This window comes from Thalassophryne amazonica, chromosome 11 (genome assembly GCF_902500255.1).
Source record: "Thalassophryne amazonica chromosome 11, fThaAma1.1, whole genome shotgun sequence".
Lineage (NCBI taxonomy): Eukaryota > Metazoa > Chordata > Actinopteri > Batrachoidiformes > Batrachoididae > Thalassophryne > Thalassophryne amazonica.
The window spans coordinates 76,548,575-76,670,470 of record NC_047113.1 but is presented as its reverse complement, the minus strand read 5'-3'; the positions used below and the strand labels follow the sequence as shown (position 1 = coordinate 76,670,470).

The following is a 121,896-nucleotide window of genomic DNA, read 5'->3' as shown; positions in this document are numbered from 1 at the left end:
AGTGCCTGGAATGAAAAAACAATGAACATACAATATATATTAAGTAAATGCATAGCACAGCCTACATTAACTAGGTTATTCATAGATAAATACTTATTTGGCCCTTTTTATGCTGAGTACTTTTCCTATAATATATAGGCCTACAACATTATTACATTAAGTTGCCTGTACAAATAAGCCACCCCAATTTATGAGGAGGTAAGTTTTATTTGAATTGTATTAAGTGTATTTACACCTATAGTGAGTACATTTTCTGTATTTTTTTTCATTAGGAGCATTATGTGTATATTTAACCAGTACAAATAAGATACTCACGTTATATTTCTGTATTTATTTATTTTTTCCGACTTAAGGAGCCTTCATTTATTAAATAATTTTCATGTATCCCATCACAATGAGTTCTACTGCACTTTAACGACTCACATGTCGAGTTTAGCAACAAAATATATTTATTGTTTTAACAAAAGGCAGTTTTGATAAGTGTTACACTGTAATTTAACAATCTGTATAGTAGGCATGGGAGGATTTTTTTGTTTTGTTTTGTTTTGTTTTTTTGTCTGTCAAGATTATCTTGGCCATCGTAACTGAGATTAATGATAATATCAAAATAAACACTAGTTTAAAAAGGCTTTAAAATGCTGGAATCACAACAGTACATTTTATTGGAGGCTAAAACTAATATTTTTATTGTGCAGTTTTTCACATTAACGATAATATCACAGTGATTAATAAAGACTACAAGTTTAAAAGGGCTTTAAAATGCTGGATTCACAACAGTACATTTTATTGGAAGCTAAAACTAATATTTTTATTGTACAGTTTTTCACTAACGATAATATCACAATAATTAATAAACACTGTACAAGTTTAAAATGGCTTTAAAATGCTGGATTCACAACAGTACATTTTATTGGAGGCTAAAACTAATGTTTTGTGCAGTTTTTCACATTAACAATAATATCACAATAATTAATAAACACTACAAATTTAAAAGGGCTTTAAAATGGTGGAATCACAAAAGTACATTTTATTGGAGGCTAAAACTAATATTTTTGTTGTACAGTTTTTCACTAACAATAATATCACAATAATAAACACTGTACAAGTTTAAAATGGCTTTAAAATGCTGGATTCACAACAGTACGTTTTATTGGAGGCTAAAACTAATGTTTTGTGCAGTTTTTCACATTAACAATAATATCACAATAATTAATAAACACTACAAATTTAAAAGGGCTTTAAAATGCTGGAATCACAAAAGTACATTTTATTGGAGGCTAAAACTAATATTTTTATTGTACAGTTTTTCACATTAATGATAATATCACAATAATTAATAAACACTGTACAAGTTTAAAATGGCTTTAAAATGCTGGATTCACAACAGTACGTTTTATTGGAGGCTAAAACTAATGTTTTGTGCAGTTTTTCACATTAACAATAATATCACAATAATTAATAAACACTACAAATTTAAAAGGGCTTTAAAATGCTGGAATCACAAAAGTACATTTTATTGGAGGCTAAAACTAATATTTTTATTGTACAGTTTTTCACTAACGATAATATTACAATAATTAATAAACACTGTACAAGTTTAAAATGGCTTTAAAATGCTGGATTCACAACAGTACATTTTATTGGAGGCTAAAACTGTTTTGTGCAGTTTTTCACATTAACAATAATATCACAATAATTAATAAACACTACAAATTTAAAAGGGCTTTAAAATGGTGGAATCACAAAAGTACATTTTATTGGAGGCTAAAACTAATATTTTTATTGTACAGTTTTTCACTAACAATAATATCACAATAATAAACACTGTACAAGTTTAAAATGGCTTTAAATGCTGGATTCACAACAGTACGTTTTATTGGAGGCTAAAACTAATGTTTTGTGCAGTTTTTCACATTAACAATAATATCACAATAATTAATAAACACTACAAATTTAAAAGGGCTTTAAAATGCTGGAATCACAAAAGTACATTTTATTGGAGGCTAAAACTAATATTTTTATTGTACAGTTTTTCACATTAATGATAATATCACAATAATTAATAAACACTGTACAAGTTTAAAATGGCTTTAAAATGCTGGATTCACAACAGTACATTTTATTGGAGGGTAAAACTAATATTTTTATTGTACAATATGGGCCAGTATCAACTGAACTTTAATTATAATTTCTTTGTCCAGTAAAGTCCAAAAGACACTGAGGCACAAATAAGTGAGGATGATGAACAATTATCATAATAATAATAATTAGTAATAATAGTCTCCAGGTTAAGAATACTTATCTTTTACTAGCGAGTACATTTTACACATTACTGTGTTCGGATGAACAATTTATACATTTATTTGCCCGTCAAAAACTAACTTGGTCAAGAATCATTCAGTGAATAAGTGAAAGTGAAGCGCGACTGGGCGCACAACTCGACGGGGTTATAGGTCATCCGGACCCACGGAACTGTCGATTTATGTGTGGGGATGCATAAATCAACAAACCCACACAGCTCGACACAATACCTGAAACAGACCGACATATGTAACTTCTGAGCATACATGTTAGTGGAGCAGATAACTGTAACAATTGTTCATTTCTGGAAAGAAGCACCAAAGTTGGCACAAATACTCCTTAGACATTACTCTTTTGAAAAAACTGAGTAGCCACTTGAATTTTCAGTAGGCGGCCAGGTAGGGGTCAATTGAAGAATTACACAGGGGTCAAAATTTAAAAATGCTCCAATCATATTGAAATCTATACCACATTATTTGTCTGATCACAACGATACCAAAAAGGTATAGTTTGGACTATCTATGACTGAATGTTATGGAGTTATGGGGTAAAAACAACAAGAATGGTGACAAAGGTCAATTTCAGTTTGTACAGGGGTTAGAAGTTAAAGTTGCTCGAATTTTGGTAAAAAGTGGTACAAATTATTGGTTGAACTAATAGGATTAATAAATGAAATAGTTCTGACTGTGTTGAATGCTTGGTCTGCAAGGTAAAGGTAGAACAATGTCGACGTCCATTGGATTCTATGACATGTGACATATGTTACCCTGTAACATGATAACTAAGCATGCCACATAGTGCAAACTATTCTTTTTAAAAACCCTATTAACCAATAATTTGCATCACATTTTACAATATTTAGAGCAACTTTAACATCTGACCCCTGTACAAACTAATGCTGAGCTTTGTTACCATTCTTGCTGTTTTTACCCCATAACTCCATAACATTCAGTCATAGATAGTCCAAACTATACATTTTTGGTATTGTTGTGATCAGACAAATAATGTGGTATAGCTTTCAATATGATTGAAACATTTTTAAATTTTGACCCCTGTGTAATTCTTCAATTGACCCCTACCTGGCCGCCTACTGAAAATTCAAGTGGCTAACTCAGTTTTTTCAAAAGAGTAATGTCTAAGGAGTATTTGTGCCAACTTTGGTGCTTCTTTCCAGATTTGAAGGATTGACCAGTAGAATTTTGTTTTACCTACACAATATCTACATAAAGATTCTGACATCTGGAAGCATTTAGATATGTCTGTCTCTCTCTCTCTCTCTCTCTCTCTCTCTCTCTCTCTCTCTCTCTCTCTCTCTCTCTCTCTCTCTCTCTCTCTTATTTATTTATTTATTTATTTATTTATATTTTTATTTATTCCAAGGCTTTGACAAAAGCCCAAACATGTATGCTGTAAAATCCAGTGAGTGAATAAGTAGATAAATGAGTCCATCCCTTCCCATTTGTCAACAAGATATCTCAAAAACAGTAAACACTGTCATCTTGTAAGTGTCTAAATTAAAAGGGCACATAACAAGGAAAAACTGATTTAAATTTACTGAAATTTTATTGCATCATATATCACAAAAAAATTGCTTTGTTTTGCCTGTGCCCCTTACACCTGTCTGCCCCCTGCTGGGTGGTTAGTGAACTCTGGATGGATGATAAGAGCAGGTGTGGTTTGTTTATTCTATGTAACTGCCAGCTGCTTGGGAAACAGAAATAACTATGAATGAAATTAACTTGATAGTGCATGCATTAAACTTTGAAATATTGTAGATCAATATTATTCATTAATTAAAAAATTTTTTTACAGATCCTGTGACGTCACTTTTCATTTTTCATGTATTGCATATTGATTTATTGAGCTAAATTAAATATATTTTTAAATTACCCAATATTCACAATATTGAAGTTCTCCCATAGTGTTATTATTAAACAAATGTCCAGACTGTTAGTTAACTTCAGCTACAATGAGACTATTATTGTGTTTATTGAAATATTTGTTGATTTACATAAGACATCTCTGTTGCAGAGATGTTCCATCAGATCGTTGATGCAACTCCTCGGCACCAGGGGGCGACAACGCAGGAACAGGCTAGAACTGAGTTGAAAGGTCAAAGTTTAACTCCTGACAGCGGTTACATGTGTTGTTATCTGGATCTTTAAATAAAGCGTCACTGTCATAAAGCCGTTTCGTCTTGGTGAGTTTTTTTTTATTTTTATTATTATTATTTTGGTTTTTTTGGGTTTTTTTTTTTTTTTTTTTTTTAAATATGTGTACGAGAGTCCCTTCGTGTTTTAGTTAACAGGATGCTCATTGCTGCTGTTTTAAAAGCAAGCTAACGCGTGTTCCATTTTCGGACGCGCGTTGTGTCACTTTGACAAATAAAACTGTTAAAACAATTATTTCAAAATTCAGGCTGCTTTTTCAGCGAAGAGTATTGTCGTTGAAATGGTAGAAAGTAGGTTCGGTTGTATAACATTTAGGAGGCAAGTGCAACTTTAAAAATATATATAAAGAACATTTAAATGCTTATAAATAAACCGCAGGGCATAAATCAGGTTTTACACACACACACACACACACACACACACACATATATATATATATATATATATATATATTGTATTGGGTATTTGGATGTTATCTAGCTGAAGAAGTCAGGATGGGGTAGCCCTTCTGTTTAAAGTGTGAAGCCACATTATGTGTGGTGCAAATATTTGCTGGAAATGGATCACTTTGTCCAGTTCTGGATCACAATACTCTGTCACTTTGGGGGCATTCCTGGCATCTGGCTGGAGCCCTTCTAATGCAGAATGATACACACTGTGCCCGAGAATGTGTTTTGAACAGAAAATGATATAAATTATACATATTAAATGACAATTTACTTAATTTCGAAAGGCACTGTTATACGTTTTTACGAGCAAAAAATGAAGTGTTTATTATTTACTTTATTGGGTGGCATTCCTTAATAAATAAAGATAAATAGATAATAATAAAAGATAATAGATAAGATAAAATCTGTGGTAATAAACATTCTTGGCTAAGTGGGTCAGGATAGCACAAGATACCCCAACTTGCTGTCATTTCACACCTTATATTGTTAGAGATGGAAAGCAAAGGAGGGTTTTAAAAGTGTGGAGGTGAGATTTCTCCCGAAATAAAAAGTAAAAGCCCCCACATTTATGCCCATTTGTGATGTTGAGATGAGCCCCAAAGTCCACATGCCTCACAAGTACTGACACGAGGCTGCTGCTTCAGTGATCCACAACTGGCAAATTTTTGCGTCAGAGATAAATGCATGCAGCAGTTAAACAGCAAGACATAACACACTGACATTTTCTACCCAAGTAAGTATTTTCTCACTCTAGAACCAATGACACTGAATGGCTAACCTTTGCTACTTCTTAGAGATCGTCACTTTCACACTTGCAGGAATGAGTGAGTCAGGAAACATGCGCACATCACCGAGACTGGATGTTTTGATTCCTCTGCTGATCACAAGGATGGCTGGATCCGGTCGAGCTTGTGGTCGTTTGTAGACAGTCTTTTCATTGGTACCAAGTATTAACTTATTCACACTGATTACTAAAAACGGCAGTGCAAATACTACAGCAGTGATCCGGAACTGGGCAAGTGACTGTACCGATTCCTGAGGCATGCCACTTGTTATTGGATAGTTTAGAGAAGCTAAATTAGAATATGAAAATATTGTTGGTAGTTTATATGATAATCTCTCACTCAATTATGTATACAACTTCTTATTTATTTATTTATTTATTTATTTGTTTGTCTATTTATTTTCTGGTGATTTCTTTCTTGACCACTACTCTAACAAATCAGGCTGTTTAATTACCAATATGTGTGTCACGTGAATATTTTGTGATTCTGAGCTGCTGGTCATACAAAATAACATACTTTACTTTGTCTTATGAGCATTTTTCACCATTTTCTGCCATAATTGAATACTCACAGAAATGATCAACAGGTTAATTGATTATGGTTGAATCACATAAATTCACAGCCCTCAATTACTAAACCTGAATCAGTACACAATTTGAGCTTCTTCACAGTAACATTTGAGTCATTCCAGATCGTATTTGCTGTTTCTGTGGAATAGTGATGAGGTACTGATGTTTCTCTCTGCTCTGTCAATAGTTTAATGGTTTCAGCACTAAACATGTTGAGCGTTTGCCCTTACAGCTCTATTGGATGCACATTCAGGCTTGGTGCCTTGTTCGTCTGCGCTGATGTGAAATGAGGAATCTCAACTTGCTAAAGAGTTTGCGGAACTCGGAGCTGCAGGGTCCCGGCTCGGTGCAGTGTGTCTGTGTGCGGGCCGACGCCGGCACACTCCTGCTCGCTTCTCAGTGTTCCATCATGGAGTTTAACCCTCAAACTGGCCAGGTGAGTTTACAGATTATTTTTATTTTTCTAAGATGTCATCAACAGGTAACGCAGTGAGCACTATGACACTGACACTTTGGTGGCTGGCTGCATGAGTTTCATGTGCTCATTGTTCAAATACATCATCTGGACAAATTGGTCTTGAATGCTGAAAAATCCAAAATAATGTTTTTTCAAAGTCACCCGTTTCCTTGGAGAATATACCATTTGTTAAAACTGCTCGAGGTAAAACTCTCAACCAAGTCAGCAGTTTCAAGTATTATTAAAGGTGAAGCTAGGCTTGTTTTATAGAAATAAGGCATGTTTTTCCCCTAGGAGCTCGGATGCTCCTGATAACTGTTACTTTCTTGCCTGTACTGGACTACAGCGATGTCGTATATACAGTGAGGAAAATAAGTATTTGAACACCCTGCGGTTTTGCAAGTTCTCCCACTTAGAAATCATGGAGGGGTCTGAAATTTTCATCTTAGATGCATATCCGCTGTGAGAAACATAATCTAAAAAAAAATCTGGAAATCATAATGTATGATTTTTTTAAATAATTTATTTGTATGTTACTGCTGCAAATAAGTATTTGAACACCTGTCAATCAGCAAGAATTCTGGCTCACACAGACCTGTTATTTTTTCTTTAAGAAGCCCTCTTATTCTGCACTCTTTACCTGTATTAATTGCACCTGTTTGATCTTGTTACCTGTAAAAAATACACCTGTTCGCACACTCAATCAATCACACTACAACCTGTCCACCATAGCCAAGACCAAAGAGCTGTCTAAGGACACCAGGGACAAAACTGTAGACCTGCACAAGGCTGGGATGGACTACAGGACAACAGGCAAGCAGCTTGGTAGAAGACAACAACTGTTATGATTATTTATTAGAAAGTGGAAGAAACATAAGATGACTGTCAATCTCCCTCGGTCTGGAATTCCATGCAAGATCTCACTTTGTGGGGTAAGGATGATTCTGAGAAACCTCAGAACTACACAGGAGGACCTGGTCAATGACCTGAAGAGAGCTGGGACCACAGTCACAAAGATTACATTAGTAACACATGATGCTGTCATGGTTTAAAATCCTGCAGAGCAGCAAGGTCCCCCTGCTCAAGCCAGCACATGTCCAGGCCCGTTTGAAGTTCACCAGTGACCATCTGGATGAGCCAGAGGAGGCATGGGAGAAGGTCATGTGGTCAGATGAGACCAGAATAGAGCTTTTTGGAATCAACTTCACTTACCATGTTTATAGGATGAGAACAACCCCAAGAAAACCACCCCAACCGTGAAGCATGAGGGTGGAAACATCATACTCTGGGGTGCTCTTCAGCACAGGATGACTGCACCGTATTGAAGGGAGGATGGATGGGGTCATGTATTGCGAGATTTTGGCAAACAACCTCCATCCCTCAGTGAGAGCATTGAAGATGGGTCATGGCTGGGTCTTCCAGCATGACAATGACCCCAAAATGTTAGTCAGAGGTTAAACACTACAGTGGGACGGGAAAAATGCAGCCAGCAAACTGTTATATAACCTTTATTTAACCAGAAAGAAAGCCCATTGAGATTGAAACCTCTTTTACAAGGGTGACATGAACGGCCAAGAAAGGTAGAAACACCTGTCATAATAAATGAGTAAACAACATGAAGAGAATGTTAAAAACAAACAAAACACAACCAATATACAAATAAAACAATCACCTGTCATAATAAATGAGTAAACAACATGAAGAGAATGTTAAAAACAAACAAAACACAACCAATATACAAATAAAACAATCAGTTTGGTCATTATAATAATACAGAAGTTAGAACAGTTCAAAATTTAGAAAGACGGGCACTGTGCAAAAGATTTCCATTCTCAGTTTCATAAAACAGAGCGGAAACCGTTCAAAGAAATCAATCAAGACAGTTTCAATTTGGATTGGAGGACATTCCAATCAGAGGGAGCAGAGAAACTAAAAGCTTTCTTTCCTGTTTCAGTGCGAACACGACGTACACGAAAACACAACATGTCATTCGAGTGCAAAGCATAACGACTTTCACACAGCCAGTTCAACTAAGGAGGGGGTCCATAAGAAGCATTTCAAGGTCCTGGAGTGGCCTGGCCAGTCTCCAGACCTGAATGCAATAGAAAATCTTTGGAGGGAGCTGAAACTCCAAACCTGAAAGATTTGGAGAAGATATGTATGGAGGAGTGGACAAAATCCCTGCTACAGTGTGTGAAAACTTGGTCAAGAACTACAGGAAACATTTGACCTCTGTAATTTCAAACCAAGGCTACTGTACCAAATATTAACATTGATTTTTACAGGTGTTCAAATACTTATTTGCAGCAGTAGCATACAAACAAAATTATTAAAAAAAAATCATACATTGTGATTTCCGGATTTTTTTTTTTTTTTTTTTTTTTTTTTTTTTTTTTTTTTTTAACATTATGTCTTTCACAGTGGACATGCACCTAAGTTGAAAATTTCAGACCCCTCCATGATTTATAAGTGGGGGAACTTGCAAAACCGCAGGGTGTTCAAATACTTATTTTCCTTACTGTATGTGTGTTTCAACCAGTTGTCTGCAGTCCCTGACCCCACTGTATCATTGTGCTCTGACATTCATCACTGGTTGTTGCCGCCTTACCCACCACTGAGTTGTATGCTAAAGCTGGCACGCCCTCTTTGAATGTAAGGTGAGATTCCCTTTTTGGATGACTCTGGTTTACAAGACTCTTATTGGGTTGGTGCCGAAAGATTTATCTAGTTTGCTTCTGAGATCTGAAAGTCGTTATGCTTTGCACTCGAATGACATGTTGTGTTTTCGTGTACGTCGTGTTCGCACTGAAACAGGAAAGAAAGCTTTTAGTTTCTCTGCTCCCTCTGATTGGAATGTCCTCCAATCCAAATTGAAACTGTCTTGATTGATTTCTTTGAACGGTTTCCGCTCTGTTTTATGAAATTGAGAATGGAAATCTTTTGCACAGTGCCCGTCTTTCTAAATTTTGAACTGTTCTAACTTCTGTATTATTATAATGACCAAACTGATTGTTTTATTTGTATATTGGTTGTGTTTTGTTTGTTTTTAACATTCTCTTCATGTTGTTTACTCATTTATTATGACAGGTGTTTCTACCTTTCTTGGCCGTTCATGTCACCCTTGTAAAAGAGGTTTCGATCTCAATGGGCTTTCTTTCTGGTTAAATAAAGGTTATATAACAGTTTGCTGGCTGCATTTTTCCCGTCCCACTGTAGTGTTTAACCTCTGACTAACATTTTGTCCACTAATAGAAGAGTTACAGAATGGCAATGATGACTGCAAAATCTGAACATATTTTTACTTGCCGTTAAAAATTTGCTTTGACCGTAATTCTGTTACCACAGAATTACCCAGAGATTTGAGCAAAACAATAAATGAATCACATCAATGAAGAATACATCCCGAACTGGTCCACCAGTTCCTGAGGAGGTCTTCCCCGCTGGTGTGACAGACTGACTCACTGCGGAATGGCGGTAGCATCATTACTGTCCTCCTTTTTGTCCGTTAGGTTGTGAACGAGGCCTTGTTGACTGCGGATGGTTTCCTTTCGGAGGACGGCAGTGGCTTGGTGGTTGGTTTACAGGAGCTGACTGAGCTTGAGTCGGCGTGTTTGGCCACAGCAGGTGGTAACGTCCTGCTTTACAATCTGAATACTTATCAGGTTAGCAACACAGGATTTGTGCTTTAACAGCCGTAATGTGTTTCTCTCTGGTTAAGCAGGATTGGACAAGATGTTAGAAACTGAAAACAAATATTTTTGTCTCTCTTAGGAAAAACTGTCACTTTCTTTGTCATAAATCATTTCATGTGATACAAAATTTAATCGCACTGAAACTAATAATCCTGTGTGTGTAGTTGGAGTGTGTTGGCAGCGTGGACAGCGGTTTGACCTCAATGAGCTGGAGTCCTGATGAGGAACTCGTCGTTCTTACGACTGGTCAGTATGTTTTGTCCTTCACAGGTTTGATTCCAGTTGAATCTGAAGCAGCCTTTTTAAATTCCTGAAGCAGTACAGTGTGATGAAGCTGCCCGTCTTCGTTTGGTCTTCCACTTTGATATTTTATTACGCCAAAATATCCGGCAGATCTTCTGGAAAGCTTATCTTTTTCATGTTTTCTTTTACATGTCCAGAATCTGGGCCATAAAGTAAGATTGACATGATCTTGATGTTGTAGTGTCTTATGTTTGTTTTCAGGCTGCACTGCTTTGACGTTCACAGGGTTTTGAGTTGAGCAGCTGGCTTTCCTTAATCTTGCTTTCTTGTCCTTCTGGGTCTTCGTTGTCCTTGCTAATGAGGCTGCCAAGGTTGTTGAAATCCTCTGCAGATTCAAGTTCCTCACAGTCAAAAGTAATTGGCCCTGTAGGTGTGGTGTTGATGCACATCATGTTTGTCTTCATAGCATTGGATGTGTCTTAGTGTAGGGGTGTGGTTTGTGACCTGGAGTATTGCAATCCTGGTAGGGTCCACCTGGTACAACCCCTGGCAAAAATTATGGAATCACCGGCTTCAGAGGATGTTCATTCAGTTGTTTAATTTTGTAGAAAAAAAGCAGATCACAGACATGACACAAAACTAAAGTAATTTCAAATGGCAACTTTCTGGCTTTAAGAAACACTATAAGAAATCAAGAAAAAAAGATTGTGGCAGTCAGTAAGAGTTACTTTTTTAGACCAAGCAGAGGAAAAAAATATGGAATCACTCAATTCTGAGGAAAAAATTATGGAATCACCCTGTAAATTTTCATCCCCCAAATTAACACCTGCATCAAATCAGATCTGCTCATTGACATTGACCCTATGTGTCTTTTTGCAAGGAATGTTTTTGCAGTTTTTGCTCTATGGCAAGATGCATTATCATCTTGAAAAATGATTTCATCATCCCCAAACATCCTTTCAATTGTCCAAAATATCAACATAAACTTGTGCATTTATTGATGATGTAATGACAGCCATCTCCCCAGTGCCTTTACCTGACATGCAGCCCCATATCATCAATGACTGTGGAAATTTACATGTTCTCTTCAGGCAGTCATCTTTATAAATCTCATTGGAAAGGCACCAAACAAAAGCTCCAGCATCATCACCTTGCCCAATGCAGATTCGAGATTCATCACTGAATATGACTTTCATCCAGTCATCCACAGTCCACAATTGCTTTTCCTTAGCCCATTGTAACCTTGTTTTTTCTGTTTAGGTGTTAATGATGCCTTTTGTTTAGCTTTTCTGTATGTAAATCCCATTTCCTTTAGGCGGTTTCTTACAGTTTGGTCACAGACATTGACTCCAGTTTCCTCCCATTCGTTCCTCATTTGTTTTGTTGTACATTTTTCGATTTTTGAGACATATTGCTTTAAGTTTTCTGTCTTGACGCTTTGATGTCTTCCTTGGTCTACCAGTATGTTTGCCTTTAACAACCTTCCCATGTTGTTTGTATTTGGTCCAGAGTTTAGACACAGCTGACTGTGAACAACCAACATCTTTTGCAACATTGCGTGATGATTTACTCTCTTTTAAGAGTTTGATAATCCTCTCCTTTGTTTCAATTGACATCTCTCGTGTTGGAGCCATGATTCATGTCAGTCCACTTGGTGCAACAGCTCTCCAAGGTGTGTTCAATTCTTTTTAGATGCAGACTAACGAGCAGATCTGATATGATGCAGGTGTTAGTTTTGGGAATGAAAATTTTCAGGGTGATTCCATAATTTTTTCCTCAGAATTGAGTGATTCCATATTTTTTCCCTCTGCTTGGTCTAAAAAAGTAACCGTTACTGACTGCTACAATCTTTTTTTCTTGATTTCTTATAGTGTTTCTTAAAGCCAGAAAGTTGCCATTTGAAATGACTTTAGTTTTGTGTCATGTCTGTTATCTGCTTTTTTTCTACAAAATTAAACAACTGAATGAACATCCTCCGAGGCCGGTGATTCCATAATTTTTGCCAGGGGTTGTAGAATTCAGACAGGCAGTCCCCTGATAGTCCAGATTGGGAGTTGGGTTTTCAGCAAAGAGCCCCACCCTAGTATACACCTTCCATTAGGGAACCGTTGGCCAATAAGATTTCAACAAGAATGTCTCAGGTAGGGTTCGTCGACCACATGACAACGTGATCACCTCTGAGGAAACTGGCCTGGAGAGTACACCTACAAAAACCCACAGTGTCATTTTATTTATTGATTTGTTTTACATTTTTATAATCACATAAACCATAAATGAATGGGGTTATAAGTGATCATCATCTTGTTCAATCATTACTTTTTGTGCAGGTGAGGAAACAATCATCATGATGACCAAAGACTTTGAGCCAATCAGCGAGGTCAGAATCCAGCAGGATGATTTCGGTGAAGGTGCATCCTCTCCAGATGTTGATGTTATATTTGTATAATAGTTAACTCTATTCATGTTTCTAATATGATTGATCAACACTGAGAATAATAGCTTTGTGATATTTTTTTTAATGAGAAACTTAGAAATATATTTCAATTCTCAAATTTAAACCAATCACTCCAGCAGATGATATTGTGTATGAGAAATGAAGAGAGGTGATTCTGCTCCTGTGGGTTATTTGCTTCGTGTTTTTCATATGTTCTGGGTGTATGTTGCAGGAAGGTTCATCACAGTGGGGTGGGGGAAGAAGGAGACTCAGTTCCACGGCTCAGAGGGGAAACAGGCAGCGCAGAGGAAGATCCTGGTTGGTATTTTATCTGTGTAGACTAATTTACAACCCCAAATCAGAGAAAGGTGGGAAGGTATGGGAATGGGCGGGGATAAAACCACAGGGATTCTTACATTTACTTTGTCTTCTGACATTTTGTGTTTTTTGTGGTCAACTTCATTTCATTTGACAATATACCAGCACATCCATTTCAGAGTTGGAGCCTTGCAACACATTCCAAAAACATTTAGAACTGGAGCATTTAATTCAGTGCTGTTTGAGGGATTTCCAGTAAGACAGTTCAGATACACATTCTACACAGATTACAGAGGTGTGGCTACAGAAGAACAGGATGTGGTACTGGATTGACCTGCCTGCAGTACTCACCTGAACCCAATGAAGAATCTGTGGAGAATTTTGAAATGAAAAATGCAACGACTGCCCCCGTGCTATTGCACATTTTAAGACATGTTTGCAAGAAGAATGGGACAAAATATCGCCTGAAAGACTTCATCACTTGGTATCCTCATCATCCAAAGCATGTGTTAAGTGTTGTGAGAAGGAATGGCAACATCACAAAGTGGTAAATGTTGTAAGGACCCAACATATGGGTTGCAGTCCTGAAGTGCAGGAATGGATGTATATTGCCCAATGAAATGAGGTTGACCAGAAAAAATATAAAATATCTTGAGTTAAAACTGTCTGCAATGAAATAGAACTCAACATTAATCTAAGATCAGTGTCTGCGTTTTTAGTTTTCCTCTCCCATTTTCCATATCTGATTTTTGGGTTGTAAAAATAACATGTTTTTAAATGTGACAGATATTTGAAGGGTTCAGATGTGAAACCCAGTATCTCTAAAATTACTTATTTTTTTAGGTTATTATGCACTTTCCTGTTTAGTTAACTATCAGTGTGCAAAATACTAAAACATTTGATCAAACGTTTCCATTTTATCTGTGGAAATCTGTGCATTTTTCATGCCTTTTCCTTTTAGTCTTCATTTTAATCTACAGTTTTGTCCATTTAAAAAAAGGAGAAAAGGGGGGGAAAAAAAGAGTTCCTGGGATTTGCATCTTGAACCCTTCATTTGATGTTTTACAGGTACATGAGCGATTACAACAAATGTACCATAATGACAGAGTAGGTGGTGCTGTAAAGCATGTCTCAGCTGTATTAAGAGTATGATGGTTGAATGTTATACAAATAATGAAAGTTTGAGTTCAGTGGTACGAATATTTCATGAGGTGAAAGCTGGAACATACCATTCAATGAGGTGCCGGGTTGAATGATATGTTCCAGCTTTCACCTCATGAAATATTCGTTCCATTGAAAGAATGTAAAAACATTCATTATTTGTTTTATATAACGGCTAAAATAGATCCTTGGCATTTGATATTTTATTAATTTATAAACAACAGCAAAGGGACTTACATTTTGGCGTGCCACTGTAATGTGTAGTCGGCTGATGCTGTGCACTGACTTCGGACTTCCATTAAAAAAAAAAGACTTTGTGTAGTTCCTCAGTCCAGCCAAAAATCACATCAGCGTTTCATGAGAACAGTTCTTCATGCATCCAGACGGCTTACAGCAGAGTGGATTTTGTGTGTGTGCGCAACGTCAGTTAGCTCAATCAAATCATCGTCCCGTTGCCCCCCGTGCGCACACACACTCAACCGGCTCGGTCGACTGTGTATGTCCTTAGTGCAGCGAAAAAAAAAAACACGTCAGAAATGAGTCCAGCTTGCCTTTCTTTCTTCCTGCTAACAGTCTCCAGACAGCACAGTGGATTTGTTTCGTGTGTGTGTATCTTACAAGAATTACCAGTGTCAGTTAGCTCAATCAAATTATGTCTCGGGAGAGTTGTTGTTCCCTGCATGCGTGCACCCACGCAACCTGGTCGGCGCTTGTGCATGCGTGTACTACCAAAAAAAGACTGTATGTCCTCGGTGCAGCGAAAAAAAAAAAATCACGCCAGAAATGAGTCCAGCTTTTCTTTCTTTCTTCCTGCTAACAGCATCCAGACAGCACAGTGGATTTGTTTTGTGTGTGCAGGCATGCGCACATGCACAAGGACATGCGCGTGTGTGTGCAGAGGGCAATGATACCAAACGTATGGAACCAAAATTAGCACTCAAAATGGAGCCAAGCAGCACTCTAAATGCAATGCAACACAAATGGGATGAATTAATCCATGTCATGTGACATACAAAGCGCGAATCAGATGACAAGGATCCACTCAGCCGTTATATAAAACTGTTTATTAGCTGAACTTGAATGGAGCTGTTATTAGCTGAACTTTCTGTGACTTGTTCCTACTTTTTGTGGCTGCAATTTATTTCCACTGCCAAGCTGCTTTTTAAAATTAAATTAGTAGTTTCTGACTGGGGTGGACAACATTTTGCCCCAAAGTTTGCACAACAGAGAGGTTTTAATTGCATTTACAGGGTTCTAGCTAGCGCAAACTTGCGTTACGACCCGTTACCCTATAATTTTGGACCGTTACGCTTATTTTCAATACAGCATCTGTAATCAACTGTTTCTGCAGCGCGACTCTAGTTTGAAGCATGAATCGAAGCAATGCTTTGATTCAGTGGCTCGTGGCTCTTTGATTCGCTGCTCTTCAGAAACGGCAAGTCTGCTTCTTAACCCCTCTGAAAACCATTAAAATATCATGAGTCACTTTTGTGTGGATTAAAGTCACTAAATGGGACTCCTGTCTTGTTGCAGTCAACAAACGAGAATCGTCCTCCGTTCTGTTGTCACAGCTCTAAACGCTGTGCGGCTCTCTGCTGAGACAGTCCGCTCGGAATTAATAACTTCAAAATGAATTGTCGCTTTAAATAAAATGACGCCTCTTACAAACGTTGCAATACAGACAATAAACTACAATCGACTAAAATGTTTTAGTCGATTGCAGTAGAGCTGCAAGAGCTCAGCTCATAGGTATGTAAAGACATTCATGCCAATAATAATGTCTGAAAGGAAATGCTTTTGACAAAAACTAACAGATTTTATTTCTGCTTATGTCCAGAGAGCAAGGATCCACCATGTAGAGTTTATGTCCAGAGTTTAAGGATCCAATAATCAATTTCATATTTATTTACTTTAAGACTCAATAAAATGTTGTTCAGTTTCAATTTAATCAGCTTATAAAGCGCCAAATTACAACAAAAGCCGTATCAAGGTGCCTCACACAGAACAGTTCAACATTAAAAAAAAAAAAAATTAAATACCTAATTAAAAACAGAAGTAAAAGAATAAAACATAAAATAAAAACTACTCATAACAAAGAGAATAAAAATAGGTTTTAAGTCTTGACTTAAAAATGTCCACGGACTCCGACTGCCTCACTGAGGGCCATGTACTGGCTAACCCAGAATGAGATTGCCCACTCAGCAAACTTCCCCAGCCTTCTGGACATGATGAAGGGACTGTTGTACCTGGCTTTTCCCCTTTGGGTACCCCTAGAATGGCCAATTTTTAGCTTGAATTTTCAAAAGCTTCCCCCCTTCTGCACCATCCGCCCCCTCGGTCGCTTTGCTCCCTCGACATTACCACTACGCTAAAATTTTATCCTAGCTAGAATGCTGATTTAATCATTTCTGTTCAAAGTAGTTCTTACTTATTACTACTTTCTGAAGTGCTAAAAGTTTTAACAGTTTTGTCCACTTGGCTTTTCCTTGGTGGTGTAAAAGACCAAAATGAAAATGTATTTATTGTCATCTTGCGTTAAGTATTTCTACAGCTTCATTGCTTTCTGTTGAAAACAAGAGTGATGCCAGAAATCTTGGAAACGTTCATTTTATTTATTTCGCACATTAAAGATAAAGAGCGTAAACACGGACAACTAAATGTGAGTCATTAAAAATGTTGGTTAATATCGGACATTTGGGGTTAGATTATATAATGGGGTTACAACACAGTATGTTGGTAACTTTAAGAAAAAAATTGTGTGTGTGTGTGTGTGTGCATTCATGTTCCTCCACAGGAGGTGCAGCCGGCTGCATCCTGGGATGACTGTCGGCCGCGAGTGACCTGGCGAGGTGATGGCCAACTGTTTGCCGTGAGCGCCATCTGTCCTCAGAGTGGAGCCAGGAAGGTGCGTGTCTGGAACAGAGAGGCTGTCCTGCAGTCCACCAGTGAGCCAGTCAACGGGCTGGAACAGGTGCTGTGCTGGAAGTAAGAGCACTGTCAGCGATGGAAACACTGGCGGTCACAAGGAAGAATCGAATTCAGCACTTATCTGGAGTTGAATATTAACTTGCTAAAGAGAGTATTTTCTGATCACTTTGGTCAGTACTTCAAAACAGCACATATCTTGACTTAAAAATTAGATTTAGTTTACAGTGGCTTGCAAAAGTATTCTGCCCCTTGGCATTTCACTCATTTTATTTTGTTCATGCAATTTCAGTGACTTGGAAATGTTCATGTATCCATCCTGTGACTTGTCTGAAGAAAAATGGCAGTAATACTGATTATTTAACCTCTCTTATAGCAAAGGGACCCATTACTTATGCAACCCATCATCTTGGCTTTTATATTGTTTATTAATTTATATCAAGTTGTAGAGATTTGTTTTCAGTTTAAGGAACATAATTTTCCAAATTTTTATATTGAGAAACCTGATTTACTTTTCGTATTTGAAATGGCATAAACAAATTAAAATGCATGAAATACCAAGGGGCCAAATAGTTTTGCAAACCACTGTATATACCGAGTTCTTCCACAGTTAATGTGATGACCTGAACTTGATTAAAAGCGTGCTGGTTGTCTCTGCTGCAAAAGTACATTTGTGCGCAGTGCGTCTTGGTGTTTTAGACTTTAATTCTTGCACTACCCTCGTCTCCCGGTGTGCAGACCCTCGGGCAGCCTGATCGCAAGTACGCAGCGTCACCTTAACAAGCACAGCGTGGTGTTCATGGAGAAGAATGGACTGCTGCATGGAGATTTCACCCTGCCCTTCAGCAGAGACCAGATCAAGGTACCTCCTCCGGCTCACACTGAGTGATGCTGAAACAGTCATCAGTGAAGTGATAATGCTCGCCGTCACAGTCACGTCACGTGCACATTGTTGGCGTTACCACATGACTACACTGATGTCTGTTGCAGGTGAGAGAGTTGCTGTGGAGCAGTGACTCTGCTGTTTTGGCGGTTTGGTTGGAGGACTTGACAGAAGGAGAGGACAGACAAGTTAACTCTTACAGTAAGGCTGGTGATTTAGCTCCCTCCTCAGGCCAAGGTGTTGTAATGTCTGGCATAGCAGGACCCTGACATCGGCATATGTGTGTGCGCACGAATGGGTGAATGTGAGGCATCGCTGTAAAGTAACTTGATGAAAATAGCCCTATAGAAATGCAGTCCATTTATATTAAACATCTCAGACCACAACAGTGACGTGAAGAATTCCCTAACTTTTCTTTGAAATCATTGAAACAATGGAGTGGTTTTATTTGCAGACCTCTCTCTGGGTGAATGCGATAACTTGAGAAACATTGAAACTTTCAGAATTCAACTGCACAGTTATGCACCATGACACAAGATCAGAAACCAGACAGCAAATGGAAACTGTAGGTCAAGAAAGATTAAAATCATGAGTTATATTTATGGTTTAATTATTGATGAATTGCTGCAGTGGAGGGGCAGCACAGTGACTTAGTGGTTAGCACTGTTGCCTCACAGCAAGAAGGTCGTGGGTTCAATTCCCGTGGCCTTTCTGTGTGGAGTTTGCATGTTCTCCCCGTGTTTGCGTGGGTTTCCTCCGGATGCTCCGGTTTCTTCCCACATCCAAAGATATGCGGGTTAGGTGGATTGGAATCTTTAAAAAATTCAATCAATCAATCAATCAATTTTTTTATATAGCGCCAAATCACAACAAACAGTTGCCCCAAGGCGCTTTATATTGTAAGGCAAGGCCATACAATAATTATGTAAAACCCCAACGGTCAAAACGACCCCCTGTGAGCAAGCACTTGGCTACAGTGGGAAGGAAACACTCCCTTTTAACAGGAAGAAACCTCCAGCAGAACCAGGCTCAGGGAGGGGCAGTCTTCTGCTGGGACTGGTTGGGGCTGAGGGAGAGAACCAGGAAAAAGACATGCTGTGGAGGGGAGCAGAGATCGATCACTAATGATTAAATGCAGAGTGGTGCATACAGAGCAAAAAGAGAAAGAAACAGTGCATCATGGGAACCCCCCAGCAGTCTACGTCTATAGCAGCATAACTAAGGGATGGTTCAGGGTCACCTGATCCAGTCCTAACTATAAGCTTTAGCAAAAAGGAAAGTTTTAAGCCTAATCTTAAAAGTAGAGAGGGTGTCTGTCTCCCTGATCTGAATTGGGAGCTGGTTCCACAGGAGAGGAGCCTGAAAGCTGAAGGCTCTGCCTCCCATTCTACTCTTACAAACCCTAGGAACTACAAGTAAGCCTGCAGTCTGAGAGCGAAGCGCTCTATTGGGGTGATATGGTACTACGAGGTCCCTAAGATAAGATGGGACCTGATTATTCAAAACCTTATAAGTAAGAAGAAGAATTTTAAATTCTATTCTAGAATTAACAGGAAGCCAATGAAGAGAGGCCAATATGGGTGAGATATGCTCTCTCCTTCTAGTCCCCGTCAGTACTCTAGCTGCAACATTTTGAATTAACTGAAGGCTTTTTAGGGAACTTTTAGGACAACCTGATAATAATGAATTACAATAGTCCAGCCTAGAGGAAATAAATGCATGAATTAGTTTTTCAGCATCACTCTGAGACAAGACCTTTCTGATTTTAGAGATATTGCGTAAATGCAAAAAAGCAGTCCTACATATTTGTTTAATATGTGCTTTGAATGACATATCCTGATCAAAAATGACTCCCAAGATTTCTCACAGTATTACTAGAGGTCAGGGTAATGCCATCCAGAGTAAGGATCTGGTTAGACACCATGTTTCTATGATTTGTGGGGCCAAGTACAATAACTTCAGTTTTATCTGAGTTTAAAAGCAGGAAATTAGAGGTCATCCATGTCTTTATGTCTGTAAGACAATCCTGCAGTTTAGCTAATTGGTGTGTGTCCTCTGGCTTCATGGATAGATAAAGCTGGGTATCATCTGCGTAACAATGAAAATTTAAGCAATACCGTCTAATAATACTGCCTAAGGGAAGCATGTATAAAGTGAATAAAATTGGTCCTAGCACAGAACCTTGTGGAACTCCATAATTAACTTTAGTCTGTGAAGAAGATTCCCCATTTACATGAACAAATTGTAATCTATTAGACAAATATGATTCAAACCACTGCAGCGCAGTGCCTTTAATACCTATGGCATGCTCTAATCTCTGTAATAAAATTTTATGGTCAACAGTATCAAAAGCAGCACTGAGGTCTAACAGAACAAGCACAGAGATGAGTCCACTGTCCGAGGCCATAAGAAGATCATTTGTAACCTTCACTAATGCTGTTTCTGTACTATGATGAATTCTAAAACCTGACTGAAACTCTTCAAATAGACCATTCCTCTGCAGATGATCAGTTAGCTGTTATACAACTACCCTTTCAAGATTTTTTGAGAGAAAAGGAAGGTTGGAGATTGGCCTATAATTAGCTAAGATAGCTGGGTCAAGTGATGGCTTTTTAAGTAATGGTTTAATTACTGCCACCTTAAAAGCCTGTGGTACATAGCCAACTAACAAAGATAGATTGATCATATTTAAGATCGAAGCATTAAATAATGGTAGGGCTTCCTTGAGCAGCCTGGTAGGAATGGGGTCTAATAAACATGTTGATGGTTTGGATGAAGTAACTAATGAAAATAACTCAGACAGAACAATCGGGGAGAGAGAGTCTAACCAAATACCGGCATCACTGAAAGCAGCCAAAGATAACGATACGTCTTTGGGATGGTTATGAGTAATTTTTTCTCTAATAGTTAAAATTTTGTTAGCAAAGAAAGTCATGAAGTCATTACTAGTTAAAGTTAATGGAATACTCAGCTCAATAGAGCTCTGACTCTTTGTCAGCCTGGCTACAGTGCTGAAAAGAAACCTGGGGTTGTTCTTATTTTCTTCAATTAGTGATGAGTAGAAAGATGTCCTAGCTTTACGGAGGGCTTTTTTTTATAGAGCAACAGACTCTTTTTCCAGGCTAAGTGAAGATCTTCTAAATTAGTGAGATGCCATTTCCTCTCCAACTTACGGGTTATCTGCTTTAAGCTACGAGTTTGTGAGTTATACCACGGAGTCAGGCACTTCTGATTTAAAGCTCTCTTTTTTAGAGTAGCTACAGCATCCAAAGTTGTCTTCAATGAGGATGTAAAACTATTGACGAGATACTCTATCTCACTTACAGAGTTTAGGTAGCTACTCTGCACTGTGTTGGTATATGGCATTAGAGAACATAAAGAAGGAATCATATCCTTAAACCTAGTTACAGCGCTTTCTGAAAGACTTCTAGTGTAATGAAACTTATTCCCCACTGCTGGGTAGTCCACCAGAGTAAATGTAAATGTTATTAAGAAATGATCAGACAGAAGGGAGTTTTCAGGGAATACTGTGAAGTCTTCTATTTCCATACCATAAGTCAGAACAAGATCTAAGATATGATTAAAGTGGTGGGTGGACTCATTTACTTTTTGAGCAGTGTTAAGGCTGTCATTCTCAGCATCTGTGTGGATGTTAAAATCGCCCACTATAATTATCTTATCTGAGCTAAGCACTAAGTCAGACAAAAGGTCTGAAAATTCACAGAGAAACTCACAGTAACGACCAGGTGGACGATAGATAATAACAAATAAAACTGTTTTTTGGGACTTCCAATTTGGATGGACAAGACTAAGAGTCAAGCTTTCAAATGAATTAAAGCTCTGTCTGGGTTTTTGATTAATTAATAAGCTGGAATGGAAGATTGCTGCTAATCCTCCGCCCCGGCCCGTGCTACGAGCATTCTGACAGCTAGTGTGACTCGGGGGTGTTGACTCATTTAAACTAACATATTCATCCTGCTGTAACCAGGTTTCTGTAAGGCAGAATAAATCAATATGTTGATCAATTATTATATCATTTACCAACAGGGACTTAGAAGAGAGAGACCTAATGTTTAATAGACCACATTTAACTGTTTTAGTCTGTGGTGCAGTTGAAGGTGCTATATTATTTTTTCTTTTTGAATTTTTATGCTTAAATAGATTTTTGCTGGTTATTGGTAGTCTGGGAGCAGGCACCGTCTCTACGGGGATGGGGTAATGAGGGGATGGCAGGGGGAGAGAAGCTGCAGAGAGGTGTGTAAGACTACAACTCTGCTTCCTGGTCCCAACCCTGGATAGTCACGGTTTGGAGGATTTAAGAAAATTGGCCAGATTTCTAGAAATGAGAGCTGCTCCATCCAAAGTGGGATGGATGCCGTCTCTCCTAACAAGACCAGGTTTTCCCCAGAAGCTTTGCCAATTATCTATGAAGCCCACCTCACTTTTTGGACACCACTCAGACAGCCAGCAATTCAAGGAGAACATGCGGCTAAACATGTCACTCCCGGTCTGATTGGGGAGGGGCCCAGAGAAAACTACAGAGTCCGACATTGTTTTTGCAAAGTTACACACCGATTTAATGTTAATTTTAGTGACCTCCGATTGGCGTAACCGGGTGTCATTACTGCCGACGTGAATTACAATCTTACCAAATTTACGCTTAGCCTTAGTCAGCAGTTTCAAATTTCCTTCAATGTCGCCTGCTCTGGCCCCCGGAAGACAATTGACTATGGTTGCTGGTGTCGCTAACTTCACATTTCGCAAAACAGAGTCGCCAATAACCAGAGTTTGATCCTCGGCGGGTGTGTCGCCGAGTGGGGAAAAACGGTTAGAGATGTGAATGGGTTGGCGGTGTACACGGGGCTTCTGTTTAGGGCTACGCTTCCTCCTCACAGTCACCCAGTCAGCCTGCTTTCCCGGCTGCTCGGGATCTGCCAGGGGGTAACTAACGGCGGCTAAGCTACCTTGGTCCGCACCGACTACAGGGGCCTGGCTAGCTGTAGAATTTTCCACGGTACGGAGCCGAGTCTCCAATTCGCCCAGCCTGGCCTCCAAAGCTACGAATAAGCTACACTTATTACAAGTACCGTTACTGCTAAAGGAGGCCGAGGAATAACTAAACATTTCACACCCAGAGCAGAAAAGTGCGGGAGAGACAGGAGAAGCCACCATGCTAAATCGGCTAAGAGCTAGTAGCTACGCTAAGCTAGCGGATTGCTAAAAACATGCAAAGTGAATAATGTGTAAATAATTTAGAGGTGATTCAGCAGAAGGAGTGCTTTAGTTAAGGCACGTAAAGATTACACTGGGAAACAAATCGTAATCTAGATAACTAGATCAATCTAACTGCGCAGATTAAACAGCTAACAGATACAGAAAAACACCGCTGTGCTCCGGAACAGGAAGTGATACAATACCGCAGTGAGAGCCAACCACCAGTAGAGGCAAGCAAATTGTCCTTAGGTGTGTGTGTGGGTGTGTCTATGTTTGTTTGTCTGTTTGTGGCCCTGCGACAGACTGGCGTCCTGTCCTGGGTGTACCCCGCCTCGCGCCCTATGACTGCTGTTATAGGCTCCAGCCCCCCGCGACCCTTAATTGGACTAAGTGGTAGAAGATGAATGAATGCTGCAGTGGACGTCATCACCAATTGCACCGGAGTATAAGTCACAGTTTTTTTTTTTTTCTCTGTATGTGGAATTCACTTTTTAACACAGCGTTTCCGTTCGTGCAAGTTAAACAAGGGACAGGAAGTCTGTAGCACATGCACACCACAGCCTGTGCAGTTGCTGAACATAAGAAATTTTAAATCCTGAAAATAAGATTTAGGAGATATAGCGACCAGTATGGCCCTTGTCTGTCCGCTTTCCCTTGTTGACGCAGTATCTCAAGAACCAGTTGACCAGCATCATCCATATTTAGCATAAGGGCGTACTTGGGTGATCGCCTGACACCAGTCGATTATGGTGACCTTGGGGTCAATTTCAAGGTTACAGTAAGATATTCAAGATAATGTCATTGCCAACCTTGTTAGCGCAATATCTCAAGAACCCATTGACCAATTTCATTCATATTTAGCATAAGCATGTGCTTAGGTGATCCCCGACAGTTTGTATTTGTGGGGACTGGTGGGATATGTCAGCTTGTGGTGTGTACTAAAAGGACTTTTAAATTCCATAAATAATGGCCAACATAGTGGATGTTGTTTGTGGATTTGAGAGTAATCCAGATGGTCATCTTCCTGCAGTGACATTCTTTGAGTCCTATTTATTTATTCAGGAATTACATTTTTTTAATGAATAAAATTTAGCCATTAATCCAGTTTCACTTTTTCTACAGTCCAGCTATGGACGATGGGGAACTACCACTGGTACCTGAAGCAACATCTGGACTTTGGCAGATGCCCACTGAAGGCTCCAGTTTGTGTTTGCTGGGACCCTGAGCACTCTCTGCGGCTCCACGTGGTAACGTGCAGTTGGACCACCATCACCTATGAGTGGGGTTGGACAACGGCACGGAGCCACGGGCTGGACACCACTGACAATGCCAGCGTGGCTGTGATTGACGGAGGTGAGAGGAAACAAGACCAGAGTACATGAAGCCTGAGTGGAATTCCAGTGTGACTGGATTTATCCATCGTTGTCTGAATTTCCTCAGATAAAATACTGGTGACAGCGTTCCGGCAGTGTGTGGTTCCTCCACCCATGTGTTCATTTGAGCTCCAGCTGACCTCGCCAGTCAACCTAGTGACCTTCCTCTGTCAGCCTCAGAAAACAAATCAACTGGCAGCTTTCACTGCAGACGGACAGATCTCCATTTACAGCCAAGGTGGGTTTTCAGCAAAGAAGCCACTCACAAAGGTAAAGTAAAAAAATCTCTGATACATTATCATTAGACGTCTTCTTCTGAACAGGAACCTGACCGGTTTGGGTGTTAAAAAAATTGAACCCTGTCAAGTTATATATTTCATACAAGTAGCAACTTGAAGACAGATGATTTCTGTGCTGCTCAGTCTTCTTCTGTCAGCTGATTGTTGTGACCCACATTTGTGTTGACAGAAGGAGAGAGACACCCAAATCAGGGTTAGTAAGCCATTCCTTATAGAAAGAGATCCAACGTGCTGGTGTCCATGACCTGACCCAGCACTCGATTCATGTAAGCAGTAAGGAGAGTAGGAGCCAGAAGACTGGAAGGATGTTAGAAACTCTGCTCCTGTTCTGCGTATAACTTGACTCTGCTCTTCAGAAACCTAGAGAGAATCCTGCAAGGTTATATCTGAAACATTTTATTAAAAACTAGAGGTCTTGGTGAAATTTTATTATACTTTCATTGATGGTAAATGTCCACCAGGTGGAGATATTGCTGTATTTGAAGAACCTTGAGTACAGCCTGCTCTGGGACATGACGACGACCAACTCATTCATATTAGTCAATGTGATTCTAATATTCTCTTTTCTTTATTCCACATGGTGTCCAGATCCAGGAAAACAGACTGTTAAAACAGCAGATGGGTTCAGGACAGTGTCACATTCCTTGGTACTCCAAAAAACATTCAGGTAACGACAACCCGCAGTGCTACACATTATCCTTTGCTAAGAATCTGATTTGTTTTACCCAACACCTGTTATAGCAGCTAACTCTCTGAGAATTGGAGGCTGACTTTATTTCTGTGTTGCTGCACAGATGCATGGTTTTTGGTCAAAACTGACAATAATATTCAATCAATCAATTTTTTTTTTATATAGCGCCAAATCACAACAAACAGTTGCCCCAAGGCGCTTTATATTGTAAGGCAAGGCCATACAATAATTATGTAAAGCTACCTAAAGCTAAGCTACCTTGGTCCGCACCGACTACAGGGGCCTGGCTAGCTGTAGAATTTTCCACGGTGCGGAGCCGAGTCTCCAATTCGCCCAGCCTGGCCTCCAAAGCTACGAATAAGCTACACTTATTACAAGTACCGTTACTGCTAAAGGAGGCCGAGGAATAACTAAACATTTCACACCCAGAGCAGAAAAGTGCAGGAGAGACAGGAGAAGCCGCCATGCTAAATCGGCTAAGAGCTAGTAGCTACGCTAAGCTAGCGGATTCCTAAAAACACGCAAAGTGAATAATGTGTAAATAATTTAGAGGTGATTCAGCAGAGGGAGTGCTTTAGTTAAGGCACGTAAAGATTACACTGTGAAACAAATCGTAATCTAGATAACTAGATCAATCTAACTGCGCAGATTAAACAGCTAACAGATACAGAAAAACACCGCTGTGCTCCGGAACAGGAAGTGATACAATACCGCAGTGAGAGCCAACCACCAGTAGAGGTTTACTTTAATTGATGCCGTGCAGATGCACCGTGACTCTCCCAAACCTCGGTAGTGCTGCATCTCTGCTGCACCACAATAGAAGCTGATTTGTTGACTTAACAGCTTCCTGTTGGGCAGAGGGTTGGAAATGGAAAAGTCTCAAACAATACAATGAAGAAAACTGTTTAACAATAGCTCCTTGCTGAGAGATAATGGCAACCTTCAGCAATATAGATGTAAAAATCAGCCTTGAGCTTTGTCCAGGTGCATGCTGCCCCACTGTAACAGTATTTACAAGAACTATGACATTAGTAGCATTAATAGTTGCTGCTGTTGTTCCTGCAGAGTTGCAGCTCCCCAGGAGGAACCTCTGGCTGTGCGGCAGCTACTTTGGCTGGACGACGAGCTGTTTGTGGGTCTAAGCGCTGGTCTCCTGCCAACTTCATCCACCCTACTGATACTACGCCCTCTTCAGGATGTCAGCGACACACTTGCTGTCAGGTCTGCAGCTGTGTGCAAAAGCCACAGACGGGCAGTAACAATTTCCCACTGCGTTGTATGGTGTACGGTTTAGCACTGAAGTCATGTAAAGCAGAAGCTCTCAACTCGGCAGACGTCCCTCCTTTTCAAAAACTGTTGGTAACTGATCCGGATTAGCTAATTAACTCACTCGATGCCATTGACTCTAAAACACGTCTTTTCCGATAGTAACGCCCCGCGCCAAAGACGCTTCATCGAGCCAATTTCTTTTCTTCTCTTTTCTTTTCTTGTGGTATGTTTGTTGTTGACATGGACATAGAACTCAGTTTTCTATGGGTCTTGAAAAAACACTCAAATGCTGAAGAAATCCTGGCACTGGGATGTTCTGAACGTTGAAAATGGCTGGCAGTCAATGAGTTAACTGAGAGCTGAGAGCATTAAGGGTCACTAGGAACCGGCTTGGGGAAGCGCTGCTCATCATCAGATTCCATGATGTTGAGTGGTTCCTTGGCTCTGTTGAACATATAGCTTTGTGTTGTTACACTGCAGGTTTCGGGTGGAAGTGGTCGGTGTTGTGGTCAGTATGGTTCACTGCTCCCAGACCAGCACTGTGGCGCTACAGCTGGAGGACGGACAGATCAGGAAACTCCTCTGGGGTCAGTCAGTCACACTGTTACTTTTTTGCTGAAAGTCTGTTGTTAATTTTGGAAATATCTTTAATTGTTTTTAATATTTTGTGGCTATTTTTACTATTGTGCATCATGTGTTTGCCTAAATTGAGAATGATTATCAGTGTTATGTTTATGAGAAATGCTTGGTGAAAAGCATCCATCCATCTGTTTTCTGTGCCTGCGTACTCCAATTAAAGGTGGCCGGGGGGGTCTGCTGGAGCCTCTCCCAGCAGTCATAGGGCATAAGGCGGGGTACACCCTGGACAGAACACCAGTCTGTCGCAGGGCCACATATAGACATATGGTCAATTTTTATCTGAACTTCAAAATATGACCATCGGGTATTGCAAAGACTTTGCATCTGTCCATCTGTCCGTTTGTTTGTGTTCAGCGTAACTCTGGGAGTAACAGGACCAGTCCTGTTACTCCCAGAGTCTTCAAATTCACAGGGAACACTCTTGGGATGCAGACCTTTGACACGTTCAAAGATGGCTAACCTTGACCTATTTTAAGTGGTCAAAAGAATTTTAAAGTTTCTAGTTCATCTAACCTGCATGTCTTTGGACGTGGAAGGGAGCCCACTTAAACACGGGGGGTCATGCAAACTCCACACACAGTGGCCCCAGGTGGCAAGCGATCCCATGACCTCACTGTGAGGAAACCGTGCTAACCACAAAACCACCGTGCTGCCCTTGGAAAAGCATTAATGTCACAAATGTAGCTTTACAATGCATCAAACTCACTATAATTCGATTAATGTAACTTTGTCCACATTTGAAACATGACAATTTGCAGTACGTCTAATTTGCTTCCTGGCTCTTCCTAAAAATTTCCAGTTATTTTTGAATATTGACATGGAACATGGAGAGCTTTTTATCTTAATTATTACGTACATGAAAAACATAAACTCAATCCAGATCCGGTAAAAATGATCCTTTTTGGATTTTGAGTACGACTGACAACTCTTCTATTATATGTTTCGCTCCTGCAATTGAATTTTTCTAAACATGCATTGATGGTTGTTTTTCTATCTGAGTCCGATGCAGTAGAAGGCTCTGATTTTATTTATTTATTGTGCATGTAGATTGCACAGAGCCATCAGTGGTGGATTGGCTGGACTCAAGTGGCTGCATTGTTAATTTCCCAGTTCCCTGCATTCAGACGGCGCTCTGCGGCATCAGTGGACAGGTAGAAACTTACTGATGCATTCATCTGATATGTCTGTGTATTTCCGCCTATGACTGGCCTTTTGCTTAGCAATGGTAATCCCCCCTCCCCCACGAAACACACGTACACACACGGGGGAGGGGGTGCAGCCCTTATTGTGTGCAATAATGAGAAGAAGACACTTTTCTTTTAGTTGAAGTTGTCTGAACAATGGATTCCTGACTTGCGTTCCTCCGTAGGGTAAATAAAATGTAGACCAGTTGTTGTTTTGTCTTTACGGGAGTCATGATAATCACCAACAGTCTAAATTTTCCATAAGATTTTCCTCATTGTGTGCAGGAGTATCTGCTTGGTCTGACAGACAGGTCGCACCTGTACGCCGGAGACACTGAGGTACTCGGACAGCATCAAGTTGATTTTGAAACAACACAAACTATATAAGGAAAACCAGAATAGTTAATATATTAAATGTATTTTGTGTGATATTGTCAGTTTTGATCTTACAGAAAGTGTGATGTCATATTGGTACGGTGAACGCTGTCTTTTGAAGAGGGGAAATTGCATTTTGTTTTTCTGTTTATTTCCTCAGCTCGCCTCCAACATTTCATCCTTCGCTGTTTGCAACAACTTCCTTATCACCACAACACACTCCCACACCTGCCGCTGCCTCCACCTGAGCACTCTCAGTGTCAAAGGTCAGATGGCAGCACACATGCAGCGATTATCTGTTTGCGCACTACTCGTACGTATGATTACAGGGTGTTACCTTAGAGTAACCTTTGTTAGCTTCTAGAGAACGTGCATGTGATCCGCTGCACCTTTAGCCTGCATGTCAACATCTGACTTGTGGCTTCTGTTGTCTGATCATCTCGTCTGGTTTTCCACTGCTACTCATGAACTTTGACCCCCATCAGGGCTGCAGGCGGCCTTGGCTTCAGAGGGCGGTCAGAATGATGAGACGCTGCGGCGAGTTGAAAGAGGATCCAGAATCATCACTGTGGTGCCTCAGGACACCCGAGTTATTCTACAGGTCAATTTAATAAAATTTCACAAATGAGAAAAAAATGGTTCTGTTGTTCTTTTTTAAATAGAAAAAATGTAGAGGATTGTGCAACCACAGTAATTGTTTTACAGTTATATTTTTGTGTGTGTGTGTAGATGCCTCGTGGGAATCTGGAGACGGTGCATCACCGAGCGCTGGTGTTGGCTCAGCTCAGGACGTGGTTGGACGGGTGCTTTATCTGCTTCTTTTACACTGAAGGATGGAACACGTAGTTTATAATTTTTAAAATTTATTTTCATATTTTTGTCAGACATGGAAAGAAAAATATTTATTGCTGTATCTATTGTTTAGTCATTTGTCACCATTAGTTGGCACCAAGACTTATACTGGTGCCAACCAGTATAAGTCACCAAGACTGGCACCAAGACTGGCAGCGTCTCAAGCCAGTAGGAGACGCTGCTGTTAATTCAGAAGCATTAAAACAGTGTTAAGGTGTAAGATATGTGTTTGCTCTGTTTTTCAGTTTGAAGTTCAGAGAATCCTTTGAGTGTATGAGGAAGCTGAGGATCAACCTGAACCTCATTTATGACCACAACCCAAAGGTACGTGCAGGGGTTTTCTTGGGGGTTTGTAGATGTTTAACAGTTTTCTCCACTGCAGCCAAGATGAGGAAGAGATGCTGTGTGTCAGTTTCCTCCCTCTTACTGTTCGGCGTTGGAGAAGCCTGCATGCTAACCCTGTAAAATACAGTGAATGAATAGTTGAGTTGGAATGATATGCTAGCAGCGTTATAACATACATTAGATTAGATAGAACTTTAATGATACCTTTGGAAGACTCCCTCAGGGAAATTGAGGTTCCAGCAGCATTATATAGCAGCACACCGGTTAAGAAGCACACAGACTATCAAAACTAAAAATAATAAACAATTGACAAAAATACAAATGTAAATACCAGAAATACTGTCTTACTGGCTACTACTGTTCCTCTCCGTCCCGTCTTCTGTCTTCCTGTTATGCCTCCTCATACACAATTACATCACTGTTCACACTAATTACATTAATCTACAGGTTTTTAGAAGTTGTTTGCTTCAGAAATAAATAATATAATAAATAAAATTTATAATGAATTTTGGCATACTGAATTCAAATATGACAATAAAAATGGGTGATTGGCTGCTGTTTCCAAGATATGTAAGCTTTTACATTTTGTTTCCTTTTCGTATATTTTATAAATGATATGTGGTTCTTCTGCAAGGGATCATTATTTCTTCCATGCAGTAGTTGACTTTTTATGGTATCATGAGGCTTAATTAAAAAAAAAAAAAAATTTTGATACAGGCCCCACGATACGATTATCACGACATGGGATATACTGTATCGTTCCACCCTTATTGATGATGAGTCCATCCTCTTCAATTAAACAGCCCATCACACCAGCTGCTGACATTGTTCCTCTTTCCATCTCCTTCTGCAGGTGTTCTTGGACAACATTGAAGTCTTCATCACACAACTCGACTCCATCAACGACCTCAACCTCTTCCTCACTGAGCTCCGGTAAAGCTGCTGTCTTACTCCATCTGATGGACTTATCAGATCGTTGAATCAAGAGTTTTATTTTATTTGACAAAAATAAAGAGATATGCACCCCACAAACCGCAGAACTTTCTGACATGGTCTCCTTAGTACTTCCACATTCCTTCCTATGTGGACATGTTTGTGTGAGAAATCCTATGTATGTTTCCTTATTCCAAGAAACATAGTATCTGGACACATTCCAAACAGGCGGTCAGAACATATTGTGTTCTTTCTTTCTGAACTCAGGGAGGAGGACACGACCCGTAGCATGTACCCCCGCCCTGAAGGCAGCCCGATCCAGCCCCATCCTGCCCCGCTGCAGAAGAAGGTGGACATAGTTTGTGATGCGTTACGAAGTGCCATGGAGTCATTGAATCCAAACAAGTCAGTTTTATTGTCATTGTCCTGCAAAATCCTTTTTTTTTTCTCATTTAGTTACATACAGTCTTTGTATTGTTGGTTTAGAGAATTAAGATTTGAAGGAAAATAATTAAATATTCTAATATAGTGACAGAACCACAAAGTACAGCTATGAGTGTGCTGTGGCCAGATCCTGTAAACTGAATAAATAAATCCCTAAAAATATTGAATTCTTCATCGCAGTTTCGAAGCCTTGTATAATTTGGTCACATGACAAAAATTCTAATTTTTTGATTGACTTGCAGGCAGAGAGGAGCATAAAAATACTTAAGTTATGTTGAGACAGTGAGATCAGAAAAAGAAACATAAAAATAATGTCCGTATCTGTAATGTCTGGAGTCCTCCCGTAGTAATACTTGTGGGTACTTGGGGAAAATTTTGTGAATATTTAGATTTGTTGTTGTTGTTGTTCTTATATTCTTGTTGTATTTTTTTCTTCAATTTTTAGGAAATAAATTACCAGGCAATTTCAACTTACGTTTTTCACTTATAGTTTGAAGAAAAGTTGTCATGCTGCTCAAAATACATTTTTGAGTTCTATCAACTTCCAGGCATGATTGTGCTATTGTGCTAATTCCACAGAGGTGCAGGACTTGCAGGTGTCATGAAAAATTAGCCCACAGTGAATTAAGAGTTGTGACGGTTTCAGTTGTCCAAAAAATGTGATCAGGACATCTTTCGAATGAAAACAACTGTGTAACAGAGTCGTACTGGCGATAACTACAAGGACACACCATGATTAAGTTGCAAATTTTTTTTGTCAGTTCAGGGTTCTCAGCAGGATTTTTTTTTCTCAGCATAATGGGATGGAAAAATCACCTTAAGAAGCCAGGGGTTTGGGGACTGTTTAGGGTTTGACCCCGCTGAAGATTTTGCATTATGGTCTTATAAAGGGCCTTCATTGGTGTTTTTAAACTTCAAAATGTAGAGTAATCAGAAATTAATCTTGAAGTTAAAAAAATCATTTGTAAGGATTTTCTATAGTAAACGGCTGTGTATAAATTGCAAATTCCTGTGCAGTGAAACACATTTCTGCACGCTTCCATATTTTGGTCTGATGCCTCGTTTCTTTTGGTTTTAAAGTAAGACTGTAACAAAGATTGAAAAACAAAACTATGGCTTTACATAACAAAATTTGGCCCTCAAAATGCAAGGAACAGTGTTTGAGAGGGATATAAATGTAAAATGTTACTTTGGCCCCGGTCTCCCCTACAATACTTGCGCCTGGAGTGTTGCTGTGGTCAGCCTGGAGGGCTGAGACTGACACTGGGATAAGTTCTCCCCAACGGAACGGAGGACATCTCATTTTGGGAAAAACAGTTTTGGTCGGTTGTAGTTTGTTTTACAACGTTTGGAAAGAGGTGTCATTTGATTTTAAAATGCTTTGAAGTTATTGAATGAGGAATGATCTGTCTTTCCACCAGAGAGCTGCAGCAAATCCCACAACACACACAGATACGCAGCGGAGAATATTATCATTATTATTTTCATGAGGGACACTAACTTTAGTTTAGGAACCAGAGAAGTGGGAGATATTAAGGTTCCCGTCCACAGCAGAGATCCGCGTCTGCCCCACAAAAAAGGCACGTTAATGATGAACGAATAAAAACTGTCCGTGTGAAGCGGTGGACAATTCTCGCAGAAAAGGAGTCCCGTTTAGAGGCTTTAATCAGCAGAAAAGGTGAGTCACGACTGACATCTTTAAATGGCTTTGATACGGGTTAATGAATAAATTGTGGACGTGCTGCTTCTACATCAGAACCAGCGGCTCTACAATCAGCATAGAGAAATTATTTACCCATTACACGCCCTCAAAAACAACGTAATGGCCCAACTGCAGTGTAATTTTTTATTATAACAGCATAACAGACCGTTATGCTGTTATAATGCTGGTGAGAACCTTGCATTTCAACAGCAGATATAACACTCAACTAGGGTTGAGTCGGATACTTGTTTCAGACAAGTATCTGGTACAGATAAAGCATTTTTGACAAGTACGAGCATGATCTGAATAAAATTCAATATCTGTGCTTGTGCTGAAGGAAAATTCTCATTGGCTAACCGACTGTCTTCACGCTCTGTGATTGGCCAGTCACACACAGCGCTCGCCTCTCCCTACACAGACACGTCTGTCTGCAGCTTCTCTCTCACACACACACAGGATCTCTCTCTCTCTGTGCTTGGTTTGATTCTACATAAGTTTTCTTCAGCTTGCCTCTTTTTCGATTTGTATGATATTTAAAGTTACTTGGTGAATTTGTTTCATATCATACGCGGTGCATTTGACAAGACAGAGCTGAAAACGGTTCATGTCGCGTCAGTCACTGCCTCCACTCTGGTCAGGTTATTTATTTATTTTTTAACCGTTTGTTTGCTCTTCGTTTTGTTGGTGATATAAAGTCAGTTGGAAAACTGCTCCTACTGAATGTGGTGCTTTTGAGAAGAATACAGTAAACAAGGCTGACACATTATTTCCCTGTTTGCATAAATCAGAGTTCACACAGATCATTAAAAAATAAAGTCTTACAGCCCACTTACACACATACATATAGCTGAACACACAAAGTAACCTATATTATATTTTTATTAAATATGGCTGCATGCAGTATCTGACACTTTCTCAATGCAATTCATAAAAATATTGGTCAGTCGAACAACCTCTCTCTCCCTCCCTCTCACACAGTCACTCAGTCACACACTTGCACACACAGACTCCTTAATCAGTATTGTTTAACTTTGTGTGGAAAAAAAATGCCAAGAACGTTAGGTAGTAAAAAGAAATAAATAATTGGAAAAAAAAATCAGTTTGATCATAAAATTAAAAAAAGGACGTTGTGTTGAGTATGACAACTCTTGTTCATGCATACTTAGTAGTTCATAATTTCCTACTACATTGAATCTCAATTCTGAGGCTGTTCTGTAAATATTCATTCATAGACTTGAGAATATTCATGTTCTGAGTTCACAAAAACTTGTTCTGTAAATAGTTCATTTACTATTGTGATCAAAAACATATTCATCTTCTGAGTTTATAAACAAAAACTTGTTCTATAAATAGTTCCTTTACTTTAGTGATCAAAAAACATTGACTCTCAATTCTGAGGCTGTTCTGTAAATATTCATTCATACACTTAAGAATATTCATGTTCTGAGTTCATAAAAAAACTTGTTCTTCAAATACATTTTTTTAAGGTGCCTTGTTTTTATCTGCTCAGGTTCTGTTTGTCCATTCTAACGGCTCATGTGAAGAAGACTGTACCGGAGCTTGAGATTGCTCTTCAGAAAGTCCACGAGCTTCGAGGTGAAATACTTAAAATACAGGAAAACATCAGATGTTACTGAGCTTCACAGAACAGGACCAGATGTTTGTCCCTTCTGCTTTAACAATCATTATGTTGTCGTGTACTTTCACAGCAAATCCTCCTAAGTCTCCTGACGCTGTGAGCGCAGAGGAGGCGTTGAAGTATTTGCTCTTCCTTGTCAACATCAACGACCTCTACGAGCACTCGCTGGGAACGTACGACTTCGACCTCGTGCTCATGGTGGCTGAGAAGTCTCAAAAGGTATGAGACAGTGCAAGGTTGAGCTTGTGCTTCTAGACTCAGTGGACAATGTTCTTACAACATGGGTCATGTCGAGTTTAAAGGTCAAGGCCAACTCAGCATCTGATTTGACCTTGTCTATTTTCTGCAGAGATATTGTCAAAATGCAAAGAACAATTTCAGTTCAGACTTGAATAAACTCAGTTCAAACTCCATTCATTCATCCATAAAGTCAATGTATTATCTCGGGACACACTTCATATCAAGGTCAAAGAGTAAGGTCACAGACAGCATTGTCTGCTAGCTGTGGTGATGCAAAGGACGATTTCAGCCACACTTTGTGGTTAAGGCCAGTGGAATGTTATCTCCGTAGCACAGGTTGCTTCAGGTCATAGGTCTAAGGCCAAATGGTCAAATCAGGGCATTGTCTCAATACATTGACTATATTGCAGGAGCTATATGAGATGATGAAATAGGGCTTCGTGCTCTCCACGTGCTATGACATGAACCAGAATTATGACATTAATGACATCAACCAAAGTTACAAAATTTTTGTTGGTGGCAGATTACTGTAGTTGTTCTGATATCGTTTTATCTTTGTCTTGAAGTAGATTTTTATTTTCCATAGTGGTGCACCAATTTTGTTTAACTGAGCTGTGGTTGGTGGATGAAATAAACATCTGTTTTGTTTTCCTTTCAGGACCCTAAAGAGTACCTTCCTTTCTTAAACATGCTGAAGAACCTGGAGCCGAACTACCAACGTTACACCATCGACAAACACCTGAAACGCTACAGAAAAGCCCTGACTCACATCAACAAGTGCGGTTAGTCCAAAACATTACTGAGGCCTTTTCATCTCTACAACTGTCTAAATTAACTTGGATTTTTAAAAAAAATCTTTAGTCATCAAAAAGACCAGATTTTAAAATATAACACCAAAGAAACCAATGAAAAGTGGTTTGGCAGAGTTGATATGGACATCAAAGATGGACACACCGTCCATTACAGTAACAACACAAACTACAGCTAATGATTTTAATGATTTCGGAAGTACAGTTTGTCTGCCCTTTGTTTTGTGTTCAGGAGAAGAACATTTTCCTGAAGCCCTGCAGCTGGTCAAAGAGCAGAGACTTTACAGTGAAGCTCTCCGACTCTATGCAGCAAACAGCGCTCAGTACAAGGTACGCGCCAGATGTGAACGCCCACCTGGGTAGTTATTGTAAACATATCAGGAGATGCTTTGGACCTTTTGGACTCATTGAAATTAGTGTTCTTAATAATACAAATGTATTACTGACAGTGAAATATGGTTCCACGATTGAACAGATTATAATAGCTATTCCAAAGATTTATAGTTCAAAGATCACATTTATCTGTGTCCAAATTTTTCCAGTAAATCGATCGAGAAGCATTTTCATACATCATTATGACATTTTTACTTAAGATTCATATCCTGATAGGCAAAAACTGATTCAATTTTTCAAGATCAAAGGGCAAAGTCAGGAAAAATCTTGGATATTTGGAAAAATCCCTATCATTTAACATTGAATGAATTTTCAGAAATTCACAACTGTCAAAAAAGAGCAATTTTCTTTCATATTTGTTAGCATTATGTAGGATGGTATCCTTTATCAACTGACAAAGTTTGATCCGGATCTGATCCAGATTACAGATTTTGTGGCCATTTAAATTTAACATTGAAAACTCCATTTAATGTAGATTTTACATTATATCTCAATCAAATGTGTCCCAATCACTCTTCACTCTCATATTTGAAAGTGAGATGCAGACTGACACTCACTATCACCTGACAAAGTTTGAACAAGATCTGATCCGGATTGTGGATTTTGTGGCCATTTAAATTTAATATTGAAAAGCCCATTTGATGTACATTTGTCATTATATCTCAATCACTGTCATTTGTGACATTGAGGTGCAAACTGTCACGTTCAATGAATAGTTTGATCTGCTTCTGATCCGGATTGTGTATTTAACAGATATTTGATTTTAACATTGAATAGCCCTTTTGATCTATATTTTGTATTATATTTTAGCTTATGAAAAGATACTTCTAACAGGACTTTTACTTTGAAAATTTTTTCCACGGTAAAAATTTGTGGAATTGAAAACTAGTGTTGGCGGAGGTTTGCGTTCTTTGAGCACAGTGCTCTAATTTTAATGAATATAGTTGTTAGGAAGCTAATAAAAACAGCAAACATTTGCAGGCTACAGCATCACAAACATAAACTGCTTTTCTATCTCCTACATGAGTCACTGTCAGCTTTTTTCCCTGTTATTCTATTGCACGTTATTTGTTAATTAGTCTTAAAGAAAATGATGCTGTGATGAATAATGGCAAATGAAAATTTTGCTTCATTTGAACATCTCTTAGAAATGAAAAGAACATGAATTCAGTTTTCACAGTTAGTCTGGACAGTAAACATTAGTCCGGACAGTAAACATTTAAGCTAAATTATATCTCCTGATAACAAATCAATAAGATGTATAACATGTACTTTTGTACAAAAACACGACAAACACGAATCATGCAGTTAAACCTCATAACAGACATCGTTACATCATCCTGCCGTCACGCTACCTTCACTTGGTTTGGCAGTCGCAATGTCATATCACTCAGCATTTGCATAAAATAGACTTCTCATTTATTGTGGACCATACCTAGCTTGTGGCATAGCGACCAGTTGTTTCTTGTAGCTGATTTCTTGCAGCTAATTTGACCAAGGGGAGATGGCTTCCCAGCCATGATTGACAGCATTATAAATGCCATCAAAATACCCTCTGGAGAAACCACGTAAATACATCATTTCCAACAGCCAAAGTATTTTTCTGCATCGTTTATTCTCCAAACTTTTGTTTGCATATCGACAGAATTAATGCAGATACCAACGTGTTTATAAAATTTTCATATTGGCCAATATTATCGGCCAACTGATATGTCGGCCGGCTCTATTATTTTCATAACGAAACAATACATTGAATAGGGGTGGTGGCCATGTGGTTAATGCACTTGGTTTCAGTGCGGAAGGTTCCCGGTTCGAATCCCACCCCTACCACATTTCTCCATGTAATGTGGAGTTGCGTCAGGAAGGGCATCCGGCATAAAACTTGTGCCAATTTAACATGCAGATCCACCATGGATTAGCTGTGGCGACCCCGAGTACAAAACAAGAGAGCAGCCGAAGGGACTTAATTACTATCAATACATTTAATAGTTGTTAGGTCCATAAAATGTCAAAAAAAGGTTAAAAAAATGATGGTCAGCATTAGTCAGAGCCCAGAAATGTTCGGTTTACTGCATGTGAGGAGTAAAGCAGCTTGTAAAGTACTCCAGAAAATATTCAGTTAAGAAGCTGAAGTCAAAGACTCAAAATGATTAATCAATGATCAAAATAGTTGTCTGTTAATATTGTAGTCAATTAATAATTCATTAATTGTTGCATCTCTGCTTTCGATACCACAGTCCTGTGATGTTCTGATTTTCTCTTAAAATAATGCACAATCCGTCTTTATTTCACACACTGGAGGTTTGCATTTACCCTTTGACCTCTAGGCTCTGAGCTGTGCCTATGCTGAGCATCTGGTGGAGCAGCAACAGGTGGAGCAGGCTGGCCTGTTGCTATGGCGATGCGGAGAACTGGCTAGCGCTCTGCAAGCGTTCACCAGCAGCTCCAGTTGGAGAAATGCCATCTGTGTGGGGCAGCAAATCCCGCTACCTCCTGACCAGCTGGCACTGCTAGCCAGAGACCTGGCAGGTAACCATGACAACAGGTAGTCAGACAGGCGGTCAGTTGACTTATGGGTAGGTTTTGTAGTGTAAGTTTTAAACTGTAAGTTTTAATTAGAACAATATCTGTGCTTATTTAGTCCAATTATGGTTCTCTTGAATTGTGACCTATGAACGGAGGTTTTCAGGTGTGGGTTTTGGCAAGTTGGTAGTGTTAATAAGCCCCGCTTACTTTTCTGTTTGTTTGTTCATTTGTAATGTTCACCATTTAAAAAAAAAAACAACAAAAAAAAAACTGCTGTGTCATAGCGATGGTCATGTGATGCTTCATGAAGCATTTGTTGTTTGTTCTGAACCCACTAGATGGCAGTGTCTATAAAAAAGATTTCAAAGTATACTGCAATTTTGGTTCCTTGTAACTCATTTTTGAATAGATGCTGCCATCTTGTGGGCTCAGAATTGCACAAAATGAGGCCTTGTTTAGCCATCACTACAGTGTCACATGTTTTATGCTTGAACATTTTTAAAGAGCTATTTGTTGAAATTCTAAAATTTTGTTCCATCATAGAGAAGCTGAATGAGCAGCGACGGTATTCAGAAGCTGCTCTGCTGTTGGACCAGTATGCCAAAGTAAGATATTAACGCTTTGACAAAAGAACAAAAAAAAAAAAAATGAAAAGCATGAAACCAGACATTCCCATCAACTAAATGTTAACTGATTGTCAGGTTTGCGACCGAGCTAGCGAACATACAGTATCTCTAAGAAGGATGTCCAGACATGGTCTTAAAGTACTGATGTAACCTTGAGGTTCGAACCGCAGCTGCACTTCAGACCTGGTTGAATCTGACCCCATATTCACCCATAAGGTGATGTTTAATTTTGCAGCTACGCTGTGTAAATTTGTCTGGTGATTAGCATCATGCTGACGACTTTGGCACAAGACTGCCAAAGGTTTATCCTTGATGGCCATTAAACGTCAGGCATGACTCTCTTTTTACATCACTTGCTATGAAGCCCCTTTCACTGGTTACAGTGCAGGACCTGGACTGCAAAAAATGCAGATGAGTGAGTGAATGAGTGAGCTAGCTTGTGCCGACAATAACTCAAAAACAGTAGATGCAATCATCTATTAACTCACCAAGTTAAAAGAACTGTTTTATCGTGTGAACTTTGATCCACCACATCAAGGGAAGGAGCAGCTTTGTTTTGCCTATGTAATATTCCATTGACTTGACTGCCCTCTGCTGGATGGTTAGTGGATTCTAGATAAATTATAGAAAATTCCGAATACCTATGTATAAACTCACGTGCAGTTTGTCGGAACATGTCATGTGCTAGTTGTTGCACTCCGCCCAGCTAATAAGATAGCAGCCAGCCTGAACCATGTGCACTATGTGCAGAAAATACAGGGCGAAATTGGGAAATTGCAACAGGAATAGCAAAAGTAGATGGGATGTTTGGGTAGGAAAAGCACAAAAAAAACCTTTCATCAGTACTGCAACTTAGTGATGGCTAGCTAAAAATGCCGCTTCAAAGCATTTTTGGGGCACCCCGTGTTTCGATCATTGTTCTGGAGTTGCACTACACAAAACAAATGTTACCAAACGTTCCATTGAAACATGTTTAAACACAAGTAAGTGAATGTAAATGCATTGTTTTTGAATTTCATATTTGACGCTCAGTCCAGGTTGTTTCTTGTTGTAAGAGACCTGAGAAAGTAAAATTACAAATTTCACAAGGGGAAGGAAATTAGACACAGGAAAGAAAATTATTTCACATATTTTCTCTCTCTTGTTTGTGATCTCTGTGATTCATCTTTTGTCTTTATTAAACTGGAGCGTTGGTGAATCCAAACCAGTTTTCTGGATCTGTTATCAGCCGTTTACACACACACACACACAAAAAACCTAAACTTCAAGTTGAGATTGAAGCTCTGTTTGTGTTTGGTTTTGACAGGACTGTGAGGAAGCCATCTTGGCTCTGATCACAGGTGCGCTCTGGGAAGAAGCACTCCGATTGGTAAGCAACATTAACGCCTTTAATTCTCGTTGTTTGGGAAACATAAAAATAAATAAATTTGAATATTGTGAAAATGAAATAAAGCTCAGCGAATAACTCTGCATGTTCTTTATGTGACTGTTTATTCTGCTTTTTTATATGCTTCAGATTTACGTGCACAGCAGACACGACATCACTGAAACGAACCTGAAGCCTGCTCTGTTGGAAGGTGAGGATCCACCACGTGCACGTGTTTGGTGATCTGCAGCTTTTCCAAATTAAGAATACGTGATTTGTTTTTGCAGCCTGCAAATGTTTAGCTCTGCAAAAGAAAAGCTTTCTAATGCTTTAAAAAAAAGTTAATTCATGCAATAACAGCTGAAATACCAACATTCATGTTGCAATTGAATCTCCTTTTTCTATTTTTTCAATGGAGATCTAAATTTAAAAAGAAACAAACTCATAACCAGGGATGGTATAATGCAGTTTGTAACCAGCAAAAACAAGAAAATAGATTTTTTTTTAATCTTGCGGACCACTTAACTCCCCAAATATCCAAAAACAATAGTTCTACTTACCATTCCAAAAGTATATTACAACAGTGTTTTACTATTTGTTAGACTTTTGAGTCTGGCATGAAAGCTGACGCCACGTAATCCATGAGGCTGTAATTCAATTCTACCGTAGGAGGAGGGATGCCCTGTAAGAAAAACGCCAGAGGAGAGAAACTCAGGCTGCTACGGCCCCTTCTAACCTAAATACCATCCAGACCTTTGACTGCTGCTACTGTTGCAGAACCTGCCTCTCGCTTGTAGTCGTCGTGTGTGTCCTTCCTAAATCTTTGTCCATGAAGTCAAGTCAGAGAGAGAGCGAGACTTGTAAGTTTTTTTTTTTTTTTTTTTTTTTTTTTAGTTTGAGAAACTCTTTGAAGTTAGAATGTGACATCATTTTACAATGTGATGTTTTACCCATATACTCATGGACCACTAGGGGATGGTCATGGACCATCAGTGGTCTGCAGACTGTTTGAGAATGGCTGCTCTAAATCCTACACAGATTATCTTAAAGAAGATTTTTCCAAAAGGCGGCTAACAAAGAACCTTTTGTCTGACTATGTTAACTCTGTGTCTTGTTTCAGCCGTCAACACTCAGTCGTGCTTCCTGGAGTCTCAGATGGCAGCATTCACGCGGCACCGGATCCGGCTGGCTGTGGTCCGAGAGCAGAAAGAGAAGGCTAGACTGGACGTGCTGGGTCAGATTAAGAACCACTGTACACACACACACACACACACACACACACACACACACACACACACACGTTACCATCCAACAGATTTTACATCATAGTGATATTTCACTCAGAATTTGATCTTATTCAGCCGCTGTTGTTGCAGTTCTACTTTTTGACTTGTTCACTGTGGGAAATATTTAAATGTTTGCTGAAACACCTTGAAGCATTTCACCATCATGACGTTGTTAGTGTATCATATTTTCTTTAAAATATACGTCAATATGCTGCTTCTATCTGTAATCCACCTTTCATCTCAAATCACTGAATATATATATTAATAATAATATATATATATATAATATAATATATATTATATTATAATATAATAATAATATATTATTATTTAATAGTGGCATATTTTAAACCTTATATTGTCTAAAAGTTAAACAGGTGAAGGAATTGATAAACATGGTATTATTCATTAGAGAGATCTGTGTTTATGTCCTCAAATTAAAGTTTACCATATTTTCCAGATTAAAAGTCACACCTGTCCAAAAAAATGCCTCTTGCAGATGAAGAAAACCCATAGTCTTTTTTTTTAAATATATACTTAGAAATCACTTTTTAAAATAGTTTCCCTGGGGGTGAGTTTAACAATGGACAGAAATCTTGTAGCACATGTGCACACCGCAGACTGTGCTGTTACTTATCATAAGTACTGATAAATTATAAAATTAAGCAAGATGGACAACATATCAGATGTTATTTTGTACTATGTATATGTTGTGGACATGACGAGCGAAGCTCTTCGGCATCTCACCATGTCATTTAAGTCCTTCAGACTTTTTTTTTTAGTAAATGCTTTGGTGGGGCATGAGCTTGGCTAAAACCTTTCAGCTTCTGGGGGAGCTCCCCCAGATCCCCCGCCTTTATATATATATATATATATATATATATATATATATATATAATAAATTTTTTTGCCTTACAGCTTCTTGGGGGGGAGCTCCTCTCCCCCACCTTTTTAAGCATTTTTCTTTTTTGCCTACAATATGGCCAAATTATCTCAATATTGTCATATCAATATGATATACAATATGACTATAGTTTCACACAAAGTGCAGCAACAGTGACATTTACACATTCTTAAACAAAACAGTAATAATACTACACTCATTTTGCACTCATCATAAGCTTAGGATACAGTGCCCTCCAAAAGTATTGGAACCCATGGTATTTCACACATATGTTAGAAAGATTAAAAAAGAAAATAAGATTATAAAATCAAACCTTCACTGTGCCTTGTGAGCAGCCACTCTGCTCTGTGTCAGCCTGATCCCGTCAGATCTCAGAAGCTTAAGCAGAGCAGGGTCTGGTTAGTACTTGGATGGGAGACCTCTTTGGAACACCAGCGGCTGTGTGTGTTTCTCCAGGCAAAACTGGAGTTGCGTCAGGGAGGGCATCCGGCGCAAAACTTCTGTCAATTACCAATACGGATCTGTTTGTATCCACTGTGGCGACCCCGAACGAAACCGGGAGCAGCCACATGAACAACTGTGCCTTGTGAAAGAATCACTACAATGACCGATCCAAGATGGCGGCCGCATTTCTTGCGGCACAGCAACCAGTGCGGTGCCTACTCTTCTTTATAATGTCTGTTTGTCTACCTTCAGTTTGTGGCTTTTTCCCCACTGCGGAGATTTTTTTGTGCCATCTCTGGTTTGTGCCTTTGTCCACCATAGAGCAAGCCTCGTGCCGCTGCGTGGTGCTCTGCTCATATCCTTGCACTTTATTCTTTTATTATTGGAATTGAGTTTTGTTTGTGATTTGATCCATGTGAAAGACTGATAACCGGGACTTATTCTCTGGAAAACACAGTACTCTTCAGTTTCTGGTAACTTTCTGTGTCCTCTCTGCAGGTGATGATGGTCCAGACTGTCCCGATGCTGAACTTTATTCTGAAGCCAGCAGCTTGATATCCGGCACCAAATACTCTCAGAGCAACTCCAGAATCTCCTCGTAAGACACACACACTTGTCCTAGTCTGCGCTCAGCAGCCACTTCATTAGGTGCATCTGGATTAGAGTAATGAGTTGAGCCTCGTTTTGAAGGGTTCGGAACCACCGTTATTCTTCCTTGGGATGGATGGAACAAGGTGCTGGAAACTCTCCTCTGACATTTTTGGGGAATTATTGACATAATAGCAAGTGTATTTCAGTATGACAGATAGAAAATGTGACACTTGATGAGTCTGGGACAAAGGAAAATTGTGCCATCTGTGGCTGTGAGAGCAGCAGTCTCACACTGTGATGTTTTTCCTGATAGACAAACAGGATGTTGTTTCCCCTTTAACGGTGGGAAATGTCAGAAACCTTGAGATAAACTATTTTAATGCAGAAATACTCTGTTATATCAAACAAGTAAACAAATTTTTTCCTGTACATTTTTATTCTAAAAGGTTTATTTCTCTTTATTATTGCAGGAGGTCATCAAAGAACCGGAGGAAGGCTGAGCGTAAGAAGCTCAGCCTGAAGGAGGGCAGCCCCATGGAAGACAGAGCACTGATGTATGCGATGAGTGACATCATCACCACAGTGGACAAGATGCGAGGTACAGTGTTAGCATTAGCTGACACAAACAGCTCATCAGGAGAACTGGCTTTGCCCTGGGGGTTGAGCTAGAGTCTGGTGGAGGTGTCAGAGAGGAGGATGTTGAGGAAACTGCTCACCATCCGGGACAACACCTCCCACCCCCTGCATGCCACACTGATGTCCTGTCAGAGCACCTTCAGTCATAGACTGAGACCACCGAGGTGCATCACCGAACAGCACAGGAGGTCTTTTCTGCCTGCAGTCAGACTGTATAATTCCTCCCCCTTCTGCAGGATGAGTTTTCGCTATATGCAATATTGCGGAAAATCTTGTGCAGATGTGTTTAAGAAATTGTTTACTGCCACTGTTTCGGTACTCTGGCAAAATAATTTCCTTTGGGATAAATAAAGTTGATCTTATTAAAAAAAAAAAAAAAAAAAAAAAAAGAAAATAGCCCATGCTGCTGTTCAGGCACAATCGCTATCAGTGGTGGGAGACTTTTTTAGCTTTTATGGCAATGTTCCCTGAGAATAGTTTGTGGAAAGTTTAGATAATAAATTGTCATTTGCAGACAATGGTTAAAAAAAAGAACACAAAGAATAAAGCAGATCCAGGGGTCCGGTGTTAGAAAGTGTTATTTTGGAGAAGCCACATGCAGTCATCATGTAACAGACCTGAATTTGTCTCTCTTTGAAATACTGATGTGTGTATTATTAATTGTGCGCCGTTGTCCCGCCCACAGAGGAAGTGCACAGCCTGCTGAAGGCTCTGGTGCTGTTTCAGTTTGACGGACAGGCCGAGAGGCTGCAGCTGACCTACGAGGCGGCGCTGCAGATGATGGAGGCGGCACTTCCTGAAGTGTGGCAGGACGGCCTGCAGCGCAGCCAAGACCCGGTAGCGACTTGTGATCTAATATTTAGTATTATTAGTCACAGTAAAACACTGTTGAAAACATGAATCATGGAAACTGTCACATCTGCAAATACACAGAATTTGGTGACTGGTAGGTCACGTGATCACACCTGTCCCCCTTTTCATGGTTTATGATTAAACTTTTGAGTGGAGTAAATTTCAGCGCTAATCCAAATCTCCTCCCTTAAAAAACAAACAGTGAATAATAATCTACAGTATTTTCACCTTATGACATCACAAACAGGCTTTCATACTTGCCAACACATTTCTGAAACTTGATTGGTCAATTCCACATTCAGCATTCACTTACAGTAGTGTTCAGAATAACAGTAGTGCTATGTGACTAAAAAGATTAATCCAGGTTTTGAGTACATTTCTTATTGTTACATGGGAAACAAGGTACCAGTAGATTCAGTAGATTCTCACAAATCCAACAAGACCAAGCATTCATGATATGCACACTCTTAAGGCTATGAAATTGGGCTATTAGTAAAAAAAAAAAAAATTAAGGTAGAAAAGGGGGTGTTCACAATAATAGTAGCATCTGCTGTTGACGCTACAAACTCAAAACTATTATGTTCAAACTGCTTTTTTAGCAATCCTGTGAATCACTAAACTAGTATTTAGTTGTATAACCACAGTTTTTCATGATTTCTTCACATCTGCGAGGCATTAATTTTGTTGGTTTGGAACTAAGATTTTGCTCGTTTACTAGTGTGCTTGGGGTCATTGTCTTGTTGAAACACCCATTTCAAGGGCATGTCCTCTTCAGCATAAGGCAACATGACCTCTTCAAGTATTTTGACATATCCAAACTGATCCATGATACCTGGTATGCGATATATAGGCCCAACACCATAGTAGGAGAAACATGCCCATATCATGATGCTTGCACCACCATGCTTCACTGTCTTCACTGTGAACTGTGGCTTGAATTCAGAGTTTGGAGATCATCTCACAAACTGTCTGCGGCCCTTGGACCCAAAAAGAACAGTTTTACTCTCATCAGTCCACAAAATATTCCTCCATTTCTCTTTAGGCCAGTTGATGTGTTCTTTGGCAAATTGTAACCTCTTCTGCACGTCTTTTATTTAACAGAGGGACTTTGCGGGGGATTCTTGCAAATAAATTAGCTTCACACAGGCGTCTTCTAACTGTCACAGCACTTACAGGTAACTCCAGACTGTCTTTGATCATCCTGGAGCTGATCAGTGGGTGAGCCTTTGCCATTCTGGTTATTCTTCTATCCATTTTGATGGTTGTTTTCCGTTTTCTTCCACGCGTCTCTGGTTTTTTTTGTCCATTTTAAAGCATTGGAGATCATTCTAGATGAACAGCCTATAATTTTTTGCCCCTGAGTTTAAGTTTTCCCCTCTCCAATCAACTTTTTAATCAGACTACGCTGTTCTTCTTAACAGTGTCTTGAACGTCCCATTTTCCTCAGGCCTTCAAAGAGAAAAGCATTTCTACAGGTGCTGGCTTCATCCTTAAATAGGGGACACCTGATTCACACCTGTTTGTTCCACAAAATTGACGAACTCACTCACTGACTGAATGCCACACTACTATTATTGTGAACACCCCATTTTCTACAGTTTTTTTACTAATAGCCCAATTTCATAGCCTTAAGAGTGTGCATATCATGAATGCTTGGTCTTGTTGGATTTGTGAGAATCTACTGGTACCTTGTTTCCCATGTAACAATGAGAAATATACAGTGGTCCCTCGCTATAGCGTGGTTCACCTTTCGCAGCCTCGCAGTTTCGCGGATTTTTTTTAGTGCAATTTTGCATGCTGCTTCTTTTTTTAACAGCGCATTGTGTTCTGCGTCCTCATCAGGCAGGCCGGTCGGCATCACCGCGATTGCTCTCACTGCCTCCGCGGGCCCCACTGTCTGCTGTGCTGAGTTGCAGCCAAAATCTGGCAACAGGTCCAGAGACTACGCTCGCTGTTTTGATGCAGAGCGCTCCAGCAGCCCGCAAGGATAGAATTCAGCAGCGCTGCATGGTCTCGGTAACCGCAGCCGCAGAGCTCTGTGGTCACTGAGAGAAGTTTTTCTTTTTAAAGACTTGGATTCTTTGCGGGTCCCGCATCCGTCCCGCAACGGTAACACCGGAGGCAGTGAGCGAAGGGAGAGCACGCACATTGTGTTCTGCGTGTGTCTGTTTATAAGAATCTTCTCGCCCAGAAGAAAAAAAGAGCGCCAACAACTACCCATAACTGTGTTCTTCACTCGGAAAAAGACACCTACACTGAGGTGGTTAGAGGAACTGTGAAATACTAGTCAGTCACTATTAATAAGTTCTTATGTGTCCAACCTTGTAGGTTGATCGTTAAAATTAAATTTGTTAGTTCTAAAAGCCATCATAATTATTTATAGGAAATGTTCTGTTTTTATTTCTCAAACAAATGTTGGGGCCTGAAAACAGGTTTTGATCTTTGGTTTCATTCTACTGGTCTTATTCTTCTACTAAGGTTTGAACTTAGTGTTTACACAGGAGAGAAAAGTGAGAAATGTGTGTAGTGAGGGGTTTTACAGCCTTAAAACATCTATAATAATTGTAAAAAATAATGCTGACTACTTCGCGAATTTCACCTATCGCGGGCTATTTTTAGAACATAACTCCTGCGATAAACGAGGGACCACTGTACTGAAAACCTGGATTAGTTTTTTTAGTCACATAGCACTACTATTATTCTGAACACTACTGTATGTTGAGACTAAATGTATAAAAACTGATCTGATGATGCTTACTGACTGCATGTGAGAGATTTATTAGTCTGTCTGGGTGACAAGTTAGTTTGATTTTTTTTTTTTTTTTTTTTTAACTCTCAGATCACGGGTCCAAACTCGACTGCAAACAGCATCATGGCTTCATTCCAGCAGCAGCGACCTGCAGCTTCACAGCAAGGTCAGCATCATCTACAGCAACAAAACTATACACACAAGCTGGTCTGGTTCAACTAATTTTAATTTTAGATGCACAAATGACTAAAAAAAAACCTCTTAAAATCTAAATCACAATTTTTTCCAATTCACTTCTCGTTTTTATTTCTGTTTGTAGATTCTGATGTCATAACACCACCAAAGATGAGAAACAGCGTTAAGTGGAAGCTTGATATTATTAAGTAAATTTTCTTTTATGGGTTTTTTGTTGTTTTAAACTGTAAATTTGAAGGTAATAAAGTTCTAGTTTAGTGTCTGTTTTGGTCAGATTCTCATTTGCTTTAGTTTAGAAATCAAACTGTCTATTTCCAGTCAGCTTTTGCCTTCAGTTCAGTTTTTTTCCAGTTTGCATAAGGTTCTGCATCCATGTGAGCGGTGAGTACAGAAATGACTAGAGTGCTATACGTACACAGACCTCTGCCAACCCTTACATCTAGGGCTGGGTATCAATCAAAAATTTTCGATACTGGTACCAATTTTGATACCTTCACTTCGATATCGGTTCCTGAACGATACTTTTTTCGATACCCATTTTATAAGATCAATTCTAACAAAAAGAAAATGACATTACACATAGTACAAATCTTGAGTTTTATTTTTCAGCTTTGGTAATTTTCTACTCAAGCAGTTTTGTTACAGACAAAATAAGCAACAAATAATTTCCAGTGCAAAACAACACTTGAAAACACTGTAGTTTTTGTCAAAAGCATTGCCTTTCAGACATTTTGGCATGAATGTGAGCTGAGCTCAGCCTGCTGCTGCACATCAGCACAGAACGTCTCATTTTGGGAGGAAAAACTTTTGATCGATTGCAGTTTATTGTTTGTATCACATTTGGAAAGAGGTGTCATTTGATTTAAACAGCATTTCACTTTTAAGTTATTAATTCTGATCGGACTCGCTTTCTAACGTGATTTGCTCGGCAGAGAGCCGAGCAGCGTTTGTAGAAGTTTGAACGGAACGTTTTTCTCGCAACAAGACAGGAGTCCTAGTTAGTGACTTTAATCTGCACAAAAGTGACTCACAATCGACATATTTCTTAAATTTTATTTTATTTTTGTCTTTGTGGATCATGAGATTTATTTTCATCATGTGCAAAATGCTGAAGAATTGACTGCCTGTGATAAACACTGACATGAATGAATGAGGTACTGTGACTCTTTCAACTTTTAAAATAAATTAATTTCCTTGTGGTGCAAAGTACCGGCATTCTCTGGTTCAGGCTGAGAAACGCATAAAACACAGAGGGACGTCTTTAAAAATGCTACATTTCTTCAGCCAGAACAAGGAACTAAAGTATTTTCAGATGTCGCTTTCCAAACTCAGAACGCTTTATGTGGATAAGATTTCGTCAGGCTGTAATGAATCCGACTGAAACAAACAGCTCACATTAAGACATGGTTTTAATATTTGAAACAGTCTGAAGTGTTCACATGAGGACTGCAGCTTTCAGTTGTTCACCCAATCAGTGGACAGTGTTAATGGACATATTTTGACTTTTGAGTAACTTACAAGACTCATGTCACAATCATACCATAACATACCTACAACTTATTGCCCGTGTATATGGGACGTATCAGATGTTTTTGAAGTATGCTGGCATACATCGAAAATATTGTGCACTCCCAAAATATTTTGATGTACTTGCTATATTACAATGTATATCATCATGCTTCACCGTGCTCTTAACTTATACAACCCCTGGCAAAAATTATGGAATCACCTGTCTCGGAGGATGTTCATTCAGTTGTTTAATTTTGTAGAAAAAAGCAGATCACAGACATGACACAAAACTAAAGTCATTTCAAATAGCAACTTTCTGGCTTTAAGAAACACTATAAGAAATCAGGAAAAAAAATTGTGGCAGTCAGTAACGGTTACTTTTTTAGACCAAGCACAGGGAAAAAAATATGGAATCACTCAATTCTGAGGAAAAAATTATGGAATCATGAAAAACAAAAGAAAGCTCCGACACATCACTAGTATTTTGTTGCACCACCTCTGGCTTTTGTAACAGCTTGCAGTCTCTGAGGCATGGACTTAATGAGTGACAAACAGTACTCTTCATCAATCTGGCTCCAGCTTTCTCTGATTGCTGTTGCCAGATCAGCTTTGCAGGTTGGAGCCTTGTCATGGACCATTTTCTTCAACTTCCACCAACGATTTTCAATTGGATTAAGATCCAGACTATTTGCAGGCCATGACATTGACCCTATGTGTCTTTTTGCAAGGAATGTTTTCACAGTTTTTGCTCTATGACAAGATGCATTATCATCTTGAAAAATGATTTCATCATCCCCAAACATCCTTTCAATTGATGGGATAAGAAAAGTGTCCAAAATATCAACGTAAACTTGTGCATTTATTGATGATGTAATGACAGCCATCTCCCCAGTGCCTTTACCTGACATGCAGCCCCATATCATCAATGACTGTGGAAATTTACATGTTCTCTTCAGGCAGTCATCTTTATAAATCTCACTGGAACGGTACCAAACAAAAGTTCCAGCATCATCACCTTGCCCAATGCAGATTCGAGATTCATCACTGAATATGACTTTCATCCAGTCATCCACAGTCCACGATTGCTTTTCCTTAGCCCATTGTAACCTTGTTTTTTTCTGTTTAGGTGTTAATGATGGCTTTCGTTTAGCTTTTCTGTATGTAAATCCCATTTCCTTTAGGCGGTTTCTTACAGTTCGGTCACAGACATTGAGTCCAGTTTCCTCTCATTCGTTCCTCATTTGATTTGTTGTGCATTTACGATTTTTAAGACATATTGCTTTAAGTTTTCTGTCTTGACGCTTTGTCTTCCTTGGTCTACCAGTATGTTTGCCTTTAACAGCCTTCCCATGTTGTTTGTATTTGGTCCAGAGTTTAGACACAGCTGACTGTGAACAACCAACATCTTTTGCAATATTGCGTGATGATTTACCCTCTTTTTAAGAGTTTGATAATCCTCTCCTTTGTTTAAATTGACATCTCTCGTGGGGAAGAAAATACAGGGTGATTCCATAATTTATTCCTCAGACTTGAGTGAGTCCATATTTTTTTTCCCTCTGCTTGGTCTAAAAAAGTAACCGTTACTGACTGCCACAATTATTTTTCCTGATTTCTTATAGTGTTTCTTAAAGCCAGAAAGTTGCCATTTGAAATGACTTTAGTTTTGTGTCATGTCTGTGATCTGCTTTTTTTCTACAAAATTAAACAATTGAATGAACATCCTCCAAGGCCAGTGATTCCATAATTATTGCCAGGGGTTGTACAAAACTTACCCATAACTTATTAGACATATGCCAGTATTTTTAATACATTTGGCATATGCTGGCTAAATCATCAAGGTATGACAGGTGTAAAGAAGTGGAGCTTGTTGAGGGACAAATTGATCCAGAAAAAGCAATTGTTCCTAAATGGTAAATGGACTGCATTTATATAGCGCTTTTCCATCCGCATCAGACGCTCAAAGCGCTTTACAGTTATGCCTCACATTCACCCCAATGTCAGGGTGCTGCCATACAAGGCGCTCACTACACACCGGGAGCAATAGGGGATTAAAGGCCTTGCCCAAGGGCCCTGAGTGATTTTCCAGTCAGGCGGGGATTTGAACCCATGATCTTCTGGACTCAAGCCCAATACCTTAACCACTAGACCAATTTACTGCAGTTCCTGCGGTAAATTGCATTAAGATGCCCATCAACATGCACAACGACGTCACTGCATGGCCACAGAGTTACAGAATTGTAGAACCATAAATCAGGCTTTAGGATTTTAAGGTACCACTCTGCAGCGGACTTAGAAAAAAGAGCCAAATGTAATCTTTTTAATGCTTATTTAAGCCAGGCTTTTTTCTTTTTTTTTCTTTCTTTCTTTCAGATGAAGTTTTGCCCCGGCCATTAAATGAGACAGGTCCCGATTCAAGGTCAGGTGTTTAATCAAGGAAATACGTAAGCCTAATTGGTGCTCATGATTCCCTGGAAATTGCTCTGCGTCTCCTGACTGTAACTAATCTGTTACATATAACGGATTTTGTCCGTTTTATAGGGATTTCAATTATAATGGACAAAATTTGCTCCTCCACCTGAATCATTATATGTGAGTTTAACTGTACCTCAGTGCTGAAAACTCCAGCAACTGAAAGAGTCCAAGGTGGTGTCCATGGATCACCTGGCTGCAGCAGGTGGATGGCGACCTTCGGGAGGTGGGGTTGCCAGTCAAGAGCCAGTGTGTTGGATGTGGAGGTAGTCCAACGATGCCCTACAGAGTTTATGTTCCACTCTTCAGGGTAGAACCAAGAAGGTCAAAAACAGAAAAGAGAAGATGGAGTTGTCTCTCAACTTGTTGAACTGATCCCAGTTCTGCATTGGACTCAGGATGTTCTCATTAGCATCACACCCTCTTTGCCCATTTGGCGGCGGCAGCACGCCTTTGGTTTATTGCCTTTGTGGAGACACGAAGCTTACGCAGTCGCAGCCGTCGCAGTTTGAGCTGCAGGTCCTGCGGGAGGTTTTCCTTCTCTTCCTTTCGACTTGGGTTTGGCATCCTGGTGAGGTGGAAGTCACAGATTGTGGGGTAGTGGTCGTACATGACCTGGCAGGTCCGGCTGGAGGGGTAGTAGCCCTCCGCGCTAGCCGTCACCAGATATTCACCAGGATTTAAAAGTCGCCAGTAGTCACCGTCTGTCACTGTGGAAGAAGTCGAACCAGTGAGTAGATTTAACACTCGTGGCGACAAATGTTTTTAGATAAGACATCAAGGTCACACAAGTTCATACGGCATAAATCTACAAAATAAAGATGTATTTTACAATGTTACACAAAAAAACTACTGGAATTTATTTTATTATTATTATTATTTTTTTTTTTTTTAGTCTTCCCTCGTGCGGGCAGTCAGTCAGTCATGTGAAATTTTACTTGTAAGCAACATAACTTCAGTTGTGCTGGCCTGATTGTCACCAAACCTGGTTTATGCATTGTGACCTCAAGAAGCCTACAGCTTTTAGGATCAAAAGATCAAATGTCGAGGTCACTGGAACGTGTGTTATGTATATCGACCATAAGAAGGCTGTTGAATTTCTGGTCAAAAGGTCAAGGTCACTGAACTGTGCTTTGTAAAAGCCGTCTGCAGAAAAGCATCAATTCTCAATCATAAGCTTGTCAAAGTTTGTGCGCCGTAGGTTAGTGCAGACAGTGCGCTTGTTCGATAGAGCAGGACATCGGCACAAAAGAGGTTGTTTTTTTCCAAAAACTAAAATTATTTTACATTTTACAACTCTTTAAAAGCAAATTTGGAGACAGGGACAGCGTCACTATTCATTCAACTTTTGAAATACGGGCAGTAAAGAACACAAGAACAGCTAACCCACAGCAGTGAACCCACATCCAGGTAAAACACAACTGATCATCATCAGTGCACATATGGATGTGCATGGTGAATGTTGCACATGAACAAGCAAGATTCACAAAGGGGCATGGCACAACAGACCAAAAAAACGCCAAACTCATAGATCTGTCCTTTTGTTTTGTGGACGGTGGAGAAGTGTTTGATGTAGATCAACATCACAAACCCCATCTAACACGAGACGAGATGACGTTAGTACGGCTAACGAAGAATCTGTAATGGGGCCAATCAGACAAAGTTCAGACTGACAGAAAATTTCAGTTACTACCAATTCGTGGCACGAGACTGGATCTGATCGCTGCAGTTATCTTATGTGTTCCAATGGTGAAATATAAAAATATGAGAGGGGAAGAAATTAAATTCTTAAATGTTATTAAAATGGTATTCTCATAAATGCTATGCTAGAACTTTTAAACAGTTTTAAATATTTATTTCGGAAAACAGAAAAGAATAAGAGTGAATCTGGTTAATTTCAGAATTATTTAAAAAAAAAACCTGCATAAATTTACCTGATCTAATGTGATGATCAATGTCATCGACCTTAATGATGGCGTCTGCTACACCGGCCCCCGTCTCTTTGTCCCGAATCACACCTTTAATTCCTCGATGAACCTGAAAAGAATTATTAGCCTCGCCTCAGTACTGCAGACATAAAAGCAAGTTTTTGGCAGCAGTTAGATGTTTTAAGAGACTTGAACCTTTCTGAGAACATAAATATTTCCGACAAAAAAGGGGCCTGCTGGGAAAACTAAACTGTGCAGAGCAGAATTATTGTAAAGCTAATCTGGAACAAATCATGCACTTAAAATTTATACAAAGCTGAAGGGTTTTGGCCATGCTAATGCTCCCCAGAAGCATTTACTGAAATAAAGTCTGAAGGACCTAAGTGGCATGATGAGATGTTGAGAGCTTCACTGTTCTTGTCCGTACATATTAGAGCATTTTTAATATTGTTGCATTAATTTTCAGTTTCACTTTCACTTCACATTTTTTGCATGTGAATATGCTTCCTACGTGCATGTTTATATGTCTGGCAATTAAAAAAAAATACATATAGAAAGACGTAAAGAGCAGGAATCTGCCGGGATGACGTGGACCCATCAGACCTGTTCCATGTAAATCAGCAGAGACTCTCTGTTGTTTTCCCACTCCACAGGAAGCTCGCTGGCATGAGGAAATTTATCACAAGACAATTCCACTGTCACCTCGAAGCAGTTGGTGTGCAGGTAGCTGAAATCATTCATGCCTGTAAAAAAAAAACCCGCACAGGAAACGGGTGAAATAAAGACTTGTTTCTGATTTTATTTTCTTCTGTCATAGGATCAGAATGTTTTGTGGGAAAATTAATAACTGCTAATTTGTTACAAAATTAATTATGGATCATTTTGAGATCTTGAATTCATTAATTAATGGGCAAATTATTCTGTCCATAAATGGTTAATTGCTGCAAATAAATTATTTTTTTCCCCACAGTGACACTTCCAGGGCTCTGTACCATATATAGTACCTGCTATTTAAAATGATCTTTAAATTGTGTTTAAAGTTTTTTTTTTGTTTGTTTTTTTTTTAAAGGCAGTAGGTGTCAGTATGTAGCTGTATTGATAATGTTGAATTCTTCCTGTTCATATGTAGAGCTTCAATTCAGTTTCAATTTATTTTCATTTATATAGCGCCAAATCACAACAGAGTTGCCTCAAAGCGCTTCACACAGGTAAGGTCTAACCTTACTAACCTCCAGAGCAACAGTGGTAAGGAAAAACTCCCTCTAAGGAAGAAACCTCAAGCAGATCAGATTCAAAGGGATGACCCTCTGCTTGGGCCATGCTACAAACATAAATTACAGAACAATTCACGGACAAATATACAAGAAATGCTATTGGTGCACAGGACAGGAGGATCGCCAGCACGAATACAACTCCCATCTCTGGATGGAGCTGCACCTTAAACAGAGAGAAAAAAACAGAATCAGGCATCAGAAAGACAAAAAATACTGTATAATTTGCCAGCATTAAACAACAAGAAAAACAGAGAAATACTAAGGTGATCGCCGGCCACTAGCCCTAAACTTCACTAAAAGACCCAGAATTTAGGTAAAGTTGAGGCTGCAGCCCACTCCAATGACTAATAAATGAATTAAAAGAGTAAAAAGCGTAAAACAAAACTGTATAAATACTGTATATATAAAAACAAAACAATATAAATTTTGTTCTTTTGTGTGTTTATGTTCAAAATAAAGAATTTAATTGGAATTCAATTAATGATCAATCTACATCGTGCGGGAATGAGGCCGCACACTTGTACTTTTGTTTTCTATCCATACATAGGGCCAAAATTATGTTTTGACGTAACAATATGAAACTGTTTCTGGTTCCAAAATATTTATAATTATGTATGGTTAGCATAAGTATTAGGGTGCATAGTAGAAGTCACGTTTCTTTTTTTTTTTTTCTTCTTTTTTTTTTTTTTTTTTACTAATTTTGGAGATCCTGCGGCTTATACTCCGATACGACTTATATACCAAAATAAATAAATAAATAAAATAACAGTCATGGTTAATAAGAAAAAATATGACTATTTATGTCAGACTTTCCCAGGAATCAAAGCACTAAACAAAATACTAGTAAAAGAATAAATACCAATAACACAAAGTACATTACAACAATGTGCAAAAATCCCAAATTAAAGCGCTGATAAGACAGGAAAAAGTGTGACTTAAATACGGTTTTGTCTGCTTCAAGAGGCATTTTTAACAGGTGTGACTTATACTCTGAAAAACATGGTATGCATTTTATACTTGAAGTAGAAAAATAAACTAAATGTGTTTAATATGAGTGGGATTTTGCTCAAATGTCCAGCACCGTACCACGTTCAGCAATCGTTCACAGTTTGAGATTATGATAGACTCCACCTACTGGCTGTCAGATGAAACCGAACACCAGCCACATGGGACAGTTAACGGATTGGCATAAATAGCCACTTAAGAGCGAAAAAAAAGACACTTACTTCCTGGTACGTTGTGCCAGTTGGCTCCGTTGATAATGTTGTTGTATCTGAGGAAGTCCTTGTTGTGGCAGGGACGGCGATCTGGGTTGGACATCACCTGATTAAAAAGGTTTAAGCATTAAAATAAAAAAACATGTTTTTAGGGAAAACCAGGGATCATTTGTTTTGCATCTTTTAAGGTAGGAAGTCTTTTCAATTTCAATTTTTCAATTTATTTTCATTTGTATAGCACCAAATCACAAACAGAGTTGCCTCAAGACGCTTCACACAAGTAAGGTCTAACCTTACTAACGCCCAGAGCAGCAGTGGTAAGGAAAAACTCCCTCTGAGGAAGAAACCTCAAGCAGACCAGACTCAAAGGGGTGACCCTCTGCTTGGGCCATGCTACAGACATAAATTACCGATAATTAGATAGCGAACAAGATCCAAGCTGTCACAGGTGACCCCCATCTCCCCTACTTGCTTCCCTGAAGTTAATCTCTGATGGATGAGAGTGTGTGGTGGCAGGAGGATGAACCTGATTGGTGCTGGCGTACGCTGTGGCCAACCAGCGGAAGAAGCTCTCATCCGGAGTGGGCGTGTGCTGGTGCGGTGCCCAGTCCCGCGTCATGTCGAAGGGATATGTGACCACCAGCTCTCCCCCGTGGAGGTTTGCACTGAGAACAAAAGGGATGTTCTGCATCCAGTTGATGACTGCTCGGGTCTCTACCGCCACCTAGTGTTGGGGTTAGAGTTAGCATTCCCTAAAATGATAGTTCTGTTGCAAGAAGCAGTGAGTTCTACACATTTCAAACGTACAAAGGCGTCCTCGGAGGTGTAGTGCTCAGGGATGGGAAAATAGTGGTTGATGAGTTTGGAGCGGTCCGTCTCCAGCTCGATGGCGTTCCACATCACCGAGTTCAAGTCGGCAAAGTTGTGGTTCATGTCGATGCCCTCGTAGCTGTAACGGCCCCAAGCCCAGCCTGCCAGCTCTGAACCCTGCAGAGCAAACACACAGTTCATCACATACAAAGAGCTGAACGTGTTTCGTTTCCAACTCAAACTCATACTGGAGTGAAAAGTCGCACATTTACAAGAAAAATATTTGAGCTGCAAGGGACCAATTATAATACCCTGCTTCACCAGTGTGCAGGGTAAACATAGTAATTACAAGAAAAGATATGATCATAAGAGTATATGAACACTGTAATGCCTCGATGATCTGGTACTGATGTCCTATCCAACAGGCTCTGGACGTTGTATCTCAGATGACAATAAAATGTTCCAGAAAGTTGAGCAAGTTTTTTTTTTTTTTTTTTTTTGCAAATCTGCATCATACTTTGACATCACAAAGGGTCCTCCTCTGTTAGCTGATGGAGGTTATAACTGTTTCACCGGTGAAGATTTGCCCTCTGAGTCCCAGTCTTTAGTTTTTTTTTTTTTTTGCACTACCTTTTTAAAGGCCATCTCGTATCCGTCGGGGTTCATGGAGGGCAGCAGGTGGATGCGGGTCTCTTTGACCAGGTGGACAATCCGTTGGTTGCCCTGTTTGTACTCCTGACACATGTACTGCATCAGATTGAGGAGAAGCTCGCGGCCCAGTACCTCGTTCCCGTGCATCCCTGCAACATAGCGGAACTCCGGCTCTCCTGTTGGGGGAGGCACAGCAAGCACAAGAATGAAGCGACATTAATATTTAACCCAGTGTTGTTGTTGGTGTCCATTCGGCTGCTCCCGTTTCTGTTCGAGGTCGCCACAGTGGATACAGCCAGATCCACAGTGGTATTTAGCTTAAGTTTTATGCCGGATGCCCTTCCTGATGCAACTCCAGTCTTACCTGGAGAAACACACACAGCCGCTGGTGTTCCAAAGAGGTCTCCCATCCAAGTGCTCACCAGATCCTACACTGCTTAGCTTCTGAGATCTGACGGGATCAGGCTTAGACAGAGCAGACCGGCTGCATTAATATTTAACTCAATAATGATGGAAAATAAATCAGATGTAACGTAAAAGAGTAAAAACCTTGAACAAAGTAGCAACAACTGAACCAATTCCTTATAGACAGAATTTTTTTAGTGGCTCTACATTGGCTGAAGATGGACTTGGAGACACACCCATAAGCTTACAATTTACAGTTTTTGTAAAAATGTACTTGGAGATGACGTTTCAACACCAAAAGACAGAGGAGGCACTTAAAACTGGTGCTGCTTTCAATGGACCTCAGACATTTACCGTTAAAAGACACAATTACTTTGTTTTTGATCTTGGCATGTTTGATACACAGTGTGTGTGTGTGTGTGTGTGTGTGTATAAAGAAACATGAGAACAAAACAGGTGTACTTAACATTGTCTAGTACATACGGTAGTGTTCAGAATAATAGTAGTGCTATGTGACTAAAAAGATTAATCCAGGTTTTGAGTATATTTCTTATTGTTACATGGGAAACACCAGTAGATTCAGTAGATTCTCACAAATCCAACAAGACCAAGCATTCATGATATGCACACACTTAAGGCTATGAAATTGGGCTATTAGTAAAAAAAAAAAAAAAAAAAAGTAGAAAAGGGGGTGTTCACAATAATAGTAGCATCGGCTGTTGACGCTACAAACTCAAAACTATTATGTTCAAACTGCTTTTTTTTTTTTAGCAATCCTGTGAATCATTAAATAGTGTTTAGTTGTATAACCACAGTTTTTCATGATTTCTTCACATCTGCAAGGCATTAATTTTGTTGGTTTGGAACCAAGATTTTGCCCATTTACTAGTGTGCTTGGGGTCATTGTCTTGTTGAAACACCCATTTCAAGGGCATGATCTCTTCAGCATAAGGCACCATGACCTCTTCAAGTATTTTGACATATCCAAACTGATCCATGATACCTGGTATGTGATATATAGGCCCAACACCATAGTAGGAGAAACATGCCCATATCATGATGCTTGCACCACCATGCTTCACTGTCTTCATTGTGAACTGTGGCTTGAATTCAGAGTTTGGGGGTCGTCTCACAAAGTGTGGAACAAACAGGTGTGAATCAGGTGTTTCAATTTTGAGCTTGTCCACAAACTTTGTGGACAAGCTCAAAATTGACGAACTCACTGACTGAATGCCACACTACTATTATTGTGAACACCCCTTTTCTACTTTTTTTTTTTTTTACTAATAGCCCAATTTCGTAGCCTTAAGAGTGTGCATATCATGAATGATTGGTCTTGTTGGATTTGTGAGAATCTACTGAATCTACTGGTATCTTGTTTCTCATGTAACAATAAGAAGTATACTCAAAACCTGGATTAATCTTTTTAGTCACATAGCACTACTATTATTCTGAATACTACTGTACTACCCAACTGTTAGAAGTAGCTGAGCTACTTTTAGGGACACCACTCAGATGTACTACGTCACCATCTTACTTGTCCTTTGACCTGGATGCTAACATGATGCATATGTGTTTACCCACCTATGCAACAAAAATGTCGATTTTACAACTGCAAACTTTTTTAAAACTGTTTCAGATGTATATTTGTACAAAGCTACTGCCCATTGGACGACACTGCCATTTTCATCTATGTCCGTCATCTTCTTTGAATTTTCCCGGGAAGTTCCCAAGCTCCAGCTGCACTATGGATTAGCGCAGTACAGTCTGTTAGCGCACTACGGAGGTCGTAACATTCAACTACTAATAAATTCATCCTGAGTATGTGGATAGCCTATGAACTGTACATACTAATTTTTGCCAACTACTATATTGTACGTCAGTATGCGAATTTGGATGTAGCTACAGTTGGAAAACGGTTTCTGAATTACAGAGTAGAAATTCTGTCCTCTGTTGATGTTGGAAGACAGCAATTCTGACTTTCCAGTTTGAGTCTTGTGATGTCATAAAGCTGGGTTCTTGAAATGGAGAGAGAAAATGTGTGGGGGTGGAGAGTAATTGTGGGCCCAGATTTGCCTCTCAGTTTAATTAAAATCTGTCCTTTGTTGAGTTACCATGACAACAGACAGATCATATGACCTTCACCACAGTCTGTAAATTTTTGTAAATAACATTATTCACATTATTATTTATTTTTGTGTTTGTGTCAGAGTTGGGCAAACACTGTAGATTAGGGAGTACTGGTACAGGTCCAACTCCAGTCCTGCAGCTCATAGTGAGATGCTTCTTTGCTGCATCATCACATACGCGTATTCTCACTTCATCATAAGAACTGTTTTTTTTTTTTTTTAACTGCTTATTTGCTGACTTGAGAACTGCTTTAGTTTGACACATCAGGAGTGCTGAGCGTCGGTCACATGACCGACTTTCACTCACCAGGTGTTACTATTATACATCTAATAAGTCTAAATCTATTTTTAAACATTAATGTGTGACTCTAAAGTTGAAATGCTGTTAATATCGTGCTGCAGAAGTTAATCTGAGTCATCCCTCATCAAAGTATTTTGATGGGAATCTGCAGCCTTTCAGGTCGACTGACTTCAAAGCTTCGTGCTGCGTTCACATACGTTAGACTGGCGAGTAGTTCAGAAATTTCACACGTTCTCCTTAAAAATGTTCATGAGGTGCAGCTCGTTCCTCTGTCAAAGAGTTTCTGTTGCTCAAATTTAAGCACATTTGCAGCACAACACGTGGCGTTCCATAAATACTCAATGAGTCTTGCCTCAAAGAAGAAATACGGAAGTAAATCTGTGCCATCAAAGTTTGAATTTGAATTTTTAGGGCTGAATTTTTTTTAGCATCAAAATCAGTTTGAAGTTGAATTTGTTTAGCATCAAAATATTCAGCCTCAAAAAATTCAACCTAAAAAATTCAACTTAAAATAGAAAAGCAGGGAGAAGCAATCAATCATCCAACCTTCAGCAATGTATCACATCTTCTTCTTCTTTTGATTTAGTCTCTGTGTCACATGACCAATGGAGCAAAAAGTGATTGGCTGAATGTATTATGTCGTCTTGTTTCAATTTGATCTCGGTGTGACATGACCAATGGAGCAAAGCGTGATTGGAACGTTGGATGATTGAGACAGGGAACGATTGCTTCTCCCTGCTTTTCTATTTCTTGAGGCTGAGTGTTTTTAGGTTGAATTTTTGAGGTTGAAATTTTTTTAGGTTGATTTTTTTTTTTTTTTTTTTTTAGGTTAAATTTTTTTTTAGGTTGACATTTTTGAGGCTGAATATTTTGATGCTGAACAAATTCAACCTTACAAATTCAACTTCAAGCTCTGATTGTGATGCTAAAAAAATTCGGCCTTAAAAATTCAAATTGAAACTCTGATGGCACAGATTTACTTCCATACAGAAACAGGCTTTTACAATGGCCATGCCCGTCTGTCTGTCGATGGCAATATCTTCAAAACCAAGCAGGTACTTTCAAACAAACTTTGTGGACAAGCTCAGTGGAACATCTTCTCACAACATGGGTGAAGCCAAGGTCATAGCTAAAATAAGTCAATGAGCATATCGCATGAGGTACTAAAATCATTTTCTGCATCAGCTTCTGCATAATACATAACAAATGTATTAGACATCAACCCATAATTAGGTTTATCCAATGTTCTAAAAGAGGTTACTAGTGAAGACTGAACAATTTTATGTAAAATAAATCTGGAATTTGTAAAAATGTAGAAAGTCAAAATGTTTGGCAAAATTGCAGAGACTGACACTCATGACAGTGTGGAGACGTACCCCAGATTTAGAGATAACTATGCTTCTATTTCATTTCTACTGACCGCCAGAGGATGGTGCTTAGCACCTGGATAACTACATGTGCGCAGTACAGAGAGGTCGAGAATATATACCAACAAATAGTGCAGCAGATAAGGAGAAAAATACTTCAGTTATACAAAGAAACATAAAATTTGGCACACTTGCTCACTAGGACCAACTCTTTTGAAAAGTTTGGATAGCCACGCAAAATTTCAATATAGTCACCATTTTTTCAAGATGGCCGCCAGCTGTACCGATTTCTGTCATTTTTGGGGTATATATATTAAAAAAATACACATTCAAGTGTTCCATTCCTGTTCCACTTTGCAGAACAGTTAATTTAATAAGTCAGAAGTAATATATTTTTCATTATGATGAATTATATTTAACAAAATGACCATCGAGGGACCCTTTTGCTATGAGAAAAATCTCTAAAATCCCTTTCGCAAACTTTCATTTTTGTTTGTCTGGTAAGAGAACTTGGTTCTAGGATTTGTATTGGTATATATGATGCACAAACATATGGTGGTAATAAAGAAGATAGAAGCAAATCACAACAATGCATTTAAAATTTTAGTTCCGTTACGGCGTTGACGTATCCTAAATTATTTTGAATGCAAGAGTTGTGAGATACCTATAGATGCAATCTCTGCCTGTCATGAAACATTTTCAGAATTCATGAATGAAAAGATGGACTATAGATATCTAGGGAAAACAGAACTGATCCAGATGTGCATCATTGTGACACTGGCTCAATTTTGCAGTTACAAGCTGGTAAATATGCACTGTATGAGTGGCAGTCTTGCCGGACAATGATTTGATTTAGTGCACCTTTTGGAAGAAAAATATATTTACCACTTTCACTTTGTGCTGTTTTAATTGTATTCTGTAAGTACACTCAACAAAAATATAAACGCAACACTTTTGGTTTTGCTTCCATTTTGTATGAGATGAACTCAAAGATCTAAAACTTTTTCCACATACACAATATCACCATTTCCCTCAAATATTGTTCACAAACCAGTCTAAATCTGTGATAGTGAGCACTTCTCCTTTGCTGAGATAATCCATCCCACCTCACAGGTGTGCCATACCAAGATGCTGATTAGACACCATGATTAGTGCACAGGTGTGCCTTAGACTGTCCACAATAAAAGGCCACTCTGAAAGGTGCAGTTTTATCACACAGCACAATGCCACAGATGTCGCAAGATTTGAGGGAGCGTGCAATTGGCATGCTGACAGCAGGAATGTCAACCAGAGCTGTTGCTTGTGTATTGAATGTTCATTTCTCTACCATAAGCCGTCTCTGGACCGGCGTATACGACAGCGTGTACCAGTTCCTGCCAATATCCAGCAACTTCACACAGCCATTGAAGAGGAGTGGACCAACATTCCACAGGCCACAATTGACAACCTGATCAACTCTATGCGAAGGAGATGTGTTGCACTGCATGAGGCAAATGGTGGTCACACCAGATACTGACTGGTATCCCCCCCCAATAAAACAAAACTGCACCTTTCAGAGTGGCCTTTTATTGTGGACAGTCTAAGGCACACCTGTGCACTAATCATGGTGTCTAATCAGCATCTTGATATGGCACACCTGTGAGGTGGGATGGATTATCTCAGCAAAGGAGAAGTGCTCACTATCACAGATTTAGACTGGTTTGTGAACAATATTTGAGGGAAATGGTGATATTGTGTATGTGGAAAAGGTTTTAGATCTTTGAGTTCATCTCATACAAAATGGGAGCAAAACCAAAAATGTTGAGTGTATAAGCAAATGAACAATAAAAAAATGTATGAGCTCATTTATGTGGCTTGTGGGTTTGCAGCTGAAAAAAAAAAAAACTTCAGGCCAGATAGGAAGAAGATGTGTCCTTTTCCAAAAGACATTAGGCCGACTAACTCAGCAAACCCATACAAAAATCATAAGCTCATTCAGGAGACAGCTTACAGGTCACATTTGCAACTGCACAAGCTAGTCCGAGCCTGTAGCATTTGCACCTGCCACGGCAGCCAGAGTTGCACCCACATGTGGTGAGTTGTTCACAACTCTTTGCAATTGATGAGTTGGCTGTCCAGTAGACCAGGGGTGGCCAAGTTCGGTCCTCGAGAGCCACCTTCCTGACACTCTTAGTTGTCTCCCTGCTCCAACACACCTGAATCCAATGAAAGACTCGTTAGCAGACTTTTAATGAGCCTTTCATTGGATTCAGGAGTGTTGGAGCACGGAGACAACTAAGAGTGTCAGGAAGGTGGCTCTCGAGGACCGAACTTGGCCACCCCTGCAGTAGACCTTCCACTCATCACCTGCTTTCTCCCAGCCCCAATCAGATGGACTCTCTGCTTCTGGCTGACGTAGTATTGCCTGAGCCCATATGCATCCTGCCTGGTATGCTGCACGTTTGGTGTGTTGAAGCAGAGCTGCACTGGTAGGAGGGATGGCTTCATACGACCTCTGCTTCCTGGCAAACAGGTCAAGTCTGGCTTCATCTACACTGTCAACAGTACTGGATCTGTCATACATAAGAACTACAAACTTCTCCAGAATCTCAATGTCTGCATCCTCAATGGACGGAGGGTACTTGCTCAGTTTAGAAAATACTGGGGTAGCCTCTGGGAACATATCCCATGTTTGACAAGCTGTCTTCTTCCCTTTGTTTCTAAAGGCTGAGACCACATCACAGCCAGTGAAGGCATGGAAGAATGGCATTCCTGTGGCCCTCTCTTGGCCTACATAGTCTGATAGGTCGTGGATGGGAATCCAGCGAAGGCTCGAACCTTGACCGAATGCCAACCACAACTGCTGCACACCCATACTATGTAGAGTTGAGAAGACACTCAAGCCAATGACCAGCACATCTGTATCATTGGCTTTGATCATGACAGACTTGCTGCCATGGCTCTATAAAACCAACAAAAAAACTCAAATACAGGGCCAGGAGGGCATAACTGACGTGATCAAAACTTCATGGTGGCCATCTTGAAATTTTGAGTGGCCATCCAGTGAAAATGATGACTTAACCTATGAAGAAGTTATGTAGAAAATTTCATGTTTCTTTGTATAAGTGAAGTATTTCACTGAAAAAATGAATTTATCTGCTGCACTAAAAGTCACGCCATTGGATGTGACCTGGTTGTCTTTATAAAGCAGACGTACCCGGTGCTCATTTCTTTTCTACATTCTCACTTTCTGAAGAGGTTGAGATTAAATTTATCTGTGATTGCCGCTCTCGCTTGTAGCCTCGCAAACCACTTTGGGTTGGAGCTACATACACTGCACAGCTTCACTGTTTTGTATTCTTCAGATTCGCCTGTCCTGAGTACACCTTCCTCACCAGGTGCGCCCTTCACCGCTGCCCTGCTGGGTATTTTCCTCTGTGTACAGTTGAAGTCACTAACTGCTAACCACTAAGCCTTACAGCTGTGTTGTTTCGACGAAGACTGGCTACTTGTTTAGTTGTGTCGCTGACCCTGTTAAATACGTGGTAGTGTGTGTATCAGAACCAGTATAGTGTACTGTGTTGGGCTTGCTGTGAGTGTTTTCCACTCCTTGAAGTACTTTCGTCTGCACTGCTGCCATTTTACTAAGTTCAACAGCTCCGCTAGCAGCTGTTGTTGTCGTTGATGTAAGTGATTCCCGTTAGACCTGTCTCTGGTTAAACTGTTTTGTATTGTTTTGGCTGTGAGTGATTCACGCTCCGTGCCTTGTATTAGCACTTAGGCTGTGAGTATTTAGGCTGTGTGCATCGTGTTATTACTGTGGCTATGAGTGATTCGCACTTCGTGCCTTGTGTTACGGGTGTGGCTGTGAGTGATTCACGGTCTGTGCCTTGTGTTACAGCTGTGGCTGTGCATGATTCACGCTCCATGCCTTGTATTAGCATTTACGCTGCGAGTGATTCATGCTCCGTGCCTTGTGTTATGGTTGTGGCTGTGAGTTATTCACGCTCCGTGCCTTGTGTTATGGCTGTGGCTGTGCGTGATTCACACTCCGTGCCTTGTGTTATGACTGTGGCTGTGAGTGATTCACGCTCCGTGCCTTGTGTTACGGTTGTGGCTGTGAGTTATTCACGCTCCGTGCCTTGTGTTATGGCTGTGGCTGTGCATGATTCACACTCTGTGCCTTGTATTAGCATTTACGCTGTGAGTGATTCACACTCCGTGCCTTGTGTTACGACTGTGGCTGTGAGTGATTCACGCTCCGTGCCTTGTGTTACGGTTGTGGCTGTGAGTGATTCACGCTCTGTGCCTTGTGTTACGGCTGTGGCTGTGAGTGATTCACGCTCCGTGCCTTGTGTTACGACTGTGGCTGTGAGTGATTCACGCTCCGTGCCTTGTGTTACGGTTGTGGCTGTGAGTGATTCACGCTCTGTGCCTTGTGTTACGGCTGTGGCTGTGAGTGATTCACGCTCCGTGCCTTGTATTAGCATTTATGCTACGAGTGATTCACGCTCCGTGCCTTGTATTAGCATTTATGCTACGAGTGATTTACGCTCTGTGCCTTGTGTTACTACTGTGGCTGTGAGTAATCACATTCGTGTCTTGTGCTAGTACTTACACTGTGTGTGATTCACGCTTTGTATTGCTATCTGTAACCGTCAGGGCTTGTGTTAGCCATCTGCGCGCAATTCACAATGATGTCAGAGACTTTGCTGCATGGCTGTAGTACCTGTTTGGCTTCTTTGAGCCCAGGAGATGGACATACGAGGGCTGTCAATAAAGTATAGTCCTTTTTATTTTTTTCAAAAACTATATGGATTTCATTCATATGTTTTTACGTCAGACATGCTTGAACCCTCGTGCGCATGCGTGAGTTTTTCCACGCCTGTCGGTCACGTCATTCGCCTGTGAGCACTTGTGGGAGGAGTCGTCCAGCCCCTCGTCGGAATTCCTTTGTCTGAGAAGTTGCTGAGAGACTGGCGCTTTGTTTGATCAAAAATTTTTCTAAACCTGTGAGGCACATCGAAGTGGACATGGTTCGAAAAATTTAGCTGGTTTTCGGTGAAAATTTTAACAGCTGATGAGAGATTTTGAGGTGATACTGTCGCTTTAAGGACTTCCCACGGAGCGGGACGTTGCGCAACGCTCCCAGGCGCCGTCGTCAGCCTGTTTCAAGCTGAAAACCTCCACATTTCAGGTTCTATTGATCCAGGACGTCGTGAGAGAACAGAGAAGTTTCAGAAGAAGTCGGTTTCAGCATTTTATCCGGATATTCCACTGTTAAAGGAGATTTTTTTAATGAAAGACGTGCGGACGGATTGCAGCGTCAGCTCGCAGCCGCCGCGACGCTCCGCCACAGGAAAAACACCTCCGTGTTGATAACCATTTGTAAAGTCCAGGCGGCTTTTGATGGCTTTCAGTGGAGTGAGTATCTGAGAAATTGTTTAACAGCTGGGCATGTTCCAACTTGTCCTTAAGGCTTCCAACAGAGGTGTTTTTCCTGTGGCGTCGCAGCGGCTGCAATCAGTGTAGGGTCACTGATGACCTCCTCACCAAGAGCTATGACATACAGTGAGGAAAATAAGTATTTGAACATCCAGGTGTTAACACTTGTATACACTATGATTGGTCATCCGTGGTGTCACAGGTGTGACTGTTTTGGTATTATTACTCGAACTGCGCATGCACGAAGGGATCATTCAGTGTTTCCAGCACCGCCCTCTGGCGGTCAGGAGGGATGAAATGGAACCTTCATTGGCATTGCCATCAACTCCCTAACTATGACTGCATCGCCATCCCTGCAGAGAGTGAGCGATGTAATTCATCTCGTCTCACAAGTTCAACGGACTGTGACACTGTCTTTCGGTTTGCTCCTCCAGTTGATAGGAAAACTGCAGTGTCGCTAGTGGTACCTTTGGGACTTCTGTTCTTGCATCCCCTACAGATTTGGATCAACAACCTAGGCCTCAACTCAAAGATGCATCAGCACAGGCTTGTACAACTCTCCAACCAGTGCCTTCTGCACCTCAGACACTGGGGGAACATAGACTTCATCTGCAAGGGTGTCCCTCTAGGCTCCATCCCTTCTTGTTGAGAGGTGGTTGTTACAGATGTGTCACTCAAAGGTTGGGGGGCCGTGTGGAATCACAGAATGGTGAGGGGTGTCTGGAGTCCTCAGGAGAGACTTCAACACATAAATGTGCTGGAGCTTCGCGCTGTGCAACTGGCTCTCAAGCATTTCCTCCCGGTCCTGAGAGGAAGACATGTTTTTGTCCGGTTGAACAACACATCTACAGTCTACCACATAAACCATCAGGGGGCACCAGGTCCAATCACTCACTGGCAGAAGCTCGGAGGCTTCTCCTATGGGTGTTGGCTCACCTTCAAAGTGTCAGAGCAGTTCATCTGCCCAGCGTACAGAACGGTGTTGTGGATTTACTCTCCAGACAGAAACCACCACCGGGAGAGTGGGGACTGAACCTGGTTATTGTCCAGATGATCTGGCAGAAGTATGGCATAGCAGAAGTGGACCTCTTCGCTTCAAACACCTCGACACACTGCCCACGGTGATACTCCCTCTCGGAACCAGACAGCCCGCTGAGGCAGGATGCACTGGCTCACCCGTGGTCAGACTGCCTCCTGTATGCCTTCCCCCCTCTTCCACTGCTAATGTTGACACTGCACAGGATAAACCAGAGCAGTCATAGGGTGCTGCTGGTTGCTCCGTTTTGGCCGGGAAGGATTTGGTCTCCTGTGATTTGCAAGCTCCTCAAGGGGGAACCTTGTGCTCTCCCGGAGAGGAAGGATTTGTTGTCACAGCTACAGGGGAGGATTTGGCACCCTCATCCAGAACGCCTTCAATTGTATGTGTGGCCGTTGAAAGCCAGACTCCTTGTTAAGTTTGTGTGACCAGGCTGTTGTTCAGACTATCCTTAACGCACGTGCTGCTTCTACCAGGGCTTTGTATGGCAACAGATGGAAGCTGTTTGTCCGGTGGTGTGAGAACCAAAAGTTAGACCCAGAGAATTGCCCTGTGCCTATTCTACTCAAATATTTACAAGAACTGCTGGAGAAAGGACTTTCTGTTGCTACTTTAAAGGTTTATGTTGCTGCAATCTCTGCCCGGCACGTCTACGTTGATGGTCTACGTCGGTCAGTGGGTTCACATTCCTTAGTGTGTCATTGAAAGGTGCTCTACATTTGCGGCCTCAACGGCTTGCACGTGTACCTTCATGGGACCTTCCACTACTCCTGGACCATGTGCTGATCTTAAATGGGTGTCAGTGAAAACTACCTTTCTACTTGCAGTATCTTCGGCTAAGCGGGTGGGGGGGGGGCTCCATGCCCTATCGGTCACTGAGGACTGTTTACAATGGAATTCTGACAGATCTGGGGTTATGCTGTGGCCTAATCCATCCTTTTTACCCAAGAGAATTTCAGCCTTTCATGTTAACCAGCTAGTTTCCTTGGCTGTGTATGCCCCGCATTCTGATCCAGGATTATCTGTCTCAGGTTCCCTGTCTCCTGTCCGAATATTGAAGCAGTACATTAGTGCAACTGCTGGGATTTGGAAAACAGATGCCCTGTTTGTTTGTTACGGTGATCACATAAAAGGCTGTGCTGGTACGTGCCATTCCACCAGAGGGGTGTCCACATCCTGGGCTGCACTGAGAGGTGTTCCTTTGAGTGATGTTTGGCTTTATCCTGTACCTTCGCCGCAGTTACAGACTGAATGTGGCCGCTCCTCCGGCGGTGACTTCGGTGGTGTTGTCTGCCTCCACTCCCCACTGCTGATGTTAGGTGAGTGTGACTCTTCGTGACCTTTTTGGTATTAAGTCATCCAGGTGTTAAGCACCATCCTCTGGCGGTCAGTAGGAATGAAATAGAATGAGAGTTACAAATGTAACTAAGGTTCTATGAATTCCGGATGACCACCAGAGTTGCTTGTCACTCAGAGTCTTGCGAGTTCATTCCGAAAAGAAACAAGCACTGGGTACGTTTGGCATATAAAGACAAACAGTGACGTTACATCCAATGGCGTGACTTTGTTGGCATATATTCTCGACCTCTTTGTGCTGCGCACATGTAGTTATCCAGGTGCTAAGCACCGTCCTCTGGTGGTCATCTGGAATTCATAGAACCTTAGTTACATTCGCAACTCTCATTTGTATTTTTACCATAGAATGTAGAAACATTGGATAAGTTGAAAAATTTCCCTTTTAGGACGATGTGTATTTTTGTGGCCCCAATAACTTTCAGGATTCTGGGTGGGTTACAACTTGATTCACACATATACAACCCCTGGCAATAATTATGGAATCACCGGCCTCGGAGGATGTTCATTCAGTTGTTTAATTTTAGGAAAAAAGCAGATCACAGACATGACACAAAACTAAAGTCATTTCAAATGGCAACTTTCTGGCTTTGAGAAACACTATAATAAATCAGGAAAAAAATTGTGGCAGTCAGTAACTGTTACTTTTTTAGACCAAGCAGAGGGAAAAAAATATGGACTCACTCAATTCTGAGGAAAAAATTATGGAATCACCCTGTAAATTTTCATCTCCAAAACTAACACCTGCATCAAATCAGATCTGCTCATTAGTCTGCATCTAAAAAGGAGTGATCACACCTTGGAGAGCTGTTGCACCAAGTGGACTGACATGAATCATGGCTCCAACACGAGAGATGTCAAATGAAACAAAGGAGAGGATTATCAAACTCTTAAAAGAGGGTAAATCATCACGCAATGTTGGAAAAGATGTTGGTTGTTCACAGTCAGCTGTGTCTAAACTCTGGACCAAATACAAACAAAAAAGAAAAAAAGAAAAGCAATCGTGGACTGTGGATGACTGGATGAAAGTCATATTCAGTGATGAATCTCGAATCTGCATTGGGCAAGGTGATGATGCTGGAACTTTTGTTTGGTGCCGTTCCAATGAGATTTATAAAGATGACTGCCTGAAGAGAACATGTAAATTTCCACAGTCATTGATGATATGGGGCTGCAAGTCAGGTAAAGGCACTGGGGAGATGGCTGTCATTACATCATCAATAAATGCACAAGTTTACGTTGATATTTTAGATACTTTTCTTATCCCATCAATTGAAAGGATGTTTGGGGATGATGAAATCATTTTTCAAGATGATAATGCATCTTGCCATAGAGCAAAAACTGTGAAAACATTCCTTGCAAAAAGACACATAGGGTCAATGTCATGGCCTGCAAATAGTCCGGATCTTAATCCAATTGAAAATCTTTGGTGGAAGTTGAAGAAAATGGTCCATGACAAGGCTCCAACCTGCAAAGCTGATCTGGCAACAGCAATCAGAGAAAGTTGGAGCCAGATTGATGAAGAGTACTGTTTGTCACTCATTAAGTCAATGCCTCAGAGACTGCAAGCTGTTATAAAAGCCAGAGGTGGTGCAACAAAATACTAGTGATTTCTTCCTGTTAAAAGGGAGTTTTTCCTTCCCACTGTAGCCAAGTGCTTGCTCACAGGGGGTCGTTTTGACCGTTGGGGTTTTACATAATTATTGTATGGCCTTGCCTTACAATATAAAGCGCCTTGGGGCAACTGTTTGTTGTGATTTGGTGCTATATAAAAAAAAATTGATTGATTGATTGATGTGTTGGAGTGTTCTTTTGTTTTTCATGATTCCATAATTTTTTCCTCAGAATTGAGTGATTCCATATTTTTTTCCCTCTGCTTGGTCTAAAAAAAGTAACCGTTACTGACTGCCACAATTTTTTTTCCTGATTTCTTATAGTGTTTCTTAAAGCTAGAAAGTTGCCATTTGAAATGACTTTAGTTTTGTGTCATGTCTGTGATCTGCTTTTTTTTCTACAAAATTAAACAACTGAATGAACATCCTCAGAGGCCGGTGATTCCATAATTATTGTCAGGGGTTGTACTTGGCAACAACAAGCCAAACCTGTGTACCAAATTTAGCTGAACTGGGACTCGTAGGGATAAGTGGGCTTATTCAGACCCCAATCACTTTTAGGGTTGCAGCCTGATCTTGATAATAATGAAGTATGCACTACTCCACCCCCACCTGAACATGTATGCCAAGTTTCAAACAGATTTGCCCAGCAACCACTGAGAGATAGTCCAGAAACCTCCACATGACAGACAGACACAAAGATACAGACCAGAAATGATTATAAGATTGGGATTTAAAACTGGTCCATTGAGAACCTTAGACATGGAGACTCACCACTAAGAATTCTAATTAAATTAATTTTGTAATTTATTTTTATGGCTAATCATAAACAAAGCAAACAACCAAGACCTGTAAGCATCAAAGATTTAAATGAAAACAGTGTTACCCATATCCTATTATTATAGTTATTATTATGTAATCCAAGCCTACTGGAGAACAAACCTGCAAAATCTGAGTGACATAACATGCAACTTGTAGATACACTGAAGCAAGTAAGTACAACCCCAATTCCAATGAAGTTGGGACGTTCTGTAAAATGTAAATAAAAACAGAATACAATGATTTTCAAATCCACACTGCTGCAGGAGCAATAAAAGCATGTTTTCAGGCTCATCTGTTCACGACGAACACGTTAAAAATTCATGGTGGGAGTTCCTGAAACGACCTGGGGCCTTCTACGGACAGACACGACTTTCAGTCCGGGTTCTGTCCGTGTTGCTTTCAGGGCCACATGTTAAGAAAACTTTCCAATCTGCTGCCGGTGAGGCCAAAGCAAACATTTGTGCCGCTCTGAGCGAACGAGAGCCACCACTCCTCCGGACCAGTTTGTCTTTCACACAGCGCTGGACCGTTTGTGTGGTTTTTGGAGTGGACACAGGGGCCGACATGTCCCTTATGACCCTTTGACCACCCCCTCCCCCACCCCCCAACATCAGTCATGATATTAAAGCAATGCATTCCTAATTAGATTTAAATTTTTCTTCTGGTAGATCTTCCAGCAGAAGAGTTTTTGTTGACAGTGCACCTTGTTAACCCTTCACTCGTACAGGTACCTGCAGTACTTTACTCCTCACATCTCACCCAGTTCGTGTTTTCCCGGGTTGTCAGAGATCTCCATGACGTAGAGCTTCAGGCCCATGTGGCTCTTCCCAATGCTGTAGATTTTCGTGATATCAGGACACGCCTCGTGCACAGATTTCATGAGCTGGGAAAACAAAACCATTTGAATCTCCTCCTTGCTGAGTTTCTCAGACCACGCAGTGTGATTTTAGCTTTCTACACTCACGCCAGTACACGCACGCTCAACATTAATTTACAGCAGTAGGAAATCAAACCAGCGTTATCATCAGCATAGAATCTCACCTTCCTCATCTCCTTGTAGTTGTGGTGCCTGAAGTCCAGCTTGTCTTTGGACTCTGTTGGTTCAGTCTGCCACACATAGGCATGATTAGGATCTGAGACATAGGAAACGTACAAACCCAGTGTACTGCGTGAATTACTGGCCAACATTAAATGATGAAGAAGATTCATGTACTTGAATTCAATTCATGTGAATTTGTAGTTAAATTTTAAACCATCATAAATGGGACTTCTTATATTTTTATGACTTAGTCCAAATGGACCAGGATTGTGAAATAGGTAAGGCAGGTAAACTGACCTGGGAGTGTGCAGCCCAACACCTCGGCTCGCAGGCAGATGTCGCCCTGAGTCCCATTCTGGTACCATGTCTGTGGATTGATCCTGATGTAACGTGCGATCGTGGAAGTATTGAAAAGGGCGAGGACGGGCGTCTCTGTGTCCTGGTTTCCTTCAAATATCTGTGACATGTTCAAAAAGTATCACTTACATTGTGAGGGAGCCTGGCTGGTTGCCATCCAGGACGCAAGGTGGTTCCATGGTGTTGTGAATGTGGCTAGGTGCAGCACCAGAGCATGCTCCCAGACCAAAATGTCAAGACTAGGAACATTCATCACAACAGTTGCATGAGCAAGATAGCTCAAATTATACCCCCCCAAAATCTTGTACAATCTCTCCATTTTGTCCTGAGCCATTAAAATTACAGCTTCTGGCACACCTCTCACTGAATTTCTGGACTTTATTGGATTCTTGTTCATATGGGTCAGATTCCAGAAAAAGTAAGGTGTAGTTCTCCACGTTCTCTGCACGTAGTGAATCAAAAATGTTGGCTTTGTTATGTGGGCCGCTGAAGAGGAGGTACTGCTGGCCCACCACCACCAGATGGCGCCCTGCTTGAAGTGCAGGCTTCAAGCACGAGAGGGCGTCATAGTAATTGGGAGTGACAGCTGTCACTCGTCATCAGCACCAGCTGTCACTCATCCACATCACATCACCATCACCATAAAGGCCGGACTGCCACTCCACCTCCCCGCCGAGAAATCAGCTACCTTAGAGGTAATTTCTCTGCTGAACTTAACACTGACTTGTAGTCTGAACTTCTTTGCAGCCGTTTTCCTGTGGTGTTGCCTTATCTGTGGGATTGGCGTTTGGTGTGATCAGCGACGGCTTCGCTTCACACCCCAACCAGATAAGTGGTTAGACAGGAGCTGCACGAGTGTGTGATTGGAGGTGGAGGTGCTCCCTCCCAAAGGAACACAGACTGTGGGATTACTGCGTGTGCGTACTCACACTCATCTGTGCTGTTTTTGTTCTCTGCCAGCAGTGCCAGGTCTGACAGCTGGAGACGGTGGCCACCTGGGGACCCAGGACTTGGCGGCTCCGGTGTTCTTCAGATCCGTTGGCGGTGAGGGCCGTGTGGCATCCGGCTCGGTTCTGGACGGGAGTCTCCTGTCCTCAAGCCTGCCCACACGTCACTCAACGTGTAATTGACTGTAGTTCCAAACTTGTTATTGTCTGTATTCCGTTGTGCACAATTTACAACATTAAATTGTTACTGTTTGGCTTATCCATTGCCCGTTGATTTACGCTCCCTGTTGTGGGTCCGTGTTCCTACACTTTCATAACAGGATTTCTCGGCCAGCGTCATGGATCCCGAGGGGTGTCAACCATCGCTTGAACAGCCAATGGAAGAGCGAGGTGCACAGGCGCCAGCAGGAGGCGTGTTAGGTGAGCTGCAGCACATCTTAACCGCTTTTACTGCTCGGTTGGACTTAGTTACCGAGCAGAGCATTATTCTCAATCGAAGGATGGAGGCTCTCACCGCCCAGGTGGAAGCGCATGCTCCGCTTCAAGCGTGCTGCTGTCGATAAGACAGGGGTGTCGGAGCACAGTGAAGTATGCAGTCGACTTCCGCATCGCAGCAGCGCGAGCCAGCTGGAATGCTGTTGCGCTCCACGCCGCCTTCGTAAACGGACTGTCTCTGGTCCTTAAGGAGCACCTGGTGGCGAAGGACGAGCCGCGGGATTTAGACGGGCTTATCGACGTGGTTATACGGTTAGACAACCGATTAACAGAACACCGATGGGAGCGAGGCGAAGGGCGTGGTCAGGCACAAGCTGTCTCTCTTCCTCCCGGGTCCGAAAGGGAGCCGTCTTCCCCACGCTCCACAGCCAGGGCACTCCACGTGACGACAGCTCCCCCTGCTGACGTTGTTAGGGAGACGAGCAGGGCCAAAAGGCGATCAGATCAGAGACAAAGGAGGCTGGTCCGTGGGGAGTGTTTTCTCTGCAGCTCAACCGAGCACACACAGAAAAAATGCCCCAAACGGTCAATACAGCGGCACTCGTCCTTAGAGACTGGGCTAAGGGTGGGTCACAATACCCACGCGGGGAGACCCCAAAAATCTGCACGCATCCCAGTCACGATCCTGAGTGGGGATCTAACCCTTCACGCCCCAGCACTGGTGGACATGGGGTCGCAGGGGAATCTGCTGGATAGCAGATGGGCAAAGGAGGTTGGGCTCCCTCTAGTGGCCTTACCGTCACCATTGTCGGTGCAGGCACTAGATGGCACCCTTCTTCCACTAATCACACACCAGACACAGCCAGTGACATTGGTTGCATCTGGAAATCACAGGGAGATTGTGTTTTATGTAACACCTTCTACCTCCCGAGTGATTTTGGGTTTTCCATGGGTGCTAAAACACAATCCCTGGATTGATTGGCCGTCTGGGGTTGTGGTTCAGTGGAGCGAAACCTGCCACCGGGAGTGTTTAGGATCCTCGGTTCCACCCGGTGTGACAGCTAAGGAGGAGGTTTTAGTCCCCCCCAATCTGGCGGCGGTGCCAGCCGAGTACCATGACCTTGCTGACGTTTTCCGCAAGGATCTGGCACTCACGCTGACCCCGCACCGTCCGTACGATTGTGCCATTGATTTGATACCGGGCGCTGAGTACCCGTCCAGCAGGCTGTACAACCTCTCACATCCGGAACGCGAATCAATGGAGACTTACATCTGGGACTCGTTAGCTGCCGGGTTGATCCGGAACTCCACCTCCCCGATGGGTGCTGGTTTCTTTTTTGTGGGCAAGAAGGACGGCGGACTCCGTCCATGCATTGATTACAGAGGGCTGAACGAGATCACGGTTCGCAACCGATACCCGTTACCTCTGTTGGATTCAGTGTTCACGCCCTTGCATGGAGCCCAAATTTTCACTAAACTGGATCTCAGGAATGCTTATCACCTGGTTCGGATCCGGGAGGGAGACGAGTGGAAGATGGCATTTAACACCCCGTTAGGTCACTTTGAGTACCTGGTCATGCCGTTCGGCCTCACCAATGCGCCTGCGACGTTCCAAGCATTGCTAAATGACATCTTGCGAGACTTCCTGCATCGGTTTGTCTTCGTATATCTGGACGAAATACTCATCTTTTCTCCGGATCCTGAGACCCATGTCAAGCATGTACGTCAGGTCCTGCAGCGGTTGTTGGAGAACCGGCTGTTTGTGAAGGGCGAGAAGTGCGAGTTCCACCGCACTTCTTTGTCCTTCCTGGGGTTCATAATCTCCTCCAACTCCGTCGCCCCTGATCCGGCCAAGGTTGCGGCGGTGAGAGACTGGCCCCAACCAACAAACCGTAGGAAACTGCAACAGTTCCTCGGTTTTGCAAATTTCTACTGGAGGTTCATCAAGGGCTACAGTCATTTAGTTAGCCCCCTGACAGCCCTGACCTCCACAAAAGTCCCCTTCACCTGGTCAGATCGGTGCGAAGCCGCGTTTAGGGAGTTGAAACGCCGGTTCTCGACTGCACCAGTTCTGGTGCAGCCCGATCCCAATCGCCAGTTTATAGTTGAAGTGGACGCCTCTGACTCAGGGATAGGAGCCATGCTATCCCAGAGCAGGGAGTCCGACAAGGTTCTCCATCCATGTGCCTACATTTCCCGCAGGTTGACCCCGGCTGAAAGGAACTATGACGTCGGCAATCGGGAACTTCTAGCGGTGAAAGAGGCTCTGGAGGAGTGGAGACACCTGTTGGAGGGAGCATCTGTACCATTTATGGTTTTCACGGACCATCGGAACCTGGAGTACATTCGGACCGCCAGGCGTCTGAACCCCAGGCAAGCCCACTGTTCTTCGGGCGTTTTGACTTTCAGATCACCTACCGCCCCGGGACGAAGAACCACCGATCTGACGCCCTGTGCCGGGTGCACAAAGAGGAGGTCAAGACCGAGCTGTCAGACACAATGGAAACCATCATCCCCGAGTCCACTGTCGTGGCCACCCTCACCTGGGATGTGGAGAAGACCGTCCGGGAGGCCCTGACACGGAGCCCGCACCCGGAGACAGGTCCGAAGGACAAGTTGTACGTCCCACCAGAGGCCAGGGCTGCGGTCCTAGACTTCTGTCACGGTTCCAAGCTCTCCTGTCATCCAGGGGTGTGAAGGACCGTGGCAGTGGTCCGGCAGCGCTTCTGGTGGGCGTCTATGGAAGCCGACGTCCGGGAGTATGTCCAGGCCTGCACCGCCTGCACCACCTGCACCAGGGGCAAAGCCGAGCACCACAAGGCCCAAGGCCTCCTCCAGCCTCTGCCCGTGCCTCATCGCCCCTGGTCTCACATCGGCCTGGACTTTGTCACAGGCCTCCCGCCGTCCCAGGGCATGACTACCATCCTCACGATAGTGGACCGGTTCTCCAAGGCGGCCCACTTCGTGGCCCTCCCAAAGCTCCCGACGGCCCAGGAGACTGCAGACCTCCTGGTCCACCACGTCGTGCGTCTGGATGGGATGCCATCGGATATCGTCTCAGACCGTGGTCCTCAGTTCTCCTCAGGAATTTCTGCAGGGAACTGGGGGCCACCGTGAGTCTCTCGTCCAGGTACCATCCTCAGATGAACGGACAGGCAGAGCGGGCGAACCAGGAATTGGAGCAGGCCCTCCGCTGCGTAACCTCCGCGCACCCGACGGCCTGGAGCAACCATTTGGCCTGGATCGAGTACGCTCACAACAGCCAAGTATCATCTGCTACCGGCCTCTCCCCGTTTGAGGTGTGTTTGGGGTACCAACCCCCATTGTTCCCGCTAGTGGAGGGAGAGGTCGGGGTGCCCTCGGTCCAGGCCCATCTGAGGAGGTGCCGTCAGGTGTGGCGTACCGCCCACTCTGCCCTGCTCAAAGCCCGGACGAGGGCCAAGAACCATGCAGACCGCCGGTGTGCCCCGGCCCCTACGTATCAGCCTGGGCAGGAGGTTTGGCTTTCCACAAAAGACATTCCCCTGCAAGTGGAATCCCAGAAGCTGAAGGACAGATACATTGGACCTTTGATCATACTCAAAGTCCTCAGTCCAGCCGCAGTGAAGCTGAAGCTGCCAGCTTCGCTGCGGATTCACCCGGTTTTCCATGTGTCATGCATCTGCCTCATCATGTTTCACACCTCTGTACCCCCGGACCGGCGCCGCCTCCTGCCCGGATCATCGACGGGGAGCTGGCTTGGACCGTGCACCGGCTCCTGGACGTCCGTTGGAAGGGCCGGGGGTTCCAGTATTTGGTGGACTGGGAGGGGTATGGACCCGAAGAACGCTCCTGGGTGAAGAGGAGCTTCATCCTGGACCCGGCCCTCCTGGCCAACTTCTACCGGCGTCACCCGGACAAGCCTGGTCGGGCGCCAGGAGGCACCCGTTGAGGGGGGGGGGTCCTGTTATGTGGGCTGCTGAAGAGGAGGTACTGCTGGCCCACCACCACCAGATGGCGCCCTGCTTTAAGTGCGGGCTTCAAGCACGAGAGGGCGTCATAGCAACCGGGAGTGACAGCTGTCACTCGTCATCAGCACCAGCTGTCACTCATCCACATCACCATCAATTTCTCTGCTGAACTTAACACTGACTTATAGTCTGAACTTCTTTGCAGCTGTTTTCCTGTGGTGTTGCCTTATCTGTGGGATTGGCGTTTGGTGTGATCAGCGACGGCTTCGCTTCACACCCCAACCAGATAAGTGGTTAGACAGGAGCTGCATGAGTGTGTGATTGGAGGTGGAGGTGCTCCCTCCCAAAGAAACACAGACTGTGGGATTACTGACTGTGCATACTCACACTCATCTGTGCTGTTTTTGTTCTCTGCCAGCAGTGCCAGGTCTGACAGCTGGAGACGGTGGCCACCTGGGGACCCAGGACTTGGCGGCTCCGGTGTTCTTCAGATCCGTTGGCGGTGAGGGCCGTGTGGGATCCGGCTCGGTTCTGGATGGGCGTCTCCTATCCTCAAGCCTGCCCACACGTCACTCAACGTGTAATTGACTGTAGTTCCAAACTTGTTATTGTCTGTATTCCATTGTGCACAATTTACAACATTAAATTGTTACTGTTTGGCTTATCCATTGCCCATTCATTTACGCCCCCTGTTGTGGGTCCGTGTTCCTACACTTTCACAACAGGCTTCTCAGAATGCAAAAGATGGAGAACCACATCCTACTTTTTCTTGGTCAGGCTCAAAACTTCTCAATCGCCCGTCGTATGAAGTAGTAATTACAGATGTCGAGTTAGAAGCTAAGAGACCCCTGTGTGAGCTAACCAGCAGCTTTTGACTTCAGCAACAAGCACCCCGATATTAAAAATATAAAAAATAATTATACTAAAAATGGGCCACGTTATTTTCACTGCTCAAATTTCATTAGCAGAGATTTTATCTTAATAAAGATTGCAGCCACAGGACTATAGAGGATTCTGTGACAACTCTAACAATAAAGAATTGTCTACTTATTCTGTTAATACAGTAGTGTTCAGAATAATAGTAGTGCTATGTGACTAAAAAGATTAATCCAGGTTTTGAGTATATTTCATATTGTTACATGGGAAAACAGGTACCAGTAGATTCAGTAGATTCTCACAAATCCAACAAGACCAAGCATTCATGATATGCACACTCTTAAGGCTATGAAATTGGGCTATTAGTAAAAAAAAGTAGAAAAGGGAGTGTTCACAGTAATAGTAGTGTGGCATTCAGTCAGTGAGTTCATCAATTTTGTGGAACAAACAGGTGTGAATCAGGTGTCCCCTATTTAAGGATGAAGCCAGCACCTGTTGAACATGCTTTTCTCTTTGAAAGCCTGAGGAAATTTGGGATGTTCGACATTGTTCAGAAGAACAGCGTAGTTTGATTAAAAAGTTGATTGGAGAGGGGAAAACTTACACGCAGGTGCAAAAAATTATAGGCTGTTCATCTACAATGATCTCCAGTGCTTTAAAATGGACAAACAAAAACCAGAGACGCGTGGAAGAAAACAGAAAACAACCATCAAAATGGACAGAAGAATAACCAGAATGGCAAAGGCTCACCCATTGATCAGCTCCAGGATGATCAAAGACAGTCTGGAGTTACCTGTAAGTGCTGTGACAGTTAGAAGACGCCTGTGTGAAGCTAATTTATTTGCAAGAATCCCCCGCAAAGTTCCTGTATTAAATAAAAGACGTGCAGAAGAGGTTACAATTTGCCAAAGAACACATCAACTGGCCTAAAGAGAAATGGAGGAATATTTTGTGGACTGATGAGAGTAAAACTGTTCTTTTTGGGTCCAAGGGCCACAGACAGTTTGTGAGATGACCCCTAAACTCTGAATTCAAGCCACAGTTCACAGTGAAGACAGTGAAGCATGGTGGTGCAAGCATCATGATATGGGCATGTTTCTCCTACTATGGTGTTGAGCCTATATATCGCATACCAGGTGTCATGGATCAGTTTGGATATGTCAAAATACTTGAAGAGGTCATGTTGCCTTATGCTGAAGAGGTCATGCCCTTGAAATGGGTGTTTCAATAAGACAATGACCCCAAGCACACTAGTAAACCAGCAAAATCTTGATTCCAAACCAACAAAATTAATGCCTTGCAGATGTGAAGAAATCATGAAAAACTGTGGTTATACAACTAAATACTAGTTTAGTGATTCACAGGATTGCTAAAAAAGCAGTTTGAACATAATAGTTTTGAGTTTGTAGCGTCAACAGCAGATGCTAAAATTATTGTGAACACCCCCTTTTCTACATTTTTTTTACTAATAGCCCAATTTAATAGCCTTAAGAGTGTGCATATCATGAATGCTTGGTCTTGTTGGATTTGTGAGAATCTACTGAATCTACTGGTACCTTGTGTCCCATGTAACAATAAGAAATATACTCAAAACCTGGCTTAATCTTTTTAGTCACATAGCACTACTATTATTCTGAAAACTACTGTAGATCACTATGCTGGTTCTTTTGGTGAGCTTGTTAAAGTTGTGTTGCGATGTAGTGCTGATGCTGCATTTTTTTTTTGTCATCTCACTGCTATTAGTCCAGTGTGAATCAAGAAAGGTGAAACTTAAAATGTGTCAGTGAAGCAGACTGCAGCAGATGTTGATATTTTATCATGTGAACATAAGAACAGTGAAGTGTTTGTGGAACGTACGGCCTCTTTGGTTCCGTTCATGCACGGCTTCCAGACCAGGGTGTCGTTACTGAACTGCACCTTAAAGCTGTGCACCAAATCCCAACTGTGTGTGAACACGACACATTCAAAGCAGTCAAACAAAGGAAAAAACAAAACACTCAGTGTATTCTCCTCCTAAGATGACTTTTGACCTTCAGTTCTGACCTCCAGATGGAGCTGCGACCCTGCAGGATTACCCCTGTGAAACGAGTTTGCCGCTGTGCGTCAACCTGTAGCCACTGCTCCATATCTCGGCGTTGAGCGCACCAGGCACCATCGTAGATATCGCCATCCTCCGTCCCAGACTGCAACAAGCAGAGAAAACGCACCGTCAGTGCTGCACTCTCAAACAAAGCTCCTGCAGCTGAAGTTTTCAGGCGGTAGTTACCATGGTTACCTGGATGTTGAGTCGACCGCGGTGAGGGCCCAGGCCTTGCCGCTTGTAGGACGAGGCACTCAGCTGGGTGTCCTTGACCTTTAGTGACTCCAGACCCAGCGGAGGACATTCTGACATTGTCAACAAATCCAAATACTTATAGTGTCACAATTACAACAAAACACAGAAAACTGAAGCAGCAACGCAAGCAGGCAACAGAGATCAAGAGATCAAATATTAGACATTGCTACATCAAGTAGTGGTGAAATCAGTGGACACAATTGTTCCAGTTATGATACAAGCATGAAACTTATTCTTCATATTTTTCTGTTGAGTTCAGTGAAAATACAAGATGGCTGCCTTTTTCACAATTCCTGCCAGATTTCTAGCTAAAATCCTATTTTTGACACTAAGGCTTTTCAGGTTTCAAATCCCGCAAAACCTCGGCGAGGTCGCTGCTCTGCGAGATCTCAGTAACATTGAGAACTGCATTGAGACGCTCTGATCACGCTTCACTTTAACCGCTGCACACGGACAACACAGTTAACATCGCAACGTAAAACTATTTTTATATTGTGCCTAAAACTCTTGTGAATATATTCTCTGGGTTTATAGACGTTGTTATTGCGTTTGTTTTATGTAAACATGCGAGAATCACAGGCTGTCTCTCCGTTATTTTCAGTGGGAGCTGCTGTGAGCTACGCTCGCTTCCTGATCATGTCGTTCTGGGAGAAAGTGAAGTTTGCTCTTTAACGTCTTGATTATTGTTCTTTACAACACTGTTTGTCCTCTTTGTTCTAGAGTAATATGTATAATATGTCTAAAATTCGGTTTGCGCTTATTAAATTCCACGCAGATTAAACGTAGCAGACACAGATTTTTTGTTATAATTGTTTTAGCAAGTTTTCAGGGTATCATGCAGCAGTCTCTTATTAATGTGACCAAGAGCATAAAAAATTACGTTTTTGTAGTATAATATTCATTTACAATTGTCATTGTGTGGATTCTCTATGTTGTTTTGACTCCAGCGACTCTCTGACACACAAGGGATTATGCGATACGTGAAAACCCCGAGTGGACTTCAGCGAATTTTGGGCCTGTTAATCACTCACTCATCTTCTTCAACCGCTTATCAGGGATTGGGTCGCGGGGTGGGTCTGTTAATATTTTTAAATCCTAAACCCGATTTTGCCATTAATTTAACCCTTAAGAGAACGTTTTGTATCTTTAAAATGATTATACCATGTAAATATTCATGTTGCATAGCACTTTTCCAGCATAAATTAACATTTAATTTCTTTAGCAGGACAAGTATGAAAACATTTTACGTGCTGTAATAAACGAGTTAGAATTAAATGTGGACAAAAATACAAAGGATCTATTTTCATTTTGACATGACAAGATTTATACTTCAGTCCTTGTCACAATATAAAATACAAATAATTCAGTGGATGGAAAAGTGTGACAGAATACTAAAAACCATAAAGGAAACAAATTATTCAAATGTTTCATTCATGATATGTCAGATTTTGCTTTTCTCCAACATGAAAAACGTAGCTAGCTTGGATTTTTGAATGTCTACCCCAATATCTATGTTCGTGCTTGTATCATCATTTGAACAATCCTTAAAAGTTAGGTACTTTACTAAAGTTACCTACTTTAGTAAAGTTAGCTGCTTTAGTAAAGATGGTCTGTTTGATTAATGACAGGCCATTTAAGAGAAAAGGCTAACAGCAGTTTGCACATGGTGTGATGCTATCATCAACTTCAGTTAGCATCAGCCCTTGATTTCCATCATAGCATAATGCTACATGGGGCCAAAAGTTAAGATGACCTGTCGTGAGTCAAAACGCATAATGCCAGTGTATCGATGTTAGACATCTGGTAATTTCTGGAAAACTTTCACTTATGTCAAAGCTTGAAGTTGACATAATCAATCTGGAGAAGGATCACAGCAAAAATGGGATGTTAGTTTGAGGCATCACTGTAAAGCACTTTGATTCATGCGGAAAAGCGCTATATAAATGCATTACAATTAACCAGTATTATTGATTAATTTATTTTTACAATACTGATATATCAACTGAAATAGAAATGTATTTACTCGTATTTGTTGCTACATTTTACAAAACACTGAAACAGTGCCGAACAGATTTATACAGAAATACAGCTGTCTGGGAGTGTAATTAGATGTCTTAGGTTATTTTGTTTTTTGAAGTCAACCAATTTATCTTATGGTGTCATCACGCTGACTTCATTCAGATTGGAGGTCATCATGTCGCATCATTCAGCATTTGCATAAAACAGACTTCTCCTCAATTTTGGTCCCACCTCACTGGAGGAGTAGCAACCACTTGTCTCTTGTCGCTCTAATTGAAAATGGACAGCAGATGTCTCTTGTAACTAATGTGACCAAGGGGTGATGGGATCCCAGCCATGCTTAACAGCATTGTAAACATGCTGCTGGAGTGCCCTCTGCTGGACAACCTACATAATGACACCATTTCCAACATCCAAAGTGTTTTTGCATTGTCTTTTTGGTAAAATAAATGTTTTGATATTGGAAAAAAAAAATAACACTGATACCAATGTATTTGTGAAAGGCTCATATCAGCCCATATTACTGGTTAGCACATATATCAGTCAGGCTTTAGTACACATGTACAGTATGACATGACTGAGCATCATAATCATGTTGGACCTTTTCTGTAAGTAGTGTTAATTCAGCAGATTGTTGGTTTGTTTGATGGGGTTTACTTCACCAGTTTCTCACACAAACTCCATATAATCCCATAAAAGTAGTTTTATGCGTCACAAACCTTTCAGGCACAGTAAACACCATCAGCTAGAAGCAGCCAAAACCACTAAAAACTACACATGGCTCATATTTGACCTCCCTCCTCCTCTGATGATGATAATCCTCATACATACGTGGGACCGTCTCCGCAGCCAACGACTGGCGCATGCTTAGTTTGAGCTCAGGTTTGGTTTTCTTAATGGGCTTTGCCCCATACTTTGGCTTCTTGGTGAGGTCTTTGAGTTTCTTCAGGACACTTCGGGTCTTTGCTGCTACTTTAATGCTTCTGCTGGACCTCCTAGCTAGAAAAATGAGAAGTACTCAGTGGTCACATACATTTCATTGAACACTCGCTCCACCAGGAAGATTTGATTAGAAAATACGTTAAATTTAGGAAGATTTGCAAAATGGATGTCAGCCTTCTAACAGTGATGGTGAAGAACAATACAATGATCTACCCAGGCTTGGTGGATGAGAGACATCTCAGAGCTGTGTTGGCTGTTATTTTATCATTGTAGAAATAAACACACAACATCTAACTTCTAAACTAGTAGTAAGTCCTATCCAGGTGCTGAACCCCATTGGGTTGGTGTTTATCCCGGATACCGTAGCATGAAGCGTAGGGGACACCGGTCCATTGCAGGTTACTGCCCCAGCCAAGGCCAGCACCCATTTACAGCTGGGTGCGCTGGAACAATACAGATGAAGTGTCTTGTCAAAGGGATATAAACAGGCAGTATGAGTGGGATTCAAACCCAGGTCTACATATTGGCATATTCAAATTTAACCCCAGTCTATAGGTTGGTACGCCAACTCCTATGCTGCAGGGACACTTGCTCTGCTAACATGGCAACTGCAAAGTATTTAATTATTTAATAGAAACCTAATATTGCTACTAAATGCAGAACTGGTAGCTCAGTGGGATGAGCTGGACTACCACTATGTAGACCCGGGATTGATTTCTGGTCATGTTACCCATCTGAGACGATGTACGAGGTCTGTTAGAAAAGTATCCGACCTTTTTATTTTTTCAAAAACCTGATGGATTTGAATCACGTGTGCTTGCATGAGCCAACCTTGAACCTTCGTGCGCATGCGTGAGTTTTTTCACACCTGTCAATTGAGTCATTTCCTTCTAAGCAGCCTTTGTGTGAGGATGGGTGAAGTCCCTCATCGTTTTTTCTTTGCAAGGAAATGGCAGAACAACTGGAGCAGCGCGACTGCATCAAATTTTGCCAGAAACTGGGTGACAGCCAGGTGGAAACCATTCGGATTATTCAAACGGCTTTCGGTGGCTTTTCAGTCGTGTGACTATCCGAGAAATTGTGGAAGAGGTGGGCATGTCACAACATGTCCTGTGAGGCTTCAACACGGTGGCGCTTTTGCTCCGTCATCAGCTTCGTGCCAAAGCCATCGGCATGTATTTCACCGCCACACTTTTCATGGCAAAATCTTCTGTCACAGTGGAATGTGCCGAAAAAGTGCTGATGTCCACCTCTTCCGCAGTTTCTCGGATAGTCACACGATGGTCCCAAATCACCACAGAGTTCACTTTGGAAATGATCTGGTCGTTTCAGCATGTTGATGGCCGCCCGGAGCGTGGCTCGCTCTCCACCATTGTGCGGCCATCTTTAAACCGGTTGTACCGCTCCTTAATCTGTGTGATGCCCATAAGATCATCACCGAAAGCCATCTGAATAATCCGAATGGTTTCCACTTGGCTGTCACCCAGTTTCTGGCAAAATTTGATGCAGTCGCGCTGCTCCAGTTGTTCTAACATTTCCTTGCAAAGAAAAAACGACGAGAGACTCCACCCATCCTCACACAAAGGCTGCTTACAAGCAAATGACGCAATTGACAGGTGTGAAAAAACTCATGCATGTGCACGAAGGTTCAAGGGTGGCTCATGTAAGCACACGTGATTCAAATCCATCAGGTTTTTGAAAAAAATAAAAAGGTCAGATACTTTTCTAACAGACCTCGTACATTTGCTTTGTCCCAATGCTGATCTTGGCTGAGGAACCTGCACTGGACTGGTGTCCTGTCCAGGGGGAGTCATACACTCTTATCTGCTTCACTCTACGGAATCCAGACACAAGCTGCGCCACTAACAGATCCTATATTGGAATTATTACTTCTCCTAATGTTAACTTTGTTTTTACCTATAATAATACTGGATTACATTATTTGTTTCCAAATAAAGTCAGCAGGTGTGTTTTTGGACCATTTACTCATTAACACAGCTAGCTTAGTCAGCGCTTACGCTAGCTTGCTTGCTGCCTGGATAATGATGATTACTTTTACGGGATTTATTTGTACAATCCAGTTTTATCTTGGTAGTGAATACAATCTATATTTATCTGTTTTTGGAACAATTTATTCTGACAGAGCAGGATTTTATAGAACTGTACACATTATGTAGCAGAGCTATGGTGTGTTCACGACTGTCGACTCAAAGGTAGAAATAGACTTAAAATTACATACGTTTCGATATTCCATATCCACTAGTCAAGCATTTCCATGCCTGTGTGGAAACTTTCTTTCTGTAGAACTTGCGTTCGTTGGAATCCTGACTGAATTTCTACCCACAGACCATCAAAGAATGTAGAAGAAAATAAAATAAAACACTCTGGCAGCTGCATTTCTTGCCTAAATGTGTGCACAGTCAGAATTACTCATTGAAAGGCGTAAATGGTGCACTGGGCCGTTGTTTTTCGGGGCCATGTGGTTTTCATCAGGGGAAAAAGACATGGTAAAAGTGCCCCACTGCATTCTGGGTAGAATGTTGAACATCCTCCCCCAACGGTCAGACACCAACTCTGACCACAGACAAGACCAAGAACACCTTTACAGTCTCAAAATTAAAAAAACAAAGAAATCTTCATGTGCAACATATTTTGTGTGGAGAAGAGATTTATGCAACAGAAAAGCACTTCATTAAGTACACAAAGAACATCAAAATGTGTCCTCCAGCAAATCTTTTGACATGGAAAAATTCATAAAATATTAAAAGAAATAGCACAGCCATAAGTTTTTTCTACATGGAATTTACACATATTGAAGTAAGAAATATAGAATTTTAAAATTTTGGTCAAACAACCTAATTTTGAACCTATGTCATTTTTACAAATAACCATGACTACCTTTAGTGGAGCAGATAAGTTTGATTTTTGGCCAGAATTGTTCACTTGGTGATACAAGCATCAGATCTGGCATGAATGTTCTTCATAAATCAGTGTTTGAGAAAAAAGTGTGGGCCACTTGAAAATCCAATATGGCGGCCAGGTAGAGGTCAATGAAGAATTACACAGGGGTCAAAATTGAAAAATGCTCCAATCATATTGAAAGCTATACCACATTATGTGTCTGATTTCTGACATGAACAAAGCCTTCATCTTGTGTGCCCTCAAAAAGATACTTTTATCATAAAATGTCAACTGTTGGCCCAATTAAACTCATATATATATATATATATATATATATATATATATATATATATATATATATATATATATATATGAAAGACAGTGTGCAGGCATATTCATACAGTGAATTTCTATTCGTACATAGTGTATGAGGCTACGTACTTGTACATGTATTTGCTACTGAAACATAACAAGGCTGCTCTACGTACGTAATTTGAAATTATTAATACAGCTCCGTACAGATAGCCACTTCCTATAAAAATGTGTCCAATAACCTAGAATTGCAGCTCATGAGTCATTTCAAGTATTCATTCATTGATATTATGTATTTATTTAAATTTGTTTTTTTTTTTTGTTAATTTTGATTACAGTTTTTACTTAAAGTTTAGTCCCCACAGTGGTCCAAGGTCAGAATTTAAACTAAAATATGTTAAATTGACCAGACAAGTCCATGTGCTTGAAATTTTGAAATTAGTAAAAGATCATCTGATTATTAATCTATTAATTTTTTTTTGCACTTCAATGCATCAAAATCAATATCATGTCATCATCTCAACCTGATAGAAGCTGAAACAATTCAAATATGGACTCATTGCAAAGGTTTTGCAAAAGTCTCACATTTTCAGAGTTCAGCTTAGTTATGTCTCACACATGCAAAAATAAAATAAATGCATAAAATACAATCAATAAAAATGGCAGATTAGTAATTGTTGCTAAACAGAAATCATGTTTAACCTCAAATGCACCATCTTTTTATATGAATGAATTTAATCAACACACACACACACACAGTCCAAAACAACAACAAACAAAACTTACAACGAAAAGATGATTGACAGTGAAAAAGAAAATGGATTGACAATGCATATTATTATATTGTGTGTGTGTGTGTATTCACTCACCCAGTTCAAGAGGAGCTTCTTGTTTGTGCTGGTCTCCTCTTTGTGCACCAGCTGTGGTGGATTTTGAAACTTTAGTTGTGGACTTGCTGGACTTGCTTGTAAATGCTGTGGTGGAAATCTCAGTGGGATTCCCTGCAGGATAAATCCACTCAGTGTGACTAAGAACTGAGTCAGTGGAAATCCCTGCAAGGTTCTGATCAGCAGCTGTGACCCAAACGAAGCCAAACGATCCAAAGTGCAGAAATAAAAGCAGAAAACCTGCCATGGTCGATCTGGACTGCACACAAAACAAAACCCTCCAAGTTACCTCCCTGACCTGCTGCTGCACCACTGTCAAGCAAATACAACACAGAGACAACTTCCTGCCAGACCTACAAAATAAAAATCGCGAAAAAAAAACCTTCACTTAGAAAAAAAATGCCAAACATAAAATTAGTCAGATACATGAAGAGAAACGCACTCAACTTATTGTTTGTTTTTGTGTTAGCTTATGTTACTAAAGCCCTGTAGTCATTTTTTTCTATCTAGTCCCTGCAGCTTGAAATGTTGAGCCGTTTTGTTTTTTCCTATAATGTTCCTGTCTGCAGTTATTCTGTGTAAAGGGAATTTGTTGTAGTAACACTGGGCTTTGAAGCAGCGATCGCTGTATAGAATAACACCATTTAGAGATCTGTCCCCGTTTTACTGCTGCAACGGCACCTCAAGCAGACTTTTCCGCTGTTTTTAGACAGTCTACACAATTTTTTTTAGATATACATTAACGGCTTTTAAATGACGTAGTTTGCTACTTAAGCATGTTTTCAACAGAATAATGCTTGCTGTCGTGTCACCTTAATGGTTAAATATATCCTGTGTGTGTGTATGTGTGTGTAAAAATGTTTTATGTATATTTTCTGTATTTCAGATTCCATTTATAAGAAAAGCATGTGGTCAAGATGACTTGAGTTATCCTGTAATGTTAAAAATTCAGTGGAAAAAAAAAACTACAACTTAGTACACATTTGGACTTAGTTTACCACTGTTCATATTACATGTGACAAACTTGTAAAATGTTTTATTTTGAAAGCAAAACAGGTAAATTTCCTGTCTTGCTGCTAACTCAACACTGCTCTCTGCAGAGCCGCTCCAACAAAAAAGTTTATTCAGCCATGAAGCTCAGTCAGGCCTCCTGGTCATCAGAGGATCAGTTTGCACCACTTTTGATTTCCGATTGCACTTTGTATTTCAGCACCCAGAATTTGACGAACATCACTGTTGTGTCATCGTCTTTAATGGTGTTAACATGTGAAGTCGGTATCAGCACTTTTTTGGTTTCCTCCCCCCGGAGGACAAAAATAAACAGTATCATTCCAAAAAAATATAAAAGCCAAGAAGACGAAAACAATTAGAAAATTAAAATGCATTTTTTTGGTCCCTGAAGTTATAGGTCTTCGTAGAATTATACTTTCAGAAATTTTTTTTAAACTTTTTTTTATATATGAAAAAGACAAAAAAGACATCTTATAAAGAAAAAATATTTACAAAGAAACCCACAATCATCTATCTACAGTCCAAAGTTTTAAAATGTCACAGCCCACCACCCCAACACTCCCTCAGAAAATAAACAAAACCACGTCAGTAAAAGTTGTGATGTTGACAAGTATAAGTGTATTTATTGGAGCAACTGTAAATGCAGGAGTTTTATGCAACTAATTTACACTTAAACTGACATAATTCAACATTGCAATAAGATAATTTGTTTCTACAATGAGATTTTTTGTCATTTGTAACAAGACTCACTGTTAAGTGAAAAACATAAAAGGAATCATTGAGCCAGATTACAAAAATCGTGCAAATCTTTCCATGGAATGACTGAGAAAGATTCCACGATACGAACTCTCCAAACTCTCACCGACACTCATCTGCACGCAAACGAGTTGTGATTCGTCACCCGCAGAATCACAAACACACAAGTCTCTCCTCAGCACCTTCAGTCCAGACCGACCTGAAGCGGTCGCTGCTCCATGAGCTCCAAAAAGAACAAAAAACCCGGAGAGCAGAGTTCAGAGAGAGGAGAGGAGCTGCAGGGCGAGAACGGCACGCTTCACGGCTTCCAGAGCTTCAGCAGGCCGTCCTCGCTGTAGGTGCCGATCAGGTTCTGGTGTGGATGGTGGGCGATGCCGATCACATCCTTCTCGTGGACCTGGAGGGAGGAGGAGCGACATCCCGATGTCAACAAAGCAGACTCATTGTACATCGTGATCTGGATTCTCACCAGAAACTAAAACAACTTCCTTCCTCCATAAACGTAGCTCAATACAACGCGTTCCACCAAAAAGTGTTTTTTTTTTTTGTGGATGTGATTTGTGGTGCAGGAAAGGTCATGAGGTCATCTCACCTGTTCTCTGTTTTGAAAGTTGGCACACTGGGCAGAGTCTGTTTGTCTTAACTACTGTATTTTTTTAAAACTAGTTTGGGAGGTCCTGTGACATATAGGGAAAACTGCTGCATTATCATCTATGACCACAAGCCGGCACTGTCCACACAGGACCAGCTGCTCCTGGATACTGAATGAGGTCCTGTGATTCACATTCCAGAGCAGAAAAAGAAAAAGCAAAGAGAAAAATGTTCCTTGTCTTTGAGCATGAGTAAAATTAAGAAATCATGCTCACAACCAGAAAGACCACACTCTGGAATAAAAAGACGGAATCTAACTTTTTATACTACTAAGAACAATACCTGTTTGGACTGTGAAACATCAAGAACAGCTGCTGCAAACCAGCTAAGCTATTATCTTTTAGAAATGTTTTACTAAATATTTTTCAAAACATCTATGATCGTCCCTTCAGTGGTCAAACCAAGCAGATTACTTGCATTTTCTACATGTTAAAATAAACTAGCTCATTGGCTGCTGCTTACTAATGCAGTGTTTGCAGTATAAATAATGAACTTTTTTCAAATATTTACAATGCATGTTTACCTCACGTATGACCACTTATTCAGTGGCCTGAAGAAGCAGTTTACTCCACATTTTCTGCATATTACAATAACATCAAGTAGTTCATTAGCCTCTGCTCACTAATGCAGTGTTTGAGTTATAAATAATAATATGCCAATAAAATTCACTTTGCTTCTTGCTGCATGAAGCAACAGCACCATATTTAAAAATAAATGCAACAAATGTTACTCCTGCATATTTTTTACTCATCATGATGCTTTTTTGGACAGATGAGACTAATAATCTGGTGCAATGTATAGCCTGGAAAACACAGTATGCTGGACCAGAGGTCATCATCCTTGGTGCCTTTTCAGGTTGGATGGCTCCGAGTCAGTGTGATTAAACCGCTGTTTCTGCCATTATTCTTACCCAAGGTATTTTTTAAAAACCGTTAATCAGGCTATTTCGGATTTTTTATGGAAAGGTAAAGTCCCCAGGATTCGTCGGACCGTACTTGAGAGATGTAAATTTGATGGGGGCCTCTCCTTACCTAATTTCCAATTTTACTATTGGGCAGCTAATATTTGCAAAATTGTATTTTGGTCGAACTCAATGATGGTCCCCTGGTGTCGTTTAGAAGGACAATCATGTCCTCGGTCCTCGCTGCCCGCACTTCTGACCAGCCCGCTACCCATCAACCCCTCTGGCTTTACTACTAACCCGGTGGTTTGCTCTACCCTCAAAATATGGTCCCAGTTCAGAAAGCAATTTAAATTAGAATTATCCTCATCTTTAGCTCCATTACTGAAAAATTGCCTGTTCAAGCCGCTACTTTTACCCAGTGGTACAATAAGGGCATTAAGTGTTTTAAGGATCTTTACAAAGATGGTGTTTTTTGTACTTTCACATTCCTTACTGTGGAATATTCCATTCCATCCTCATACTTATTTAGATATTTCCAAGTAAGGAACTGTGCTAAATCTCTGTTTCCCTCATTCCCTCTTTTTCCTCCCACGCAGATTTGTGACGACTTTCTCGATTTGAAGCCCTCCCGGAAATCCCTCATTTCCAAGATTTATAATACTATTTTATCTTATGAGGCACCCACTACTGTGAGTACTAAGGAGGCCTGGGAGCATGAGCTGGGATTGACCTTTGATGTAGCTTGGTGGGATTCAGTACTGGATAGAATTCATAAGGCTTCCATATGTGCCCGGCTGACCCTTATTCAGTACAAAATTCTCTTTAGATGCCATTACTCCAAGGCCAGGTTGTCGAGGATATTCCCAGACGTGGCGGACACATGTGACAGGTGTGGCGGCTCGCCGTGTCACCTGACGCACGTTTTTCTCTTGCCCGTCTCTGACAAACCTATTTTCATACACTTTCAAGGGTCTTCTCTAAATCCGTCAGGGTTTCTCCACATCTGGCAATTTTTGGTCTTCCTGATAATTATCGTCAATACTCAGCTGACCAATTGGAGGTTTTGGCTTTTACATCATTAATAGCCAGACGCCATCTGTTGCTACATTGGAAAGCCACTCAGTCCCCTTCTCCCACACTGTGAATTAATGACGTTATGTCTTTCCTGAAAGTGGAGAAAATCCGCTATTCCAGACGTGGTTGCCCGAACAAATTCATTATGAAATGGCAATGCTTTTTGGATTTCTTTACTGACCCATCTTGAGATTTGCCCATCTCCTCTCCTTCTCTTCTCCTCTCTTCTCATTCTCCCTCAACCCCCCCCCCCTTTTTTTTCTGCATTTTTCCTGTTTTGTATGTGGGTGGGTTTTGTTATATATGTAAAAAAAAATATATAAAAAACATGTTGAAAACACAATTTTTGTAACTGGAAGTTGTATTCTGTAATTTCTGTGACGTTTTCTAATAAATATATTAAAACAAAAATGAAATGATTTGTCCTCCAGGTTGAATCTGAAGTTTCCGACCTGTGAAAACCTCCAGTCCAGTTAAGAAATTAAAACAGTTCAGCTGTCAGACGGCAGCCTGCGCACTCATAAGAAACACTGAAGGAGCAGTTGTGATCTGCAGGTACATTTCTAACTAGAACGGCCAGCAGGTATGCACAGGGTCTAAGTACTGTACACAGCTCGCCCCCCCATGCATATATTGCGAATTTGTGCAAAGTCTATATAGGCGCAAATTGGCGTGGCCTAGATCCGGAGATTCTCCTGAAGCCAGTGGATGCATCCATATAAGGCATTTGAATGTATGACAGTTTGGGATTTAGATGCTAAAATGCAAATTTGTTGCTATAGCGCCCCCTACAAGTGGATCTGCTTCAATTTCTTGTGTCTGAGTTAAGTACCAGACCTGAAAACATCCCCTTCACAGCTTCTATGATCAAGGTGCCAGTATCGTATGTAGTTAGTTTGGGGGGGGGGGGGGGGGGGGGGGGGGGGGGAAATAAATAAATAAAAATTGAACAATAACAATGGGATTCCCATCCTTGCTGGAACGGGGAACAGTGTTGCTTTACAACAGCTGTCCCCACCCCCGCCGGGCTTGGATCCCTAATAACTGAAAACGAACTGCTGATTTTTGTGATTAACAAGCGTGTACGGCTGACTGTGCACCAGCTGTGGCAAAGCCACAAACACACTGAGCCTGTGTCGGTGCGCAAATGTACCGTCAGCGTTCTCTCCAGCTTGCCGGTGACGGTGCTGAAGCAGTAGAGCACAAAGTCTTCACCCACGCAGTAGATCCACTCGCCGCGGGGAGACAGCGTGCAGCACACAAAGTCTCCTCCTTCCCTTTTACCGGAGCTGAAGCTCCTCACAATCTGCACACAGACAACAAACACCCCGTCAAACATGTCCGGCTCTCACCTCGTCAAACATGTCCATAGCTACACCGCAAGCGCCGGCTGCACCCACCTGCCCCTGCATATTCATGATGACCACCGTGTTGGAGCGGTTACACACAACAAAATGCTCCGGGTTCTTAGGCAGCAGGATGACGTTGTTGACGGTGATGTCGGTGCCGGCAGACGTGCCCAGAGGCTTGAATGTGTTCGTGCACTCAGTGGTCTTCATGTTCCACACCTTGGGAGGGAATCAGAGAAGTGTTACTGCCCAGACACTTATGGACCCAACTGTGTGCCAACAATACAGGTTCGTCCCACTTCCAGTTCAAACAGGACAAAGACCACTAATGGAAAGAAAAATGTTTATAGTCTAATTCTGCAAATTTGTTCATTTATTTTTTTAGGTCAGGAAGATGATTTTTTTTTCTCAACATAACATAAACACAACATTTTTGTGTTTTGTAAGTTGAAGCAAAAGATCTCAAACTTCTATTATGCACATAAAAGGTTTGTCTCTCGAATGTTGTTCATAAATTTGTTAAAATCCACCTTAGTGATATCCCCCCCTTATATTGCATACTTAAAATGCTGATTAACCTCAAGATTACAGCACAGATGTGCAATATTGAAAAGGACACTAAAATGTGCAGGTCAAGAGTTCTGATGCAAAAACCCAGCAAGTCCAAAACCACAAAGTTGTATTTGAGGCCATCATGGACTTTTCTGTTTTGGTATCTCCTGGTGTGCAAAATATTAAAGAATCATTTTATTGATGGAAATTAGATTACTGGTCCCTTAGGAAGACTCCCTCAGGGAAACTGAGGTTCCAACAGCATTGTATAGCAGCACACAGGGTAAGAAGCACACAGAGTGTCGAAAGTGAAAGTAAAACAAACAACAACAACAACAACAACAACAAAAAAAACAGTTTGCAAATATAAATACAAATACACAATATAAATACCAGACATACTGATAAATACTGGTTTACTGGCTACTAGTGTTCCTCTCATTCTCATTAGTGCATTAAAATCCTAATGCATTTTTCATTAAATTCAATCATTCATTCATTCATTCATTCATCTTCTACCGCTTAGTCCAATTAAGGGTCGCGGGGGGCTGGAGTCTATCCCAGCAGTCATAGGGCATGAGGTACACCCAGGACAGGACGCCAGTCTGTCGCAGGGCCACGTTTTCATTAAATTTCCATCTTAAATTGCATGTTTCTCCACTTTAAAAAAAATGGATTTACATTGCTTTGGTATCTGAACTCTTCAGTTGATCTTGCAGATTTTAGAGTGAGCGTGCAATAATCACACTGTTTAAACAGCGCCTTGATGTGACACACCTACAGATTATTCTGGCAAAGTTAAAGTGCTGAGAAATAAGGTTTGCGTGCTTTTTTTTGTTGCGTACAGACTTCTTCGAGCCGATAGCTTACTCAGGTTTTAGAACTGATGTCCTTTAGTTGCACTTTAAGGCTTTAGTGTATTTGGAGCCACAACCATTTCGATCTTCCTGTACCTTAACTGTGCCATCAGAGGAGGCGCTGATGATGTGATGTCCATCTGGAGTGAAGGTGGCCTCGTTAACAAATGAGGCGTGGCCGCGGAACTCCTTTAGCGTTTTACCCGACTTCAGACCGTGGATTCTGTGCCAAAAAAAAAAACAAAACAAAAAAACAAAGTGTGGTTCTGTTACTACCAAACCGTGGAGGCGACTGGTGACTGAGGTGGCGTGAGTTCACCTGATGGTCTGGTCGAAGGAGGCACTTAGGAGCTGACTGCTGTCCTTACAGAAACTGACACACGTTACACCTTTACTGTGCGCACGCTCAAACCTCCGCAGACACTGGCCGCTCTGGATCTTCCATACCTGCACACATACGTGCAAAAAAAAAAAAGGTCTGGCAAATATTTTCACAACAACATCAACACTGCCCATTTTAAAGGTTTACTTTCCCTTTCATGTGTCAGATTTATACGTTCGCGTCCGTACAGCATCAGGAAACTGTGACTGCACACATTTTTTTGTGGTGTTGCTGACTTGCAAAAATGTATTTATCGTATTTACTGGAGTACCTGTCAAAAAATGCCTCTTGAAGAGGAAAAAAAAAAAAACACATATAAGTCACACCTTTTTCTGTTTTATCAGCTCTTTAATTTGGGATTTTTTTGTATTGTAGTGTTTTTTTTTTATTACTGACATTTATTCTTTCATTATTGGAGGTTATTTTGCTCAGTGCTTTGATTCTTGAGAAAGTTCTATATAAACAGTCATTATAATTACTATTGTTGATAACAAACTTGTGAATTTTTGGTATACAAGTTGCACCAGAGTATAAGTCGCAAGGCCTCCAAAATTAGTAAAACACCTGCAACTTCTACTGCAGAAAATATGGTAAATTTAAAGTTAAGTCTGACACTTTAAAAGATAAACTATTTTATGTTTACCTCCTTATTTTCCACCAACAATAAGCTAACGATAACCTCCCCGTTTTGCTCAGTGTTAAAAATTTGGCTCATAATTTTCTTTATAAATCAATAATAACATCAAAATAGAATAAACCTTTGTGCCTCCTCTACCTTGATTTTTCCATCCTGAGCGCCGGTGGCCAACATCTCTGTGTCCCGACTGAAGCACATACACAACACGGCATCATCCATCATCATGAAGTTATCCTGCGCCTGATACTTCAGATCCTGTAGATCACAATGTAAACAACACCAAATTAAATCAGAAGTCAGCTACGGACATGCCGCCAAGTCATTAGTCATAAACCTTTACAGTGAAAACGTGATCGTTATACAGCTTCAACAAGTCTTTATGACACATTTCTTTTTTAAAATGAAGATTTAAAACACAAATTACATTTCAGCTTTAATGAACACAGCTGTGTGTGCACAGGGTGCAAACCTGTAACAGGAATAAGTTAAAAAAGCTTCTGTAATTTGTTTCCGATCTAACATTAAAAAGTGTTAATATTGTGATTGGACTGAGTCATGTATCAAACCTTTGTGTCGACCTTTCACACTGACTGCAAGGGTGGATCTAGCTTCAGATGTTAATTACCTAAGGCAATTTGGGAAGGCTATTTTTATTTAAACACTGGAAATCTTGAGGACAGAGACTTCATTCTGCTGTGCACTGCAGTAACTCATTCTGCATGCAGCAGCGTAAATCACCATCTACACCATGGCACTATGAAACGATGGCAGTGCAAAACCTACTGGCAACAATCCATCCAGATTGCCATCAAAACTCAACAACTTGCCCCAATTTGGAGCTCAAGATCTGGTCTCTTTTCCCATGCCAGATCTTATAGAGGAAATTCATGAAACATGAAGAGCTGCTCATTACACACATCACTGTTTTATACATGCAAAGTCAAAGACTCCAGATGTAGATCACACTGATCAAACAGTAAATCTGGTTTTCCTTTCCTTTTTGTTTGTACAATTTACCTTTCTGATTTTGCCGGTAGTGAAGTTCCAGACCTCAATGAAACCATCGACAGAGCCGGTAACCAGGTACTGACCATCAGGAGAGAAACGTGCACACTCCACGTGAGATTTCTGTCCAAACTGCAGAGGACAAAAGCAGGTGGCTTTACAGCACTGAAGTGATGCACACATCTCACTGGATGCAAAGCAGTAATAAAATGACCACAAAATCCTACCAACACGGAAAACACAAAAAACATTTTTTTCCCAAAGGCACAGAATATCATTTATTAATTAATTAGCCAAAAAGGGACATTTCAGCCTCACATGAGCAGAAGAACATGAAGTGTTTATGCACCTTGACGTGTCTGCTAAGTTGAGTGGGGAAGCGTTCGTCCTCCACATCCTTGACGGCAGCTTTACCCCTGAACAAGTCGATGGTCATACCAGGAGGCAGCAGACCTTGATGCTGCTGCCACTTCAACGACTGCAGGAGCAGAACAGACCAATCACAACCCACACAGCTTTATCTAAATGGCATCATTTTCTGGAAGATCACAGGTCACTTAGGCCAAGTAATACTCATAGGCAATAATGAAAACCTGCCAGCCATCGATAAAGAACACGTGAAACGTCACAACGAAATCTTTGACAGGACAAGTGGGTGTTATGAAGCTGCTGGAGAAGGTAAAATGTACCTGTGCCAATAAGGCCATGAGACGAGAGGGCGGCACCACGCTGACCTCCCCTGCCAGAGCCAAGGCGATGGCCCCCCGCCGCTTCTCCTTACTGCTTCCATCTGGGTATGCCTGAACAGCAAAATAAATAAACACATGCAACAATCAATCAATCAATTTTTTTTATATAGCGCCAGATCACAACAAACAGTTGCCCCAAGGCGCTTTATATTGTAAGACAAGGCCATACAATAATTATGTAAAACCCCAACGGTCAAAACGACCCCCTGTGAGCAAGCACTTGGCTACAGTGGGAAGGAAAAACTCCCTTTTAACAGGAAGAAACCTCCAGCAGAACCAGGCTCAGGGAGGGGCAGTCTTCTGCTGGGACTGGTTGGGACTGAGGGAGAGAACCAGGAAAAAGACATGCTGTGGAGGGGAGCAGAGATCGATCACTAATGATTAAATGCAGAGTGGTGCATACAGAGCAAAAAGAGAAAGAAACAGTGCATCATGGGAACCCCCCAGCAGTCTACGTCTATAGCAGCATAACTAAGGGATGGTTCAGGGTCACCTGATCCAGCCCTAACTATAAGCTTTAGCAAAAAGGAAAGTTTTAAGCCTAATCTTAAAAGTAGAGAGGGTGTCTGTCTCCCTGATCTGAATTGGGAGCTGGTTCCACAGGAGAGGAGCCTGAAAGCTGAAGGCTCTGCCTCCCATTCTACTCTTACAAACCCTAGGAACTACAAGTAAGCCTGCAGTCTGAGAGCGAAGCGCTCTATTGGGGTGATATGGTACTACGAGGTCCCTAAGATAAGATGGGACCTGATTATTCAAAACCTTATAAGTAAGAAGAAGAATTTTAAATTCTATTCTAGAATTAACAGGAAGCCAATGAAGAGAGGCCAATATGGGTGAGATATGCTCTCTCCTTCTAGTCCCCGTCAGTACTCTAGCTGCAGCATTTTGAATTAACTGAAGGCTTTTTAGGGAACTTTTAGGACAACCTGATAATAATGAATTACAATAGTCCAGCCTAGAGGAAATAAATGCATGAATTAGTTTTTCAGCATCACTCTGAGACAAGACCTTTCTGATTTTAGAGATATTGCGTAAATGCAAAAAAGCAGTCCTACATATTTAATATGTGCTTTGAATGACATATCCTGATCAAAAATGACTCCAAGATTTCTCACAGTATTACTAGAGGTCAGGGTAATGCCATCCAGAGTAAGGATCTGGTTAGACACCATGTTTCTAAGATTTGTGGGGCCAAGTACAATAACTTCAGTTTTATCTGAGTTTAAAAGCAGGAAATTAGAGGTCATCCATGTCTTTATGTCTGTAAGACAATCCTGCAGTTTAGCTAATTGGTGTGTGTCCTCTGGCTTCATGGATAGATAAAGCTGGGTATCATCTGCGTAACAATGAAAATTTACGCAATACCGTCTAATAATACTGCCTAAGGGAAGCATGTATAAAGTGAATAAAATTTGTCCTAGCACAGAACCTTGTGGAACTCCATAATTAACTTTAGTCTGTGAAGACGATTCCCCATTTACATGAACAAATTGTAATCTATTAGACAAATATGATTCAAACCACCGCAGCGCAGTGCCTTTAATACCTATGGCATGCTCTAATCTCTGTAATAAAATTTTATGGTCAACAGTATCAAAAGCAGCACTGAGGTCTAACAGAAAAGCAGCACTGAGGTCTAACAGAACAAGCACAGAGATGAGTCCACTGTCCGAGGCCATAAGAAGATCATTTGTAACCTTCACTAATGCTGTTTCTGTACTATGATGAATTCTAAAACCTGACTGAAACTCTTCAAATAGACCATTCCTCTGCAGATGATCAGTTAGCTGTTTTACAACTACCTTTTCAAGAATTTTTGAGAGAAAAGGAAGGTTGGAGATTGGCCTATAATTAGCTAAGATAGCTGGGTGAAGTGATGGCTTTTTAAGTAATGGTTTAATTACTGCCACCTTAAAAGCCTGTGGTACACAGCCAACTAACAAAGATAGATTGATCATATTTAAGATCGAAGCATTAAATAATGGTAGGGCTTCCTTGAGCAGCCTGGTAGGAATGGGGTCTAATAAACATGTTGATGGTTTGGATGAAGTAACTAATGAAAATAACTCAGACAGAACAATCGGAGAGAAAGAGTCTAACCAAATACCGGCATCACTGAAAGCAGCCAAAGATAACGATACGTCTTTGGGATGGTTATGAGTAATTTTTTCTCTAATAGTTAAAATTGTGTTAGCAAAGAAAGTCATGAAGTCATTACTAGTTAAAGTTAATGGAATACTCAGCTCAATAGAGCTCTGACTCTTTGTCAGCCTGGCTACAGTGCTGAAAAGAAACCTGGGGTTGTTCTTATTTTCTTCAATTAGTGATGAGTAGAAAGATGTCCTAGCTTTACGGAGGGCTTTTTTATAGAGCAACAGACTCTTTTTCCAGGCTAAGTGAAGATCTTCTAAATTAGTGAGACGCCATTTCCTCTCCAACGTACGGGTTATCTGCTTTAAGCTACGAGTTTGTGAGTTATACCACGGAGTCAGGCACTTCTGATTTAAAGCTCTCTTTTTTAGAGGAGCTACAGCATCCAAAGTTGTCTTCAATGAGGATGCAAAACTACTGACGAGATACTCTATCTCACTTACAGAGTTTAGGTAGCTACTCTGCACTGTATTGGTATATGACATTAGAGAACATAAAGAAGGAATCATATCCTTAAACCTAGTTACAGTGCTTTCTGAAAGACTTCTAGTGTAATGAAACTTATTCCCACTGCTGGGTAGTCCATCAGAGTAAATGTAAATGTTATTAAGAAATGATCAGACAGAAGGGAGTTTTCAGGGAATACTGTTAAGTCTTCTATTTCCATACCATAAGTCAGAACAAGATCTAAGATATGATTAAAGTGGTGGGTGGACTCATTTACTTTTTGAGCAAAGCCAATAGAGTCTAACAATAGATTAAATGCAGTGTTGAGGCTGTCATTCTCAGCATCTGTGTGGATGTTAAAATTGCCCACTATAATTATCTTATCTGAGCTAAGCACTAAGTCAGACAAAAGGTCTGAAAATTCACAGAGAAACTCACAGTAACGACCAGGTGGACGATAGATAATAACAAATAAAACTGGTTTTTGGGACTTCCAATTTGGATGGACAAGACTAAGAGTCAAGCTTTCAAATGAATTAAAGCTCTGTCTGGGTTTTTGATTAATTAATAAGCTGGAATGGAAGATTGCTGCTAATCCTCCGCCTCGGCCCGTGCTACGAGCATTCTGACAGCTAGTGTGACTCGGGGGTGTTGACTCATTTAAACTAACATATTCATCCTGCTGTAACCAGGTTTCTGTAAGGCAGAATAAATCAATATGTTGATCAATTATTATATCATTTACCAACAGGGACTTAGAAGAGAGAGACCTAATGTTTAATAGACCACATTTAACTGTTTTAGTCTGTGGTGCAGTTGAAGGTGCTATATTATTTTTTCTTTTTGAATTTTTATGCTTAAATAGATTTTTGCTGGTTATTGGTAGTCTGGGAGCAGGCACCGTCTCTACGGGGATGGGGTAATGAGGGGATGGCAGGGGGAGAGAAGCTGCAGAGAGGTGTGTAAGACTACAACTCTGCTTCCTGGTCCCAACCCTGGATAGTCACGGTTTGGAGGATTTAAGAAAATTGGCCAGATTTCTAGAAATGAGAGCTGCTCCATCCAAAGTGGGATGGATGCCGTCTCTCCTAACAAGACCAGGTTTTCCCCAGAAGCTTTGCCAATTATCTATGAAGCCCACCTCATTACAATTACAACAATTAACAACAACACAAACTCTGACACCAAACCTCCTTCGAGTGCCTTTAAACCTCTTCCAACTTTGGTGGACTTTGCACATGGAGACGGCAAAGCAGGAAACCTGCTGGGGGCCCGCATGCTTTAGACTCACCTCCCGAGGATCAAAGTAGGAGCGAGCCAGCAGGTTCTCCAGGTGGATGTACCTCTCTGGCTGGGTCTGCTTCAGCATTATCATGGGATCAGTCTGCCTCAGCAGTGAACGGGCTGCACCCAGCTCTCTCAACTCAATGAGCTCCAACACAACCTGTACAGAGAAGAACACAGAAAAGCTTAGACAAGAGAACAATTTTTAAAGATTGTTTTCGACTGAATCTAACTTAAATCACAACAGGTTACGCAAGTGACTGCTATGTAAAGAGTACCTGCTCGTAGAGATCTATCAGGGTCTTATCTGGCAGTTTGAGGGACTGGATGGCTTGCAGGACAGTGTCCCAGTGGCCACTGTTTATGTCTGCGACAAAGCTCTCTATACTGTCCACTGTGTTCAGAGACACCGTGGTCTCCTCCTGCAGGGTCGCCAGCGTCCGGTGCAGATTGTTTTCTTTCAAGTACTGCATTATCAGACGGATCACGCTGGAGAGGAACACACAAGGAAAGTCAGTGCAGCTCAGCCGAAAGAAATTAAACTACGGAGCGCTGAACAAACAGGGGTAAATGTTACATTTTTAATTAAATGTTTGTTCAACTAAATGTGGATAAACAAGAAAATGTGTATTAAATTGTAAAATGTCTTTAACCATCAAGACTAAACTCATTATATCAAAGACTAAACAAAGACAAGAGAACATATTCTATCTCAAGCATGACAAAATTATTATTACTTTCAATGGGCCAATTCTATTGGAGCCAGTTTCATATTAGACAATAATTACGAGCTTAAGCAACCAAAAAAAAAAAACAAAAACAAACAAAAACAAAATAAAAACATTCATTACTTATTAAGATTCTCCAACATGAGGACTTGTGCTTTGTGTGTTATTTAATACTGTAAATAACATTGGAATTTGGACTGAAAATATAATATTGTCAGAATTAGAAATGTGTAGGTTTCTTAATTAATACTATCACGACATTTTATATTTAAAAAATACAGCACTGTTAAAACTCTGTTGGAAATGTCAATTAAATCCAATATTGATTAATAAATTGAAAAATGTATTTATTGGGGGGGATAACGCTGCCTGAGGTAACCTCTTCAGAAATCAATTTTTATTTAACTTGTGCTTGATTAAATAAGATTTCAGTTTGGGGTTTTTTTTGTAGAAGTTTGATTAATAAAATAAATAATTCCAGTAACTGTCAAAGTTTATCCTCAGAATCATGAATTTGGCAAACAAACACATGGAATGATAAAACAAATCACTGATAAATATATATATATATCTATATCCTTGCTTGCTTTTTTGACAACTTCAGACACTTATTCTACACCGGTGAGATCTTTTGTGTTTTTAATGAATTGTTTTTGGACTTTAAAGAATGCTTATGTAAATTATTAATTTTTGAGCGATGTTTTGACGAATGCTCCACAAAACGTTGATTATAAGATACATTTTACTCAAATCTGGTGACATTGATTAACAAACGGCATTTTTATGATTAACAATAGTTAAGATAACCTTCCGTGATTTAGTCCAGCTCCAATATCATAACAGAAGAAAACGTAAAAATGTTTAATGACGTACTTAAAAAGAAAAATATTTCCAGACTTCATCACACTTAGCAAAGAACGAGCGCAAAATCAGCTAGTTAGCTTAGCATGCTAACACTAAAGGGGCTGCAGCAGTCAGAATTCAGGGCCGAGCAGACGTGTAAATGCCCCAAAACAGCGTGATGACCAGTCGAATTACTGCATAATGTATTCCATTTTATGATTTGTTTTACAGCGATTACTTACTCTGCGGATTCTACCTCCAAAGACATTTTTTATCTTCTAAAAACTAAAACTCTGCACTCTGAAGCACAAGGAAGAATGGGACACAAGAAGAAGAAAGGCAACGGCTTCAGCAGGATGTTTCAGAATAAAAGTCTTGTATTAAAAAAAATGATATACAGTAGTTTCCGTATTTAAGAAAATATCAAATTCCAGAAAAAAATCCTTTCATTTTTATTTCTTTAAAGTAAGCATTAATGGTTGACTTTTTAAAAAATATTGAAGGTAACATTAAATAAATATTAAATAAATCTTGGGGCAACAAGTAACCCCCCCCCACACACACACAAAAGTAAGCCCCTTCAGCTGCCCCCTTGTTTGCACTTGGGGTCGCCACAGCAAATCTGAGGATGCCCTTCCTGATGCAACTCCACATTACATGGAGAAAAATATACACAAAACATTTCTTTATTCAGACAAACTCTCATATAATTAATATAAAACTCAAATAATTAATAATAAAAAATTATTTTATGGCCTCTTTAAAAGCCGAAAAACTGTCTGTTCCCTTAAAAAACAACTATGTAATATTTGTCAAAACATAAAAAATATAACAAAACTGGTTAAGGTAAGACCACATTTTAACTGATTTAACTGGCATAGCAATACATAAGTAGCCTATAACCAAAGTCGTAGAGCAGTTTTTTCTTCTATGCCAAAAATGTGCCCATTTATATATTCAGTGTTATTTACTCAACTATTGCTTATTTGAGGATTTGAATACTTTGCTCAATCACATAAATATAGGCGCACTGAAATAAAGATAAATGAAGATAAATGCCTTTTCAGTGGATTTGTCCCTGACAGTCACGTGGGCTCCCACTGCAACAGTTCTCGGCCCTCCAATGGGGGCTCAGTTTGAGAACTTTAGCTATTAGCTATTTTACCTTAAAATAGCAACTCGAGATTCATTCTGATGGTAATGGTGGCGCTTTCATTCCCATGCTGGTGAGTTTACATGCTCCAGAAAGACAGACACAGAAAGACAGAAAGTATGTGATGGTGAAGCACAATTTGTATTTTTCTGCACAATGGTGTAAAAAGGAATTGCACTCAGAAATTGGAAGGAAGCGCATTGCAAAGCTCCCTGACCCCAAAACTGAAACAATGGGAGCTCATCTAATTCTACCACCAAAGCAGAACACCCAGTCTTGCAGGGTTACGTTTATTGATTTTTTTTAAAAATACCCATTTTTGTCCTTTGAGCTGCACCGAAAATGTGAGAGGAAGTCTCTAAGGCCCACTTGTACTGTGGTTATCTCTGGATACTGTAGTGTACAATGGATAAGAGTCTACAACTCCAATGAAGTTGGGACATTGTGTAAAATGTAAATAAAAACAGAATACAATGATTCGCAAATCTTCTTCAACCTATATTCAATTGAATACACCATGAAGACAAGATATTTAATGTTCAAACTGATGCTTGAACACTATTATCCCAAATGCTTATTGAGTGTTGTTAGAAGGAAAGGTGATGTAACACAGTGGTAAACATACCACTGTCCCAGCTTTTTTGAAACATGTTGCAGGCATCCATTTCAAAATGACCAAATATTTGCACAACAACAATAAAGTTTATACATTAAATATCTTGTCTTTGTGGTGTATTCAAATGAATATAGGTTGAAGAGGATTTGCAAATCATTGTATTCTGTTTTTATTTACATTTTACACAACATCCCAACTTCATTGAATTGGGGTTGTATGACACCACTTCCTCACAGGTTACTTCCCCAAACAAGGCTGGTACTCATATCTTGGTTTCATATCTGGTCCAAAGACACAGACAGTATGACTGGAAATCAAGCACAGATCTTCATACTGGTAGTCCAGCTCCTTATACCACAGAAGTATCTGTTCTGTAACCTAAATGACAAGTCCAAAATCTTCATTAAGTTCTTTAAAATCACTTCCAATAAAGTGCCATGTCTCACACTGTAATAATGTTTGTTGACTCTGTCTGTCCATACCAATGCAACCAGAACACCAATGGTTTTACCAACACACCCTAGCTTGTGTTTGAGTCATGGAGAGTTTAAGGTGAAAGGGTGAAAAGCAAATCTCAGGCAAAGCCTTACAAACAAACAAACAAACAAACAAAACATAGACAAAGTTTATTTTATTTTATTCTATTCAATAAACTTAAGCAAAACTCAAGTGTGCTTCCTAAGAATACTTTATTTGTTAGTGTGCTATTTCAATGCTTCTTGGGACTAAAGTGGGCCACTTTTTAGTTGATGAAAGAACATTTGGAAATGCAGTAAAGTTTGAGTACACAGCTAGTTTTATTTTACAGTACAAGTGCTTTTCATCTTTGAGCATCTTTGAGTAAACCTTGAGTATCATTTGAGTATCTCATTGCCGGCCGAGTGTCCTGGTTTTTGGTAATCAATATATGGTCGCCCTAACTTGTTTACTTTCTGAAGGTATACTTACCCAACGGACCTCAATGATTTTCTGGTAAGAATGGGATCTGAACCTAGGACCCTCTTCTCACAATCCCACCTTCTGAACCCCATGATCATGAAGTCCACTTTTTGGAACCATTGATTTATGTATTAGCCAAAGACACCTGCTTCTTCTAGCTTCAAGTTCCCATATTTTCCTGAGTATACGTCACACCCGACTATAAGTCGTGCACCTTTAGCTCCTTGAGATTTTTGTCCATTGTTGTAGTGTACTTTTTATTATTGGCAGTTATACTTTTATTATTGGAGTTTTTGTTTAGTCCTTTGATTCCTTGGAAAGTTCGATATAAATAGTTATTATAATCACTATTGTTATTAACAAACTTGTGATTTTTTGGCATAACTTGCAAACAATCATAAATAAGTACATAAAATCTGTGATTTATACTCCAGAAAATGCAGTTATTAGTTGTAACCAGCATACTTGCACTTTTTTGTGTATACTGCCGGTATAACCCAAGTATACCTAAGAGTTCCACTATACTTAGCAGTATCCACCAAATAGACTTTTCTGTATATTTTCACATAGGTAAACTGAAAGTATACTTGCTTATTTTAAGTTTAAAACAGAAATACTACTCATAAACTTGAATAAAATAATTTTTTAAACGGAAATGTTAATGTTTGCACATTTGTGCACCTGAAGAAGACAAAACATAATTTTTATTTCACATTCAACATTTACCAACCTGTTGCTATGTATGAAAGTGACCTAAAACACGCTGTTATTGACCTCAGTGACCCCTCCTGTTGGATGTGACTCCAACACTTGATAGTTTCTTTTTTACTCAGGTGGACCAATAGGGGGCGCTCCTTGCACATTGAGAAACAGCAGGCCCTCTTGACTCTCTTTGCTGTACCACTGAAGGTTATTCAAGGTTATGATGATGATGATGATGATGATGATGATGATGATGATGATGATGAGGAGGAGGAGACTGCGCTCAGCACCACTTCAGGCTGCAGTCCCACATCTGGCTTTGATTGTTTTGGACCATCGTGACATAATCTCACTGTGAGCTGCATCCACAGTGGAGAGGGTTTCTGGCTCCACACACTCACACTCACACCTCGCTGGGTTCCATGTACAGATGGAGAAATCTACTGGGAGGTGATGAGGACAAGCAGAGAGGAAAGGGGAGGGGAGGCACTGCAGTACTTCTGAATATATTAACATAAGAGCAAGAGGAAGATGTCAATATCATTTTGCAAAAAGAGAGGAACACGCCACGGCGCCGGCAGAATGACAGCTGCACAAAAGGCTGTAATGTAATCACCACATCCTTCCTGAGAAAACAAAGAGAATTCCACGTGCAGCGCTTTTTCTCTGTGTGCAGGAAAGTTGGTGTTTTCCATCATAATTAGAGCACATTACTGCCACAAAGAAATGTGTCCTCTCTTTAGTCTGTCACAGTGGAAGCGAACATGGACTGTGAAAACGGTGGATTAGGAGGCGTCGTCACAACACTTTCATGTCCTTTGCATAAAGTTTTGTTTTCGCTGTGTGTGCTCCGGGGCTGCAACTGGTCATTGCTTTCATCATCGGTGAATTCAACGAAATTCAATTTGTATAGCACCAAATTATAAGTGCACTTCATATAATGATCACATGTGGTGATGCTGTCTGCCTGGGTGGTTTCCATCCAGGACCTGAGGTGATCTCGTGGTGGAGTGGATACAGCACACGCTCCCAGAGCTGACTTGATCTTTACATGTTTAAGTCTGGGTTTAAAATGTAGCTGTTTCTCAATCATACAATTGATGTAGACTTAACGAGGGGTGCTTGAGAAGTTTGGGGAGTCCTAGGGTCCACTGGTCCTAACCTCTTTATATTATTTGATGGTGTATATTACAAGCCCAAACTGATTTTAATGTTCACTCTAACCCTAACCCTAACCCTAACCAGGACTAGTGTACCCTAGATTTATTGGATCCTAGGACTAGTGGACCCTAGGACTAAGACTAGTGAGAAGTTCCCGAGAAGTTTTGAAAATGTAGGGTGTGGTTCTCCATCATTTGCATTCTGTAAAACCAACATTTCTTTAACTAGGTGCAATACTGAGAAATGTTGGTCTCTCAGAATGCAAAAGATGGAGAACCAGTCTCTGCTTTTTTTGTAACAGGTCCGAGATGGTTTTGCATGTTTATTTGACACAAGTTTTATACCAGATGCCCTTCCTGACACAACTCCACATTATCTGGAGAATGGGTAAGTCTATTCTTGAACTGGGAACCTTCTGCTTTACAAACAAGTGCATTAACCACTTGTCCACCATGCTAGCCTAAGGGAACAAAATGTATGGGAACAAAATTACTGGTAATTCAAACCAAATTGCATAAAAAAATTATGTAAATCACACAGACTATTTTTCTATACAATGAGACAAATAATCAGTGCTTGACATACAATCCACCAATAAAATGGAAAGGATCTATTTACACACACACACACACACACACACACACACACACACACACACACACACACACACACACACACACACACACACACACACACACACACACACACACACACATTCATCTTCAACCACCTAGACCAATTAAGGGTCGCAGGGGGCTGGAGCCTATCCCAGCTGTCATAGAGCATGAGGCGGGGTACACCCAGGACAGGACGCCAGTCTGTCACAGGGCCACATATAGACAAACAAACACAGTCACACCCACTCGCACACCTACGGACAATTTAAAGATTCCAATCCACCTAATTGACATGTCTTTGGATGTGGGAGGAAACTGGAGCACCCGGGGGAAACCCACGCAAACACGGTGAGAACATCCAAACTCCACACAGAAAGGCCACAGGTGGGAATTGAACCCATGACCTTCTTGCTGTGAGGCAACAGTGCTAACCACTAACCCACCGTGCCACCCAGGATCTACTTAGGTTTCATATATTTTTTAATTTAAAAGGAATCTTGAGTTTCAAGTAGAAAATGTCCAGAAGCCCTGAAATGCTCACATCACCCACTAGATGGTGACAAAATAATAATAATAAGATGGGCTGACAGCCAAAAATGAACTTACAGTTGTGCCCCTGACCTTATGGGCAATTTACTTGTAATCAGAAATGGCATTTAAAAAGGTATTTATGAATGTCAGAAATGCATGATTTTTTTATTTATTTATTTATTTATTTGGCAGCCAGGAGCTTTGACCTCCCAGTATTAATGTATTAAAATGTTGAGAGTTTTACGGTTCTTGCATTTTAGGATGTGGAAGGTTTCAACGTACAGACGGACAGAAGGATGGGATTTCTCTTGACAAGCACAACTTACTGTTGTGAATAACCAGTGCTTAACATACAATCCACCAATCAAATGAAAAAGATCTACTGTATTTAGGTGTTATAATACATATAAAACATATATTACTGTCACTATTGTTATTGCCATAGTCTAATAGTGGTTGGAACATGAAGGAATATAGTTGCAAACAATGTAGACATGTTATCCAATGAGAACTGCCACTGTTTTTGATAGTCTTTCATCATGGGGCTTTCTCCTGAAAAGCCGGCAATAAATATCAACATGGGTTGTAATTGGATGTTGAGGGACCAAATGCCATGTAAATCATGTAAGTTAACATTTAATCATCCTGGATGAATCCTTGTCTGCTTATTGTAGTGAATTACAAGTCCAAAATGTTGCTAAAACTGTTATATGGCTGGGGGGGCCTGGCTGCCGGTTTGTTTCTGTCTTTTGGTTTTCCTCCCAGGTGGCGTGCGTTTGGGGCTGAGGCTGTCAGGACCTCACCCTGATCACCTGCGACTCGTCAGGACTCACAGCTGTGGTGCATCTGGATGGATTGGAACATGTTGGCATTTAAGACTGGAGTGCACAGTGTGTATTTGCCAGAGACTCGACCTTGTGACCAGACGGGTGAGATCGTCGTCTCGGGAGCCATCTCATCAGCAGCGGATGCTGAGAACGTCCAGGTTTGATGCACAGTCTGTGAAAGAGGAGGGGGTGAGGTTTCACGCTCGTCAGCACACTTCCTGAGGTACGTTAGATTTTGTGACTAACAGTTATACAGTCAGTAAATGTGGTGTCCCTCACACCTTATTGTATTGAGCTGTATGTTAGTCATGTATCAGCTTCCACTGCAGTGGAGTTTTGTGAACTGGATGTTCCATGCCTGCAGGTTGGGAAGCTGATCAGTAATCAAGCCAGGAAGTGTTTGCTGTTTGTACACCTTTAAGTGTTCTGTGTGTAGAGTGTGGACTCACATAATGGTTCCTTCTTTCACAGACTCGGTTGTTGCGGCCACCTGGGGGGTGTCGGCGGGGTCCTTGGGTCCGAAACAGCTTCTGGCTCCGGACCGTTAGCGCTGCTGGGAGCGCACCACGCCACACCGCACCTTTTGTTATTATATTATCACTGTTATGTATTAAATTCAGTTAGCCTTTGAACCGTGCTCTGCTTATTTCATACTGGGTCCTTCAAACGCTGGTCGGTTCTCCGAGCTGCGTCCGACACATAACAAAAACTGTCCCTTGCACTGAGCCTGAATAAAAGTTTTTAATGTTTTTGCATTTTTCTACACTTCATCCATCTTTATCCTGATTTCCTGTAAAAGGATTGCCTGAAAGAAAAGTAGCTCAGTCAAACAACAATGCCTGATTGCTTTGTTTGGTTTCCTTTATTGTGTTTTTAAGAGGTTTGCCCTTGAATGAACCCAGCTGCCAATCTAAATAAACAAGGGTGCATTCGTTTGCAGCTCCCAGCTCTGGAGTCACAAGTGTGTGTTCGTGGCGGCGGAGGTGGGAGTCCTCGTCCAGCCAATAAATCCTGATGGATCTGCCCCTGTAGACTGTTGGTCCTTATGTTGAAGCCCCAATCCTATTGGCATGTCCGTGGTCCTCAAAGGACACATTAGAAAACCAAAAGAGAATCACGGAGAAGCTGTTACTGGTATTCTCAATGTTTTTGGCACCAAAGTAAGATTAAACACCACCTGTTCATTCATTTGGAAACATAAATTACAGGTCATCAGTGAGCTGGAGATGGGAATGTGCTTTTAAGATGGTCCACCAGTTGACAAAGAATGACGAATGTTAGACCCTAAAGCATTCTGGTCGAGAGAGATACGCGGCGGGCGCGGCGTTGTAAATCAAGGCGATCCACTGACAGAGTGAAAGCTGAGAAGCTGCTGGGTCATATTTACAGAAAGAACTTTGACAAACTGCTGACACAAGCGGAGGGATGGAGTGCTGTAAAATCTTTTCACTGTTTCTGCTCCTTCCAGCACCTTCACTCATGCACGTCTGACATCTACAAGTCAGGTCACATTGTTGTCAGATTGTTTGAGAGTTCACTGGCAGGGTTTAAAGGCATGCAAAGAAATATAGTGGAATCTTTTCAGCAGCAGAAGGGATCAAAGACAAGCTTTTCCTGCAGACTTTTGAAGGTTTTTTTCTTTTGGGTGCTCTGGCTATGATGAGCTTTGAGGCAGAAACATCAGCCAACACTAAGCTGTTAAAGACACTATAACAGCTTTCAAGACACCCTGCAACAGCAGGCTTTATAGTCGAGAAAGTAACCAAAATTACAGCGAAAAAGCAAAAGTTCTAAAGGAGACCGGAAACATCAACCGTTTTGATTCTGAGGCAAAATGTTTGAGTGTCAGAATGATGAGGTTTGGCTTTGATTTAATCTGACTCTATATGACTGACTTTGTGGGTAAGTGTTTCTCTCAAGAAGCAACTCCATGATTGACAACTTCCTCAAGACAAGGTCTCTGTGGAGGATCTGTGGATACCACTGGAGTGGTTACTTACAGAGACTAAGAAGAGGGGAATCACTTGCATTGTGGGGGAGCATCAGCCTCAACATTTTACACATATGGCGTATTTCTCTATGCCCGATCCAGAAAATAGGTGCCTGAGTGTTGACACACCCATGCTTCCACTTTTTGAGAGGTGGTCTGGGAGGGTCAGCACCCTGGGTCAAAGGGGGTTCTGTGCTGTTGTGGATGCTGTGAGGCACAACACCAGTGCATGCTCTCAGACTTGACTTGACTTCATTCAAGGTCCAGAGCAATTTTACCAAACTTCTTAGTTTAAGATGTTTTAAACCATAAAGGTATAACTGAAGGTGTGGTCATTTTGAGTGACATCTTGTCACGTTGGTAACTCAGTGTCCATTCAATGCATCCGTGCAATGCATCCGCTCAATGCATTGAGCGGATGCATCCACTCAATGCATCCGCTCAGTTCATCCACTAACTGTTGTGGAGGATGTGTCTGTTTCATTTGGAGTATTTTATTACAAACACCTTGAATAATCTGGCTGTTGTGCAGTGAAATGTCCTAATACAGAGGTGTCCAAAGAGATTCCAGAAAGGGTCAAGAGGGTGCAGGCTTTCTTTACAAACCTGAAGAAAACCTGAAGAAAACTTGCACCCTTTTTTTCCTTTCTGGAATCTCTTTGGGCACTACTCTCCTAACAGATCAGCTAAAATGTCCCTGCTGTAATATTTGCACTGGGCAAAACTCTTGTCTCATTTAATGTTGTATGCTAATGGCGTTAGCACTTTTAGCAGCTGTCAGTAGTCTAATCCATTCTGTCCCGCTAATGCATGATTGCTGAGAAAATAAGCGGCTCACCAGTTTTAATGTCTACAAATCGTTATGAACACCACTGTGCAGTTCCCAAAAATCTGATTTAATGAACACCCAAACTGATGTTAGTCTGTTAGCTTAGCTCAAAGAGGGAGGTGTGTTCAGGCTGTTTTTGTCACACACAGAGCCACCCAGACTCCACCCTCTTATGCATTCATGAGATCATCGTACTGGAGCCAGAATCAGCGCCACCACGGCTGCCAACATGGTAATGCCAGATCTGGTCTTCTTATGGCCTCTATAGAAAACCTGTGGGTCACGTCAAGCAGGCTTTGTCCAGTAGATAGACATCCATGGTCCAGAGGCATGAATATAAGTAAGTTCTTTCAGTGTCTGCCTTTTTATTTGGGGTCTCCACAGCAGATCTGCATGTCGATTTGCCACAACTTTTACACGGGTGCCCTCCCTGAAGCAACTCCACATTATACAGAGATTAGGCATACATGGTGCTGAACCGGTGTCGCAAATCAAATGGTCCCCCCCTAAAATTTGGTCTGCCCTGCCTTCACTGTGCGCCATTTCTGTGTGTCAGCTGTGGTTCAATGATTATCACCTCGTTTCTGCTTCAAACTGCACTCCAGTCTTCATCTGTCTCAGCGACAGATACCTGAAGCTTTTGTACAACAATAATTTTGGGGGAAGCGATCAGAGCGCCACAACCAGAGGAGGTGCTGCTGCTGTGTTCACTGCGCCTCCATCATATCAAAGCATCAGTAGCAACTCACTGATTATCACCTCATTTCTGCTTAAAATGGCCTTGTTTCTGTTTAAAACTGACTTTAGAATGATTTAGGAGGTTTTACTTTGTCATCTGATGGTTAATAATCACATTATTCCCTTTGATCTCTTTGGGTGTAGAGAGTCTGTCCCAGAAGAGCTGCTGTGGTCCCAAATGGCGCATGCGCAGTGAAGGCAGAGCGGACCAATTTTTAGGGGGGACTGTTCGGGCTATGACACCGGGAACCTTCTGGTTTGGATGCAAGTGCACTAATCGCTTTTCCAAGTGTCTGATAAATTTATTGAGGATCACATTTAAACCTTAATTGCATTCAGAAACGCTTTCAGAGCTCATAGTCGGCAAAGGCAGCAGGTTAAATTGAGGTTATTATGCAAAACACTTTAGACATTTATTTGCAATTAATTAATGTGGTAATTTTTGCAGAAACAGTCTAATAATTCATACCGCAGCAATGTTGATGTGCATTTAGCCATCTCTGCTGAGGCACTTGCCTCATAACCTGTTGTAGTAAGTCCCTTCGGCTGCTCCCTTGTTTGCACTCGGGGTCGCCACAGCAAATCCAAGGTGGATCTGCATGTTGAATTGGCACAAGTTTTACGCCGGATGCCCTTCCTGACACAACTCCACATTACATGGAGAAATGTGGCAGGGGTGGGATTTGAACCCGGAACCTTCTGCACTGAAATCAAGTGCATTAACCACTTGGCCACCACCCCTGACCCATAACCTGTTGTGACTGTGCATTTATATGGACCTCACACTCTTCTTAAAGAATTATTGATTCCCTGTCCCGCTCATTGGAATGCACAGGCATGATAATAACTAAATCCATCTTCCGTAAGTCAGCGCTGATGAAAATTCAGACCTAAAGGAACGAAGGCAATATATTCAAGATCAATTTTCTCGTTGCTCATTTGGTACGGGCTTATTTTGCCTGTACAACACCAGAAAACGACCAAACGGGGACCCACATGGAGCAATAATAAGTAGAGTGTCCACCAATAGAGTACAATCGCCCATCAGCTCAATTAACACGTCATGTTGGAGGTGAGCAAAGACAACTGCCAGGATATAAATGCTCAGAGATACTAAGTGTACCTCAGGAGACTCTTAAACATTGCACAGTCCAAGAAAAGATGCAAATAGAGACATATTCCCTATCTCATTTCTTTTTTTAGAAACCCACGTTCGTATGCATACCATCTGTCAGGTTGGTGTGACGCTCTCTGCTGATTCTAAAGTCCAACCTTCAGTTGTTTCATTCTTTGATGACGGAGGCTGTTTTCACTCTTCGGCGGTGTAGCATTCCAGCTGAAATAATGGGCTGTGGACTGTCACCGTGCCCCATGGCAGTTGTCATCTATAGAGACAGGACTGGCATGCGTGGTTCCTTCTCAAATACTGGATTGAGCTGAAAATCACTATCAAGTTCTTCAGGGGGTGACTGCAGAAATGGAACAAGAAATCTGAAATGTCACTGCCGTTTCTCATTTGTCCACAAGCTCCATTCGGTGTTATATTACTTTTCCATTTGGCATTTTGTTTCCACGGCAATGAGACTGGATGTCACAAATGACTGAAAGTGGAAGAATAGCCATTTACAAATGGCACAGACAAATAACGACAGTCACATTCATAATTTGTGATTTATAACACGGTGCATGATAGTTACTACCTGTCATGTCAAAATTAATACATTTAATTCTTGTGTTTAGCCGTGGAGAGCCAGACTGGAATGCACCTCTACCACAGTATAAATGGACTCTGTAAGAGTCAGCTTGGTTTAGCACTGTGATTGAGTCAATTTAACACCATTTGGAATGGGACCATGCACTATGCAGTCACTGCAAAAACAATTTACCTGCAAAATATACTATTTGTTTCCTGAACTAGAGGTTGCAATGCAAAAGAAGTATGTACTTTCTGGATCACAAGTCACACTTTTTATGTAGTTGTATGTGGAAGTCACTTTTTAACAAAGCATTTGCCTTCAGGGAAACACTATGGTAACACATGTGCACACCACAGGCTGTGCTGTTACTTAACATAAGGATTTTTATGTTGAAAGATAAGCAACATGGATAAATAAACATGCATTGGACAACAAACTGGATGTTATTTGATGCAGTTTGGACTAAAGACATCATCAGATGGACATGGATTGCTGACCCACAGCAACATTGAGAAGGGAACAGATTTATGCAGGAAGCCTTCGGCTTGTGGTGTGTAACGTAAGGACTGTTAAATTCCAAAAATAAGCAAGATGGACAAATAAATGGTTGTGGGTGTGTCCTGTTAGTTATGTCTGTGCATTATGTGTATATTCTCCTCGTCCGTCATTCATGTGGGTCACGTGTATGCGTATGTGTCTGCACCCGTGGTTTGTGTCCAAGTGTAGTGTCGTGTACGTATGTGTGTGTCTTCCGCTGGTTGTCATCAGTGTGAGTCCCTGTCTGTGTCTGTAGTCTGTCTGTCTTGTCATACGTCTGTGGTCCTGGTCTTCCTGCTTCTCTGTGGTCATTATGTGTTCTGTGATTTTCATGCTGCGTGAGAGTTTGATTTTTTTTTTTTTCAGCTTGTTAATTTGGGATTTTTGTGCATCATTGTTATGTACTGTTATTATTAGTGTTTATTCTTTTATTTTTAGAGTTTGTTTTGTACTTTGAAAGCCTTATAAAAATGAATTATTATTATTATTCATAACACACAATTTTTCAGGATATAAGTTACACTGGGATATAAATTGCATGACCTCCCAAAGTAGCAAAAAATAATAAAAAATAATAAAAATAAAGAAAACACAACTTATACTATGGTAGGGCCGAAGACACATTGGTGCAAGTGCTTACCCCCGGACTGATTTGCATGGAGCAGATGGGAAATCTATAACTCCCCCAGGACAGGATGCCAGTCCAACTCAAGCTACTTCCTCAGCTAAGCCTGGTGCCCCTTTATAGCTGGGTGGGCTGGGACAATGCAGATGAAGTTTTCTAAAGGCAGAGACAGGTTGCGTGAATCAAACCAATGTCTACATATTGGTAACCCAATTCCTGAACCACTAAGCTACCTGCTCTGGCACAGTGCAATGCAAAAGGCTTTCTTCAAATTTCCAGGCCTTTAAAAGTCACACCATGTGTACATCCCATTTTTATTTGATTACGAAAAGCTCGAAAAAACCCCCTGCTAATTTTATTCAATTTACACATTTTAGATTTTATTCAGACTTAACACGATTGAAGCCGACTGGAAGGAGGAATCGAAGGAGGGCTCAGCAGGCCACTCGTGACAAATCTGAGCCACCTTGAATGCCTCGTACAGCTGTCGCCACAACCATTCCCACGCATCAGTGCCTGAAAGACAGCAAGTGCCCTGCGAGTACCCATTGGAGTCCCTCTCAGCAGGTGTTGGCTGGAGCCCTTGTGCCACCCAGGAACATCCAACACCACTCGAGGGGCACTTAGAAAAGGTGGGGCCATTCGTGCTACCAGTATGAGAGTAGAGAGCAGCTGACCACTTTCAACCTGGCTGTGCAAACGGCAGCACATTTTCTAAGTGCCCCACGAGTGTGCCGTTACCAAACAACACACGTCACGCAAGGCCCCCCAACACGTGGCATGCGAGTGTGTCGCCACCACCCCACACACCAGGATCAAACATTGTCAGGTGATGCTGACATGGCTGCAGTGTGATCGCTGTCCAGAGCAGCGTGCACCTTACATACTGCATCTACACTACTCCACATAACCTGTATGTCCACTGATTGTACTTCTGCTGCTGTGTGATTTTGTGTGTGTGTGTGTGTATTTATTGTACATGTCTATATCAGTATGTTAGATTTTACTGCACATTGTGTGTGTGTGTGATTATTGTCAATGTCTTATCTATATGTTCAGTTTAACTGCACATTGGAGACTGGTCAAACACAATTTCAATCTTCTGTGCTAACCCTGTTACATAGATTTTTGACAATAAAGTACACTTTGACTTTGACTGTAATGTCCAGCTGGGACAGCTGACTGCTGTATACTCGCAACTCAGCTGGAGGGCATATGTCGTGCTATCAACAACATGAACAACACTCCAGCAACACACATGTACAAAATGTCAAATGTTACAAAATCTTTTGGGCCACATGTTGTTCTTGTTCCACTAATAAAATAAAGACATTGTTTAGGGGTCCCCCTCAAAGCAACCATGACCAATCAACCACAACTTTTTTCAATTAGAAGCCATCTCATGTACCTGTAAAAGAAAAATAATGGCATCAGAGTCTTCTCCTGTTAGGGTGATGCTGCCTTGCCAGCGGAGGGAGAGGAAAAAGTGTCACTCTGCACCTATAAAACCCCAAGTGGAACAAAAACAACATGTGGCCCGAAGTCTCTCACAACTTTTATTTTTTCACTATGTAACATGAACAGCCCTAACACATGTGTAGATGGGCTCTCATGCTCTCCTCAGTTCTAGCTGAAAGTGGTTCAGAGCACATGACGTGTTAAGTTAAAAACACAGAGAACATAGCCAAGACAAGTATATAAATAAATACTACAGTAACTACATACATAATTGCATAACAAATACATAAAGTAAATAATCATAGAACAAAGGACGAGAGATTGACACTTTGTTCTGTGATCTAATCAAAAAGGCGAGTGTGTCTCTGCAAGCAGCACCTGTTGGGATCTGTGGACCCGCATGTCACAGCAGGAGAACATGTACCGTATTATGACAGACTTCACCTTACAACACTCCACCGTGAGGTGCGTGCATCAGCATGCTGTCCTCACGTGGAAATACATTAAAACATATATTGCCTTTGCAACTGGCTTGTGCAACCGTGTCAGTGCACACATTGGCAGGCTGTGCCATGTGAAAAGGACTGTCTGATCATGTGTACACTCAGCTAGCGATCTGAATGTCACGTCACCCACATGAGCTATGGTACAAATAGGTGTCCTTCACCGCACTGCTCGCTGGACACGCCCGGCCGGCTGGACACGCCGAGCCGACTGGACATGCGGGGCCAGCAGATGTGGACATCATATGAGGATGCTGCTTCATTCATGTCATTTCATGACTTGCCGTCTATGACCATGGGTTCATATACAGAGAAACCGAAGGATCATACTTGCATTTTCCACTCGATGAGGGGATTAAATATTAGAAACTGTGGTGTGTTTTTTTTTGGTGTGTGGTTCTCCCCCTGCACAGCAGCGGTGCGATGTGGTGTCACACGTTCCAGGTGATTGCACTGTGTTTGTGTGCACGCATGAAAGTGCTCAAAACCGTTGCCGCGGTATCATGCACGCCTGTCTGACCATGTGCCTCTCCTGACAGCAGGTGGAATGTTTCACAGTTCCCCATTTTGTTTGTGGTTTTTTGCCCGGTTTCTGCTTCTTGTGTCCAATTTCCTGTTATGTGTGAAGGGGCCCTAAGATTTGTCTGTTTTTTTGGAACCAGTTTTTAATCTCTATATATCAGAAATTTTGCACTGACTCATTTGTAATGTAATCACTACTATATTATGTATAACTTCAGGTTTTTTTTTTGCACAAAACACAAATGAGCTGCAGACTTCAAAAACATTGTGCTGTATTTTCACGGATGAATGCTGTCAGATGCAGAGTAAAACATCTGGAGCTGAGTAGGAGTACAAATAAATTCTAATATATATACTGTGTACAGCATCAACACTCACAATCGGGCCAGCTGGAGTGTGAAGCATAAGAAGCATCGTGTGTCCATCAGTGTCCTTCAGAGCTCAGAAATGAGGTGCAGAGACAGTTTGATCAGGAGAACGTGAAGAGACAGCCAACACGCCGGCTGCAACATCATCATGTGGTTTTATCATCCACAGCTGTCTCCTGCAGGCAGGTCGAGGTGCTGCAGAAGCTGACTGAGTTAAAACCATCTCATGCTGACCATTACATTATTTTAATTCTGATAATGATGATGACTGCTGATTGGAAACATTGATTTCCACAGTAGAGTTTACTCGAAAAAGTTAGGATACTTTCCTCAGGTAAATTTAGAAGTACAATCAGAAATAAAATTCAAGTTGACGGTTTCCCATCTTTTTTCAGATGAACTGAACATGTCATTTAAATACCAAATTTTGC

The 121,896-nt window shown here is 41.0% G+C and overlaps 3 protein-coding genes across 4 annotated transcripts; 1 reads left to right on the top strand and 2 right to left on the bottom strand.

Moving 5' to 3' along the window:
* The first annotated feature begins 6,523 nt into the window (after positions 1 to 6,523).
* elp1 (elongator complex protein 1) lies at positions 6,524 to 49,221 on the top strand. The gene is made up of 35 exons (XM_034182211.1): positions 6,524 to 6,711; positions 10,242 to 10,394; positions 10,589 to 10,670; positions 12,995 to 13,075; positions 13,334 to 13,419; positions 17,375 to 17,565; positions 18,244 to 18,367; positions 18,496 to 18,589; positions 24,725 to 24,955; positions 25,043 to 25,213; positions 25,863 to 25,941; positions 27,031 to 27,186; positions 27,715 to 27,821; positions 28,921 to 29,024; positions 29,343 to 29,396; positions 29,593 to 29,698; positions 29,918 to 30,033; positions 30,162 to 30,235; positions 30,530 to 30,608; positions 31,483 to 31,562; positions 31,830 to 31,967; positions 35,219 to 35,304; positions 35,418 to 35,566; positions 36,246 to 36,369; positions 36,629 to 36,726; positions 39,117 to 39,318; positions 39,859 to 39,920; positions 41,248 to 41,310; positions 41,458 to 41,518; positions 42,428 to 42,541; positions 44,440 to 44,539; positions 45,003 to 45,130; positions 45,854 to 46,005; positions 48,860 to 48,935; positions 49,089 to 49,221. The coding sequence occupies exons 1-35, from the start codon at positions 6,562 to 6,564 to the stop codon at positions 49,154 to 49,156; spliced, it is 3,939 nt and encodes a 1,312-aa protein (XP_034038102.1). The 5' UTR covers positions 6,524 to 6,561; the 3' UTR covers positions 49,157 to 49,221.
* Positions 49,222 to 53,054: 3,833 nt separating this feature from the next.
* Positions 53,055 to 90,548, bottom strand: cpxm1b (carboxypeptidase X (M14 family), member 1b). Of its 2 annotated transcripts, XM_034182212.1 has the most exons (15): positions 90,255 to 90,548; positions 86,062 to 86,229; positions 83,152 to 83,261; positions 82,920 to 83,059; positions 82,734 to 82,818; positions 74,609 to 74,768; positions 74,314 to 74,405; positions 74,032 to 74,155; positions 58,802 to 58,998; positions 58,169 to 58,348; positions 57,888 to 58,085; positions 57,371 to 57,467; positions 55,474 to 55,613; positions 54,877 to 54,979; positions 53,055 to 53,652 (listed from the first exon to the last, which is right to left on the bottom strand). In XM_034182212.1, the coding sequence occupies exons 1-15, from the start codon at positions 90,517 to 90,519 to the stop codon at positions 53,357 to 53,359; spliced, it is 2,355 nt and encodes a 784-aa protein (XP_034038103.1). In that variant the 5' UTR covers positions 90,520 to 90,548; the 3' UTR covers positions 53,055 to 53,356. The 2 variants fall into 2 exon arrangements, with proteins under 2 accessions (XP_034038103.1, XP_034038104.1); XM_034182213.1 differs by lacking the exon at positions 86,062 to 86,229 and having other exon boundaries at positions 53,056 to 53,652.
* A 1,333-nt stretch (positions 90,549 to 91,881) lies between these two features.
* On the bottom strand, positions 91,882 to 106,014 carry smu1a (SMU1 DNA replication regulator and spliceosomal factor a). Its single transcript, XM_034182210.1, has 12 exons — positions 105,895 to 106,014; positions 104,360 to 104,570; positions 104,089 to 104,241; positions 100,140 to 100,250; positions 99,800 to 99,928; positions 99,463 to 99,582; positions 98,584 to 98,700; positions 97,746 to 97,873; positions 97,523 to 97,649; positions 96,069 to 96,236; positions 95,822 to 95,974; positions 91,882 to 92,436 (listed from the first exon to the last, which is right to left on the bottom strand). The coding sequence occupies exons 1-12, from the start codon at positions 105,918 to 105,920 to the stop codon at positions 92,338 to 92,340; spliced, it is 1,542 nt and encodes a 513-aa protein (XP_034038101.1). The 5' UTR covers positions 105,921 to 106,014; the 3' UTR covers positions 91,882 to 92,337.
* Positions 106,015 to 121,896: the final 15,882 nt, after the last annotated feature.

Bases quoted from the DNA above. Each gene is read 5' to 3' on its own strand.
- elp1 (XM_034182211.1), top strand. From the start codon at position 6,562: ATGAGGAATCTCAACTTGCTAAAGAGTTTGCGGAACTCGGAGCTGCAG. The intron at 25,942-27,030 runs GTAACGACAACC...TTGTTCCTGCAG, and splicing joins GTACTCCAAAAAACATTCAG to AGTTGCAGCTCCCCAGGAGG. The intron at 30,034-30,161 runs GTCAATTTAATA...GTGTGTGTGTAG, and splicing joins ACACCCGAGTTATTCTACAG to ATGCCTCGTGGGAATCTGGA.
- cpxm1b (XM_034182212.1), bottom strand. From the start codon at position 90,519: ATGGCAGGTTTTCTGCTTTTATTTCTGCACTTTGGATCGTTTGGCTTC. The intron at 82,819-82,919 runs GTCAGAACTGAA...GTTCACACACAG, and splicing joins GGTCGCAGCTCCATCTGGAG to TTGGGATTTGGTGCACAGCT. The intron at 55,614-57,370 runs GTAAGTGTCTTT...TTTTTTTTACAG, and splicing joins CTGGCACAACGTACCAGGAA to GCATGAATGATTTCAGCTAC.
- smu1a (XM_034182210.1), bottom strand. From the start codon at position 105,920: ATGTCTTTGGAGGTAGAATCCGCAGA. The intron at 104,571-105,894 runs GTAAGTAATCGC...GTTCCTCTCCAG, and splicing joins TTGGAGGTAGAATCCGCAGA to CGTGATCCGTCTGATAATGC. The intron at 99,929-100,139 runs GTACATTTTACC...CTGCTCCTGCAG, and splicing joins TCATGGCCTTATTGGCACAG to TCGTTGAAGTGGCAGCAGCA.